At 45.9% G+C, this 125598-nt stretch overlaps 2 protein-coding genes across 2 annotated transcripts; one reads left to right on the top strand and one right to left on the bottom strand.

Moving 5' to 3' along the window:
- Positions 1 to 11758: 11758 nt before the first annotated feature.
- On the top strand, positions 11759 to 30995 carry DERL1 (derlin 1). Its single transcript, XM_066578471.1, has 8 exons — positions 11759 to 12020; positions 14445 to 14556; positions 16040 to 16104; positions 18716 to 18742; positions 20157 to 20252; positions 23029 to 23081; positions 24853 to 24963; positions 30449 to 30995. The coding sequence occupies exons 1-8, from the start codon at positions 11868 to 11870 to the stop codon at positions 30585 to 30587; spliced, it is 756 nt and encodes a 251-aa protein (XP_066434568.1). The 5' UTR covers positions 11759 to 11867; the 3' UTR covers positions 30588 to 30995.
- Positions 30996 to 41848: 10853 nt separating this feature from the next.
- On the bottom strand, positions 41849 to 90077 carry ZHX2 (zinc fingers and homeoboxes 2). The gene is made up of 4 exons (XM_066578470.1): positions 89778 to 90077; positions 59879 to 59955; positions 44963 to 47498; positions 41849 to 43028 (listed from the first exon to the last, which is right to left on the bottom strand). Exon 3 carries the CDS (start codon positions 47313 to 47315, stop codon positions 44967 to 44969), a length of 2349 nt encoding a protein of 782 aa, XP_066434567.1. The 5' UTR covers positions 47316 to 47498; positions 59879 to 59955; positions 89778 to 90077; the 3' UTR covers positions 41849 to 43028; positions 44963 to 44966.
- Positions 90078 to 125598: the final 35521 nt, after the last annotated feature.

Here is a 125598-nt window from a genome sequence, read left to right as displayed (position 1 = left end):
CGCATCCATCATGACAGCACACATGGAGGTTGCACCACCTGTGTTTCCTTGGACAGGAAGGAGGAGAGTTCTTTAAAAGGTCACCTCCCACCGACTGAACCAAGTGTTCTTCCTGTCCCAATTAGACACAGGAAAGAGTTCTCCGTGCTGTGGATTGAAGCTGCTGCGGGCCGGAGTGCGCTACTCACCGGGGCGTTGGGAAACCGTCCAGGTCGAGGCGGTTTGGTGGCGGCTCCATCCGACGAACGGCACCAGCGAGTGGCGGGGACTAAACGGCAGGTGTGACTAACTGCGCTTCAGTCCTGGCATCTAGTGGCAGCCCGCTTCTGGGGTTGTGGCGGCGCCGCGTCGGACGTGATGATGTCAGACGCCGCGTCGGCGGCATAAAGCGGCAGTTTTGAATCCCTGCAGCTCCTCCATGTTCCACAGGCTCCATTTTCACCCGGCAGGCGCCATACATAGCGCAGATGGGGAGAAGGGGATTGTGCTAGCTGTAAGTAGTCCACTCGGACAAAGATTTCAGCATGGCTAGAAAATTTTTATCTGGTATTGGTAATTGCTTCTCCCTTTTTAGGAGGAAGCATTTAAAGCCAAACAGGATTAAAAAAAGGATTAAGAGGTGTGTGTTATGTTCCAAGAAATTGGATAACGTTGAGACCGATTTTTGCTCGGAGTGTACATCTAAGATTGTGAAAGACGAGCAACGAAACCTTTTACAAGGAATCCGGGAGATGGTCCGGGAGGAGGTTCAGGTTCTGAAGGAACAGTCCTTTGACTCCCATCCGGGGCCATCCAGGAAAAGAGCCCGCACTAGAGAATATGAGGTCTCATCACCTGAACTCTGAGATAGAAGAATCGGACGATTCATCAGAGTTTTTGGCTCCGGCTCCCGATGACAAGAAAAATCATTACTTCTCAAACCAAGATTTACACAAGCTAATTACTGCGGTACGGAACACTATGGACGTTATGGAAGTGCCACCGTCTAGATCTGTACAAGATGAAATGTCCAGTGGTCTTGAAACCAGACGCAAAAAATGTTTTCCGGTTAATGAAAATCTGTTAAAAATGATTCTAGATGAGTGGCATAAGCCAAGACGGGGTTCCTCCATTCAGAAAGAATTTAGAGCGAGGCTTTCGTTTTCAACAGAGGCTGCTTCCCTTTGACGTAGGATTCCAAAGGTAGACATACAGGTGGCTAAATTGGTGAAGAAAACGTCGCTTCCATGTGAAGATAGTTCCCAACTTAAAGATCCGATGGAGCGGAAAGTGGAGGGCTTCTTCAAAGGGGGTGTGGGAATCTGCAACCACCATTGTTGAAGCCAACATAGCCGCCACATCTGTGGCAAGATCTCTGTATCTGTGGCTTGACCAGTTAAAATCCCATCTTCATTAGAAATCCTCAAGTGTCTTCTACTGATCAAAAAAGCTACGGCTCTTTTAGCTGATACATCAGCGGAATCTGTCAGGCTAGCCGCATGAAGTGCAGGTCTAGGAGAGCTCTGTGGATCAGGTCATGGGCGGGGGACCCGATGTCAAAAAGTAAATTGTGCACAATCCCCTTTCAGCGCAAGTATCTCTTTGGCCCTATCATGGCTAAAATTCTGGAGAAGGCGGCGGACAAAAAGATGGGTTTCCCGACAGAGTATCTTCCGAAGAAATCGGTACCCTTTGGAAAAAGTATATTACCCAAGAGGGAGGAACAAGGGAAAGTCGGTTAGGTGGTCTTACCCGAAAGGGGGCAGAGGTAAAAGCTCGGGTTTTCCTTCCAGACTTGATCCCAGATAGAGAGTGAACAGTGGGGGCTAGACTCCGTCGGTATTCGGGGAATTGGCATCGGATTACCGAAAATCCCTGGGTATTGAGGGTAGTCTTGTCGGGTTATAAATTAGAATTGTCATCTAAGCCCTCCAAAAAAATTTTGTGCAACATCTATGCAGTCTCCCTGACTCCAAGAGGAGAGTGTCCTTAGTTTAATTTCGAAGCTATTGTACCTGTGCAAGAACAGGGCCAGGGTTGTTATTCCCCGTTCTTTTTAGTCCCTAAATCAAACGGCTCCTTTAGAGTTATATTAAACTTAAAATCACTTAATACTTATGTGAATCATTTTATATTTAAGATGGAGACGAGACGCCACAGTCCCATTGATAGGTCCCGCTCACGTTATGTGCACGATAGACTTAAGGGACGCATATTTTCACATCCCTATACGTACAACATCATTTGCTGTCCGTGTAAAGCGTGTCATTTCTCATTTTCAGTTCGTTTGTTTACGTTCGGCGTCTTCTCGGCCCCTAGAATTTTTTAGAAAAGTGATGATAGTCAATCGGGTTCCTTCAGGAAAGAAACATCAGGATCATTCCATATGTGGATGGCCTTTTATTAATCGCGAATGATATAATCACTGTGCGGTCTCATCTAGAGCACACATTGACAATCCAGCACAAATCCTTGAGGAGATACAATCAGGATAAATCTAGTCTTAGTCCGGAGACTAAGAAAATATTCTTGGGAGACCTTCTAGACTCTGAAAGAGGTCGGTCGTTTCTACCAGAAACTAAAATTTCCCATACTATTCTGGCGATTCAAAAATTTAAAAAACAAAACAGAACAGTGTCAGCAAGGGAAGTGATGCACATCCTACGTCAGATGACTGCTTGCTTACCAGCAGTATCGTGGGCCCAATTTCATTCTAGATCCCTACAGGAGAAACTTTTGTCATCATGGAATCGATCCCAGAGTTCCCTGGACACAAAATTTGAGTTACCACAGTGGTTAAAAAAAAAAATCCCTAAACTGGTGGCTCTCACCCTCACATCTGAGGAGAGGGGTTCAGTGGTCTTTATCTCCCTGCGTCATGGTGACTACGGATGCCGGCAGTTCGGGTTGGGGAGCCCAGGTAGCAGAGAAGCGTTGCAGGGCTGCTGGTCTAAATTCACCAGCGCCTGTTCCCCTAATTTTAGAGAGCTGAGGGCGGTCTGAGACGCCCTAATTAGATCAGGAGACTTGTTACGAGGAAAACACGTAAAGGTGTTATCGGATAACATAACTACAGTATCTTTTCTCCGCCACCAGGGCGGTACCCGTTACCGCCGCTTACAACACATGGCAAAAAGAATCCTGTCATGGGCAGAATACAACACTGTATTCCATAGGGGCATTCCATATAGTATAGGGGCAGGTGTATCGCACCCGACTGCTGCGGGATTAGGAGAGAGGCACATTTCTGGGGTCCCCAGATTCATCTCACAATTAATGGGTCCACACGGTAGACCTTTATTAGAAACTGAGCAGTGTGAGCAGGTCCTGTCGTGGATGGCAGAAAGTGCATCCAGCAATCTATCGACCACCCAGTCTTCGACACTGTCCACAGCTGCAACTCTGAATCCTCTGGCTGCTGCTCCTCCTTCCTCCCAGCCTCCTCACTCCATGAAAATGACACATTCTGAGGAGCAGGCAGACTCCCAGGAACTGTTCTCGGGCCCCTGCCCAGATTGGGCAGCAATGGTTCCTCTCCCACCGGAGGAGTTTGTCGTGACCGATGCCCAACCTTTGGAAAGTTCCCGGGTTCCGGGGGATGAGGCTGGGGACTTCCAGCAACTGTCTCAAGAGCTTTCAGTGGGTGAGGATGACGATGAGACACAGTTGTCTATCAGTGAGGTAGTAGTAAGGGCAGTAAGTCCGAGGGAGGAGCGCACAGAGGATTCGGAGGAAGAGCAGCTGGACGATGAGGTGACTGACTCCACCTGGTTTGCTAAGCCTACTGAGGACAGGTCTTCAGAGGGGGAAGCAAGTGCAGCAGCAGGGCAGGTTGGAAGAGGCAGTGTGGTAGCCAGGGGTAGAGGCAGGGCCAGACCGAATAATCCACCAACTGTTTCCCAAAGCGCCCCCTCTCGCCATGCCACCCTGCAGAGGCCGAGGTGCTCAAAGGTGTGGCAGTTTTTCACTGAGAGTGCAGACGACCGACGAACTGTGGTGTGCAAGGTTTGTTGCGCCAAGATCAGCCGGGGAGCCACCACCACCAGCCTCACCACCACCAGCATGCGCAGACATATGATGGCCAAGCACCCCACAAGGTGGGACGAAGGCCGTTCACCGCCTCCGGTTTGCACCACTGCCTCTCCCCCTGTGTCCCAACCTGCCACTGAGATCCAACCCCCCTCTCAGGACACAGGCACGACCGTCTCCCGGCCTGAACCCACACCCTCACCTCCGCTGTCCTCGGCCCCATCCACCAATGTCTCTCAGCGCACCGTCCAGCCGTCGCTAGCGCAACTGTTTGAGCGCAAGTACGCCGCCACACACCCGCATGCTCAAGCGTTAAATGTGCACATAGCCAAATTGATCAGCCTGGAGATGCTGCCATATAGGCTTGTGGGAAACGGAGGCTTTCAAAAACATGATGGCGTCGGCGGCCCCGCGCTACTCAGTTCCCAGTCGCCACTACTTTTCCCGATGTGCCGTCCCAGCCCTGCACGACCACGTCTCCCGCAACATTGTACGCGCCCTCACAAACGTGGTTACTGCCAAGGTCCACTTAACAACGGACACGTGGACAAGCACAGGCGGGCAGGGCCACTATATCTCCCTGACAGCACATTGGGTGAATTTAGTGGAGGCTGGGACCGAGTCAGAGCCTGGGACCGTTCACGTCCTACCCACCCCCAGAATTGCGGGCCCCAGCTCGGTGCTGGTATCTGCGTCAGTGTATGTGTCCTCCACTAAACCACCCTCCTCCTCCTCCTATGCAACCTCTGTTTCGCAATCAAGATGTGTCAGCAGCAGCATGTCGGTGTCGCGCGGCGTGGCAGCACAGCGGTGGCCAAGCGACAGCAGGCCGTGCTGAAACTACTCAGCTTAGGAGAGAAGAGGCACATGGCCCACGAACTGCTGCAGGGTCTGACAGAGCAGACCGACCGCTGGCTTTCGCCGCTGAGCCTCCAACCGGGCATGGTCGTGTGTGACAACGGCCGTAACCTGGTGGCGGATCTGCAGCTCGGCAGCCTCACGTACGTGCCATGCCTGGCCCACGTCTTTAATTTGGTGGTTCAGCGGTTTCTGAAAAGCTACCCACGCTTGTCAGACCTGCTCGGAAAGGTGCGCCGGGTCAGCGCACATTTCCGCAAGTCCAAGACGGACGCTGCCACCCTGCGGACCCTGCAACATCGGTTTAATCTGCCAGTGCACCGACTGCTGTGCAACGTGCCCACACGGTGGAACTCTACGCTCCACATGTTGGCCAGGCTCTATGAGCAGCGTAGAGCTATAGTGGAATACCAACTCCAACATGGGCGGCGTAGTGGGAGTCAGCCTACTCAATTCTTTATAGAACAGTGTGCCGGGTTGGCAGACATCTGCCAGGTCCTTGGAAATTTTTGGAGTCTACCCAGATGGTGAGCGTCAATGCTGTAATCATTAGCGTCACCATTCCTCTGCTATGCCTCTTGAGAAGTTCCCTGCAAAGCATAAAAGCAGATGCTTTGCGCTCGGAAACGGAGGCGGGGGAAGACAGTATGTCGCTGGATAGTCAGAGCACCCTCATGTCTATATCTCAGCGCGTTGAGAAGGAGGGGGAAGAGACAGCTTGGCCCAATGCTGAGGGTACCCATGCTGCTTGCCTGTCATCCTTTCAGCGTGTATGGCCTGAGGAGGAGGAGGATCCTGAAAGTGATCTTCCTAGTGAGGACAGCCATGTGTTGCGTACAGGTATCCGGGCACACATGGCTGACTTCATGTTAGGATGCCTTTCTCGTCACCCTCGCGTTACACGCATTCTGGCCACTACGGATTACTGGGTGTACACACTGCTCAACCCACGGTATAAGGAGAGCCTTTCCACTCTCATACCCGAAGAGGAAAGGGGTTCGAGAGTGATGCTATACCACAGGACCCTGGCGGACAAACTGTTGGTAAAATTGCCATCCAACAGCGCTAGTGGCAGAAGGCGCATTTACGAGGGCCAGGTAGCAGGGGAGGCGCAAAGATCAGGCAGCATATACAGCGCAGGCAGGGGAACACTCCAAGGCCTTTGACAGCTTTATGGCTCCCCGGCAAGACTGTGTCACCGCTCCCCAGTCAAGGCTGAGTCGGCGGGAGCACTGTAAAAGGATGGTGAGGGAGTATGGAGCCGATCGCACGACCGTCCTCCGTGACGCCTCTGCCCCCTACAACTACTGGGTGTCGAAGCTGGACACGTGGCCTGAACTCGCGCTGTATGCCCTGAACTCGCGCTATATGCCCTGGAGGTACTTGCTTGTCCTGCGGCTAGCGTCTTGTCAGAGAGGGTGTTTAGTGCGGCTGGGGGAATCATCACGGATAAGCGTACCCGCCTGTCAACTGACAGTGCCGACAGGCTTACACTCATAAAGATGAACAAAGCCTGGATTTCCCCAGACTTCTCTTCTCCACCAGCGGACAGCAGCGATACCTAAACAATACGTAGGCTGCACCCGCGGATGGAAGCATTGTTCTCTATCACCATCAAAAACGTGGACCTTTTAGCTTCATCAATCTGTGTATTATATTCATCCTCCTCCTCCTGCTCCTCCTCCTGAAACCTCACGTAATCACGCCGAACGGGCAATTTTTCTTAGGCCTACAAGGCTCAGTCATATTACTTTTGTAAACAATGTTTATACGTTTCAATTCTCATTAAAGCGTTGAAACTTGCACCTGAACCAATTTTTATTTTAACTCGGCTGCCTCCAGGCCTAGTTATAAATTAAGCCACAATAACCAAAGTGATTAATGGGTTTCACCTGCCCTCTTGGTTGGGCATGGGCAATTTTTCTGAGGTACATTAGTACTGTTGGTACACCAATTTTTTTGGGCCATCGCCTACAGTGTAATCCTAGTAATTTTTATGGGCTTCGCCTGCACTCATGGTACAGCAAGGTGTGTGGGGTTGGCCTACACTTTTGCTACATAAATGTAACTGGGGCCTTGTCTATACTGCAACTACTGAAATGTGAAAGAGACTGCTATCTCCCTAAACTGCTGCAACGGGAATGTTACTGTGGCCTGTCTTGACTGCTACTACTACTGAAATGGAACTAATACTGTGCTCCCCCTATACTGCTGCTTCGGAATTGTTACTGGGGCCTGTCTTGAGTGCTACTATTACTGAAATGGAACTAAGACTGCGCTCCCCCTATACTGCTGCTTCGGAATTGTTACTGGGGCCTGTCTTGAGTGCTACTATTACTGAAATGGAAGTAAGACTGAGGTCCCCCTATACTGCTGCTTCGGAATTGTTACTGGGGCCTGTCTGGACTGCTACTACTACTGAAATGGAACTAATACTGTGCTCCCCCTATAATGCTGCTAGTGATATGTTACTGGGGCCTGTCCCTTATGCTACCGCTGAAATGTTACTAATTCTGGGCTCTGCCTATACCGCTGCTAATGCTACGTCACTGGGGTGTGGAAACTGAGGCTTCCCAAAGACATGATGGTGGTGAGGCCATTTCCCACCAACGCGGTTACTGTTAAGGTGCATATAACCACGGACACGTGGAGAGGACACGTAGTGCCTCAAAAACATCCCCCTCCTCCTCCAACAATGAAAACATTCTTGGCAAATACCTTTGCATTGGTCCGTCTGGTGGCAGTCCAAGAATTTCACCTTTAACAACACAACAAGAGAGCCCCCCACCATCCCCCCGCCACGGCCCACTTAATCCTGGCCACATTCTGAAAACCAAATAAATAAAACCGCGCTACTAGGTCCGCAGTCGCCACCACATTCCCACCAACGCGGTTACTGTTAAGGTACATATTACCAGTCTGACTGGGGCATGCACTGTGGGCCGAAGCCCACCTGTATTGTATCTGACGTTAGCTCTGCTGAGCAGGGCACTGCAATGGGATACATTTATGTACTGCCGGTGGGTTCCAGGGAGCCACCCATGCTTTGGGTCCACACGGACTTCACATTAAGGAGTTGTACCTGCCTGTGTCTATGTATTAAAAACCCCGGTCAGACTGGGGCATGCAGTGTGGCCTGAAGCCCACCTGCATTTAATCTGACGTTACCTCAGCTGTGCTGGGCAATGCAATGGGATTTATTTATGTAACGCCGGTGGCTTCCTGAGACCCACCCATGCTGTCGGTCCACACAGAGTTGTACCTGCCTGTGTCTACTTATAAAGAACCCCAGTCTGACTGGGGCATGCAGTGTGGGCCAAAGCCCAGCTGTATTTAATCTGACATTAGCTCTACTATCCGGGGCACTGCATTGGGACAAACTACAGGAGCAATACAGCGCTGATGAGACGTGCACAGCTACGCTAGCATTGGAGTCTGCTGTAGGCACACGATTGCTGAGGGTTTGTGCAGAGGCCTATGTCCTGGGGGCAGTGAAAGTCCGCTTCCAGGCTAGGATTGCTGAATCTGTGGGCCGAGGCCTATGTCGTGGGCGCGGTGCAAGTCTGCCATGTTTGGCTGCTCAGATCAATTTTTGGTTCATGTCTTGGGTTTCCTAGGACCCACCTATGCTGTTGGTGCAAACTTAGTTCCCATTGCGGTGTTTGACCTGTCTGGCACAAAGACACTGACTGACTTGGGTAGGGGGCAGAGCGCTGACGGCTTTCCCCTTGCAGTGTGGATTGAGCTATGCGCCACCTTGACAGAATGAATAGTGTGTGGCACATGGGTTCCCCATTGCTATGCCCACGTGTGCAGCTCCTGATGGAGGTGGCACAGGATTGGATTTCTCATTGCTTCTGTACAGCATTGTGGGCTATCGCCCCGCCCCTTTTAAAGAGGGTCGCTGCCTGGCCCTGCCAACCCTCTGCAGTGTGTGCCTCCGGTTTCTCCTCATGTCAGACGCACTTATAGGCATGAGGGTGGTGTGGCTATTAGGCCAGCGTGTGGCATGAGGGCAGCTGAAGGCTGCGCAGGGACACTTTGGTGTGCGCTGTGGACACTGGGTCGTGCGGGGGGCTTGCGCAGCATGTAACCCAGGAGAAGTGGCAGCGGAGTGTCATCCAGGCAGTGATTGTGCTTTGTTGGAGGTAGTGTGGTGCTTAGCTAAGGTATGCCTTGCTAATGAGGGTTTTTCAGAAGTAAAAATTGTTGGGAGGGGGGGGCACTCTTGCCGCTATTGTGGCTTAATAGTGGGACCTGTGAACTTGAGATGCAGCCCAACATGTAGCCCCTCGCCTGCCCTATCCGTTTCTGTGTCGTTCCCATCACTTTCTTGAATTTCCCAGATTTTCACAAATGAAAACCTTAGCGAGCATCGGCGATATACAAAAATGCTCGGGTCGCCCATTGACTTCAATGGGGTTCGTTACTCGAAACGAACCCTCGAGCATCGCGGGAAGTTCGACTCGAGTAACGGGCACCCGAGCATTTTGGTGCTCGCTCATCTCTAGTTGTTACCTCAAAGATTTATTACAAAGTATGGGGAAAATGTTGCACATGGTGTAAACCAGATATTCCAGAAACTCATTACCCAGACTATGTTAAGATTTTAGATTTTGTTCAGGCGGGGCTAGATAAGGGTCTTATTACGAGTACAGACGGCGGCTCTCAGTGCCCTGTTTGATGCCAGACTGGTGGAAAACAGGTGGATAAAGAGGTTTCTAAAGGGAGCAGATAGGATAAAACCATTTGTAAGGGGGGGGGGGGGGGGGGTGACACCCATGTGATATCTTAACGTGGTTCTGGAGGGCCTTTGTGATCCTCCTTTTGAACCCATTCAACAAATTTCTGTAAGAAATCTATTAAGGTCACCTTTTTGATTGCCATTACATCTGTGAGCAGAATCCGCGAGATACAGGCGCTATCTTTCATAGAACCTTATTTAAGCGTTTTAGAAGACCGTGTAATATTTAGAACCACTCCTGATTTTTTTTTTAACCAAAAGTCGTGTCCCCCCTGCATATGGGTGAAGAGATAGTGCTACCTTCCCTCTGCCAAAATTTTAGTAATAAGAAAGAACAGCGACTCCATAATTTGGATGTCCGTAGAGCGGTTAAAGCCTACTTACAAGCCTCTCACTCTTTTCGAAAATTGGAAAAAAAATTTTCTCCAATTGCAGGGTGCCAATAAGGGCCGGTCGGCCTCTAAGGATTGCTAGATGGATCAGGTTAGCGATCCAGGGAACTTACACAGCCAGAGGTCTGTCGGCTCCAGAGGGGACGGGGGCACACTCCACCAGGGCTCTCGCCGCCTCTTGGGCGGAACGCAGCAGGGCCTCGGTAGAACAAATTTGCAGGGCAGCAACTTGGGCGAATGTTCATACCTTGGCAAAACACTACAGGCTAGACCTTCACTCTAGCAGGAAACTGGCCTTCAGGCGGAAAGTTCTCCAGGCAGTAGTCCCCCCCTAGGCATCAGCTGATTTGGTATACCTCCATGTGTGCTGTCAGGATGGACCTGATGGAAAGACTAGAATTACTCCTTACCAAGAATTCCTTTTCTATGAGTCCATCATGACAGCACATACTCTCCCACCCTTGTATGACTTATCATACATGTAATATGTCTTGATGTCTGTGTTAACCCTTTCCAATCCACTGTCTGAGTTCTGAAGATATTATGATTTAAGGCTGTACAGCTCCGATGTTGGAAGACATACGTCTGGTTTCTCTTACTGTATATTGCCAGCCTGCCTGCTGTTGGAGCCTATCCAACGTGTCACCTCATGCAGTACTGGCTTTAGCCAGCAGATAGCGCTGTTGTATAACAGCAAAAAAAGAGTAAGCCCCCTAGGAAAACCAGAATACAAATTGGACTGGAAAGGGTTAATAAAGCTGTTGGGCCACGTATCCGTTGTGATGATTTGGAGATCACTGGAGTTAGTCGGTGGGAGGTGGCCTTTTAAAGAACTCTCCTTCCTGGCCCAAGGAAGACAGGTGGTGCCACCTCCATGTGTGCTGCCATGATGGACTCATGGAAAAGGAATTATCGGTAAGAAATAATTATAGTCTCTTTCGTGCGTGTGAAAAAAAATAGCATCTCGTCTTGTGGTGCGTAATACGCCGATTCTAGTCCGCGGGTGCGTAAAATATGCAGTGAAGATGCAGGTAACGTGTGCTGTGGACTCTACAGCAGGGCGGGGGGCGTGAGCAGGCCATTCTGACATCATTTGGATCGGCTTGCAGTATTTTTTGGGGGGGTCTTGAACGTAATATGCGCAGGGAGCTGGGCGGTCTGCAGTAAGTATGCAGTCATTGTTAAATACACACACAATACAAACTCTGCATATTTTGTGCACCAAATGTGTATATACCCGCGTGCGGCAGCGCTGAGATTCTGTGGCGCAGTCTTGGTTTGTGCATATTGGCCAAAATAGAACTGTGATTGTACTTTTTTTTTTTTTAAGTCTTTTAAAACGGCATAAAAAAGTGGGTCTAAATCCGCGTGCTGTCTGTATTCAGGCTGGACTCACATGGCCTTAATTAGCTGTGACGAGCACGCATGCATACCACAACTCTGTGTGCGTGTTAGAACAGAATGCACATTTATTTTTTTTTGTGCGGCTCGTGTGAGCATCACCATAGCAGACTGGCACTGCGTAATATGTGCGCACCAGCGCCCGCACACTCCTGCGAGAAAGCCCGCAGTCAGTAAAAAGTAGGAATGGGCTCAAGTTGAAGATGAGCAAAGGAAACTACAACTCCCAACATCCCCCGCGCTTTTACAGCACTCCACGTGATCTTCCGTCGCGTGCTCATCTCGTCACGTGACCCGCCCTTGTCACAGCCTCGCCTCTTCGCAAGATTACCCTACATGGGCGTGTTTAGCCGGTGACAGCTGACCGGAAACGGCGGTGACGTAGCACGACAGTCGAATTCTGAGCGGACACGTCAGTGCTGGGCGCAGGTGCCGGGCCCGGTGTTTCTGCTGCCGTTCTCACCATGTCGGACCTCGGGGACTGGTTCCGGAGCATCCCGTTCATCACCCGGTACTGGTTCGCTGGTTCCATCGTGGTCCCCCTACTGGGGAAGTTGGGCCTTATCAACCCCATGTACCTGATCCTGTGGCCGGAGTACTTCCTGCACAAGTTCCAGGTAACGTTCCAGCAGCAACTGCCGCCCACCTGTGTACTGGGGGCGGGGAGCCTATGGAAACTACAACTCCCAGCATGCCTTGAGTCACAGGGAGCAACCATTGCCCATGTTATACAGGGGGGCGCGTCTCTTCTGTGTGTCAGGCAGCTCACAGCCCTTAGCACTGCTCGTGGGATTTGTGTTTAGAGTCCCCCCTGCCCCGCTATCATCAGTACATTGTGCCACATATCGGGGAGACTTAGGAAACTGCTTAAATGCAGCCACCTCTGTTGCCCGTAGCAACCAATCACAGCATAGCTTTCATTTCTCAAGAGAAGAATGCAAGCTGAAAGCAGCGCTCTGATTGGTTGTTTCTTTTACACAGGTAAACACACTGGCCCAATGTGCTACATGCGGTGTAGGAAGGGGCGGAGCATGACACAGGAGTCTCCTTTGTACCCTTGCCATGCCCGCCCCTTAAGTCCTAACACCTTGTGTCTCTGGAGCTCCTTCACACCAGCGTATTAAGCAGTGAATAGAACGCATTGATTCCAACAGGTTCGTTCACGCGATGTTCAGGTGCATTTAGAAAAAAAACACCTGGACGTTTCCACTGTCCGCATGAGAAAACTCATGGCGTGTCCTGTTCCTGTCTGCTTCACGGGTGGCAAATAGGACATGCCAGTGTGCTGTGCCCGTGTGTTTCGGACTACACAGACCAGTGTCTGTGCGCCGTCCTGTGCGAGTTGCCCCGGAGTGCCTTGGACTCGGCATGTGCTTCCAGCTGTGTGGACATTAGATCTGCATCTACATCTGCTCGTTGGCCCTTTTACGTATACGGGCTTCTGAACTAGTCTCCTCCTGCGCCCGCAGCTCCTCCGGTCGTCTTCACCCACAGCAGAAATGCTGCGCAGTCTCTATTGCCGGAATCGCAGTGGAAATTCCGCAGCGCCGCATGGAGATTATTTCTGATTTGCTTATCGCTCGCCGTTTGACATTCCTACGTAAAACGCTGAAGATCCGTGTTTAAACGGCGCAATAAGTGAGTGAGTCGGCGCTGATTTTTATGCCGGCTGAAGCTGAACAAGCGAGCGAGAGCCGCACGATTCTTGTTCGTCATTCAGTCGTTGGCGGTTTTTAAACTTTGATTATCATTCAGTTTCGTTCGTTTAAACTGTTTTCTAAAGTGTAATCGTTCCGTGTGAACGCAGCGCAAATGTCGGCAGGTGTTTCCATATGAGCAGAAGGCGCCGCCATGACCGATTCTGTACATGTATGAAACTGCCTGCTAATTTACATATCGGGAAGCAGCCGCAGAACCAGAAACTGTGACGTCGCCGCAGCACCTGCCATACTCCCCTCCTTCCAGCTCCCCGGGGATCACAGAGCAGCAGCTGACGTGCCACTTACTGTACAATTACTGAAACGTGTCAGTCACGTGATCTCCTGGAAGTGGTAGCCAGAACAAGAAATCTACAAAAAAAAAATCATAACCCCTTGAAAAATTGCAAATTACTGTGTAGTATCAGTATTTGTATGATGCCATGCAGTTTTCATGTTGGCCACTAGATGTCAGTGTGACTGATAAGCTTTTGACTGGCTCGCTTTACAGCTTGTTGTGACGCCAATGTCTTGTGATTTCTGTTTGTTTGTTGAGTGCAAGAACTGCTGTAAAGATGGAGCTTAGATAAATGGTCCGTCCCTAAAAAGAGGCGCTTACACGGAGTTATTGTACTGTAGCAAATACTTCCAGCATCTTCTAATTATGCCGGCTGCACATAGGCGCAATTTGCTGCGTGCTGCCCGCATGCGACAGTCATGTGCTTAGTGCATGGCAAATCAATAGCCCACACCATCTTGGCGTGTAATACTCTCCAAGACGGAGATGGTAGCATGTTCTTATGCGTGCGTATTTCGTGCAGTGTGTGATCAGCAACATGGGAACCTATGCGCAAAAAACTCTGTAACCATACGGTAATGACCCCAGTGCTGATATAGGACATAGTGGCGACAGGTGTTTCATATTGCCCTTGGCTACAGAGTCTGGACTCTGGGCTGATACACTGTAGCAAACTATCAGGACAGATCACTGCTGGGAGTGGATTGGCTGTGGCTTCTGGAGGGGTGGCTTGGGTCTGCAGTCCTGCTGTGACTGCTGGGGAGGAGTGCTGCTCTGACTCTTGTGGATGCATGGAGCTGCTGCGACGACTGGGGGAATTTAGGATGGGGGCTTTTGCTGACCCCATCCAGAAAAAAGCATGACATTCACCACTTTACTACTGGGGGGCACGGACGTAACTACCACAGGGAATTCTGTTGTGACTACTGGGGGTGAGGACAAAGCCTCCTTCACCAGGCGGTGTGGAGCCCGTATCATTGGTGGCTCCCAGGGAAGCTGTATATGAACCCCGCAGTGTAATATGTTGTTCTGCTCTCTCTGAACAGATATGGAGACCGGTCACGGCCACGTTTTATTTCCCGGTTGGACCCGGCTCAGGATTTCTCTACTTGGTGAACTTGTATTTCCTGTATCAGTATTCAACGAGATTGGAAACAGGTGAGCAACCGCAACTGAACGCGAGCTTACCTCTAGGCGATTTACACGCAGACTTTTTTTTTTCCTAGCTGGATATCGGACCAAAAATTGGACGGAAATGGGAGCCATTCATTTGTATGAGTGACTTGTATGTATTTTTATTTCCTCGCACTGACGTTAGCGCATGTCGCTGTGCGCTGTTCACGGGATGTCCGAGAGCGGTCCAATCTCTGGCTGATAGCGGGGGTCTTCACAGGACGTTCTGCAATCTTGTGAGGTTTGCGTGGTGGAGCTCAGCCAATAGCAATAATGTATACAGGAGACGCAGAATACGAGCTGCTGTATTCATATGGATCTGTACTGCAAAGGTATGGAGGAATTTCCCTGTCAGCTCCTTCCTCTACCACCCATTGTTTTAACCCCTTAGGCCCAATGTTCACGGGCGGATTTGAATAGCGGGACACCCACGCCGACGATCCACAGTTCAAGCTGCCAATAGGGAAGTATGGGGCGTCCGCACTTTAATGAACAGCTGCAGATTTTATTTGCAGATTCCACACGCCGAAAAGAAATCGCAGCATGCTCCATTTTACCGTGGATTTTGCGCGGATGGGCTCCATAGATCTCTATGGAAGCGAGCGATCCGCAATTCAATTGCAGGCCGATACTTCTCTGGTTGCTTGGGGACCAAGCACGAAGGTATGGAGGAGGGAGAAGACAGGAACTTTGGGCTTGTGATTTTTTTTTTATTTTATTTTTTTTCTTCTTTTTCCGCGCAGATGATCCGCAGTGCATCTGCGTACGTCCACACGGGAAAAAAAATCGCATTGCGATTGCGGCAAGCATTTAAAAATAATTTCCATACTGACAAGCAGGTCTTCCTCTGTGGAAATCCATGTGTGCCGTGGACAGGAGGCCTAAAAGAGGTTTTCCACTAGTGATGACCTGTTTTCGGAGCGACCCTCACCAGTCAGATGTTCTCTGGGTCAGTGGGCCCATGCACGGAACTCATTTCAGCACAATTTTGGCATGCTGGGGGTTTGGTCTTATGGTGTACACATTGTGATAACACGCTAACTGTACTCCGCGGATCAGTGCGGTTACGATGGCAAATTTGTTTAAATTTTTTTTTCTTCTTCTTTTTGCCATAAAACTATTAAAAAAAATCTTTAAAAAAATCAATAAACAAAATCTGTGGTCCGTTTGTTACCCAGAACACCAATTAGGGCATTTAAATTCGACTGCCCATTTAAAGGGTTAACAGCCACGATTGGTGGCCGGGCGTCTGCTATCAAAGATGGCTTACGCTGGCAGTGTATGGAATAGCCTCTGCTCCTCATCCGCGCCATACAAACCCCCAGGATGTAGATATAGGTCCTGGGCAGTTAGAGGTTAAAGAGGCAAGTCGGGATGTATTGGGGAATTGCTAGGTACGCACTTCCCCTCTGTAGTAGTAGACCTCATGGTGTTTGCTGTTATGTGTCTCCATACTTGTGTCTTTCAGGTGCATTTAATGGACGGCCTGCAGATTTCCTCTTCATGCTCCTCTTCAACTGGACCTGTATTGTGGTATCCTTTATAGGACCAGTATGTTCTGACATCTGCTTGGGTGTCTATAGGGTTGTGCTAACAGTAACCCTATTAGAGGCGGCCCTTCCCTGAACATTGATGAGCTTTTCATTGCATGTCATCACTGGGTCCCCGCCACGACCCCAAATGCTTCATATAGAGTTGGAACTATAAGGTACTAAATCCCTAATAAAATTGTCAATAAAGCAATCTCTGTCCTGCATGGTTGGAAAGTGGCAATTATGGGTGTACATTTGGCCTTTTTTTAATTAGACACCCCGGCCCTTTCACGATTGCAGCTTCCCTTTATAGCAATTTAGACCCGTGACCCCGGAGTGCAGCATAAAATCACATGACAAGTTTTCCGTGGATCAGTTTCAGTGTGCATTTCTGCCTATTAGGATCGGCCTGTGGTCGGCCTGCCTTTATGGAACTTTGGTAGAAATGCTATATACTGCAATACTGAACTATTGCAGTATACAGTATAAGCAATATAATGATTGCAAGTTCAAGTCCCCTATGGGGACTAAAAAATAAAAAAAATATGGGGGAAAAGTCTGATTTAGCACAATAATGCATTATTTATCCTGCACAGTGAATATTGTTCAGGAGAGAAAAACACCCCGTCTCTCTATGAAAAAACTTACTGAAAAGTATTCAAAATGTTGTATGTACTTTTACAGGATGGAAAGTTAAGTATTATCCTGGTCAGAAGATGACTGCAGAAAATGTTATTAAGGCTATTTTATAAAAAGTAGTACAATGTGAAAACCTAAATTTGGCACAGTCTTAACCCTTTCCAATCCACTGTCTGACGTCTAAAGACATTCTGATTCAAGGCTGTACAGCTCCAATGTTGGAAGACATCCGGCAGGGTATTCTTACTGTATATTACTGGCTGCTCTGTTGTCGGGGGCCTCTCCAGCATGTCCCATACCGCAGTACTGGCTCTAGCCTGAAGAAGGCGCCATTGTATAATAGCAGTAAGAGAAAGCCCCCTAGGAAACCCTGAATCCATAATTGGATTGCAAAGGGTTAATGGTACTGACACATGGAATAAAGTTATACAACTCGTACCACAATAACCAGCCCTCAGACAGCTACACTGGCGGAAGATTAAGAGTTAAAATAGTTTGAAAATAAGAAGAAACTAAAAAATTGAGGAAGGGGAGCTGCGTCCTTAAAGGGGTTTTTGGTCATAAAAAAAATTCTTTACTCTCCTATTCCTCCCCGTCAGTCTCCTTACCATTGGCGTTCCTCACATTCCTTCCGGCCGGGTCCATGAAGGCCACATCCCTGTGCTGTATTGTTTACTGCCTAGGAAGGAATTCTGATCGCTGATCTATTGCAGAGACAGCGGGCATGAGTAGTCTCTGAAGTAGATCGGCACTCCCCCTGCTGGGCTGTGAGCTGTGATGTAACATACATTGGCTGGCAGGAAGAAGGCTGCCTGTGAATGTACATAACCTCACAGGAAGCAGAAGAATCAGCCAGCTGGAGGTGAAGTAACGCCCCTTCTCCCCCGGATCTTGTAAGTAGACTGACGGGGAAGGAATAGATAATTTTAGAATTTTTTTTTAAATGGCAGAACCCCTTTAACCCCTTGAGTGGCGGGTTTCCTACCACCCTGTCGTGCCCACCACGGCAGGTTTTTTAAAATGGTCTAATCATTGAATTTCAACTAATTTTGCAGTTGCGTCTCAAGAGCCATAACTTTTCATTTTTCCATTGACATGGCCATATAAGAGCTTGTTTTTTGCGGGACAAGTTGTGATTTTTTAAACAGGAGGGAGGAAAAAAAGAAATGGGGGAAAAAAGAAAAAAAGGGGCCATGTCATTAAGGGGTTAAATAATGTATTAACTTCCTTCTCTGGGTCATTACGACGCACGGATACCACATGTGTGATTGTATTTTTGATTTTTTACAAAGTAAAGGGAGACTAAGTGTTTTTAGAATTTTTTTTAAAATAATTTTTTAACCTTTTTTTTTTTTTTAAACTTTTTTTTTTTTTTCTGTTCCTTTAGGGGACTTCCACAGGGACCCATCAGGACCCCCTGATCACATTCCGGGGGTCTGATGGTGACAGCCCTTTACATGCTGCAGTGACAGCCCTTTACATGCTGCAGTCACATAGACTGCAGCATGTAAAGGGTTAACACAGCAGAGATCGGAGGTTTTCTCTGATCTCTGCTGTAAGAGCTAATACCTAGCTGTCCTCTGACAGCTAACAACCAGCTCTCCCTGCCACAGAGACCATCGGCTTGCTTCTGACAAGCCGATGGTCTCTATGGCAACCTGTAAACAAAGCAGGAGATTGCCGGCAGATCGGCAATATCTTCTGCTGGTTTTTCAAAGCCCTTGCTTTGTTCTCTGTGGGTCTGTGCAGGCAGAGCACACTGTCACAGCTTGTGGCATTGTGCTCTGCAGCTCCCATAGTGATACATAGCCCGGAAATCTTCCGGGCTTTGTCGCTATGAGCAGTGGAGCTCGTCCCGGAAAATTTCCGGGCGTGCCACTCAAGGGGTTAACGGTTTAAGGAATGATCTAATAAAAGGGGAACTAATTGATGTTACTTTCTCCAGAAGAATTTCCTTAATGTTTGCATGATAGATAACTGGTATATTAATGGACATGCAGGTAAGATTGCTGTTGTGGATCTCGTCTTTATTTGCCCTTTGACCTCGTTGGACGTTCTTGTTGCATCCAACCAATTAAGTTTAAGTAATGCTGAAAAATTCCTCCAACTTTCTGATAAATTTTGTTAGTTGCTTCAGTTCTTTTCGCCTCTGCTTGCAGTCAGTCACTAGAAGGCCATGTCTGTTCAAATAGCAAAATCCCACATGGGCTTTTCTGCATTGATTACACCACTAAAACCTGCAGCAAAAATATTGTTAGGTAAGGTTTCCTTTCATTGAAAGCAAACGGAGATCCTGAAAACTAAGACTTAATGGTAAGGAATTGTTGCATGCTTGCTGATTGCCATGAGTTAGTCTCTTCGGCTTAGCTCGGTGTTCATGATGGGGATGTGACCCTTGATAGGTTGAAGAGGCATTGCACTTTCCTTCTAGCAGTTGGAAGCATTCACGGATATATTGTGGCCCTCTTACACTTCTTGTTTTATTCCCAAGCAAGCGAGCCAGTAATGTCCTCTCCAGCTCGTTGGCGCTTGTGGGGCCTATTTAGACAGGCAAATCATCATTGGGAATCGTTCGCTTCTTATTTCGTGTTCCACATTCCTATGTGATCGGGGGGTGGGGTGATTAAACACAACGAGAAGTGAGCGAGCCAATGATGACTTTTATGCCGACTGAAACTGAACGAAAAGCGAACAATTCTAGTTTGTCCAGTTATTGGCTCACGTTTAAACTGAACGACTTTAGTTCATTTTTATTTTTTTATAATAATTGATACATCATAACGTACCTTTACTGATCAGGTGTTAATGGCATTTGGCTTGGACTCCCAGGGTTCAGCTGCAATCTGGGTGGAAGTCTGTCAGTTAGCGTTCAATTACCCTACAGTGCCACCAGAGGGGAAAAGGAGCATTACACTGTGTGTGTGTGTGTGTGTGTGTGTGTGTGTGTGTGTGTGTGTGTGTGTGTGTGTGTGTGTGTGTGTAATACAGGACAGGATAAGTCCTCCAGAGCAAGAGGGATCAGCCCTATTCTCATTTGTACAAGGAAAGACTAGAAGCAATGGGGTGAAACTAAAAGGGAGGGGAGACAGATTAGATATTAGACAGTGAGGGTGATCAATGAGTGGAACAGGTTGCCACGGGAGGTGGTGAGTTCTCCTTTAGTGGAAGTCTTCAAACAGAGCCTGGACAGACATCTGTCTGGGATCATTTAGTGATCCTGCACTGAGCAGGGGGTGGGACCCAATGACCCTGGAGGTCCCTTCCAACTCTCCGCTGACCCAGAGATGAGGACCCCCTTGTTAACTCAGAATTCACTAATTTGATGTATGAAAATGTGTTTTCTAGAACAGGAAAGTCTTTTTAATTGTGAGACCCCCCGTAAAGCGCTAACTCTGTGTTCTGTCTGTCTTTCAGCTGTTGATGATCCCGATGATCATGTCTGTGATGTACGTCTGGTCCCAGCTGAACAGGGATATGATCGTGTCGTTCTGGTTCGGAACAAGATTCAAGGTATGCGGGTTATGCGACCTCTCTGTTAAGGTGGCCATAAACATGTTCACTATTGGAGCGGATCGGGTTTGACTGGTGGAGTTCTCCTTGGTTTTACAGATATGATGGATGTAATTATGGTTCCATCTCAGTGTGTGGTGATACCATAACTCCTCGGCAGCACGCCTGCTGTGTTGGGGTTCATATTTGACCCCGATCCTTTCTGTACTCCCCCATACACAATCACTTGCTAGCTCATGTCACCTGCAACTCAGAAACCTCTCCAGAATCTAACCCTTCTCATACAGCAAAAGCTGCTTCTTGTTGCCTGACCCATTCTCATCTTGACCACTGCAACTCCTTACTAATCAGTCAGTCCATCCTGAATGCCTCCACCCTGGGCCGGTCACTGCACTGATTGCCCATCCACTAGAGAGTACAATTCATACTCCTCTCATCCATAAAGCACCGCCCTCTGTCCCCTCCCTCATCGATGCACCCCTGTTCTCTGTTCTGCGAATGACTTTACACGGAGGACCCTTTTGCACTGGAATGACCTGTCGGCACAGATGCCTTACAGGTCGTTCCAGTGATAGTCGTTACTGTGTAAAAGCACAGGAAGGATCGTTGTTAGTAAATGGAGGTGGAGCTGCCGGGGATCATTCCCGCCCGCCTCCATTCACAATAAACAGGAAGTTGTTTAAAGGGTAACAATTTCCTGTTGACACGGGCCGATCCATCATTCACTTTTCTACATGAAGAAAGCGAATGAATACTTGTTATTTGGGGCATGTATTTACGCTGAACGACTTATCAGCACGTGTCAAAGGCCCTTGGTCCTCTTGGTTAAATCTCTCACTTGTATCATAAGACTTTCCCCAAGCTGCACTAATTCTCTGGAATGAGCTACCCCACACAATTGGGTTTATTCCCAACACCTACAGTTTTAGATATGCTCTAAAACCACATCTTTTTAGAGAGGCCTTTCAAATCCCCTAATCTATTTATTCTTCATACACTCCTCTTCTGCATTCTCCCATACACCCTAATGCACTTCATAGCTGTATATTCTGGGTTACAGGCAACAGTGGACTGGGGTCCCGCAGGCACCCCACACACACACACACACACACACACACACACACACACACCAAAAGATAAGATTTTATCTTTTGCACCATCAACCCTACAATCCAACCTCAATTATCTTTTTCCAATATCCCACAATCCAACCCCATCCTCCTCCTATGGGCACTACTACACTCCGACAGTCACCACTGACAGCCAGCCCGGCCCCTGCTGTCTCGCTCCTCTGCTGCACTCATGCTGATGGGCAGTCCAGACTCCAGGGACCACAGCGCCTACAGGCTACATGCAAGGCTGGACAGGTCTGGCTCGCCTTCGACCAGCTGTGTTGCTGCCGCCTGTATGGTGTTGGGAGGCATGTCCTCTTGGGCTCCCTTACTTGGTGCCCCATGCACTGCCGCTGTCTGCCAACACTGGGACCTATTTCTCTGGTGGTGCCATGTCTGCTGCCGGGGCTTGTTAGGACAGGAGTCCGTACCCATCCAGCTCCTCGCCTCCCCCTGGTCACCATCACTTCGAAAATCTGACTTATTTAGTAGGAGAGGAGGGCTCATCCCCAAAGCGGAGCCCAAAGGACTCGAAGACGCAGGCGCTTTGTGCCTCTTGGTCAACATTGCTGTCACTATGGCAGACATGTTATATTAATGCTCTATGATGTACGGTTACGTCATGGAGGTTCAGGGTTTATGAAGGCGGATCGGGAGCCGACCCCCACTCCGAACAATGCAGATGCCCGCTGCTTCTTACACAGTTCAGGGTTCTCGAATGGCCACCCACAAATGAGATTGTGGGGTGCCGATCAGTTACCATGGCAACTGTAAGCCTTTTGAATGCCTCCAGGGCTCCCATTGCATATAGATTGCCAGTCTGATCGTGTTATAATGTAATACTGTGTTAATACTTCACACTGCAGGAGCAATTAATCCATTGCAAGTTTATGTGCCCTAGGGGCCGGCAAAAATGTTTTTTGTAGCAATCCGTTTAAAAATTGTATTAAAAAAAATAAATGTTAATAAGTTTAAAAAGCCCCGTTTCACCATGTTTATAATAAAGGGGAAAAAAGCGCCCAAAACCTATTTGGTATGGCTGCGCCCATAAAAGTCCAATCAAAGTAACGCATTATTTACCCCGCATGGAGAACGTTGTCAGAATTTGTCCTTTTTTTGGTCACCCCGTCTCTAGGAAAAAATGTAATTTAAAAAGCAATCAAAAAGTCATAGATGCTCCCAAACGGTACCAATAGAAGCGACTAAACGAGCCCTCGCAGCGCCAGCGACAATAAACATCGTGATTTTCTGCTGCCGTAACTGGTTTTTCCAAAGATATTTTGTCTTATAAGTAATACAGCAAAAAGATAGAACTTAAAGGGTTAACGGCATAACGGATACTGTAATTGTTATACTAGTTAGCGCGATTACATCAACAAACCGAGGCCCTTCTGTGCCGTTACACGCTGTATCGGCGGACCGCTGCCTGCTCCACAACGGGCACAATGACGGAGTGAGGGGGAATGTAACATTGGGTCCGGCCATACAGACAGGACAAGGCTTTATAACTCATTACAAAATAAAGGAAGTTTGTGATTGGTCATCCTACGTGTATATTTCTACCCATAAGCCTCTGCTGTACGATGATGGATCTAATACATAGTGATGTAATTGGCGGACTCTCTCCAGACTGCTGACAGTGTCTCTTCTCTATTGCACATTAGGCATGCTATCTGCCCTGGGTCATACTGGGATTCAACTACATTATAGGAGGATCGTAAGTATCACGTTGTTATCCTACATGTATACTGTGCGTCGGGATCAGTACAGGATAATGTATGTACTCTACCGGCAGAATAGTGAGCGCAGCTCTGGAGTATAATACAGGATGTAACTCAGGGTCAGTACAGGATAATGTATGTACACAGTGACTCCACCAGCAGAATAGTGAGCGCAGCTCTGGAGTATAATACAGGATGTAACTCTGGATCAGTACAGGATAAGTAATGTATGTACGCAGTGACTCCACCAGCAGAATAGTGAGTGCAGCTCTGCAGTATAATACAGGATGTAACTCAGGATCAGTACAGGAGACGCAATGTGTGTACACAGTGACTCCACCAGCAGAATAGTGAGTGCAGCTCTGGAGTATAATACAGAATGCAACTCAGGATAAGTAATGCTCTCTGTATGTTCCCAGTCACTCCACCAGCAGGATAGTGAGCACTGGAGTATAATACTGGATGTAATTTGGGTCAGTACAAATTATGTAATGTATGTACACAGTGGCGCTTATTTAGAATTGGACAGTTCAAATTTATGTTCAATCATTTTATTGACATTTTCAAATAGTAGCAAAGAGCATTACAATAATATATATCCGACTGGGGGAATTTTACATTGAAAGACAGTTCAAATTTAGACTAAACAGTCTTACGATTTGACAACTGCCCCCAAAAGCACCTATTTCACCTGGCGAAGGAGATGCCCCTAGAAGACGTCAGCACTGTTGCACCACGATCACTAGGGGCAGCCATCAGGTTTCCCTCATGGAAGCCTCTGGTAAAGTCCTACCTATGTGGTGCCACAGAAACTGCCCCTCCTGTTCCCATGTCTGTGGATTTAATACCTAAAATTGCCCACGGTCTGCCCCTGGGGGATCGCTCTCCTAGGGTTAGATTCCGAGTCCATAAGCTCATATAGTATATTTGTATGGCCACAAGCATCCACATCGCCTCTAGATGGAAATCCCTGAACATCTTTCACTGAGGTGATCAATAGAATATCTACAATTATGCTATACTAAAGGATCCGCACAGTTAGGATACATTTCCCAGGTACATGGCAACCCTGAATGGACTACCTTGAAGTCCCAGGACTGCGCCACTTTATCTCATCTACCTAAAATTCCCCAGTGGAAGCCGGCTCCAGTTCTTTACTAGGCTACACCAGGGAGCGGATGTGGATCCTTGATGACCCCCTGTCTTATACCCTCTGTTACCCCCTCCCAATGCTCCATACTAGGAGTAAGATGTAATATTAAATAATGGGCGTTAAGATGGCGATAATTAGGCCCCTGCGTGGGGACGTTGGATGTTGGGTACTTGGACCCCTTTTGAAAATATCTTAATAGAATCCATAGAATCGAAAACCAGAGGCATTGAGCTTAGAAATCCGTCTCGTGCCTTTAAGAAGAGGGATTGCGCCTACAACCACTTTTTTCCTACATTTATTTTACTGAAGAATCTGGTACATTTTAAGACCATCTAGTCTCAGTTTAGACCACTTTTTAGTTGGCGTAAGTTTACAAGATTTTGGGGCAATTTAGGCCATGGCCTTTTTTTTTACGAAGGAGCGCCCCCTTGTCAGACGCAGCAATAAAGGGTCTACAACACAGTAAATGCAATTTCTGCGGGAAACTGTAGAATTTTCAATACATAAGCCCCACTGACTCAACAGCAGAGTAGTGAGCGCAGCTCTGAAGTATAATACAGGATGTAACTTGGCATCAACACAAGACATCAGTCACTTTTCCTTCTTTGGTGCAGGATCGTCAATGAGCTGATCGGCAATTTGGTCGGACATCTTTACTTCTTCCTAATGTTCAAATATCCAGTGGACCTCGGGGGCCAGAACTTCCTCTCCACGCCTCAGTTTCTGTAAGTAACTCGGCTGCTTGATTTCATTAGGAATATTTTTGGGTTTCAGTTCTCCCTCTCGTTGTTTTTAGATATTGGTTTGCTGTCAATGAATGGAAATTGTTCTCATCCTGAAACTGAAAACCTGTAGAGGCTTCACACTTCTCATGGCTGAGCGGTTGTACTACATCAGCAGCACAAATCTGCCCTGATGGTCCGCTACAATGTGTCAGTGCAGGTAAATTGTATCAGTTTAGAGGGTGTATTCTCTAGACTGCATACAGTTGGAGCAAACCCTCAGCTGCGAGAAGTATCTGGTCTATAAGGCTTTAAGCCTTTGGTTGAGAACTTGAAGGTTTCCTAATCACTGACGGAAATCGATTTCTGAAATTGGTTTCATAAAGTGACCTGGGATAGAAAGGAACATGGAAGATCCGACGTATTTATGAAATGCGGTTTTTAAAAGGTTGCAAATGAGATAAAGTTGCATCTTCATGGCGGACATGTGTGGTGCCACAGATTTACTACCTAAGAAGTATTGGTGTGCAAAGTAAATATTTAGGTGTGGAGCCTGTTCAGTGACGGCACCCCACACCCATGGTCCAAGTTAGTAACCAAATATCCGGATAGATTATCCCGCTGAGAAGCCAGAAGATCCGCATAGGAAAGGATCCGGGGTTTGGTGGCCTCGGCAATAAGCAATGTAGCAGTGCTCACTCAGTGACAACAAGTATATGCTTGCACTACTTAACAGTACAGGAATACGGAGGAACTTCACTGGGGTGGATAACGGCTAACTCGCCCCTAAATCCTAGGCTTGAAAAGGGGGTTCAGAGCATCCCTAAACGCGTTGCCATGGACTTTCTATACGGACTTCTACGTAATATATTGCCTGGATTGCCAATAAATCTCTGGATGAAGATTTCCTTCTACTACCGAGCGTGTGTATGTGTGTGTGCGTGTTCGATCCAAATCCCCCGCCAGTGAAGGAAGTTTCTCCATATTTTCTTATATGCTTTTGTATTATAAGGCTGGGTTCCCGAGATTTGCAAGCCATGTGGATGAGATTTCTCGGAAATCTCGTCCACACGAGACGGCGAATCCGCCGCAGCGAAGTCGGCGCGGATTTGCTGGCCGCAGGATGTTCTTTTTTTTTTTCTTCTGCTGCGGCTGCGCTCTCCTCTCTGGGAGCACCGGCCGCAGTGGAAGACAGTGCGGCCAAGCCGCTTCAAAACCCGCGGCTAAGTGTCGCGGATTTTGAAGCAACGGATTCCCGGCGGAAATCCAGCGTTTTTTTGCTGCAGCCAAACCGTGAGATTTCTGCCAAGTGTGAACCCAGCCTAAGTTGTGTAAGGATATTTGTGTTGTCACTGAGTGATCACTACTAAATCTGTCAAAAGTCAATAAATTAGACCAGTTCTAACATGTCCCACAAAGTCATGTAAAACTGTTACTGTGCTCCTCACCCCTGGAGCGCGGGGATCGCGGCGGACAAGGGGAGGGGCTCTGTTGTCTATCTCTCATTCCTCTCAACCTGATTGCTGGAGCTAAGTGGAGAATGACAGGCCTAGCTTACTAAAGGCCCCGGGGCCATCTGGGCAGGTATGCCCCAACACACAGGCAGCAGCACAGAAAGTCTTTAGAGGAAACTGGAAAAAAAACTTTGTTTTATTAAACAACTAACCCCCATTTTTTCTTGATAAGTAATGAAGGGACTGCAGCCCTCGTGGTTGGCATGGGGTGCTGAGAAACAGAACCCCCACCCGTTCTTAACCCTTTTAGGACGCGGCCCTGTTTTTAGTTTTGATCTTCGTTTTTTTTTCAAAATCATAACTTTTATATATCCATCGCCGCCGCTGTCTGAGGGCTCGCTGCTTTTTTGCGGGACGAGTTGTATTTTCCAATTATGCCATTCAATTTACCATGTAAAAAATTCTAAGTGGGGTGAAATGGGAAAAAAAACCTAAATTCCACCATCTCTGGGGGATTCTTTTTGCTGCAGTGTGTATGCCGTAGAGACAAGGACATAACTTTATTCTATGGTTCAGTACGATTACTACAATACCAAATTTATAGGGTTTTTTTTGGTTTTTTTCCCCGTACTTTGAAAAAAAAATGTAAAACAATTTTTTTTTAAAAGATATTTTATTTTTTGCCATCATCTTCTGACCACCGTAACTTTTTTTTTTTTTCATCAACCTAGTGAGTGAGGCCTCGTTTTTTTTTTTTGGGGACGTTCTGTAGTTTTCCTGGTATCCTTTTTGAGCGTATATGACTTTCTGATTGCTTATTACATTTTTTTTTTCTTTGAGACTGGGTGACCAAAAAAGTGCAATACGTTTTTTGTATACATATATTTTTTTTTTCTGACTATGCGGAGTAATTGTGTTATTTTGATAGATTGGACTTCTATAGACGCAGCAAAACCAAATGTATGTTTGGGCTTTCTATTTAGTTAGGCCTCATGTCCACGGGGAAAATCAGGCCCGCTACGGATTCTCCATGGAGAATCTGCAGCGGGTCCCTCCTGCCCCGCGGACATGAGCGCTGAAAATAGGAATTTAAAAGAATTTACCCATCCGGAGCGGGCGGGGAAAGTCTTCTCTTCCTCACGGCCGGATCTTCTTTTTCGGCCGGCGGATGAACTTGTCACGGCTGCGGCACGTCGCCGACGTGCTGCGCGCATGCGCCGGGCACATCTGCCGAGCCGAAGCAAGAAAGATGCGGCCGTGAGGAAGAGAAGACCTTCCCGTTCCGCTCCGGATGGGTAAATTCTTTTAAATTCCTATTTTAGGTCTCCCGCGGATCCGGACGGCTTCCATAGGCTTCAATAGAAGCCCGCGGGAGACCCGCATGAAAATGGAGCATGGTCCAGATTTTTTCATGCTCCGTTTTTTTTAAAATCCCTTTTATTGACCATCCGCAGGTATTTATCTACCCCGCGGGTGGTCAATGCATCCCTATGGGGTGCGGATCCGCGTGCGGGAGAAGAGTTAAAATCCACTGCGGATTTTAATTCTTATTTTGCCCGTGGACATGAGCCCTTATAAATATGGAAAGCGGTGTTTTTGTCTTTTGTGTTTTCTATTATTTATTTTAAGTCTTTAGTGACCGCCCTATAGTGTTTTTACGTCTTGCCGTTGCAGGACGTGTATGTAATGAGATTGCGCGGCTGTTTCCTTCCATATATCACAGACAATGACTGTTTCTTACAGCTGACACCCGCGGGCAACAGCTCTGATCAGCTGTTCGGCTCATCGGGGCTGCTCACTCAATTCTGACAGCGGCATTTAAATCCTCTGACCGATGTTCTGGGGTCCCACATGGCCCCCCGCGATGAGATCGCATGGAGCCGTGTGGGTATCATGGTAGCCGGGGGCCTTCTGAAAGGCCCTAGGGTTGTCATGGCAGAATGCCTATTAAGCCATCCCCGTGGGGTGGCTTGATACACTGCTTGTCAGATTGCAGTATGATGTAATGCTATAGCATTACATCATACTGCAGGAGTGAACAAAGCATCAAAAGTTGTGGTCCCCTAGGGGGGCTAAAAAAAAGTAAAAAAAAAAAAAAAAAAAAGGAAAAATAAAGTTTTACTAATTATTAAAAAAAAAACTTTGCCATATATTTAATATTAAAATAATCTAAATAATAAAACAAAAATACATATTTGGTCACCCAGTCTCCAAAAAGGCATGCAATAAAAAGGCGATCAAAGTCATATGTATTCCAGAATGGTACCAACGCAAATTGTAGGACATTCCACAAAAAATGAGTCCTTCACAACTATGTTTACGTAAAAATAAAAAAGGTATGGCTGTCAGAAAATAATTTTAAAAAAAATTAAGTATCTTTGAAAAAAAATACAAGTAGTACAGCAACAAAATAACCTGCCAAGCTTTTAGTATTGTAGTAATCGCACCGACCCATAGAATAAAGTTATCATGTCATTTTCTCTGCAGTTTGTGTGCCTTAGAAACAAGACGCACTGAAGGATGGTGGAATGTCATTTTTTTCCCACTTTTCGCCATAATGTGACGTTTTTCAGTACATTATATGGTACAATAAATAGCACCATTGAAAAATACAACTCGTCGCGCAAAAAACAACAAGCCCTCATACAGCTATGTCAATGGATAAATAAAGGAGTTACGATTTTTTAAAAGGGAGGAGGAAAAAACAAAAATGGGGAAAAAAAGCAAAAAAAGCTCCGTCACTAAGTCGTTAAAGGGGGCTTGTTGTGTCCCCCATGCTGTGTGGACAGTAGAGTAGACTCGGGTTTCAATGGCTTACCAATTGGTTTAGTAGCTTTGCAAATCTTACTTTTGAAGCTTTGTGGGGCCCAAGGAAGCTCGTGTATATTCCTACATGCATGTCCGTCTGCATCCTCCCTCCAGATGCTGATGGACAGATCTCTCCACATACACAGTAAAGGCCCATTTACACTGAGTGATCGATGATCGCTCAAAAGACAGTTTGAGTGACAGCTTTGAGCAATCATTTTGCATAAACTTTTAAGTAGCTACTAAAGTACCAATTAAATGTGTAAATGAAGCCTTAGCTGAATGCAGTTAATAGCCAGAGGGCTCTTATCTGCGCTCAGATCCTTAGTTCTCCAGCAGCAAACAATGCTATCAGCACTCCCCATGGAGAACTGCTGATAAGGTTGACCAACGATTTTTAGGTTGGACTGAATTTAACGATCAGCTAGTTGTGCCTGAAAAGCACACGATGGCTACACGTTTAGACACAATGATTATCGCTAAAACGATCGCCTTTTAGCGATCATCGCTCTGTGTAAATGGGCCTTTACATGTAAGGACCTGCCAGTCAGTATCTGGAGGGAGGAGGCGGGCGGGGGAGTGTGCATATTTGAATGTACTTGAGCTTCATTGAGCTTCTCTCCAGTCCGGACCTGCAAAGCTTCAAAAGTAGGATTTGTAAAACCAAAAGCCAATGGTATAAGTGGGAGACGTCTGAGATCAGCATGCCTGTCACTGTACCCTGCCGCCTGCAGCCCGGACCGCTTAGGGGACTCGGCGGGTTCATTTTAAAGTCCCAGAATACCCTTTTAAATGCTACCGTATATTCATGATCCTGGTGACAATCGCAGAACGCTGCGGTGGAAACAACACTATAGGCCCATTTACACATAATGATCATCGATCAAAATTCGCTTGAACGGAAGTGCGCGATTGTTACGGCTACACATGAGCCATTGTGCGCTTTTCACAGTTTTAGCCTGCATAAAAATCATGGTTGGTTCGCTCACTTCTCGTTACGTTTAAAGGCCCCCCCCCCCCACCCCTCCATCCAGCTCATGTGGGAATGTGAAGCACCGAACGAGAAGGGAGCGATTCTCAACGACGATCTGCCTGTCTAAACATTCGCAAACAACGGCGAACCAATTAGCGGTGACGTTGCTCGCTCATATAAAAGGGGCGTATATGACTGTGTGCCGATGACCTACTGTGTTCTCTGTATCCATACTGATTGATCTTCTCCTCAGGTACCGTTGGTTCCCGAGCCGAAGGGGCGGAATATCGGGTTTTGGCGTCCCACCAGCAAGTGCCAGACGAGCAGCAGAAGATCAAGCAGGCGGAGGACGGCACAACTGGGGTCAAGGATTTCGGCTGGGGGAACAGTGAGGACACGCGAGTCGCCTGCGATACAGAACTTTTCTTTTTTTAACGCTTTTCTTTGTAACTTTATGAACTGCTGAACTTTAACTCATAAGAGAACTTCTGCAAGAAGGCAGGAAGCGCCGGAGACATGGCTGACATGGTGCCTCCCGCAGGCTGGACGGCAACTCTGCTGCTTCCATCCACGCTGGGAACCTCTGATCTCCTTGGGGAAATAGAAATGAGATCCACAAAATGTTAAGGGGCTTCAATCACTTACATTTCCTCCTGATATTTGCGCAGAGGGCGGACTCACCCCAGTGCAATGCTCTGCAGCGTCCAGTGTCAGCAGATGGGATGGACTGCAGATCAGTGTTTCTTCCATCATAAGGAGGGGAAAACTGAGATTTGTTTATTAAAATCTATTTAAGTGGACTATTTTTTTCGCTGTCTGTATATAATGTGCGTTTGGGCTCTGCAGATTATCGCACCTCTTTACCTTTTCAGCTACTGTAGTTCACACAGTATGTAAAATTTGTTTTTCGAACAAACTCTGCAGTCGGCTTCACATCTTGATCTTGATTTACATTGCCTTGTGCTCCAGTCACAGCCAGAGCTGCCCCTAAGAATTCTGCTGCTTTGCAACCAACAACTTTGTGTTTGTCCGTGTTGGCTGTACTCTTGATACATCACGCAGCTGAATAGTGTAGACCTTTAACCAGATAGTAAAACCTGCATGAAACTAGCAACATTTTTAGTGTAGCTCTGGATGTGACTGGAGTAGAAGCAAAAAAAAAAATAAAACAAATTTATGTGCACAGAACTACTATTTATGTAGATTTAAGCTATAGTGATGGAGCAACACAAAGCCATTAAAGGGTACTCCCAAGATCTAAAGTTATCCTCCGACCATAGGATAGGCGATAACTTTATTATCTGTGAGACCTCCACTGTTCCTGAAATGGGGGTTCCTGTTTCCCCACATACTACTTCCTGCACCTCTCGCAGTGAGTAGGACATTGATTGGAGCAATGGCTATCCATGCACAGTGCCGCTCCAATCACTTTCAATGGACTTCTGGAAATGGCAGAGTACTAACACTTGGCAATCTGTGATAGCCCATTGACATAAATGGAGCAGTTGTCACCCCACTCACAGCCATGAGACCACCACTGATTATACAGTTATCCCCTATTCTGGGGATAGAGGGTAACTTTTTAGATTTTGGGACAACCCCTTTAACTCTATAGAGTTCACTTTGTCTTCTTTTGTGATCATCAGTTATAAGCCCTCCCCCATCAGCTCGCTTCCGTTTTTTTTTTTCTTCCAGGATGCGCAGTCTGCTGATTATAACGCTCGCTCGGAGTGCAGAGAAGCATTACTGTGCTTTACTAGACAACGTGGGGCATTTCAGATAATTGTCCCTTTTGCAGGCAGTACCCACAATATGCCATTCCTGGAAGTTGATAGCAAGGTGCATCTCTTGACCTTTTGTAACAGTTGCGCCTCACAGATGAAGTCGGTACTTGTCTGACCAATAGATTGAAGGCCTGTATTATATGGATGCTCCACTAGTTTTGATTTATTTTTGACTGTGTAATGCTTCATTTATCCTCTGGTGGCGCTGTAGGTAAATTGAACACTTGCTACCAGATTCCTCCAAGGGTCACAGCTTATTCCTGCAGATCCAAGCAGTGGGACAGGCTGTGATCAGCTTATTTTGGGAGGACCCTTCTACCAGGAATGTAAAACGAAGACAAACCTCTTCCAAGATCTCATGCAGACAGATTTCCATAGGAGTTGGCTGTCGTTTTGCTGTGAAACTCTGCATGCAGTTCCATCTCAGGTAGATATACAAGTGATTAGAGTTGTGGTGTGTTTAGATGAACGGTCTTGTCGCCTGAGGCCCTAAAAGTAGTATGTAGTGGCCTCCTCTCCCGCTTCTGTAGAGCTTGTTGACCACTAGACGCCTCTACGAGACAATGAAAAAGATTTTGCAAGTTAACAGAGTTTGAGAGGAGGCGCATTATTGGACTAGATGCTGGATGGTCGCATCGACGAATTGCCCGTCCCCACCAGCCTGTTAGGAAGGTGTTGGGACCAGTTGATGTGTGAGGGCACACAAGGTGACCGGGCTAAGGATGCTGACTACCAGTAGAGAGGTTATTCTGATTTCCCGATAAGCATGAGAAGCTCCAAATGTTTCATTGTCCCCCATCCAATGACAGGAGGCGCCATTATTACCACCCTGTGTGTCAGAACCATTTCCAGGTGCTTGGCTGAAGACATTTGGTTGTACGGCCCTTGACACCCACCGTCGCCTCTCTTTGCAGTGGTATCGAACAACAAAACTCGACTGCTGTGAAGTAGAACCAGGTTGTCTGTAGTGACAAATCCAGGTTTAGTTTGGGCACTGCCGACGGCTGTGTTCGTGTTTGGAGACCTTGGAGTGAGTGTCTCAATCCTGTCCTTGCTGTAGAGTTGCACACTGCCCCCTGCTGATGTGATGGTCTAGTGGGCCATTACATGACAGTCGGTCTCCCCTAGTAGTGGTACGAGGGACAATGACAGCTCAGCGATATGTTCAGGACATCCTGCAACCACATGTGTTCCTCTCATGGCGGCTTCCAAGAGGCAGCAGGATAATGCTCGGCCGCACACACAAGAGGGTCACAGGAAGCCCCCACAACATTGTCAGAGTTCCATGGCGGCCCGGTTAATAAACTTATTGCGAATGGAACATGTATGGGACCATCTGGGGCACCAACTTCAATAGTCTGAGTTTACACAATCTATAGGCAGTTACAGCAAATATGGACCGATATGCTGCAGGATACCATACAGAATCTGTATCCCTCCATGCCTGTATCACATCTTATATCCAAGCTAGAGATGGTACAACAGGGTACTAGAGCCTCCATGCCTGCCCGTATCACATCTTGTATCCAAGCTAGAGGCGGTACAACAGGGTACTAAAGCCTCCATGCCGCCTGTATCACATCTTGTATCCAAGCTAGAGGCGGTACAACAGGGGACTAGACCCTCCATGCCGCCTGTATCACATCTTGTATCCAAGCTAGAGGCGGTACAACAGGGTACTATAGCCTCCATGCCCACCCGTATCACATCTTGTATCCAAGCTACAGGCGGTACAACAGGGTACTACAGCCTCCATGCCCACCCGTATCACATCTTGTATCCAAGCTACAGGCGGTACAACAGGGTACTAAAGCCTCCATGCCGCCTGTATCACATCTTGTATCCAAGCTAGAGGCGGTACAACAGGGGACTAGACCCTCCATGCCGCCTGTATCACATCTTGTATCCAAGCTAGAGATGGTACAACAGGGTACTAGAGCCTCCATGCCCACCCGTATCACATCTTGTATCCAAGCTAGAGGCAGTACAACAGGGTACTAGAGCCTCAATGCCCACCTGTATCACATCTTGTATCCAAGCGAGAGGCAGTACAACAAGGTACTAGAGCCTCCATGCCCACCCGTATAACATCTTGTATCCAAGCTAGAGGCAGTACAACAGGGTACTAGAGCCTCCATGCCCACCCGTATCACATCTTGTATCCAAGCTAGAGGCGGTACAACAGGGTACTAGAGCCTCCATGCCCACCCGTATCACATCTTGTATCCAAGCTAGAGGTGATACAACAGGGTACTAGAGCCTCAATGCCCACCTGTATCACATCTTGTATCCAAGCTAGAGGCAGTACAACAAGGTACTAGAGCCTCCATGCCCACCTGTATCACATCTTGTATCCAAGCTAGAGGCGGTACAACAGGGTACTAGAGCCTCAATGCCCACCTGTATCACATCTTGTATCCAAGCTAGAGGCGGTACAACAGGGTACTAGAGCCTCCCTACAAGGGGTCAGTTTTCTGCACTAAATTCTCCTTTTGTTCCCATATTGTACTTATATCGGTGTTACAATCAAGTAGAGGAAGATTCATTCCATCCAACAACTTCTAGGGGAGGGATGGTTTTATTTAATTTTTTTGACAATAAGTGTATTTCATGGACAGAACACCCCTATGGCTGTCTGAATTTGGTCTAATGGTAACAAGTGACCGCGTACAGCTAAGATAGGATATCACTGGCTGAGTGATGGGGGTGCAACCACTGAGAACCCCTAAAGTGCCTTAGAAAAAGAAACTGGGACATGGCACTTTGTGGAGCACGGACGCTCCTGCAGTTTGGAGTTCCTGACTCTTCATCGGAGAGGGTTGTTTTGGCTGGATTCCTGCATCTCCTAGAGCAATGCAACCACGGGGAAAACTCCTTAATGACTGTAATGAAAGATTGGAATTGCTAACTGTAGCAATTCTTGATGCTTTTAGAAATTCTGCTTGCTGTCAGTGAATAGCTGAAGTATTGGCTTTCTGAGGTTGTAAGTGATGGAGCTAGGTTTTGTGCTGTTAGGGCAGATGACGGAGCTGGGTGATGCATTCATATTTTTTTATATACTGGCCTGCTCCCACAGTCAAGTCGTCGCAAAAATCTGACTCTCTTCAGAGTTCTGTGTGCGCTCTCTCCCATAACCTTGTACAGGAGAGCGTGCTCACGGGTGTCTGAAAAGAGTCCGCTTTTCAGGCCACACGACATACCTGCTCCTTTCTTTTTTGGTAGGTCTTTGACAGGTCTGCAGCTTATTCTGGAAACAGCACCTCATCTGGCAATTGGCTGCATCTGTCATTGCAGTTCAGCCCCACTCATTTGAATAAGGATGACATGTAATATATAAGGTCCATGTATGAATACATCAGCTTTACTTTTGCACCCTTCATTTGGAATCACCATGTATAATAGCATTTGCCTGCAGTCACCACTAGGGGGCACTCACTGCATAGAGATTTTTTTTTTTACAGCCCACATTGAGTTGGGGTTGTTAGTAGTGTTGGGCAAGCTTCACCAATGAATGTAAAATTAGTGTATGACATCAGTGGTGGTCCTGTGGCTCGGGGGGGTTAGCACTGTAGTCCTAAATTCAAAACTGCCCAAGGACAATGTCTGCATGGAGTTTGTATGTGTTTCATAATAATTCCCTTTAGTTATATAGCCCATACATATTACACAGTGCCTTAGATCACTTGATATTTTCTGTCCTGCAGTGCTAACCACTGAGCCACCCTGCTGCCCCGGTGGGGCTCACAGCCGGAATCCGCTGCAGGCCTCCAGCATGCGGAATCCGCCCCGTACATGTGAGTCCGGCGGGACGTAGAGAGCAGGATCTATGCATTTCTATGAAGTCTGGGTAACAGACCAAGGCCTGTGTCACGCGAACGTATTTGTGTAGTCAGGGACTAGAACCCATTAATTTCGCAGAAGCGTATTTTATGTACGTTTCATTCATGCAAAAAATAGCACATATTGAACTAATTAACTTAATTAGTGGCAGCAGGTTTGTGTGTTGTTTTTTGCACACGCAAAAAGGACAGTAAAAAAATGCACATGTACCAGCAAATACACAACGCCAATTGTGCTAATACACGGTGCAACTGTGCTTACGCTCATGTCACATGATACCCTTAGCTTGTCAGGCCTGGCCAAATTCCCAGTGGGCCGAGTTGGTGTCTGTGCAGCTGCTCCAGGGAGGGAGGGGGCGCGGGAGCAATGATATTTTTTGTTCTGATTTGGACACCGCCTCCTACAGTGCCAGGGGGTAAGGACTTATGCCAGTCGGAAAAGTGAAAGTAGGCGAAGACAGACGATTCCTCCTTTCTTTCTGCATCAGAGGGAGCTATCGGCCTATGCGGACGGACGTTGACGTAACCAGGAACTATGAGTTAGGAGCAGGCCTAAGAGGAGGCAGAAGGAAAGAGCAGTGTGGAGGAGATGCAGAACAAAACTTAAAGGGGTTATCCGTAAACCTGCTGTAGCAGCAACGACAGCCATAATCACTGAGTGCTGTCATTGGCTACTGCAGCTCGTTTGTAGAGGGGCTCAGGGTGACTGCAGCCTGTAAAGTGGTGTTACAGGGAAACCAAAACAGCAGCGAGCACGAGCAGGGGAGAGGTGAGTAACTGCTGGTTTATTTTAAGGCATGGGGAACCTGGTGACAGGGATTTCCCTATGGCCTCCTGTCCATGAGCGAGATTTCATTGCGTTATCTGTGGCAATAATCCACACATGGGTAACACATGAAACGCTTTCCATAGGATAACTATGGAAAGCGCAGCCCGATGTACACGAGCGGAAATCTGCCGTGGTAAATAATAATGATAGGTTCATCGCGGAAAATGTGGTGACTTTAGCGGTTTCTCGCAGCGGAAATCCGTTGTATTTTAACACAACACCTGTGGACAGGTGGCCTAACTCAAACAACCCCGTTAAGCCAGGAGTAGAAAGAAGGAAGAGCAGAGAAGTGAGCTGAGAGAAACTAGAGACAAGAAGAGGCTACAAGCAACACCAAGGTCTGAAGTGGTAGAGGACAAGCGCAGGAGAAACAGCTACGAGGCCCCATCACACCCTAGGCAGTGAACCCCCTCATCCAAAGCTGCACTGTACCCCTTAAGGGACCTTTAACACATGGCAGGTGGTTGTCTGCAGGGACGAGTCTCATTTCCTGCTGAGCCATACAGATAGCCGGATCCACTACTGCTGTAAACGGCATGAAGCTGTATTCAATGGATGCACCTTTAGAGTCCAACAGGCTGCTGCTGGGGTCATGGTCTAAGACCATTGGTCATTCCTACCACAATCCTCGACTGGTGAGCGCTACAGGGACCTGTCAGCTGACCATATTTTCAGATGTCCTCCCCAACCACAGTGCCACCTTTCAACAGGACAACGCTCCATGTACGCATCCCGGACCATTTGTAGGGTCTTGAGCTGTCTTTCTTGACCCCTGCTTAGTTGGGAGCCATTCACGCCAAATTTGTGGGTTTTGTCTCTTCCTCTCCCCAAGGTAGTCCTAAAAGCCAGCTGATTGGCTGAAATCCTTGGCTAATGGAATCTAGTTGCTCAGGCAGATGTTCACATCTATGTCATTGATCAATGGTGAAAGGATGGGTGCAGATTTGTTATTTAAGGGGTATCTGTGGGGTAAGGTGGTGTCTGCAGCCAAATTCTCTGGGAGATGTGGCTGCGATTCCAGACTTATTCCTGTCTCACTTAACCTGGATCAGTTGGTGGCAGAGCTGCATCTGAAGGCCGGGTCCATGTGAAGTAGCTGCTTGGTTGGAGGATTGGCGTCCTTGCCATCTACACCTCCTGGGACTGATCCTCTCTGCTCCTCCTGCCATTGACAACCTATATTTTCCAGTCCGGAGAAAGGCCTCTTTCACGTTTCCACGAACCACCATGGAGCCTTGGGTCCAGCACCTGGCTTGCAGCTTCCCCCTGTGGCAGGCTTGGCTGAGTTGCCTCTGTTTTCGAAGGCCTGGCTATAAGGTGTCAGGGGTGGATCTTGCAGTGTTTCAACGAATCTGCGTCACTTCTTCATCCTAATCAGATCAGCTTTTTTTATTTTCTGATGAAGCAGCTCCTGCGGTTTTGGAACGATATGGGAGACACATTGGTGCGTTGCTAAATGCCATTTTTCTTGTGTTGTGTACAAGGTTACTTCCAACCTGGTGCTGTTGGAGGACCTTGGAGGGATGAGTTAACCTTGAGCCAGCTACCTGAGCCATGTGGGGATTGAGCTGGCGACCTTCAGGTCATGAGCGGGAGCTTAGGACTGCATATTGCTGCCTTGGCTCTCTGCACCAGACGAGGCACCAAGAGATTTGAGATACATCCAATCTACAGGAAAGTGTGTTTAGGTGTTTGCTTCAGTTATCCTATTGGTGTTTTTAACATATCAATATTTAGCATGTTCTGGGTTTTTCTAATACTATTGCTGATTCTCTTTCACACCTTTTCAGTTCACGAAGTTCCAGGAGCTTGCGCCATGGGCAGATGGGGAAGCGGAGGAGTGTCCAGATCATCTTTGGGGCATAATGTGGCCTTAGGAATGAAGCACTTTCAACAGTCAATAGCTGCTGCCACTTGGGCTGGTTATGCGGTGGCTTGGTCCAGGCGGCCTGATTTTGGTTGGTTTCCCAATGTCAGCACTTGCCTTTTGGTTGCAGTTATTTAGAGAACACCTGGCGTATGCTTGTCATAAAAGTGCATGCGGGCGTTTTATTTTTCATGAAGCTATGTAATGTTGGGTAATCACTTGCCTGATGCCCTATCTTCCATTACAGCTGTACAAGGTAACACCTATAGGGTGCATGAATGCTTGAGGCGATGCCATTTTCTGTATCAGCCCGTTGCATATTTTGGGGGGCATTTAACATCCATGACTTTTCCCTAATAGGACGAGTAAAGCGAGTCCTGCACTGTGTCATCATTCTAAATATGTTTATGTTTTCTTCCCAAGTCTAAGATGGATAGGGAAGGGAGAGGTGGTTGGAAGTGAGATCTGTCAGGTAAGTATGGTATCCAACTTTTTGGGGATGAGGCCATCGCCTAGGCATAATTTCGTAGTTCACGAGAATCTCTCACTTTTGACGCTATTTCAATTTAGAGCGGTGCTGGCCAAATTTTTCACAGGTTGGGTTTAAGGGAACATGTTTTTTCCTTGCATTCTTTTAGGATTGGGGCTGCCCCTGCTGTTTAGGTCGGGTAGCCTTAATGATGGCGTAGTTAAGCCGGGGGTCATCTCGTCAATACACTGCACATATTTAGGATATGCTGGAAAGAGCTATGACATCTGCTCTCACTTAGGGCTCACTCATAGTTGTACATGTAACACACGTAAAATACACCGCAAATATGCATGTTACATTTCCATTGCCTATATTGGTGCATATTCCACACAAACAGAATATGCTGTTTTTTCCACACCATGTAATACACGGGCGACATACACCCGTGTGAGTGAACTTTTATCTAAAGGAGTTGATATACGGTGTTTCCCCGAAAATAAGCCAGTGTCTTATATTAATTTTTGTTCAAAAAGGTTCAACTTTTTTACATGTATAGCTGCCTGGACACTATTTAAATTGACTTTTTTAATTAACTGTTAACAGGGCTTAATTTTGGAGTATGGCTTATATTTCAAGCATCCTCAAAAAGACTGAAAAATCATTTTGCATCCTCAAAAAGACTGAAAAATCATTTTGCATCCTCAAAAAGCCTGAAAAATCATTTTGCATCCTCAAAAAGCCTGAAAAATCATTTTGCATCCTCAAAAAGCCTGGAAAATCATTTTGCATCCTCAAAAAGCCTGGAAAATGAGGGTGTGTCTTATTTTCAGGGTGTGTCTTATTTTCAGGAGGACAGGGTAGCAGGCATGGGTCAAATTGAGCTTGGAGGATGTTCTCCACCTTCTGGAAAGTGTTCCAACATCTGAAAGTAGTGATCACCTAAAGAAAACTATAGCATTGTTATAAAAACCATTGCCACCAGCATGTAAGAACTGCCGTACAGAAGTCATCCAGAAAAACTGAATCTTTTTTGGCAGCTGTTGTCTTTCCCTTCCCAACCTACAACTTAGGCCGCCTGCAGACGAGCGGGTCGGATCCGGCAGCGAGAAATCTCGCCGCGCGATCCGACCCCAGAGCCTGCAGGGGCGAGCGCGTACTCACCCGCGCCTGGCGGCCCCGGCTCTTTGATGTGCCGGCTGCCGCGCAGCCGGCGCATGCGCAGACCGGAGCCGGCGGCCAGGTGAGTGCGTGCTCCGCACAAAATTAGAACATGCCGCGGTTTGTTTGCCGCGCGAGATTTCGCGCGGCCAAACCGCGGCCGTCTGCATAGGAGTGCGTATTGTAATGCACTCCTATGCAGACTTTCAGCGGCGGAAATCCCGCGGCGGGATTTCCGCTCGTCTGCAGGCGGCCTTAAAGTCATAAAATCGATCATTTTGACACAATAGTGGTATAAATATAAAGCAACCCTCAGGCTGCTTAAAAGGAAAAGAAATGTGGCGAGCGAGTTGCATCAAATTTTGATTTGCAACATTTTCTCTGACTGGTAGACTCAAGCACTTTGCAACAATACTGCTACATCCGAATATACTCCACCTGTTATCTCTAAGTCACCATCAAGCCAACACTTCATCTGCAACAATGTAACCCAGCCGGGCCGGAGCTCCTCATGATCGTCCTTTCTGCAATGAGGATTTTAAATCTGTAGCCTGTCACTTTAGGTGAGGGCCGCATGGTCAAAGATAACAGGATCTTGAATCTCAGAGGAGTCGCATTGAGAGGTGCAAGTAGCTGCGATCCGGATCATGGGTACTTATGAATCACAATGCCACTGTTATCCTTGCTTGCACAGCCAAAGTCACCATGTAGTGTTATGCTGCAGCGTAGTCACCAGGTATACGAGCTTTCCCTAATTTTCCCTGCTCCCCGACTGCAGTGGCCACATGGGTGAAGATGTGGAAGCAAGACTATATAAAACAGCAAGTCAGGCAGAAGATGGATAGAGCAAGTATCTATTGTTTTGGGGTCCTGATCCACAACGACAAATCCACCAGCAAATCTGCGCTAAAACTGGTGCGGATTTGCCAATGTGGCGTTTACGGATTTGCTGTGAAAAATCCAAGTTGATTTTCTACAACAAATCTACCCCGTTTGAACGCACCTCAATACAAGCGGATTGTAAGTCGAATATGGGGGACACAAACTGTAAATCATCAATATCTGATCTGTATTTGCCATCATTGGTTTTATTTTCTGCTGGGTGAATACGGATTCGCCCAATTGAAATTACGAATCAATGTAAATACAGAAGCAAAAACAGAAAAAAGTAGCGCATACTGAACGCTTGATAGATGTCTGAAACACAGACACTGAAACCGTGGACCAACTACATGGTAAAAAAATACGCTTGTCCGAGAACAGCTTTAGGCCTAATGTCCACAGAGTCCATCCGCAAATCAAACTGCCCACAGGGAAGCATGGGAATCCGCCCACTGCAGCTGTCACAGCCACGGCAGAGGATCGCAGAGTTCTCCCATTGCTTTCAATGGGGGCTGGAGCTACAGTCACCGTCCCTATTGAAAACAATGGGCAATCTCGCAGAAAGATAGAACAAGCTGCGATGTGTTGCCTGTATAGCGTTGCTGTACAATGCTAATGTGAATGGCCGGTTCAAAAGAATGGGTTTCATATTTGTGCATTCGGCAACGCACAAATCTTGCGCAAACTTCTCCCCAGTGTAAAGGCACCCAAAAACTTAGGGAAAAAAAATGCATACATAAAAAGACCACCCCCCTTTTTTTGCAAACCATTCTTGAATTTAGCATCTGCAGCAGCAATCAAATCAAAACAAAAAGCAACTGATTCAAGCAATAAAAATGCCTTTATTTCATTTTTTTCTTTTTTTTTTTCCTATAAAAAGTTTTCTTTTTTTTAAATCAAACTTCCTAGCATATTTGTGCAGTGCGGCAAAATGAGATTTCCATTATTAAATGTCTCCAAAACACAACTATTCTTTTCTCATCATATACAATATGAAGCTGAAAGAAAAAAAAACAAAAAACTTTTTTTTTTTTTAAATTTCAAAAAGTGCACTCACTGAGTAGCTCAACTACACCTAAAAACTGACATGGTCTTTAGTTGTGCTCGCGGCTTTCGGATAACTTTATACATATATTTTATGGGAAAAAAAAAGATACAAAAACAATGCAGTCTGAATATTTTGAAAAAAACAAAAACAAAAAAAAACACCTATTTCTCTTGCGCGCACACACATTTTTATTAGCGATCCATTCTATTTTCTTCTTTCAGTCTAGTAAAACGCTTGCGTAAACCTAAACACACCAGGAAGCCCTTAAATTTTAATATCCACCAAGACCACGTCCTTTTACGAGGCCGAACCCCGAAACGCCAAGAAACCCATTTTTGGCAAGGCAGTCCATTCTAGTGGAAAGAGTCAGCATGTCTTGTGTTCTCTCACGTCGAGTTTGATCTGGATTTTGTTTTTTTCTTTACCTCCACCTCTGACCCCATGAGAGCGCCCACTTTTTCTGAAGCCCAACTTCTACCACCACCACTTTTGCGAAGACCAGTGGTCCCATAATAAAATGGCTCTACCACTATGAAGTAACAAATATAGAATTTTCTATATACACAACAAAAAGGGGAACACAAAATTAGACAACTTAGTGGTTACTAATTCTAAGCAATGCAAAATTTAATTTATAATAAAAAAAAAAAAAAAAAAAACTCAAATTGTAGTTTTTTTGCTAAAATAAAAAAAAATAAAATAATTGGTAACCAAACGTCTCACACTCAAAATGGTTCCAGTACAGAAAAAAAAAACGGGTGGTAAATGTACAAAGTCTTTTAGAATTTCGTTCTTTGGCAAGGAAAGAACTTTTTTTTAGTTTTACAATCCACGATGAGGCTATGGACATAGTCCTGGCTGAGCAAAAACCAGCGCGATTTCGTATCAACAGTAGGAAAATATATCTTTATATTATCTTCAAAGCGAAACGAGTCTCTACCAACATCTTCACATCTAGAAAGAAGAAGGAGATTGTAAATATTCAAACACTTATCGGATTAGTACTTTAAACATGAACGACTAACGGTTACCTTTACACAGTACGACAGTCAGGCGCTAACAGTACCAGCAACTAGCGCTCTTGTGCAAAGTCATTCGAGTGAATGGAGGCGGAGTAGATCGGAGATAGTTAGGGATCACCTGCCACCATTCATGGTAGACCGACATTGCTCACAGATTGAGCGACTCCTGAGAAGTTCCTTAGCAGTCGCTCCATTTCAGTGAGCTGAAAGGGAACGGCTGCTAACAACTGGGCGATATCTTGCGCAGTGCTTTGTGTACACGGGCTGACAGACATCCGAATTACTTGTTTGAGCCTTTTCGGGGACTATCGGCCCATGCAAATGTTAACTTTACTATAGCCCAACTAGCTTGGCTATAGAGCTATTATTGCTGGGGCGACTGCCGGGCACTGTTTTTCTGTGTAAAAAGGAGCCCAAGACTCACATAGCTTTTCTGTATAGACTAGACATGTTCTGCAGAGTCATCTTAGCAGGTGGGCAAGTTTATGATTGACAACATCTGCATTGTACTGCTGGAGGCCTACATAAAAAGCAGGATAGTAACACTACACAAGCTGATAAAGACTCTGCATGCAGCTCTCCTGTCACTCCCTCCTCACTCGGAAAAGGGCTTTTCTTCATTTCCTGAAGACTATAAGGCCGGCTTCATACATACCGGAAACGCTGCGGAATTCCAGCAGCAGATTTTGTTGCAAATAGGCCCAATGCACACGGACGGAAATTCCGTGGGCATTAAAATCTGCAGCTGATCCACAACAAAAACCATAGCCAAATCCGCACAATTTGGGTGTGAATTTACTAACTGCAGTTTTCCTGCATATCCGCTGTGTGTTTTCCCGCTACGGGATATGCCCAGGTGCAGGCAGCCCAAGTCGGAAATGTCTCTGTTAATTCACTCCTTTCTTGCAACTGCCATAAAGTACTCACTCCTATATTGCAGTAAAGAAGGAGAAATGCCGCCCATTTCTTGGCTGAAGCGGATTCCAAGAGTCAACCCCTTTAAATGGAACCTGTCACCAGTTGTTAGCAACTTTAATAGCAGTGCTGTGATGATGTAGTTGCGCTGTTTCTCATACCGGTTTTGTGAGCAATGATGAAAGCATACCTGCTTAATCGTGGTTTTAAAAACTCCCACGCCATATGTCAAGGCAGCGTGCGGTCCGGTGGGTGATTTTAACAGTCCTATTGACTTTAGCGATTAAAAAAAATTGCGTAATTTTATTGTGGGTGGCAGCAATGCACTGCGAGATTTAAAAAAAAAAAATGGGGACAAAGATGCGACTTTGGCACAGCAAAATCAGGATCGCCCACGTGAAACTCGCCTTCGGCTGCTTTCACATGGCCAAGAAGATCATTTATGATTTGAATGGGGTCATATATATGAGCGATTCCCCCCCCCTCATCGTGGTGTGGGAAAAAGTTGCAGCATGTCCTATCTTTGGCCATTCCCTCGGAACGCCTCACTCATCGTTTTCAATGGGGCCGAAAGACATTGCACAGCGTGCAATGTGCATGGGAGTGAGATGCGAAGTTTCCAATTGAACACAATGGGATACACTTGCCGATCCTCCAGCGCAGCTATGCCGCTGGAATAATCAAGATGAGTTGTCCCAGTGCATAGCTGAAAATTTACATGTCCACGGGCGTTCTGGTAAAACGCTGCAGGTGACCAGACAGCGTTTGACCAGTGTTTGTGATGCCAGCAGAGACAGTGTATGGGCCGAGAATGTACCGTGTATGCCCGCAGTCATGCGCAGTGTGACTTGCGTTTCATAGCGTAGTTACATATGAATCGTCGCCCATACGCAATGAACACTCAAAATAAATCAAAAATGTAAAAAGAGACTAGAGTTATGTAAATATTACCTCGTTAGACACAAGTGTCCTCTTTCGGTGTATTTTCATATTCATAATCGCCCACGTCATCTTGGACGTCCTGTCCAGTCTGACTCCAACTATCTCCACCATCTGATATGACTTCCTCATCTCCGTGCGATTTTGCCTCGCTCTCCAAATCAAATTTATCATCATCTTGTTCGTTATTCAACTGATCCAAAGTGGCTTGTTCCTGCATCTCTGAAAAACACGCTCTTAGTTCATCAACGTCTACTTTAGCCTTGGCCATCAGAAGATCTACATCCTCCTCGTGTAACTGACCGTATTCCTGGAAATAACTGGTAAGAATGTCTTTGCCTGTATTAGTGGCCGATGCAATCTTGATGAACTTTTTGCGCTCTTCCAGAGAGCGCTCATATATTTTCCGGTACTGTTCCATCCATCTTAAAGTCCCGTTCCGAAGAACACATCGGTTATCCTTAAACCATTTTACAATTTCTGTCCTAACAAGTCCAGTTTGTGTTGCCAGTTGATCGTACTCATGTGGAGTCGGCCATTGAGTTCTTGCAAAGGTACTTTTCAACAGATGGAGCTGCTCCTGTTTAGATTTGAATGGTGCCGAGCCCGATAAGTTACCAGATTGTGTAGCTGCCCCATTCACAAATCCATCATTGCTGTCTGAACCCATAGAGTCCAAAACAGCTTGCTCCATAGAATCTCTAGTTTTTCTCCTGTCCGAAAACCAGTAATGTATCTGTCGCCTTGACAGTTTTGTCTTGGACCGTATATCGTCCAATTCAAACTGCGATGGAAAAGCGTTCTTCTGAAAGCTGTTTTCGAGATGCTCGATCTGTTCTTCTGAGAGTTCAGCAATTTTGGTGGGTGTTATGTCTCTGTAATGATACGGCCGACGAGTTCTGGATGACATTCGGTCCCTCATTAGAGATTCACTGGTGATGTTACAAATACCTCTCTGGCTCCTATACCGATAATCACTAAACCATTTTTTTATTTCGCTCTTTGTAAGCCCAGTCAAATCCATTAATCTGTAGACTTCCACATCATTTGGAAACTGACTATTTACAAAACTGGCCTTCAAAACGGCAATCTGCTCGTTGGTCTTTTTACGCTCGTGCCGAGAGGATATCACGCTTAGTCTGCGAGTAGATGGAGATGAAGCTTTTACTGCATTCGAACGTTTGGGCTGTGGAGCTTCGTGTGGGCTTCGTAAGGAACGTTTTTGGCTTGGTGTTCCAAATGAGTTGGTAGAACATGACGATACGGTCACAGTAGGGGCATGTGTCACTTGTGTAAAAACTAAACCTGTCTGACCAAGAATTTGACAAGGCACTGCTGTCTGGATAATCGGCTGAGCAATTTTAGCAGTAGTTGTTAATGGAGCCGGCAAAACGGTAAAGGTCTGTGGAACAGACTGGATAGTCCCGTTGAACATTTTCTTTCTCGCTTCTTCCACCTCTTCTGGAGACCAGCTTATACCATGCTTCAACCTCTGGGTAGCAAACCAAATTCTTATTTGCTCCTCTGGATGCTTTGATGCTGCGGTTAGCCAAGATAATTCTGCCTGTGTAGGGTAAGGAAATTTATTAAAAGAACCGATTAAGGTTGCGTTAGTGTCAAGAGCGGAATTGTATTTGTTGCTATTTAGAGGTACTGGGACTTTGGGAAGAAGGTTAATGTTGGGTGGAAGTTGTACAGATGGCATCACATGAGTTAGACCATCTCCTGAAATTCCATTAGTTTCTGAAAGACCAAAGTGGCCATCATACAGCGCCTCTTCAGCCTTTCGCAATTTTTTCATTTCTGCTCGACTTTTTCCAAGCTTACTGATGGGCATCTTACTTATGGATATGCCTGTCAGACTGTCATCGGTTTCCATGTTTTCTTGTGTGCTGGAAAGATCAGCACCACCTTCGATGGACTGCTCTAGAATGGTCTGGTTATTGCGTTTCATCAACTTTAATTTGAAGTTGCTCTCTCCCGGATGATGCTTTGAATTGTGGTCAGATAAGGAGTCGTATTTTTTGGTAGTGAAGTTACATTCAGCACAAACATAAAGGGGATTAAGAATGACATTTGGGTGTTGCATGTCCACGTGTTCTGTAAACTCATTGAGATTCTGTGTTACATAAGGACAGTATTTGCATTCGTAACCACCTTGCAACTTTTTGGATTGAGTCTCAGCAGGTGGCTTCTCTTCCACCACATTATGGTCCTGCTCTTCCTTCACAGGCGACCACTCCTTTGTGGTCTCTGAAGCTGGTGCAGTGTCACTATTCAACACGTCAACATCTTGATCTTCCTGGTCTACGAGCTCAGTTGCCCGTACCATGCACGGCGTTGTAGACTTTCTTTTACTAGCCATGTTGATGGTGGGTTATAACTATAGTACGCAAAGGTGTTCTAGAGGATCAAGTCAAAAGTTGGTTTGGGAGGGATGTAGGCGTGGTTTCGTTCCAACAGTGGAGACTTATACCCCACACACTATCCAGGGTGAACTTTGGTGGTTCTCTTGAATCTGCATAAGGTTAGGATTTGTGCAACATACCTGAAAAACAAAAAATGATTGCAGTAGTGATTATAAGATCAACAACCAGGACCTAGCTGTTAATTACTACATACATCTGGTTACATGCATTTGTTATAGGTGGTATATATTAGATTTTAAGGGTTTTCAATCATTAGGAACCAATTCTCTATACAAGCCCAAATCATCACCCTCCACCACCATGCTAGACAGCTGGTATGAGGCTTTCATGCTGATATCATGTATTTGCTTTCCACCAAACATGGCGCTGGACGTTATGACCAAACATCTCCACTTTAGTCTTGTCTGCTCAAAGGACATTTTTCCAGAAGTCTTGGAGTTTGCTCAGATAGAACCCTGCAAACGTAAGTCATGCTGCCATTTTTAGAAAGTGGCTTTCTCCTGGCAACCCTTCCAAACACGCTGTACTTGAGTCTTTTTTAGAGATGAGTGAGCGTACTTGCTAAGGCGAGTATCGCCATTTTCGAGTACATGCCTGCCTGCCCGAAAAGGTTCGGGGGCTGGCATGGGGCGGCAGGGAAGAGCAGGGGGGGAAGCTCGTTCTCTCTCACCCCTGCAACTCACCGCTCACCCCCTGAATCTTTTCGGACGAGCAGGCATGTACTCGAAAATGGCAATACTCGCTCGAGTAATTTGCCTTAACGAGTACGCACGCTCATCTCTAGTCTTTTTCTTAATTTGTACGGTCATGAACTTGAACGTAACATTCTAACTAAGGCCTTTCGAGTCAGATGTAGTTCTTTTTTTTTTTTGTTGTTGCAATTTCTCCAATTACATAGTCTGACCTTGCTTTGGGGCGATTTGTTGGAACGTCTCTCTTGGGAAGATTGTCAACTGTCTTGAATGGCTTCCTACTTGTGAATAATCTTTCTCACTGTAGAATTATGGACTCCAAATTGTTTGGAAATGGCCTTATAACACTGCCGAGATTGATGGGCAGCAACAATTGCTTCTTTAACCCCTTCATGACACGGCCTATTTTGGGCTTAAGGACGCAACAATTTTTGGCGGATTTTCTTCTCCATTTATCAAAAGTCATAACTTTGTTATTTTTCCGTCGACGCGGCCGTATGAGGGCTTGTTTTTTGCGTGGCGAACTGTAGTTTTTATCGGTGCCACTTTTGGGTACATAGACTATATTGTAAAACCTTTTTTTTTTTTTTTATGATAGCAGGGAGAGCAAACGCATCAATTCTGCCATAGATTTTTTTTTTTTTTTTTTTACAGCGTTAATCATGCAGCATAAATGAGACATTCCATTTTTTCTGCGGGTCGGTACGGTTACAACGATACCAAAATGCTTACATTTTTTTTTAGGTTTTCCCACTTTTCTGCAATAAAACCCCTTTTTTTGGAAATCTTTTTTCTATTCTAAATTGCTGCATTCAAAGTCCTATAACTTTTATTTTTCGATGTACGGAGCTCTATGAGGGCTTATTTTTTGCGAGACGAGCTGTAGTTTTTACGGATACCATTTTAGGGTACATATGGCTTTTTTGATCACTTTTATTGCGTTTTTAGTGAGGCAAAATGCTAAAAATTTGCATTTTGCCTCAGTTTTATAGCGTTTTTTTTGCGTGCACAGTCAAAAGCATGTGCAACTTATTGTACATGTCGTTACGGACGCGACAATACCAAATATGTGGGGTTTCATTTTTTTTTTACCTTTTTTTATGCTAATCTGAAAAAAAAGCATAAAAAAGGGGTTTTTTTTACATTTTTTTTTAACATAATTTGTGTCCCTCTGAGGGACTTGCAGCACTGTGCCTATGATCGCTGTCATAAGGCATGGCAGAGCAGTATATCACTTATACAGCGATCATAGGCATAGGCAATACAGGACGCCGGTGTCTGGCGTCCTGTTGCCATGGTGACAGGCCGGGCTCATGCAATAACATCGCGAGTTCCGGCCGGAGACAGAGGGAGCCGCGCTCCCTCTGTGAACTCTTTCCCTGCCGCGATCTACTTAGATCGTGGCAGCGAAGGGGTTAACAGCGGGGGGCGCATCTCCGATGTCCCCCCGCTGTCGCAGCGGGACGCCGGCTGTAACTGACAGCCGGCTCCCGCTGCGGGATAGCGCGGGATCACATATGATCGTGCGCTATCTCCAGGACGTAAGTTTACGTCCTGTTGCAGGAAGTACCAGGCTGCCAGGACGTAAACTTACGCCCTGCAGCGGGAAGGGGTTAAGATCACTGTTGAGGTTTTTCCTCGCTGGCATTGCGTTAACACACACCTGAATGCTCCAGACCAGCAAACTGTAAACTTCTGTTTTCATATAGGTGGTCACACTTGCCAATGATCAATAAATCAAGGGCATTTGAATAGCAGCACATGGCAGCTACTTAACCCTCCTAACTCCTGTGAAAACAGTAACTTACATTTTTCACACACCGCTTCTGCATTTTGGCCTAGTTTTTGATAAATGACACTGTGCAATTTTATTCATGTGGTGTTCACCTGAGGTTGTAGTCATCTCATTTTAAAGACTTTTTAGGGACCAGATGTTTATTATGTCCTGATACATAAAACTATAGGATTTAAAGAGAGTGTGCGCTCAGATATTCTCATGAATGCATATCTGTCTGCCGCCGTCATTGACCTGTACAGGGGCCATATAAAATGTGTATACAGATTACACCCCCTTTCCACCCCTAGTGGTGAAAGGAGGCTGACAAGATTCTTTAAGTGTTTGAAGGAACACCACAGCACCAACATATGTCTACATAACCAAGACATATTCTGTAAATATCATTGTATTAACTTCTCCATAGATACATCTTCCAGAAAGCACAATGCAGTTGGTACAACCAATAGCCCAGAATTTGGCACGCTGCAATCCCCCAAATACTGCAGGTAACCATGTATGCGTCACTGGCAAAGGCACACGGAAAGTCAATGAAACCACAGGGCTTTAATATAGATCAGGATTCAGATGAGCGCTGGGCGGATTGCCGCAGAGCTACCAGACATCTTCAGCTGCTGCTCAACAGACTGTGATGTCAAGTTACAGCTGCAAATCCTTAAAGGAGCGCTAAATGTAAAAGCAAGGAGCTGGTAGTATAACTCACACCTAAGTGTGCCTGGAGGCCCTGGATAGACGTCAGGTAATCTAGTGATCATAGGAATTGTAATGGAATTTGTGGCATCCTACAAAAGACCAACTACAGGTAGCAACAGATCAGACTCTGCTTACACCGATCAGGCTTTTAGATTTAGAATCTCTGTAAATGTATATAAAAAGGCATTTTCTGTATAAGCAGACATTGAAGAGAACAGGAGTCCTCTGTCTCCCTCTGCCTGTCACTGTGGGAGTTGCTTCTCCCCACGCAGTGACATCAGAATGGTCGGCACTATTTATTTCAACTGGGCTGATGGAAATACCCGAGTGTCTGCTGCTCCGCCATCTTCACAATCTTGTAGAACTCCTTAAAGGCGTTGTCTCACGACAGGTTGGTTTTACCCGTCAAATAGACGCCTCAATGCTGAAGTGTACGGCAGCGGAGGGTCGCGCATGTGCATCATCGCTCTATTGACTTTAATGTTACCGCTGGAGATAGTAAAAGATTTGAAGGGGTTGTTTCGACTAACTCAGGAATTCAGACAATCAGAATTTGTGGATTACAAAATAATGAATCAAATGGCCACGAATCATATTTTAACCTGTTCATTGCCACTACTTTCCAGTGCATTACTGTGGTCATAACACAACCCCCCGTCCAGCTGTGCTTGGCCCCGACTGTTCTACTCTACACAATGAAACCATCCTCCTCCTGTTTCCGTCCTCCCTCATCCAACTCTACTAACTTTCCTGTCCAGAATATGCTTCCCAAAATGAAAAAAAAAAAAGTGGCAAATAGGGAATGAACCAAAAAAAAAAAAAAATCCATGTTTTTCCCGGTGATCCAAGGCTCCCACGGTCCTTTCAGTGTTTGTTTCCAAGCAGCCAGCATGTGACCGCTGCGGCCAATCAGTGGCCATATGCTATACACCTGGCATCACCGCTCAGCTATGGGGTGATCACTACGGGCACACAAGTTGGGTGCTTTTTATTGTTTTTTTGTTTGTTTTTTTTTTAGAGACAGTGTGATCAAAAAAGTGCACTTCTGGCATTTTTTTTCCTGACGACGTTCATCACGCAGGGTAAATAACGCGTTTGATAGATGGGACTTTTACGGACACGGCGATACCAAATATGTGTTTTTGTTTTAGGATTTAGAATCTATTCTAAATATGGCAAAAAAAAGGGGGCGATTTAAACTTTCATTACTTTTCTTTTTTTGCAATTAGTAAAACTTTATTGATCTTGCTTTTACAGGTTCACGGTGCAGTAAAAAGGACATAGTAACTTTTTTCTGTGGGTCAGCGGGATTACAGCAATGGCAAATTGTTTAATTATGTTTTAGTATTTACTAAAAAAGAAAAAAAAAAATCAAACTTTCAAAAATTAAACTGTTGCAAAATTCTGACCCTCGTGTTTTTTTTCTTACTCTTTCTGGTTATGTTAATGCTTTTGGCATGGTGAACCATGTTTTTATTGATACCAATATGAGAGTATATACACTTTCTGATAACTTTCTATTTCTTTTGAGTAGCAATTACAGTATAATTGTTCTTTTACCAGCAAACTATTAAGCCCTGCCATAAGCAGGGTTTAATACGCTAAAGTGCATGTCAACCCAATCGCACCCCACAATTTTTGCCCTCCTCTACAGCCTGCTTAAGTCTCTGGGATTGGAATTGACTGCAGCATTTAAGCAGTTAAACAGCCATGATTGAAGCGAGCACCAACTGTGGCCATCGCTGGTGGCTGTCAGCAGCTGCAAGTGACAGGCGCCAGGTATGAAGTGAGCTCGACCCCTAAATCCGCTCTGGACTCATGACAGATATCAGTCAGAGGTCGTTAAAGTGGTTGTACAAAGATGCACAACCCCTCTAAGAACGCAGGGCTCAGGGCAAACGGCTGATTTTGCCAGGAAAGATGCGGCCAGCCTGACAGCCTCTGCAGAGGAAATGGATGGTTTCAGGATGACCGTTCGCATGAATGGCCACCCTGTAACCATAAGGTAGAAGGTCCACCAGCGTTTCGCCGTCCCGGCACAGAGGGGGGTCCTGAGCAGGTGAACCCCACCTTGACATACATATGCCCTGATAGGGAATATGAACAGCTGATACCACAACCCTTTTAAGCTCCTCACTTGGGTCATCACCCAGCTTTCCCAGTCCCCTGCATGGCATAATACTAATGAAGCATCTCCCACCCTAGTATCTGGTCATAACACGACAAACATGAGGGGGGGGGGGGGGCAGACCTAGAACTTGAAAGTAAACGTATGTCAGCGCCGAGTATATTCTGTTCAGTCGTTAACTCAATTTGTTTTTTGAAAAGCTGGGTGATAAGACTGCTGCTGATGCAATGTGTCCCCTAGCCTTCTCGACCCCGGAAGATAACACATAACTAAGATCTATTATAAGGGTGTCTGGGCAAGCCGTGTGAGTTGCTGTAATAGTGATCATCCAGCTTTCCCAGCTACAGATAAGGCCACGAAAAGACAAAGCAATGCATTTCGCATGAACTTGGTGTATCTGCTGCAGCAAGACTATAGCAGAACAAAGAACCTGCAGCAACAGTAACTGCGGCGCTGTCATCCGGGCGGAATGTGATCACCACGAGGGGGGGGATGCAATGATGGCGCTCTAATGAGGTGATCTGTGTGGAGTGAATGCTAATCAGTTACTGCAGCTAATGAACTTTCTTCGGCGCACACGGCTGCACATTCCTGTAACAGGTCAGCAATTTTCATGGCGTCCCGGCCCCACGAGTCATATCCAGAGGACAAAACTTGCACAGACAGGTAAACCGGAGACTGCGCAGTCTACAAACCAAAAGCGGATTACAACTGAACTGTTCAGAAAAGCCGAAAACAAGTCCCCTTCGTAATATAAGCCTCGTGTTTATCATGTAGATCCCCAGGATGCAGTGGGCAGTGTAAATAATAGGTTCTACTAGTTGCCATGGCTACGTCCAGAAACATGTATACAGTGGATTGCTAATGTACACTTCCTAGGAGGATATATGAGCATCAGAGCAGGGTCCCACGCTCGGATCCCCCAAGGACCCATAACGGATAGCTACTAAATAAGAGTTTTTCAACTTGGCCCCGTATTCTGAAAGGGGTTCGACATCTTGACATAACCTCTTTAAAAAGGGGCCCCAGTTTTGGGACAAAATTGTGTCCCAGAACAGGAGGGGGAAGGGGTTATATTATGAACAGCTGTTGCCCCATGGCCCTGTTGTTGTCCAAGATGGCCATAGCAACGTTCCAACAACCTAATACATATTGCACTTCTCTCCGATTGGCCACTGCAGATCATATGAGCAACTCTGGCCAATCAGAGCAGGTACAATTCACTGGTAGTCTAAAGGTGCTTTTACACGGGACTACTGTGCTTTATACAGGAATCATCATCAAGGCGGAGCGGGAATCGTTCCAGCCTACCCAACTCCATCCACAGTAAGCAGGCAGTTGCTCGTTAGTGTGTACACGGGCCGACCACCGTTCAGTTTGTGCATGCATTCACACTGCATGATAACCGTTCAGATTCTCGCTAGATCGCGGGAATCCAATTGCCAATCGGCCCGTGTAAAAGCACCTTTACACTACCAATGCACGGTGGGGTTAGGGTAGACTGAAGATTCCATGAGCCATCTTGGACGGCTGAGAACAGGACCCAGCACTGATCTTGGGCCGGTAGAGAACAATTGTAGTCGATATCCCCCTCTTCTCACCCTCACCGGCTTACGACAGATGGTCGCTTTAACCCTTTCTAATCCACTGTCTGACGTCTGAAGACATTATGATTTAAGGCTGTACAGCTCCGATGTTGGAAGACGTCCATTGGGGTTCTCTTACTGTATATTGCCAGCCTCTCTGCTGTTGGAGCCTATCCAACGTGTCACCTCATGCAGTACTGGCTTTAGCCAGCAGATAGCGCAGTTGTATAATGGCAGAAAAGAGTAAGCCCCCTAGGAAAACCAGAATACAAATTGGATTGGAAAGGGTTAAAGGTTTCCATACACGATAGGGAACCCGATCTGCCCGCCAGCCAATGTATATGGCAGGAAGGAAGGGGCACCAGACTCTCCCCTAATGGCAGATGTTGAGCGGAAGATGTTCAGGCATGTTGGATTTCAAAAATTTAAGACATCTTGCAACACGCCTTCAAAGTATTGCTGCATGCAGCCGCACACTGCGTGACTGGCGACTCAGGCATAGGACGCTGCACTGAATGACACGGCGCTACATTCTATACGCGACACTGTGTACACTCTCCATTCACGTCTATGGGAGTGCCCGTCATGCAGTGACAACCACCTGGCAACCAACTGCTTGTACTTCCACGCCCGCATTTCTCAGCCTTGTGCAGAATGTTACTCGTAAGTCTGAGTTTTCATTTTGCACAAAACCGCCAAGATATTGCAGTTCTCGATTTTCAGAATTTTTTAATCCCATGCGGGTTATTTTAAAGAAGTCATCCGGAAAGGTTACCATTGATGGCCTATCCTCCGAATAGACCAGCAATAGTTGATCGGTGGGAGTCCGCTCCTTGGAATCCCAGCCAAGTGCCAGCCCGGCCATCTGCACGATAGCACCATTGTATGGCCGGAGGACTCATGGAATCTGAGTGGGAATGGGCTACGGTCATTTTAATGTAAAGGTAATGGGGGTTATAGGGCTGCTTAATCAATGTCCATCAAGTTCCTTGCAGGGTCTGCTGTGAGAAGACTGTAAGGTGCTGGGGAGAGCTTGCAGCCCTGGCGATGACAGACGATTGGACAAAAGAAAATGGCGGGAACAAGCCAGAAGAATCTTCCTGATGGTCTGACCTAGCAACAAGGAGCTGATAGGTGGGAGCGTGTGGTGAATGTTATAAAGAGGTGTCAGCTGGGGTGGAGGGTCTCAGTTTTCTACAGCACCGCAGGACTGTCCCGCCCTCCCACCCCCTTTTTTTATTGCTTTTGTCCACCCTTGTTGCGGGCATCTTTAAATGCGGGATTGCCGCCCGCCTCCTGCAACTGGGCACCAAGGTGGTTTAAAGAGTTTGGCAATTTGATAGTAGACTTGAGACTACTTTGGTTTAAATTTATGGTTATTGGTAAACCCCGTTTAAAATAAATGCCGCGGCCATTAAAATCCATAAATGGAGTCTGTGTTTATTTTAGGTCTAGTTTAACAAGGTTTTAAATGGAGAATAAGACTCCACGCAGCGACCCGGTTTGGTACAGCAGGCAATGTCAACTGTACCTGTAGTACCAAACCAGGCCACTGTAATACAGGGCAGAGGTATCCACTTGTACAGGCCCAGGGATCAGCTGATCGTGAGGATCCTGAGGGGTGGACCCCCAATCAATCAACCATTGCTGATCTATTCTTAATAAAAGTCCTGGACAATCCCTACAATGTCTTTACTTTGTTTTCTTTAATAAGTAAATGCTGATTATTGGCAAAATACATAAAATGAGAGACTTAGTAAATGGCTGGAAAAAAATTTTTTATTTTCTTCAAAAACTTGCTCCTCTGTTATTCCTCTAGGAAATTATGAGTTAGGCCTCATGCCTGTGGTCAAGTCATATTCCGCCTGCGAAATAACGCAGCGGAATCAGACCTAGTGCCCCCCTAAAGACCCTATGCTCACCTGTGCGGATCCGCCGCAAGCGTCCCGTCTGGTGAGTCGGCGTGCATGCGCCATGTAGGGCAGTGACGCAGATTCTCGCGGTATTTTGCTGTGCTCACAGTGAAAGTATCGCGGGACGGACGGTTTCTATTGACTGCAATTGAAGCCCTCCCTGCATTTTTTCGCACAGAATAGAACATCCTGTGATTTCTCCCTTGCGAGTGGGAAATTGCCGTTGATTTCCACTGGTGGGCAGGGGAGAATCATTTAACACAGCATGTCTATGGACGGACATTGCTGCGGAATTCGCAGCGGGTGTCTGGCCGCGATTTCCACAGCAATAATCCGTCCGTGGCATTAGCCCTAAATAGAAACTTGTCAATAGGGCGAGTCACTCCACTATCCAACATGATCGACGAGGTCTAGATGGAGTCAGTGTATTGATTATTTATACATTTCCAGGAGGAATAATTGAGGAATGATAATGCAGTGTTCTAAAATGGGCTCCAGAATTGGTATTTGATGGAAAATACAACCATTTACTAAAACGCATCAGAAACAAGCGACCTTTTTTTAAACCTAAGGCTTGCGATATTAAACCACCCTCCATGAGTCGCAGTAAGATCTAATGATTACAGCAATGCGCGCAATGATCCACACGGGCGCAATTCTCGTCCGACTGCTGGCCATGTGTGCGACAGACTGTAATTGGTCCGTGTGCAGTCAATGGGGCTACACGGTCTGTGCGAAAACAAAAACCCAACATTACGTATTCTGGTCTGATTTCTTGGACGACAATAGCCCATTCAAAGTAACAGAGGCGCGAAAACGACACGTGAGTGCGCTCCATTTTTCACGGATCATTACCAGGCAACACCAGGAGAAAAAAAACATTGTGCCTCCACTTATTTTGTGCACAAGAAAACCAGACAACACAGAAGTAGAACTAGGAGAGATGCGCCGCACACGGATTCAACACGAACACATCGAGCGATTAGACTCAAATTTTGCGTAACAAAGTCATTTCTAAAAGTGCTCTCGTAAAAATGAAAGCTGAGAGCCCATTGGTTGCTCCGGGCAACAAGGACAGTCTTCATGTTAGACAGTTTTGATAAATGAGGCCCTAAATGTCTATCTATGGGCTCCTGCACACGAGCGGATGCGTATATACGCTCGCGAGAGCATGATGAGATTGAGCTGTGAATAAAGTCCCATCACGTTCTCACGAGTGTATCCGCTGCTTACTGTACTTTATTTGTGCGCCATTTTTGAACTGACTGAGCAGCCCAACTAGTCCCCAGTGTTATCAAACCATGCGGAGGGGGGGGGGGGGGGGTGCAAATATGCACAAAATAGAGCAGGTCGCATATTTTTTTCCCCTGACAGAAATGCAAAAGAAAAAAAAAATTAAATAGTTTTTGTGATGAAGTCTAAGGGCTCCTTCACACTGGCAATCGCGATATTGCCGCGAGAAAATAGCAGCAAAATCGCGTCTTTGTTCCCCCCCAATTCTTGAGCGTCTGCTATGCTTTTTTTCTGAGAATAAGCGTGCATCACTGCCGCCTGCGATTTTCTTGTGCGATAAAAGTCAATAGGAGTTTCTAATGTTAAAAACACATCACACAAACTTGCGATGTGATTTAAAAAAAAGGGAAAAACAAAATAAAACAAAACCGCAAAACGCAGAAAGATAGGACATGCTGCGATTTTGTCTTCCCTCCACATCGCATGAGTGAAAACACTGCAAATGGGAATGAAACCATTGGATTCATAATTCTGCGTTTACACTTTCTCTCGCATCGCACGATTTTATTGCAAGTGTGATGGAGCCCAAGTCATGGGGAATGTTAGCGTAGTTTCCAGAACATTCATATTTATACTGTAGTCTTAGGACACATGCCAAAATTTTGCACCCTCTGGACAATCTGGACAAATTAGCCTTAGGCTTCTTTTACACGGAGTGATAAATCATTTTCACGAGCGAACGATGACAGAGATCACTCGTACGGGTAGTTTATATAGGCAAATCAATCTTGTACATTCACTCTTTTAGTCGTTCACTGTAGCAGCAAATGTGAACAACTAAACGATCGTTATTTACCTGCAACAACGTGCTAACAATGGCTTTATGCCTGCATAAAATGGACAAACTGGAAGTTTCAAATTGGCGCGCGTCAACGATTTTTTTGAACAATGATCGTTCTGTGTAAGAGGGTCCTTTAAAAAAAAAAAAAAAAGTTGCACACCAATCTCACATTGACTACAGCAAAACATGGTCCACAAGACATCACCTCTGTCCTACATCTCTGCACGCTTGTGAAACCACAAGACGCCGACGGTCATCTGTGCAAAACGGTAGGTTGTTCTGCAAATGAATCAACAAGACAGCGAGCTGCGGTCTGGGGACGGGCGTATATAATAGCACTGGTCACAACAGGGAGAGGCCTCAGGAAACCACAGCCAGAACTTCAGTGTTTACTATAGCAAGATGGCGGGAAAGAAAAGACACCCCATCCTGCTAAAAAAAAAAAAAAAAAAAGTTCCCCTACAGATTTCTATGAGGACAGCGAACGGATAATCGTTAATTAAATGAAGAGCGCCGCAGCTTTTCTGTCGCAGCAGCAACATGTAATGAAGCAGAATTAAGCCGAGAAAGTAGGCCACGGCCTAAGCGAGTGACTTGAGGAGCATTTTATAAGTCCTGACAGGTCCGGAGAACAGTGACTGATATAATCTGCCTCCAGTCCAGTCTGGAGGAGGTTTCCATCTACTTCTGTCATATAACCATGCTGGTGTAAGGAGACCGCCAGCAGCGCCGCCACCGGTAGGCAAGGAAGATCCTTGTGCCGGAACACCAGCTGAACATTTACGAGAAACCCACAGAAATAATATATACAACTCCTGTGCAGGAAAATCACTTTAAATCTGCATCAATGAGAAGAAGTTGGCCGTTACGGTTTTATCTTCAAGGGGTATTCCAACTAGGAAAGTCAAGAGTTTGTCAGGATTAGAAAAACATGGCTGCTTTCATTCAAGCTGCGCCATATCTGCTCAGCCCTATTCATTTCAAGGAACCTAAGCTGCAGTGCCAGACACAACCTATGGATGGCTGTGGCACTGTTTCAGGAGGAAAGCAGCTAACCCTGAACAGCCAATAGAATGGCATAGTCAGAGGATACGTCATAATGGTCTGAAAGGTGGGGGTTCTATCACTTGCCTCCAAACTGCGTTAGCAATCCCATGTAACTGAAGATGCAGAGGAGACCTGGTTGTGCCGCTTTCTGCACTGTAGTCTATGGGAGCTCCAACTGCAGACCACACAGATTCAATTCCGTCTCACTTTCATTCTGGTTGATGCGGTTTTAGTCACACTCAGAAAAAAAACATCTAGAACAGCAGTGGGTGCAGGGATGACAAATCCCCCCTGCATCCTGACAGTCATGGCTTCTGAGTCACACTGCCCGGAAATTTCCATGACATCATCAAAGCCAGCCCGAGTGACATCAGACTGGTGCAATGTGCTCTCACGGAGAGCGGTGACTAGCAAGTCCATCTTCTCGCAGCCGTTTGTAATCACCTAGATGGCTGACGAAGAGTTGGGGGACAACTGATTTATGGGGAGTATTACAAAGTTACAGTAAAATTCAAAAACTTTCCCGGTGGCACAAATCTTATATAGAGGCAACGAACAGACTGGTACGTACCATGGACAGTACACCTTGGTTACGAGGGACTCCTTTTCTCAGACATGTCCAGCCACATTCTACAACCCGATCATAACCTAAAGGGAAAAATAAACAGTTAGAAACTGGGCCACAAACTTAAGAAAACATCCGCATTACCGTCGCTCAATCCCAAAAAGTGCTGCGGTTGCCCATACATTTTTGGGTGAATCCCATTAGATCCACGTCTCTCGATCTTTTGAGCGTTTCCCTCAATATCTGCTGTTGAGGGGAACCAGGTTGACGTCCATCTACCCAAACCCATTTACCCCAAACATGAAGGGCAGCAGGAGTGGCCAGCAGCCGAGTATCCTCCCCTGGGTAATTGAAACATATTACCAAGATCAACATGCATGTCAATAGGAGAACTCTTTGTTCTTTGTCTGCGTTTAGTATGTTACAATGAGAAGGAATGGCCACCAACGAATAACCTCTTTTGAAAAGATCTGCCCCTGACTCAATCGTTGTGTACTACTGCTTACATTCTGTAGAGTAGTAGTACAATTGGTAACAATTGCTTAAAAAGGATTCCCAGTATGGAGGACAGAGATACTTTATTTAACCAGGTCTTTGGGGCAGGATAAGCCTTCAGGCTGGGTTCACACCGGGCGGAATTGCCTTGGAATTTCCATGCGAAAGTTAAACTCGAGCCTAAACAGCAGTGGACGAGATGTCCATGCAATCTTAAACTTGAGCCTAAGCAGCAGTGGACGAGATTTGCAAAACTCTCATCCACATGCTGCGGACAAGCTGTTGCGGCCAAGCCGTGAAGCAACCGATATGCCGCGTGGAATTTAAAGCCGCAGCATGTCAATTGTATCGCCATTACCGCTGCGGGCTCTCTCCTCTTTATGGGGAGAGATGGCCAGTAGCGGAATACAGGTGGACAAGCTGCTTCAAAATCCGCACCAGAAGTTTTTCGAACAATTTCTAATACTTCCTTCGCCCTTGTGGAACTCTACAAGGCGAAACATATCCCCCAGACTCATGTTGGCAGCCAACTAGACCTCTACTGTACATGGGCGAGGGGCAAGAATCTCGTAACCGCTCTACGTGCATGGGTATTCGGGTTCAGCTTACATTCCTAATCTTGTTGCAAGAGTAGCTACCAGCCAATGGAAGGTGCTGAGGAAAAATTTTGATTTGCATAGTTTTTTTTTTCCCCCAGGGAGCAATGCATGGCCTATAAGACTTCCTAAGTCCCCGTAGTGCTCTCCACAATGAGAAACATCTTAAATATATTTAAAAACAAAAACACACGTTTCATTCCAACCACTTGTTATTGATTACTTCTATAAATCAGGACTGTGATCCTGCAGAGACGCATTAGGGTGGAGAGCAAGGGTGGAGTATCAGACACCTGACAGACGGGGTTACACAAGGCCCAAACAAAGTTGTTTTTATGCGCTTTTCACATGGGAGATTTTTTTTCCCCCCTTTTTAAAAATACATAAGTAATTTTGTTTTGGCGAAAAGCTAGATATTCCTAAACTTATATCACATTCATGACAATTGTTCTGAAAAGCCTCTGTAAATATACATAATATCTGAACCCACACTGGTATAATGTTTTTCTGTTTGAGGGTCGGGTATTTTTGCACACACGAGAAAAAAAAAAAAAAAAAAAGCACACAGGAAATCCCAGGTGAGCCCTCACTGTCAGTCAATGACACACCTTATTGACTTGTTAACCTGTTAAGTGTCTTATTCCTATACATCCTGTTCATCTAGATGGTTTTCCAACACGAACTAAGGCTGGGGACCCACAACCGTGTGGTGGCGCGCACAGACCCACAGTAGGTACGCCATGACATGTGCCGCCTACCACCATGCACCATCTTGTAGTATATTCGTGCATAATACGTGTCAAGACAGAACATGCCGCGATTTTATTTGCATGTGTATCTTGCGTAATTGGTGTGAGTGGCAACATGCGTTTGGGAGGTTGGTACAACGTATTGCACGTGCAAAACCTGCGCATGTAATACGTTATTGCCATTGTGAGCCCGGCCTTATACTCAACTACTGGGAGCAAACGTACGAAATACAATAATTACCCAGGGTTAATTGTACTAGATGTAAAGGGGGAGGGGGAACACAACACGCTGAAACCAATCTTAGTTCTATTTGTTGTATAGTTCAAACTTATCCTGCAGCTCTGTACAGTAATTACCACTCGTTTCAGTTCCTGACCCCAACGGAGCCTACATTCTAGCTTTGGCCCCTACCAAATGTGCGACCCGAGCGTGCTCCCTACTGAGCCCCTACCAAATGCGCGACCCGAGCGTGCTCCCTACTGGGCCCCTACCAAATGCGCGACCCGAGCATGCTCCCTACTGAGCCCCTACCAAATGCGCGACCCGAGCGTGCTCCCTACTTAGCCCCTACCAAATGCGCGACCCGAGCGTGCTCCCTACTGAGCCCCTACCAAATGCGCGACCCGAGCGTGCTCCCTACTGAGCCCCTACCAAATGCGCGACCCGAGCGAGCTCCCTACTGATCCCCTACCAAATGCGCGACCCGAGCGAGCTCCCTACTGAGCCCCTACCAAATGCGCGACCCGAGCGTGCTCCCTACTGAGCCCCTACCAAATGCGCGACCCGAGCGTGCTCCCTACTGAGCCCCTACCAAATGCGCGACCCGAGCGTGCTCCCTGAGCCCCTACCAAATGCGCGACCCGAGCGAGCTCCCTACTGAGCCCCTACCAAATGCGCGACCCGAGCGAGCTCCCTACTGAGCCCCTACCAAATGCGCGACCCGAGCGAGCTCCCTACTGAGCCCCTACCAAATGCGCGACCCGAGCGAGCTCCCTACTGAGCCCCTACCTAATGCGCGACCCGAGCGAGCTCCCTACTGAGCCCCTACCAAATGAGCGACCCGAGCGAGCTCCCTACTGAGCCCCTACCAAATGCGCGACCCGAGCGAGCTCCCTACTGAGCCCCTACCAAATGCGCGACCCGAGCGAGCTCCCTACTGAGCCCCTACCAAATGCGCGACCCGAGCGAGCTCCCTACTGAGCCCCTACCAAATGCGCGACTCGAGCGTGCTCCCTACTGAGCCCCTACCAAATGCGCGACTCGAGCGTGCTCCCTACTGAGCCCCTACCAAATGCGCGACTCGAGCGTGCTCCCTACTGAGCCCCTACCAAATGCGCGACTCGAGCGTGCTCCCTACTGAGCCCCTACCAAATGCATGACTCGAGCGTGCTCCCTACTGAGCCCCTACCAAATGCACGACTCGAGCGTGCTCCCTACTGAGCCCCCACCAAATCCGCAAAACACTGCGTAATTGCACAGGAAAATACATAGCTCATTAAGGCTAATTAGCCATTTCAAATCGGTGCGTCTGTTTGCCGTGCGCAAATGAACATGCCTAGCAAGTACAAAAAGTATAGTAAAACACGCTAACGCCCGCCCAACAACACTCAGGACATCTTACAAAAAAACTCTTCCAGCACCCAAGCCAGGTCAGGGAGTCTGTATCACCAAAAAGACACAGCTCCAATGTTCTACTCCCTGATTGCTTTCTCTACAGCAAATTCATTATTTCTCCAAGTATCTACATTTTATTTATTATGCAAATGAAAAACACAGCTTGAGGAAAAAAAAAATCAAAGATCTTTTAAGCTGGGTTCACACATCCATTTTTTTGTTCTTTCCCTGTGAAATCACACTGCAGAGGACGCAGCAAAGGGCAAAATCCGTAGAAAAACCCGGATGTAGCACATGGGGATTTCAAACCATCTCCGAAAAAGTCATTTTCCGCTACAAGGCCTCGGAGGCCTTTTTTTTTTCTTCTTCCAACTAGCTGTACTGACAGACATCAAATCTCCATTTACAAGCCGCCCTGGGCCCTTGCTGCCAAAAATCAAAAGTTTTTAATATCGCGATCCAGGTTTTCTCTTTTGAAGCCAACTCAGGAGACAGTTTTACCTCAATTAAAGCATTTATCGGATGACCAACGGCAGGCCGCGCCCGCTGCGCCACTTCAAAACTTTTCGGTTTTGATATTTAAAAACTTCAGTAAAACGCGTCCATGGCAATAAAAGGTGGCAGATGTCTTGTTGGCATCTCTGCCACCAAATTCTGTTCCGGTCGTCTGGATGGGGTCGTTTCCATAGTGTTTACGTTTCTGCAACTGTCGTGGGTCAATCGCAGGAATGTTTGCAACAAATCTGCTGTTTGATGCTGAACCCTTTTAGGACAAGTTCACAGACATCAGTTGTCCAGCGCAAAAGTAAAGCAAAATGGCCAAAAATCTTTTTTTTTTAGAAAAACTAAAAAGGGGCATGGCTTGAATGCAACATGTGCGCCACTTTTTGGCATAAACCAAGCCACTAATAGGTGGTATAAAAGTCAGACTAGACAGTCTATCTGGTGCATTTCAAGACATACACCTACAACGCAGCATCGTACACGTTACCGTCCATATGCTCTCCCGGCAGAGACCGGGTATGGAACTGCGCATGCCCGTAAGTGACGCGATCACGGACCTGCACACTGGGTTTTTTCAGAGCAGGGATGGGTATGAAAACTCTGCCCATACGCAATGCAAGCGTATGAACAGTGTGTCATAGCCGGCCCATACAAGGGCAGCGTATGATACTCCGAGCACGCTGCGATATATCTCTCCTGCATATCGATACACAGTATCCACACGCCATGGAACAAAGAAGGTCTATTGACTCCATTCACCGCGTGTTGCGTGTGTAATACAATATGCCCGTGTGAATGAGCCCTAAGTTCGCACGGTCCGACTATTAAATAGCATCAGTAAATTAATTCCACGTGTTTCAAGTGATAGCGGGCCATTTTGCGCCGCTCTTTACATGTGATTATCATCCTATGATCTGTAAAGAAACAAGCCGTCACTTGTATCCCCCCGCCAAACAGATAAGACTGTCTTTGTTGCACATAGCAACCAATCACAACACAGCTTTCATTTTACATCAGCAGTATAAGAAATGAAAGCTGCACTGTGATTGGTTGCTATGGGCAACAAAGGCAGATTTTCCTTTCGGACAGCTTTCATAAGGGTGTGGTGCCGGCCTATTTTTCTGTGGCCTACTTTTTAGATTTGGCATTTATTAAATTAACCTTTTTGTATTTTTTTGCTCTTGTATCAATGTATCATGTACAATAGTGAACAAAACGTTCTTTATGACAAACACTACTTACTGGCGCAATTTTTCAGTACTATATCTCACTGCAGATGCTATACGCTGGCTTAAGGTACCTTTGCATAAGACGACCGCCAACTATCGCTCCTGTGCGAATCCCACAATGACTCCTTCAGAGAATGGAGGCGACGAGGGCCTGAGATAGTCCCGTCCATCCGCCTCCATTCACTGCAAACAGGCAGTCGTTCATACTCCACTCAGCTAAAACCAAAAACGTTGCACATCTCAGACACACATGGAGTCTGTCGTCAAATTCCTGCTATACGTGTTACAGCGTATCATGACTGACTCATGCAATGGCATCTAATGCGTCCTCGCAGATCACGTATGGCGTCTGATGTGTCCTCACAAATCACAGGGTCTGGGGAAGAAGTTCGCTATCGTCACCACCGCCGCGGCCAATCCATGTGTTTGGTAGTCTATTGTGCTCACTTTTGACTTCGTTGTGCAAATGGAAGAGGGTTGCAATAGGTAGTGATATCACAAACAATTGCGCAAAATCTTCCACACAGTTGGCTGCAATTCTCTGCTTGCTCCGACGGTGGATTTCCGAGGATTTTGTGCGAAACCTACACGGGCGCGCTCTCGTTTCCATGCTTACTGGTGGATGGCCGGATGATTTTTGCTTACAACTTTTTTCCTTAAACCCGTAGGACCACTTACCACACATTGTGTGTCCACTGGGTGGGTCTTCGCCAAACTTTGCTCAAAGACGACGTCGCACACCAATAACAGACATAAGGCTTTTTTGGCCTTACATACTAGGTTACTGGTAGATAAGAAAATCAAGGACAGAGAACGCTCTTCTGTCTTTGTTGGCGGCCATTTTGTCTCATACTCCCTCTAGCGACAATTATGGCAGAATAAAACTTTTTGGGCCTCATTTAGCAAAACTGTCCACCAGTAAGACGTTGCTCACAACAAGGAGAGAGTCTTGTTACAGTTTAGCAAAATGCAAATTTTCGAATTTGTTTCCATTAATATCAAATTTATGTATCTGAGTGTCATTAAACGGGAGTTATAAGGGGTCACATCGGGAGGATCATCTGTAGACAAACGCTGCGGCGGGCAACGCTCTCTAAAGCTCTCGGCATCTCATGTGGTAGCGAGTTATTCATCCAGCTCAAATATCAGTAAGTGAGCAGCGAGTCCTGCATATCTCCCAATCATCAGCGCTGAGACATTCGGCCCTTGTGGACGCCCACACCAAAATAAATTTCAGCTATCCCCGCAATCAACCTCTAATTTAGAATCAGGGCCCGCTTCCCACAGAGACCATAATGCGGAGGCAGCGAACTTGGGCCAGAGAATGTGACTCACAAAAATGACTAACCGGTCTCCTGGCTCAGGCGGTGGTGAAAAAAAAAAAAAAAAAAAGTTAAGACAAAGTAATGACTACCATGATTATTGATGTCTCATTCCAATTTTAATTAAAGCTAAATATACCCAAGGAGGAAAATTAAAAACTGGTTTAATACTACTTCAAAATAAACTGCGAGTATTCTGTGACGGAATTAAAAAAAAGACAACAAAAAAAAAAAAAACACGACATCAAGAGCAAAACTCATAATGATGCACATCAGATGCAAAAATATTTTTGTATTCGGCCATCATCAAACGGACGTATTTGCGCACACAAAACACAGTGAATAGAATCCATGGATTTCAATGGGTTCGTTCAAATATGTGTATTTTGCGTGCGCATTTCAGACGTGCAAAAAAAAAATAAAAAAATGGATATGTTCTATTTTCCTGCACATTTGCGCAGCAGAAGGTGCCCATAGAGGTCAACGATGCATGCACTATACACAAGGAGAGGCGTCAAACACTAAGAGCTCTTGCACACCCACGCTTTTTCCTGTTACGCGATATCGCTGCGTTTTTTTTTAATGCGAATGTCAGTGGGACTATCGAATGTTAAAAACGCATTGTACAAAAAGTTTGTGCTCTGCGATTTTTCTGTAATGCGTTTAACATTAGCAAGTCCCACTGACATATGCGTTAAAAAAACCACAGCGATATCGTGTTAAGAATGTTGCATCGCTACAAAGTCGTGCGATTTTGTAGCCCGTGTAAAACAGACCTAACTGCGAGGGGAAATTCTATGGGCTTGTTCTATTCTTGCCCGTGAACACTGAAGTCTATGGTATGGGTACGTGTAAAAACATGCATCCATATCCACTGCGATTCTGTGAGCTGCGACAGCACTGCCATCACCTGGGCCTTATTTCACACATGCAAAAAAATTAAAGCAGCACGCGAACATCAGGATTCACACGGACGTTATTTGTGCGTGCAATATACAAAAAAATAGAACCTATTGATTTTAATGGGTTTGTTCATATACACGCATTTGGCTTGTGAAATTCGGTTGCGCCAAAGCACCAACCAAAAAAAAAAAAAATGTATACACAACGCGCAGTCCACAAATATGCATAGCACTCATGGAGTTTTTTTTCTTTAATTCCCTGCAACGCTCAGAGCAGGGATGTGTATGTAAATGCTGCCCATACACAATGTATTGCGTATGGACAGCGTATCATAGGCTCCGCATACAAGCGTACACGGCTCACGTTGCATACGAATACAGAGAAATAGAGCATGCTGCGATTTATTCCTCTTGCGTAGCGATACACTGTAACCACACGCCAGTGTGCATGGATCAATGAAAGTCCATTGACTTTGCACTGCGTGTTACGCAGCCGCGTAACACGTGGTGAAAACACGGAGGTGGACATGAGCGCTTACTCTCGTGTGAATCCGGCCTTGATCACACATACGCACTAAAAACGCTCACAGCGCTTCTTCATGGACGTAAACTGCATGCGTTCATGTGAACGAGCCCCAAGATCGCTCTCACACTCATCACGTTTAGCGCGGCGTCCCAAGTACCGTACTTACCAAGGTACAACGCTCCCACTGATTTGAAATCGGGCTTTGTAGACCCGTGCACGAACGCGGTATTTCTAATGTATTTCTTGTGCGTTTCACGTTTTGCTGCACACCTCATCACCTATCACAATGATGGTGTGCGTTAAAAAGTGCTGTAAAACGCGCTCAAAAATGCTACTCAAAATCACCGCCTCTAGCAAAAAAAATAAAAATAAAAAAAAACAGTTAAATGGGGATTCTGATTGACAAAAATATATATATATAAAAATTAGAAAAAAAGTGTGAAAGAAGTTATATTATAAGTTTATATGTGGTATAGCAGAAAAATGTAACATTACATTACACAAGAAAAAAAAAATCAAAAGAAAACAAAAAACAGCCTTGAAGAAAAAAAAAAATAATAATCAGAAGACAAGACAAGCAGAAAGTCTCAAGGAACAGAATCCAGCCCACTAAAGTCGACAAAGAGAAACTCGGAGCTTTGCACAGGAAATCACTTGACCATTGAACTGCGCTTTCATGCAGTGAATGCCAGTAAGGTCCCACATGACAAATCCGTTCGCTGCCAGAGAAGGCTGCACGGCCATATGCTGCCGTTTCATTTAAGGCCGTGGAAAAATACTGATTAAACACTTTTTTTTTTTTAAAGGGTCTCATTGAAGACGCGCTCATTAACTCTTGATCGCTGCGCACTCTCAGGCCCCATCCTAAACCAAGGTTAAACATCGGCTTTGTTTTCAAATCAGGTCAAGCTCTGGTTTGAAGGGGTTAAGCAGAATTTCAGCTGCATCTGCTCTGACCGCGACACTTGACGAAAGCAACAGCCATTTTGTTTCCCAACAGTTGCTTAGCTTACAAAAATTCTCTGAGATTGCAATCAGACTCGTAACGGCTGACTGGATTTTTCTATCGGGAAGATTTTCTTGTCTGACAAGAAAAGTTCTTTATTGAAGAAAAAAGTAAAAAAAAAAAAAAAGAATTTTTTTTCCTCCGTTTAAGAAAGACATTCAGCGGAGGAGGAGGGGAGATGGTGCTCGGTCATTAGGGTCATGGATATGCGCAATGAAATGAACGAAGAGACAAACTGGTGCCGCCACCTGCATGCAAAGCATAGTCATGTGCAGAGGACCTTTAGGGCAGCGTTAGTGGTCACAGTTGAACATTCCGCAGTTGGGTGGGGGTGCGAGTGTTGTAATATAGCTACGTACATATTTACTGCCAAGGATGGGACTCGGTAAACATGAAAGAAAGCTGTATGGACCATTAGTACAGGGCCATAATACACCCAGAATCCAAGGCCTGGTAATCCAAGCCCCGGTTGCGACAAAATTAAAAAAGGTAGCCCAGTTGACTAGCGAATTTTCAAACATTCCAGATATGAAAAGGTGTTTGCGCCATGTTTATGGGTATAATTGAGCATCCATGATCCTCTTATCCTGTCCTCCATTTTTTATGTTTCCACTATCACTTTTCCAAGATGGCTGCCGCATTCCTACCAGCTTGTGACTACATTTCACACAATCCCCTGCTCTGTACTTTCCTCCGACACGTGTCCCCTACTATTGGTCAGCAATCTGGTTCCTAGAGCTAAAGAGGAAAAAAGAAAAAGGCAGTCCTATGTTGTTCCTACTGAGCATGCCCGACCTGTAACGCTGGAATGCTTACAGGACGTTTCCAGGGCAACCTGGGAATAAACACTTCTGAAGTAGCAGGAGAAGGTGATTGTTTATAGAGCTACAGACACAAAATCCAAAGCAGAACCACATTGCAAACTTTAATAACTTTTGATCATCATTCATTTGATAGCAACCTTGTGTAACCAGAATACCCCTTTAAATGACTACGGTTTTATGGTGTTATGTGGGGCGTGCAACGTGCGCCACGTGAGGTCCAGGGTTTGTGGCCATATTATGGTACTCTGAACGTTCTCTAGGCAAACTAAGCACCACCTTCATTCCACCACTTCTCAGGCAAAAGACGTAGCCGAAATTGTAACTGAAGATACCCTCAACAGTCAAAACCAGGAGGGAGACTTAAGAGATAAAAAGGCTAATGGTCTGTTTTGACAAAACGATTCGGTCAGAAAGTCATTCCAGCGAGCACAACTGAACAATAATCGTTCAGTCTTCTACATAGGACTGCGGGTCAGGAACGCTCTCTTTTCTCCTTAGGTAGAGCACCTAGAAGGTGAGTGAATGAGGAGTCTTATAAGGCCATTCATGCTCCTCTGGGTAATATGCAGATAAGGTAGATGGAACAAAATACCTCTGCAGCACCACCTATTGGAAGGCAATGGTGAGGATGAGGGGCAAACACCCTGCAACAGCTGTCTGTGTATGGATTCTGGCTTGGCTTTCAATTTCCAGTCATTGTTACAAGGCTTGTATAAAGAGTCTAACATTGACTTGCAGGAATGCTGCCTTACAATAGGTGGCGCTGCTGAGGTATTGTTTCCTCTCGCTTATCTACATTGGAATGCGAAACACATAATGACTAGTGCACAATAATCGTGAGATTCTCGGCCCGTGTAAAAGGACCTTAAGGTTGACTTTATAAAAGGGACAACTGTCTGGTGCCCAAGTGCCCAACAGCCTTATCACTCCTGTGCTTTAAAGGAAGGAGTGATTATCGCTCAGTGCATGGAGGTGGAGCACACCAGAGATCTGAATGGAGCCGCCTGCCTCCATTCAGAGTAAACAGGCAGTCAGTCAGTCACAGATGAACGACTGCCTGTTTACAGGGACTGATGGTCCGTTTGGATTTTAGCTGAGCTACGCCCATGGACACGCAGCCTTAATTTCACATGGGCAAGTGAGATATCAGGCCATGAAACTCGGTCTGATACCGCGCTCACCATCATGCGATAGCCCCACAGATGCGAGGCGTTTTTGTGTTAATACCGCCTATCACCACTTCAGGAAAGTAGCAATCCTCCAGCGCAGGTGAGAGCCACGGCGGAGGATCACGGAGTGTTTCCTATTGTTTTCAATAGGAAACCTCACATCGTAGTCGCATGCACCTAGCATGTGGTGCAATGCTTTGCCGGTCCCATTGAAAACAATGGGCAATGCAAGGGTACGCCTAAAGACCGGACATGGTGCAATTTTTTTTCCCACACAGCACCATTAAAAAGAATGGGGTTCATATTCGTGCGTCTTGCTATGCACAAATCTTGGGCGATTTTCGCCGTGTGAAAGCAGCCTTAGGCCTCATGTCCATGAGCAGGTTTGATTTGCGGAACATCCGTAAATCAAGACGCCCACAGGAAGTATGGGCGTCCGCAAATAACTTTAGGCATGCGGATTTGTTTTGTGGAAGTTTTGGTCTGGAAAATAAAAATCGCACCCTCATTTTTGTGCGGATCGCACATTGACTGCTTCCAATGAAGCCAATAGAGACCACCCGATCTGCGACCCGCAGGAAAAGCAGGAGATTTAAGAGAAAAAAAAAAACACATTATACTGCGCATGTTCGACCGGCGAGCCATGAGGACCATGAGCACTACAACGAACCCGGAAGTGGAGAGATCCGTGCGGACGCCGCTGCCACGGGAATACAGGCAAGCACGGATCATTGGCCGTGGGCCGGGGTGGATTTCATATGAGCAATTTTCTATGCGAGTGCCAATTGTGAGAAAATTGCATAGCTGGACGTGCGAATATTCTGCACGTTTTTCATTAAGAAAATATAAAAAAATTGCATTTACATGCGGGGGCCATGCAGTTTTTAACACTCAAAAGAAAATAATGGGAATTTTTCTGCTAAATTGCAGAAAAATAGGACACGCTGTGATTTTTCTATCTCGCAGAAATATTGCACATAATATAGATTTACACGGGAAAGCCGCCCATATAAATACAGCCTGAGGCTGGCTTTACACGGAACAAGTATTGTCCAAATAGTCACTCGATAAAGCGAACATACGCAACAGTTCTGTGCAAACACGGCCACCAACCTAGTGACGAGTGAAGAGTCATTTACTATTCGCTTCGTTTCAGCTCACCTAAAAATAGTCGCTAGTTGATTCATTATCATCCGGCGTAAACGGGCAATCGTTTGTCTTTCATCGACTAGCCAATAACCCTTTCAGGTAGGTGTGCGTTCCGCAACCGCGAAAGTGAACAAGCGCTCTGTGTAGAAGCGTGCAGTCAATCATTCGCCAACATCTCGCTTTAGTTGACCATTTCGAGCGAGTATTCGGACAACAGTTGTCCTGTGTGAAGCCATCCTTAGAAAAAACACTCGTTCCGGATCCGTAATAAGGCGGCAACATTACTTTTGAGTTTTAGCACCTCCAACTGTCACTAGAGGTGTCATAGAAAGCTTTTTGTACCCTCTTAGTGCGCTGCCATATAGACTACATATGCACGGATCAGTGTGAAACTTTCATATACGTACAGCCAAGAAGAAGCTCCCACAATACACTGCAACCAATGACATAAGTAGTCAGGGAGCAATACAGATCCGGTGCTCCCCTTACCATTGCACGCTACCGGTAACCATAACAACCAAGTTATGTAAAACTACTACCACTAAGTCGGTCGTAGACCTGATCCACTACTGTATTTCTAGGGAAAGTTGACATTCGGGTCTCTGGGAAAGCTGGGTGTCTTGGTAAAGGGAGGCGTATTTGCTGGCAGACTTTCGTAGGAACACATATGACTGCATCTGTATGTTAAAATAAACCGGAGCCGATGAGTCATGAAGATCTTGTGATGTCACCGCTGGCAGGGGAGCAGCACATCCCACAAAGACGAGCAAAGCCAGGCTTGTTCTATATCGAGCGAAGAACTGTCCTCACAACACAGATGCAGCCGCGAGCAGGCCAAGAATTCCAGGGGAGAAATGTACCATATAAACCAGCGCAACCGGCGAACAGCAGCAGCTACCATCTTCCCCCAGTCCCTGCGCCTCACAACACAAATCGGATTTCATGGGGGTCTCTGCCTTGCGATTTCAGGCAGATCATAAGACATTGTTGAAGGTCTCACTCTCTAGGACCGCATGCCTTAGGCCTCATGCACTGTCCTATTTGGGACCTATAGAGTTAAAGTGTGTTGCGCTTGCAAGAAAAAAAAAAAAAAATTCTATCTGCATGCAGATCCGTATGCAGCTTCCCCCCCCCCCCCCTCTTCAATAAGTCATCCATTTTTCACGTTTGCAGGAAAAAAGAAAAAAATCCCTGAAACAGACCCAATTCTTTTTTTCTGCATCTTTTAAAAACGGACAGCACACAAACTAAACAGAAGGCATCTGAACGCTATGCGATTTTTTTCATCTCCGTTGACTTGAATGGGCGAATATCGTCTGCAAATCAAATCCGAATATTGTACGGGTTTTTTTTTTTTTTTTAGTCATGCAATCCATATTGAGGAACATCTTGCTGCATTGGTTAATATGGGGCCGTATGTACGCTGTCATTGATTTAAATGGGTTTGTTCACATAAGCGTATTTTGTGCATGCATTTCGTTCTATTTTTCATCTCTTCGCACAAAAATAGCACATATTGACCTAATTAACCTAATTGCCCACTTTAATGAATGGAAGCATGCGTAATTCTCTGCACGCAAATGTGCACGATTTGTGCGTGCAAACATGCTGCACCAGCCTACCTTTGCACCGGACAAACGTCGGGAGCACAAGTCCCAGCGACTATCACTCCTGCAGCAGATCTCTTCCAGCCGCCTACCTCCATTCACTGCAAACAGGTATTTAGTCATTCAAACAACTGAGGGCTCGTTAATACATGGGCGCAGTTGCATACACTGCGCTGAATCTCTACTGATATACATTGAAGTAGACAAGCTTATTTTTTTACGCAAATTTTGGTCAGGTGATAATATATGGCACGTCCTATTTTGATGCATAGTACATGCCAAAATAGGCATTGAAGTCAATGGACAGCAAGTGAGCGACTTCTTGCTTGGTGCCCTGTTGGTCGCTGTATGGGCCAACTACTGCCAAAAAAAAAAAAAAAAAAATCACTGTTTCCAGCGACTAGTCGGGCGGTATTTGCCCTGTATAAAAGGTACATTTACCTTGTACAAAGGGTCGCGATTAGCGGCGGATTTCCAAGCCCCATTCCACAGAAGTCTAAATGCCTCCAAATGCCCTTGTGCTTGTCTCTTGAATGGGTACCTGAAGAGGGGCATGGGCACATTTACATATAGATGGTCATCCACGCCATTTAGGAAAACAAAGCGAATGGCGGTTCCATAGATAGTTTACAAGGAAACACAATCCAATCTCTAGTCCCATCTGTACTATGGCTTCCAAAATGAGTCTGGTGGTCCGCACTGACTTAATAGGTTCGGCCGGCATGCAAACACTAACAATAACGCTACGAAGGGACGGCGGCGTGAATAAAACCTTAACCAGATACAGAGCATTCGTTGCTATAACTGCTCATAAGATGTCTGATACCTATAGATTTATACAGTGACAGCTTCTATTTTATTTCAAGGCACAGCCATGACGAGAGTCCAGAGTCTACACATCAGCGGAGAGCGACATCTCCTAAGGCCTGTGTTCACTCCAGGCCAGCCGTTCCCTAATGGCGCCGCAGAGACATGCAAGACTGAACATACCTCGAAGGAGCGCTCAACCGCTTCCAAGACAGGAAGTCCTCCCACCTAAGGGAAAGGTTGATAGGAATGCTTAATCCCAGCAGCTTCCCACACATCTATGCATCTTCTGTAAAGATACAGTATATACCAGTGCACGAACATCTGGTAATCCAATAATCTGCTAATCCAACGCGTTATAAAAATTATTAGTGTCACATTCTCCAGGGCTCCTTATATCTATTGCACCCCCCTCTCAGTGCCTTGGCGTCACAAACCGGGGCTAGGTATCCTCATAGCGGACTGGCCGAGGAAATATATATCTGTATGTCTATCTATATACATACACGAACTTCTAATAGTTCAGAGTGTTCTATGATGCTGCAACTTGGAAGTCCCGATCATGGCCGACTGTCGATAGGATTATGCCCACTCTCGTTTATAAACTATAGTCTATTGCTTCTCATGTCACTTGCAACCTATCAGAGGGTCATCACCGAGCTACAAAACGATGGACTCGTGGTAAGGCCTCATGTCCACGGAGCAGGCGTCCGCCTCTGGATTCTGCAGCAATAACCCTCCATAGCAGGCTATGCAAAAACGATTCTTCATGTACACGAGCGGAAAACAATTGCGCTGGTTTTCACTCACGGATAATAAAAAAAAAAAAAAAAAAAAAAAAATCGCAGCATGCTCTATTTTACTGCAGTTTCCGTACGGACAACTGCCATTGAACTCTGCACACATCCGCAGTACAGAAGAAAGAAGACACAAACCAGTACGCAGGGTCGCCGGCACTGACAGATTCTGTGCGGAATCAGTGGGCGCCCGTGTACATGAGGCTTAAGTCAGGAGCTAAAGGTTCTTTTACACCCCCTGGAAATCAGGCACGACTCTTTGCCACACCCCATGTCCACAGCACACGCAGATTCCCGCGAGTCCGTGCGGAAATTATTTTTAAATGCTTACTGGCGATCACAGATGCGATTTTTTTTCCCCCCCCACGTAGAAAAACAATCTATCAAGTCTGAGGTCTCTAAGCAACCAGAGGAATCTTCCTCCGCATCCGCAATTGAATTGCAGATCACTAGCTTCCCTAGAGCCAGTTTGTGTGGAATCCACGGTAAATTGGAACATCCTGAGATGTCTGTTCGGCATAAGGAATATACAAAACAAATCCACGTGTGCATGGAGGTGTAGACGCTCCATTCTTCCCTATGGGTGGCTTGAACTGCGGATCTTCGGCGCAGGTGCGATCGCATATTCCCGAAAATCAAATTCGTGTGTGGACATGAAGCCTAAGGCTGCTCATTTGCCAAATTGTGAGCCCATCAACCACTCCGTCAACTGATTGCATCTTTTCATACATACCGTAGTCGTTGGTGTGACATCACTGACTGGTGGGCATCTTCCCTAGCAAAGGGCTCAACATAAAAGGCCTAAGATTGGGCAAAAGTTTTTTTTGTTCCACCCTTATAGTGGTCGTACAAAGGTTGCAAGTCAACAGGATAGGGGATAACTTGCTGATCAGTAGGGATGGGGTGGGGGTGGGGGGGTGTCTCACTGCTGAAGCCCCTGCCGATCTCCAGAATGGGACTCCCTTGTGTCCTATTCTGCCTGTCACTGTCACGGGTCGCAACAAAAAGGGAGAACAGTCTAAGCATATATGGTCACAGCACTTGATTCATTTCAGCGAGACCGATGGAAATACCCAAGTAGGTGCCGCTGGCATCTCCGCAGTCCCACTGAAAGTGAATGGAGCGCCATTGTGTGTGCGGCGCTCCACTCAGTCCCCTCACTGTGGGGGGTGCGGTAACCCTGCGATGAGGAGAACGGAGGGACACAGGACCCCTCCGTTCTTGAGATCCTCTAAGGTCTCAGCAGCAAGACCAAGTGAACAAGTGAGTAATCAGTATTTACACTGATTATTCACTTGATTAACAAATAAACCAACAACGATTTTATGCCTGCATAAAATGACTAATGAACGATTTAGCGTTCGTTCTGTATAAACGCAGCCAACGACTATCATTCATTTTCGCTCGTCGGAATGGTTTTTCGCATGATCATTGTTCTGTGTAAAAGGGCCTTTAAATGGGTATGAGCTGCAATACTAAACACCGCATGGACAAGATGCTCCGTTCCCAGATCTAAAAAAGTATTATCCAGGTTTAGAAGAAAAACATTCTTGCTTTTTGTTCTTGGAACAGCGCCACACCTGCCTATTGGTTGTGCATGGTACTGCACCTAAGCTCCATTGAAGCAAATATGGTTGAGCGGCGATATGCACACACAACCTGTGGACAAGCGAGGCACCATTTTTAGAAGACAGCAGCCATGTTTTTCTAATCCTGCTCAACCCCTTTGACATCCGGCGACAGCGTGCCGTGACGGATTGACTATGAACGTAACCCGTTTGCCAGCAGTTTCCAGGACATTTCATCACCCTCAGGACGTGCACAGTCACGCAGCGAGCAGCATAAACGCGCATTACCGAGTCGAATCCTAAGCTGCAAGCTCCTAGACGTATGCTCATATTATATACACACACATATACATATATACACGTGCCCCTCCTGGCTGCAAAAGGGTTAATATAATTTGTATTTTTACAAGAAGTGTTCCCAGCCCACCACTTTAACCTCTAATCATCGCCCTGGTACAAATGCCTTCCAAAACCGTGGAAGGACCAATCAGCGCACGCAGCATCTCCTCTAAAACGTTACGGTGCAAATTGCTTTTCATAAAGCCACTCACAGCGAGCGACGGGGGGAAATTGTTTAACAGATTACAGGATCGAGTCTCCGGCAATACCCAGTTTACATAAGAATAAATAGAGACGTCTGATACAATCAACGTATCAACAATCATAACAACTGCTGCTTTCCATTCACACTTTCTACAGAATAGCGGCCGCAGATAATAGCTTAACTGGGTTCAGTCGTGTCAGGGACACGAAGCGCGTTCGCTACAATAACGCAGAATTTGGAGATTTCATTTATAGAATGACTCGGCTATAATGCGAAGTTATTTCTGTGCTGGAGCAAAAAAATAAAAAAATATTCATCTTTATTTTTAACCAGACTGAAGACTTGCTGAGAATAAAACTTAGAAGTTCTTATAAAATCGACCTCCCTTTTAAGCTGATCAGGATTTTACTCCCTACAGAAGTAGTCTGTGCGCTTACTATGGCATAGTCGGCCATTGAACAGCCAACGGTGAGTCATTGTTGGTCACCCACCACTTTGCTTAGTCCTCCATCCTCTTAAGATGGCCAAACTCATGATTTCTACCATCAGGGCCCCTTTTACGCGGAACGCTAATGGTTCAGATTCTCGCTGGATCTGGTCAATCTGAACAATCATTCAGTGTAAACAATACAAGTGACTGAATGAACGATAACGCCTTTGCTTACTGTTTGTCATTCAGTTTGGGCAGGCATAAAAGTAAATGACAATTGGCCCAAGTAAACAGGCAGTCCTTTATCTATGACCCAGCTGCCTGTTTACTGTGGAGGCGGGCGGCCGGAAGCGATCTCCGGCCTGATCTGCCTCCATTCACTGAGTGATCATCACTCCTGTGTGAAAGCATAGGGCATCACCGCTGGGACAAATATGGCCCATAAAGCGCCTGACAATCATCCCATTGGAAAAGGACCCTAATGTGTATGAGGACCTTCTGACTGTCCCCCAACGAGGAAGATGAAGATGGTGTAGTTAAATTTTAACTGTCCAATCCTTTTGGTCTCAAGAAAATAGATCACTGTGAGAGGTGTATGGGAATTTGGGGCAAGATAGCTGTAACATGCTATCTAATATAAAGAGGCAGTCTTAAAAGGGGTTGTCCATTCAGTGCCCACCGGGATACAGCGGGGTTGAAGCGGAAGCACTGCTCCGACCCGTGTGGTGGCTGGAGCTTGTAATTGCAGGTGCAGCTCATTGGATTCAGTAAGAGCTGTGCTTACAATTAAGAGCGCCAGCCACCACACAAGGGTCGGAGCAATGCTTCCATTCCAACCCCGCTGTATCCCGGCAGGCGCTCCTTTAAGGCCCTCTTACACGGCCCAATTGTCAGGCACGAACGTCTGCTCAATAATGGAGCAGTGTAAAAGATGAAATCTGCTGAACACTGAATTTCAGCAAGTATAAAAATGCTCAACGATAGTCTGCACATCTTTCTGTGTGAACAGGGAGATGTAGTCGGCCTACGGAGATGAACGATTGTACTAATAATCATTCATCCCCGTAGCAGCAGTTCTCTGCTCTTGTAAATGGAAAGCAAATGAGCGCCGATTGACGAGGATGTCAATCAGCGCTCGTTACATAGGGCTGAGAATTCGGCTGGTGTAACAGGACCTGATGTTGAAGTGGCTGTAGTTTGAACGCTCATATCTCCTGATTTCACGGAGGTGTCATGTTTATTTCAATGGGGAGGGAAATAGTTGTCCATCAGACACCTACAGAAGTGGTTTGTCGCCTACGAGTAAAGGTTCAGGCATATTGAAGTCCATTATGGCCAATACTTCTCTCAAACTCGATATCTGCGACCAAGAGGGAGAGTAAGGTCCCCATAGAAGTCAATGGGAAGGGTGTGGGAGGTGCCAATGCGCATGCAATACGCAATGACATGCGTGGAACACTGCGTAACTGCGCAGAAAAAAAAAAGAACACATGTGGAACACATTAATATTAATTAGCTATTTCAATTTGCGCTTTTGTTTGCCGTGTGCAAATGGCTTGTAGGCGTAAGACTTACAGCAGAATACACTGATGCGTATGCGAAGAAAGCCTGGTTTGTTCCACAAAAACATTACGCCCATCCGTGCACGTATACGCTTGTGTGAAGCTGGCCTTAGGCTGGGTTCACACGGGGCGGATTCTCGACGGAAATCTCGCAGTTTGGCCGCAGCGAAAAACCGCAAGATTTCCGCCGAGAGAAGCGCTGCTTCAAAACCCGCAGCGGGAGAAAAAAAAAAAAATGAACATGCTGCGGTCGGCAAATCCGCGCCGCAGAGGCGGCTTCTGCTGACTTTGCCGCAGCGGATTTGCCGTCCCGTGTGCACATAATTACTGGGAAATCTCGTCCACATAGCTGGCTAATCCCAGGATTAGCGGCCGCAGCGAAATCCTGGACGGAATTTCCGCGGCAAATCCGCCCCGTGTGAAGCTGGCCTTAAGGTTGCGACACATGTTTAAAGACTACTTGTACTTTCACTGCGGAGCGCTCCTCCAGCAGCCATTTTGGTCTCCTTCCAGGAGCTGAAGAAGCCCCCATATGAGGGGGCTATATGAGCGCCATATTGGACAGTTTTTTTAGCTGCCGGAAGGAGCCAAAAACAACCGATAAAGCTGGAGCGCTCCGAGGGGAAAGTGCAAGCACTCTTTAAAGGGGTAGTTTTAACATACAGCGTGTATGATGTTAACCGCTGGATATCACCAGAAAGCCAACAGTCTAGTCATTCCCAGCAATGTGATCAAGTTAACAGCCGTTGTTCATTGCAAAGTCAGGCTGTGCCAATTGACGGTCGGTTGGTGGATCACATCAAATTCTGTAGAAAGTCTCAAAAAAAATTTCCATGTCCAAGATCATCTTAACCCTTTCCAATCCAATTTGTATCCTGGTTTTCCTAGGGAGCTTACTCTTTTTCTGCCGCTATACAACAGCGCTATCTGCTGGCTAAAGCCAGTACTGCATCAGGTGACACGGTGGATAGTCTCCGACAGCAGAGAGGCTGGCAATATACAGTAAGAGAACCCCGACGGACGTCTTCCAACATCGGAGCTGTACCGCCTTAAATCATAACGTCTTTAGATGTCAGTGGATTGAAAAGGGTTAAGACTTAAACCACACGGGCAATTTTATGGTCACACTCCTGGATTTGTCCATACTCAACAGCCAGCCATAGAGTCTACGGTGGACTCTTAACACTTGTGATCTCAAGAAGTTTAGGAACATTTGAAACATCCCTGTAATGAGAAGTCCTTCATAACCTTTAGATCTCACAAAAGGCTCGATAACCGAAGCTTAGACCGTATAACATGACCGCTGACTTTGTGCAATCAAGTCAGATCATGTCCACACTGACCACCCCTCATGACCAACGTGAACCTGATCTTGTCACTTGTGCTAAGCAGCTGGGTCAGCATGTGATAAATAAGCCCTACAGTAGACAGCTGCACTCCATAATAGTATCATCAATAAATAGCTGATGCCATTGTCTATAGATTGATTTCGGCATGTGCCCCCCCCCGATGGTGACCAGATCAGTGACTTCATCGACAGCTGCCTTATGCAGGTGGCAGACACAGACATTACCTTCAGTGAACGCGGCACTGCGGGTAATCTGCTTGTCAATCTGTATGGACATGCCCAAAGGAAAAAAAAAACACCTTACTTTTGCAACATGTAAAACACAGGTTGGCGCAATGTAATTAAAACAAAACACGTTCTAGATTTAATCAGGGGAGAGCATAAAACTCTAGAACAAGCTTCTTCTTAATATCCCTTTAAATCCCCAGCCTCCCTGTTGCCCGTAATATCTATTCGCTGACATACACTGCAGCATCAACTTCCCACGGCTCCAACTCTGCAATGTGCCCAGAATCTAATAAGTCACTGCAGTGCTGGAGCCCCGTAATTTAAAGTGAGGAACGGCCTAAGGAGCACAGCAACTGAACAGGTGTTATTGGTTCCAAGCACAGTACTGGAAGGGTTAAGGAGTACCTGCACTTTCAGAAAACTTGACATTTTAAAAGTATTGATCAGTGGGGGTCCCGCCGTTGAGACCCCCGCTGATTGGTAGAATGAGGGGGCTGCAGAGCTCACCAAAGCACTGCGCCCTCTCGGCTATGTTGGCTCGGTTTCGGCTGCTCCCGGTAGCTGAAGATGACCTTGTAGATGTGTATAGGGCAGGATTATGAAGTAGTAGCTACCACCGTCTACAGTCCACAAAGGAGCTCAAGCTTGTAGGCTTCCATAACTTGATCGAGTCTGTTGACGCAACCGAAGAGAAACCACATGGAATTTGAACTGTCCGAACAACAATCCACTCCCACCCCTCCCCCCCAGCTCTAGTAAGCTATTTTATTTTATTTTTTACTACGCCTGGCGGGCCGAGGCAAAAGCAGAAGACTTTTCACATGAGGTAAGGTCTGTCTGCCATAACAGATTCTCTGTACTTTGAACCAAAACCTCGGCTTACTAACCACGAAAATAGTTGTGTGATGAGCGAATGACTAACCATTTTAACACAGCAAGTAGCTTTAAACTGGTCGATACTTACTGGACTTGACTAAATGTGGTTGTATCGCAGCTTGCCGCAACCTGACGAGCTCTAGAAATCCAGCAAGTCGGAATTATAGGTTATCGTCAAATTGCACACAAAGTGAACACAATTAAAGTTATGACTAGGTTATTCAAGCATAACACCCCCCCCCCCCCCCCCCCCAACGGAAACCTCAGCAGAGGGCCAATATTCGATAAGAACCGAGTCTAAAGGTCTCCGTTCACACATCAGACTAAAGTTGATGGAAATGGACAACTTCAACCAAGACGATTGTTCGTCTGATAAAATTTAACAATGAATGAAGAGTCGGCCAAATTTGAAATTTTTGCTTGATACTCAATTAAAAGATCTTTCTTTGGAAAAAAAAAAGAAAAAAAAATGTCCAGAAACAGCTTTCCTCCCTCACCCCCAGTCACTGACCGAACACGTATGGCCAGTTTGAACAACTGTGATAGCCAATATGGACTACAATGTGTTTAGCTGCATCTGCAGAGTGATGGCTCGCCAAATGATCACTTGCTCAACAATTGACCTACTTCTATCTAATAGGTATAGCCAATGTGAACTGGTAAGCCGGCCATAGTTGACTGAGTAATGACTGTCCTGCAGGGCTATGGAGTCGATAAACCAAATCTCCGACTCCACAGCCCTGGAGGGAACATTCACTGGACTATTGATTAATGCAAAGTTTAGGTAAGCTTCTACTTGCCTTAATACGGTCTTCCTTAGCAGCTCTGAGATGTGTAGGCATGCCCTCTGCACAGCACCTTCTTCCTCTGCTCTGTAGAGGAGGAACTTCACTACTGAGCATGTGCAGATAGTGCAGCGCAGAATAATCTCAACTAAAAGCCTTGAAGAATACTTTGTCTAATGGAGAGGAAAGGCAATAACTGACTGTCTATTGCTGCTCCCACATCCTAGTTCTCAATGTTTTTGATACAGGAGTTTAGATGAATAAAACATATAGTTACAGGCCCTTCAAATCATTCCTAAAATTCATATGAAAAGGAATTATGTAGCAAATTCTGCAGTGAAAGATATATATACACATCATTTTTTTTTTATAAACCGAAAAATGGTTATCCCTTATGAGACTGCAGGCAAACTCCATAAAAAAAAAAAAATTTTTAAAAAGACTAGAGAAGCTTGTGATGTGCCAATGTCCTGTCTCCTCTATTGATAGAATACAGCAAATGGCGGTGGGCAGACGATTTGCTCTATTCCAGATATTCCCCATTAGGCTCTGAAACTCAATGGCGATATTAAGTTGCCTGCAAATCACAGCGTCAAACGACCTTGCAACTATCACAAAACTTCAATCACTTTTTTTTCCCCCAATAGGAAGTTAAGCTGAACAACAATTGTGATTTTTTTGGGGGGCAAAATGATGATACAATTAGTGGGAGATTTGATACAGATAAAGTAGATCTCATATATAAAAGAATGAGTATTCATGTCACATTCATATAATTAGGCTACTTTCACATGGGAGAGCGTCATCTCGGGCCATAAAAGTGCGATTTCCCTGCAGATGCGAGGCGTTTGTGTCACAAATGCCTTGCATCACTCTTCAGGGAAGGAGGATCAGTAAGTGTTTCCCATTTTTTTAAATAGGAAACCTCTATCGCCTGCATCTCACACACCGTGCGTTTTTTCCTGGCCCCATTGTAAACAATGGGCGTCGTGTTCCAAAGGAACGCCCAAAGACAGGACATGCCATGAGTCTTTCCTGCGATGCACAAATCTTACGTGCTTTTCTCGGCTGTGTTAAAGCGGCCATCAGAGAGTAGGGCGTATCATTAGGGCGAGTTCAGACATGACAAACATCAGTTTTAAAACCTACAACACTTTACAGTATAATGCAGGTGGTGGAATGTTCAAGAGTTGATCCACACATGGTGGGAAATTAGAAAAAAAAATTAGCTGCAAATTCGGGACATACAGCAAATTTAAGTCACCAAAATTTGGAGGTTGGGTTGTGAAAATGTAGCAGATTTTCAACATGGACTTCAACACCTACAAGGCTGTATTCATACAGGCCATCTTGGACAGGAGAAAAAAAATTGGACCTTTATCACATGGAAATAGCATATTACTTTGAATGGGGATCGTTACGGGGGCTTTTCTTTACTTGGACGGACAAGCCGTGTGAATACAGCTGTAGAGCGAATTCCAAGGCAGAATCTGTAACAAAAAATGTCCACCTAATCTGACCTCTGGCTAAATTTTTGTATTCTAATTATATTAACCGTCCTTTTACAACATGCCATCTTCTGCAGTTCCAAAGAGCGCCAATCACCAAACAGCACGTCTAATAGCATTACTGCAGCTTGCAAGCGGCAGAGGATCACCAGTATGCATATCGCCCAGAGGAGCATGAATGGCCTTATAAGTCTCCTCACTCACCTTCTAGGTGCTCCCCCCAAAAGGAGAAAAGATACCCTTCCAGAAACTATGTCACAGGCCTCTCGCTAGCCAAGCCAGAAACCTACTGCACACTGATTAGGGACAAAAACCCTGAAACAGCTGTCTGTGTATGGATTCTGGCTTGGCTTTCAATTCCCAGTCATTGTTGCAAGACTTGTATAAAGTCTAACACTGACTTGCAGGAATGCTGCTTTCTAATAGGCGGCGCTGCAGATGTTTTGTCCCATCTCCCTTATTTGCATATTACCCAGAGGAACACGGATGGCCTTATAAGTCTCCTCACTCATTTTCTAGGTGCTCTCCCTAAGGAGAAAAGATAGCGTTCCTGACCGGGGACAAACGATTGTTAGTTACGATAGAAAGCAGTTGTCAGCAGCACACCTCCCCGTTTACATGGCAGCAGATGTGCTGCTGATGAAAAAATATTTTTATGTAAAAAAAAACAAAAAAAACACTGGCATATTCACACGGGCTAGCGACTGGGGAAACAATGTTCATGCCCGATCATCAGCTTACGTGAAAAACGTCTTTAGTTTTATCTGCTCTTAGGAAGGCTGGACGACACCTAAAGGTCCACAAGGGGTGTCACCCAGTGTTCCAGAGTCCGGAATGCTATGCCTGCCTGTACTGTGATACATCCTACTTTCCGTAACTTCCGCAGAACTGCACAAATGAGCTTTTCCAAAAGTATGACAAAAGCGTAGTGCCAATGTGTAAAAGAAAAAAGTTTTCTGATGCAACTATGGCCGAATTCACAAGGCTGACAGTTTCGCTTAAGATTCTCGGGTGCGACTCACATCAAACAGCACATATGTGTTCTAATCTCGCCCAAGAATTGGACCAAAGTAGGACGTGCAGCGATCTTACAAACCTGGACGATTGGGCTGAGTGAAGAAAAACTAAAAAACAGAACTGGCACAGAAAGCTGGCCTGTGGGAATCCAGCCTCGCACCGAGGGTATGCTCCCAAGGCCTATTGTGGCACATTCTACACCAAAACACACTTACAATACGCGGATCATTGATTTGTAACGGGAAACAGTTTCCCTGCCGTGACCGTTTTTCCCACGACACATTTAAAATACACGTCGTGTAACAACACAGAAGCGACACGTCACCTTTTCGTTTTGGTTTTTGTCATTTAAATCAATGGGACTTCAAAATTAGTCTCTTAATGCGAAAACCGCACCTAAGAACAGCGCTTCTGTGGATTTGGACAAAGATTTCAGCGCTGACACATGCCATGTGAACATACCCCGAGAGTGCCTTTACGCGGGATGACTGTCGGACACGTAAGCGCCTTATAGACTGCTGCCCAAGCATCGCTCCTATGCTTATAGTCGTTCAAGTGTATGGAGGCGGAGCAGGCCAGGATCGCTCCAACCAACCTAACGCCATTCACAGAAAACGTTCAAACATTGACTGGCTCCCATTTACAGAGACCAATAAGTCATCTGCTTTGCCGTTTTTAATTGCTCTGTGCACCGAGACAACTATCGCCCGAATTTGCTGCTTTCAGTGAGAATTTGGAGAGTAAGAACGCAGATTTATGAAACCAAAGGTTTAATTCCCATCAGCGATCTTTTTTCATTGTGATGTTGCGAGAACAAAAAAAGAAAATCGCGGCATGCTCTATCTTTCCGCGATTTTTTAAAAATCTTTCATGTTCCTCTATGGAGCCCGATTTTCAATCACATTGCATCAAACTTGCATTGGGTTTTTAACATTAGAAAGCCCTACTGATTTTTTGCGATAATAAAAAAAATTGCGCAATTTAATCGCAGGCGGCAATGTGAAGTTATTCTTAAAAAAGAAAAAAAAATTAATAAAAGCATCGCTGATGCTCAAAAATGACGGGAACAAAGACGCAATTTTCTCAGGGTACAATCGTGATCGCTAGAGATGAGCGAGCATACTCGCTTAGGGCAATTGCTCTTAGCGAGTACCTGCCCGCTCGAGAGGCAAGGTTCGGGTGCCGGCGCGGGGGAGCGGTGAGTTGCGGCAGTCAGCAGGAGAGGGAGATCTCCCCTCCGTTCCTCCCCACAGCTCCCTGCCTGCCGCCGGCACCCGAACCTTGTCTCTTGAGCGGGCAGGTACTCGCTAAGGGCAATGCTCGCTCGAGCAATTGCCCTTAGCGAGTATGCTCGCTCATCATTAGTGATCGCCCATGTGGAACTGGCAATTACCCGATATCGCACTTGCCACCATGTAGGAAAACATCCCTAATGCGAATTAATTCATTGAAAAGAATGGAGTTCATATTTGTGCGTCTCGCATTGCACAAACCTCACACGATTTTCCCACCAGTGTGGAGGCCCCCCTAAGGCCGTGTTCGTACTTAACATTTTCCTACATTTTTGAACCATATGCATTTCTCAAACACTGCATGCATGTAAAAGAAAAAAATTTTAAACTGCACGTTGGCCTTGATGGGTTTTTTTTTTAATGGTTCCGGTTTTGAAAAAGCCAAGTGTGAACACAGTCTTAATATTCTAATAAGCTCCTGGAAGATGACAACACAAGGACATTTAAAGGTACAGCACCCATTCTAAGCCAGTCAAATGCTATTATTGACAGGTTATAATTACCCATTATAGCCGGTTAACTGATCTTAACGACCTAAACGGTGACAAGTCCCAGCCCAGGATTCCCACAGCTCAGCACTGCCAAACAAAAGCCACCAGGAAACACTTGACTACAGACCCCCTCTTCTAGCAACTTTGAAGTAAAGTAATCAGGTGGAGCAGCAGTACAGCAAATCACAACTGCACTTCCTACACACAACTCCACTCACATCTCATTCATCATCATGTGGGGGGACGAATCAAAATACATTTAACCCTAGTGCTGCCAGCAGGGGTCCAACTGCTGATCAAACAGGGTAGGGAGGGGTAACAATAGAGCTGCAAGTGGGCCGGGTGCTGAGAGAGGGGGCGAGTGAGGCGCTTCCAGGAAGAAGTGAGATTAGTAAGGGGGAGGATGGACTCAAGGAACAAGTTACAAGATGCTACTGCCTCAAACTTTTCTCAAGCACCTTGTGCTGTGTGCCAAGTACAGCGACATGATTATAGTGGTGAAGGGCGCGAGATATTAGTCATGACGAGGGTCGTGAGAACATGGCAGTAAGCGCAAGTCATGCAGCGATTGTTGTGTACCAAATGTTAGACTAAAAAGTGTCAACTTTTTATTTATTTTTTAAAGATACTAATATTTTACATTTCAGAAATGAGACTGCGAGCCAAAGCTGGGGGGGGGGGGGGGGCACCGCCATGGGGATATTCCCTGTACAGCGCCGCGGAATATAGATGCACTATATAAAAGGGACTAAATAAAATAAGTCGGCAAGCGTTTCCAACTACCATTATGCGCGTCGCGACTTTAAATAAGTCAACACAATTTCCACAATACGAGCACACATTAGCCCGGCGTCACACAACCGTATCAACATTGGCGCACATCAGCGTATTTTTATGTACTTTTTTCGGCCGCAAGGCATGTTCATTTGTGTGCGGCAAACAAAGACGCACAGATGTAATTGGCTAATTGGTCTAATGAATCCCAGATGTGTTCTTTTGAGCATCTCATTGCGTATTGTATATGCCTTTGCACACCCCCATTGACTTCTATGCGGACCTTTGGTGCGCAAATAAGTAGGAGCATGCCGCTGGGGGCTTCTTTGCGTAACCAAAATATCCGTTCCAAATACGGGAATGGGAATGAACCCATTGAAATGAACGGGTTCTAGTCTCTGCATATTGCGCGTGCACGTACACCCCGTGTGACGCAGGCCTTAGTGTTGTATAACGGCAGTACCCATAACCACTGCAGTCTAGGGCAGGTTCACACAGGGTGGATTTGCTGAGAGGAAAATCAGCATTTCCACAGGTAAAAAAAATCCACGCTGCTACTGCGGATTTTTTATGCATTTTGCTGTAGATTATCTGTGTATATTACACTTTTCACTAACGTTACAAAAAAAAAATAAAAATCCCATGTACTTCCAAAAGTTAGAATGTAAAGAATTTTTAAAAAGTATCACGCTCGCATATTTACATGCGACTGAGATACAATTTTTTTGCTCCAATAAGAATGGCGGAGTTGCCCCCCAAAAAAGTGCGTAATAATAATAAAAAAAGTCACTCGTGTAAATTAACGCTTTGGAAATTATGCGTTTTATTCACGTGCAAGTTCTCAACGCACAGAACCCGTGCGTGAAAGTCGAGTGTGAATACATCCCTAGAGTGCATTCACACCGCCAAGTACATTATAGGCAAGAAAACTGCATTGTATCGCTTAACTTACGATTTTCATGTGTAGAAAAAATAAAATTACACTTGCATGAAAAAGGTATTTAAATACAAGAGCAGCGCAAATTATTTTTTCTTTTGCCTGTGGTTAGAAATAGTGGGCCATTCTTGAACAGAATCGCCCCAAAATAGGACATTGTCGCTGTAGGAGAAGATTCTCGCATGTGAATTAACCCATTTTAAATAATAGGTTGCTTTCATGTGTGATTTCTGTGCATCTCGCTATGCATAGAAGTCAGGCGTGAAAAATCGCCTGTGTGAATGCACCCATAATTGAACATCCCACGGCCAACAGTACAAAATTTGGGTCTACCCAGAACCCTTCAGTGATCTAAAGAGAAACCGAGGGTCAAGATGTTGCAAATTTAATACTGAATCATGATTGTGGACACGTAAAAGCACTCTTATTACACCATCAGTGACGCTTTTTATGCGCAAGCCCCCGTATCGCTGTTAAATAGTGGTAAGTTCACCGCTGCAGAGTGCGCCAAGTTAATGAAGTCCTATGTAAAACCACACTAGGAGTTGCGTCAACTTAGCTCTGCTACAAATATCCGCCAGTTGTGAAGACTTGTCTGAACTTTAGGACTCCATGTCCTGATCCCTCCCTGTGACTTTAGTCCCCAGCAGCCCCTGATGAGACTGCTGGCCATGGTGGTTGTGCTGAGCTCCTGCCTCCCTCCCTGCAGCTGGGGGGGTGGGGGGAGCTGCACCGCGTCACTGCAAACACATCACAGCAAACAATCCGAAATTCGGGGTCACTTTCACCCCCGATCCACCTCCCTATAGCGATCAAGCCTAAACTTTCCCAGCCCGACACTATTCCAGCACAGCAGTGATGAAAGCAGAGCTGAGCGAGTCTACGTAACGCCCTATCGAAAGCGGACGCCATATTTTCTGTTGCTTATGTCGACATAGGCAAACGTAGATCGGGTGTAGATCGGGCTTTTACGGCTTCTCCTACGTGCACCCCGCGATCTAAAGTTCTCTCCGACCCCCTGCGACGTTACAATACAGCCCCAGCCCCCCAGAAATGTTCTGACTCCCCCCGGCAGCGTTGCTTTCAACTGCTCCCTTCCACCCACCACTAAACACGCGGGAGCTGCTGGTAAAGTTGATCGCTTGGGGCTGATCAATGACCTCGTCCGATCTGCCCTCTCACGTGTCAGTGTGCTGTACGGTACGGTACCGGGTACACGGTGCTGGACTGTGCCGGGAAGTTTCTTACCTGCGGCTCCGGTGACGCGATGGAACGTTGGCGGCAGCAACAATGTATCAATGCAATAGAACGTTCGGAAACGCAACGTTCTATCCGACCCCCCCAACACAGCACAAGAGCGGAGCAAAAATCCTCGATCAGTGGGGAATCTACGCCAAAACCCACATGATCTGTAACGTCAGCAGACGTATTTGCATACGATACCACCCGCACTTCACCCTGGATCGTAGCTCAGTTCTTGCGCAAAGTTGCGCACTGGTGATTTGCATTGAGCTCCCATTGTGAGGAGGGGAAGGAAAGGAGGGAGGGGGGAAAGCTGGGCGTAACCTGCCCCATAAACAGGGTGTTTATTGTCATTGATCCGATCTTCTTACTCCTGGATTATTGCATATTAAGTACACCACGATCTGCACAAGGAGTTTAGGAAAAAGGGAGAAAAAAGTTCAAGGTGTCAAGAAGGCAAAAGTGCAGCAAACTGTTGATCTGACCACGTGTGTATCTGCAAACACATGGCACACAATGCCCATCTGCTTAGTAGAGCGAGAGAAAAAAAAACTCAGCTCGGTTCCTGATCATCAAGGGTTAAACAGACTCACATGTTAGAAAGGGGATGGGGTGGGAAAGCATGCTCGGGGGCATGCACGTTGGGTCACGTGAGCTGCTGTTTACTGAGGCTGCTGCTTGGTGATCTGGGGGTTAAAACGACTGAAATTACAAAGTGGATAATGAATGATCACAATTGTTTCTTATGGGTTAAAAAAGTAACATCTCTTTTCTTGATTGCTACTTGCTGGTCATTAAGGGGTTAAAAAACATCATGTTTAAGAGCTCCTGGCCTTTTGGGAGATACAATTCAGACTGTTAACACATTGTAACACATTGTCTGTAATGCGGATCCATGCAGATATCCCAACTGTATCTTCCTTCTGTATATTTTATTTTCTAATGGGCAAATATTGATTCGTATTTACGCAAAAGTAAATAATAGCAATAAGGAGCTAAAAGTCGGTCGCGCTGCGGTAAAAAAAAAAACGGTTGTGAAAAATACGGCCATGTGAATAGATATATAGATTAGCTCCGTATTAGAGTCCGCAAAATACGGAACTAAAATACGCTAATCTGAAGCAGGTCCGTAGGTTCTTGAGGAGCTGTGTTCACATTTTGCGCATTTTTTTTGTTGCGTCTTATGTGCATTTCAAAACCGCAGCTTAAAAAAGCGGCAGAGAAAATTGCGCAAGATTTGTGCGTTACGAGACGCACAAATATTAACCCTATTGTTTTGAATGGGGTTCATATACATGAGCGATTTTTTTCCCCTCCGTATCACGGGGCAGTAGAAGATCACGGCACGTCCTATCTTTGGGTGTGTCATCACATTGCCCATTGTTTTCAATGGGGCAGACACAGCATCCTACCACGTGCGATGCAGGGTTTCCCATTAAAACAGTGGGAGACGCTGACCCTCTGCAGCGGCTTCGAACCAGAGAATCGCTGCTTACCTGAACTGATGCGTGGTGTTTTTGATTTTGGGGAAATGACACGTTGGTGAGCGCAATATCGGGCCTAATATCGCACTCGCCTGTGTGAAATTAGCCTTAGGCCACCTGCAGACGGGCGGAAATTCCGCGGCGGGATTTCCCGTGGAATTTCCACCCTTGGAAGCTGCCATAGGATTGCGTTAGCAAACGCAATCCTAGGCAGACGGCCGTGGTTTGTCCACGCGAAATCTCTATGCTCTATTTCTCTGCTGGGCTCGCAGAGCGTCGCACAGAAATGTCACTGCCCAGCCCCGGCTCCGGTCTGCGCATGCGCCGGCTGTCCGGCAAGCCGGCACATCAAACAGCCGGAGCTGCGGGCACGGGTGAGTATGCGCTGCTCTCTGCAGGCGCTCGCGTCGGGTCCCGTGGCGAGAATCCTCGCAGCCGGATCCGATCCGCCTGTCTGCAGGCGGCCTTATGCAGTTTAAAGGCCCCCTTTACATGAGTGCGTGTGTATTTTCACGTGCTGGAGCGCTGCGTATTTGTGGAATGAATGATGCTTTTTTGCGCACATATCGATGTATTTTACTATACTTTTTGAAACCCGCAAGACATGTTCATTTGTGCGCAGCAAATAAAGATTAAACCGATTGAAATGGCTAATTAGTCTAACGAGTTCCAGATGTGTTCTTTTTCCTGCATCTCCTAACGTATCGTGCGTGCATTTCCGCATCCCCATTTACTTGTATGGGAACTTTGGGTGCACAAATGAGCAGGAACATAAAGTATGCTGTGTTTTTTTGTGCAACCGTAATGCGCAGTAAAAATATGCGCATGTGTACGAACCGTGCAATCAATAGACTATTCTCTGCATATTGCGCATGCAAATTTTGTGTACAACTATGCGCATGTGAAGGAGGCCTTAGGCTGTTTTCGCATGGCGGAGAAAATTGTGCGCGATTTGTGTGTTACAAGACGCAAAAATCTTGCTCAACTATGAACCCCATTCTTTTGAATGGGGTTCACATACATCAGCGATTTTTTTTACCTGCATTGCACCATGATCCGATGCGGAAAAGAATCGCGGCATGCCCCATCTTTGGGCGTGCCATCACATCGCTCATTGTTTTCAATGGAGTTGGCACAGCACCTCACTACATGCTAGGTGCACATGAGTGCAATGCAATGTGTGGTTTCATCTGCTGTGAAATCGCATGTTGATGAGCACGATATGGGGCCTGATTCACGGCCCGACATCACACTCACCCGTGTAAACAGTCTTAGAACATTCTGGGGGAGTCAAAGTGAACTCCCAGTTTTGTTTATTGAATCCTTTTTTTCCCCAGACCTGGAAGGGGTTAAAAAATGTCAGATTTCAGAATGTAGAGATTATGACGATTGTCTACAGGGCTCCTGGGCTTTTAAAGGTTAAAATGTAACCAGTTGGGGGACAGCTGGAGATTCTCCATGCAGAATCCGCAGCGGGTCCCTCCTTTACCGCGGACATGAGGCCTGAAAATAAGAATAAACTCACCTGTCCTTGACGCTGCGGGTCTCCCCTCCGTCGTGGACGGATCTTCTTTCTTCGGTCCGGCAGATGTGCTCGGCACGCCGGCAGAGAGTCCGCGCGAATGCGCCGGGCACATCCGCCAGGCCGAAGAAAGAAGATTCGTCCGCGACGGAGGGGAGACCCGCAGCATCAAGGACAGGTGAGTACGGGTGTTCCGCGGATCTGGACGACTTCCATAGGCTTCAAAAGAAGCCCGCGGGAGCCGTCCCCGCAGGACACCCGCACGAAAATGGAGCATGTCGCAGTTTTTTCCCCGCATGCGGATCCGCGGCTGAAGGGAAAAATGACATCTGCAGCTATTTAAGTACCTGCGGGTATCCAATGCATCCCTATGGGGCGCGGATCCGCGTGTGGGAAAAACGCTGCGGATTTTAAATTAAAATTATCCCGTGGACATGAGGCCTTAAAAAAAAATCTGTACTGCGCATGTCCGACGGCGAGCCGTGCAGACTATCGGCAGGACAGATGGAGATTTCTTACAAGAAAGCAGGTACGCGCGGACGGCGCAGCTGCCAGGGCCGCATTCCACATGCGGAATCCGGCTCTGCCGTGTGCATGCAGCCATAAGGAACCAAAACCACAAAAATACGTCATGCTGCATTTTAAAAAAACGACCGTGAAAAATACGTCCATGTAAATAGATACACTGAATTACCGTCCATAAAACATGGTCCAAATATGGGGGTAAAGTACGCTCATCTGAAATCGGCCTATAGGTCCTTGAGGAGCTGTGCTCACATTATGCACTTTTTGCGGCTTTTTTGTGCATTCCGGAACTGCGGCTAAAAACGTGCGGTTTTTAACAATGCATGCGGGTTTTTGAAAAGGCGTGCAAGTTTTTTGATGAAGTTTTAAGCTGCAGTTCAGAAAACGCACGAAAGTGCAAAGTGTGAACACAGACTGAGAACAGTCTGGGGGGCAGAAGTGAACTCCCACTTTTATTTATTGGATCCTTTCTTTTCCTATGCCCTGAAGGGGTTAAATAATTTCACATTTCAGAGATTATGTGACGATTTTCTGTTGAGTTCCTCGGCTTTCAGAGGTTAAAGTGTAAACGGCTGGCGGTTGGGCCAATTTCCCATGACCATATTGTCACATGTCCGTAACACGGATCCGTAATACGGACGTGGTGTAGATGACATTACGGCCGCGTGTCATCAGTATTTGCTCAGTATTTGCTGTCATTGGTTTAATGTTCTACTGCATAGATACAGATCCGGATTTGCTCAACAGAAAATAATAGCAATAAATGCAAATACAAGGGCAAAAACGTACAAAAGTAGCGCTTACCGTGGTTTAAAAAAACGGCCTTGAAGAATATGGCCATGTAAATAAGCACATCACATACGGTGAAAGTGGCCTATAGGAATTAAAAAGGATGTGGATGGCGATATCTGGTTCACTTATTTAAGGCCACTCCCACACTCACAGCTTTTTACTGTGACTAGCGCGGCATCCTGAGCGCCACGCTAACCGTGGTACAGCGCTCCCATTGATTTTAGTGGGGCATTTCTAACACCACGATTTTCGAGCGCTGTCTCTTCTATCTTTGTGCGTTTTTGCATTTTTTTAACGCACAATATCACCCATCACAATGATAAGGTGCGTTAAAAATCGCTGTCAAACGCTGTACCGTGCGTTCAAAAACGCTGCTCGAAATCGCGGTAAAAATGCAGAGATTCCGAGCGGTGTTTTGTGAACACGTGTGAGAGTGGCCTGTGGTCACTTTCACATGCCAAGAAAGTCGCATGAGGTTTGTGCGTTGTGAGATGAAAGGGGTCATATATATGATTAATTTTTACCCCATATTGCATCGTGGTTCGGGGAAAAATCGTGGCATGTCCTACGTTTGGGCGATCCCTCAGAACATTGTTTTCAATGGGGCCGACAAAGCATTGCGCGGCGTACGAGGTGCACACGATTATGATGCAAGGTTTCCCATTGAGAAACACTCCACGATTCTCCGCCGCGGCTTTTAGCGGCTGGATCGCTACTTCCCTGTAGTGATGCGAAGCGTTTTAAACACAAAGACGCCGCGCATCCGCGGAGGCATCGCATGTCGGCAAGCGCGATATCGGGATGAGTTTTACGGCCCGATATCTACTTGGCTGTGTGAAATTAGCCTTAAGGATTGGAAATGATGACCATCAAGCATCAGTGGGTTAAAAAAATGGTGGTGATCAACATTCTGGGTGCCTTCTGGGCTCTTAGGAGTTAAAATGCCCTTGAATTGTATGTTCAGATGTAGCGGTCAGGTAGCTTTCGTTATTTTACTGCGCCTACTACAAAACGCAGCGTTATGTTGCCGCACCCCTCAGCGTTTTGCTGCACTGAATAAACCCTTAGGCCCCCTGCAGACGGGCGGAAATTCTGCGGCGGGATTCCCCGCAGAATTTCCGCTCTTGGACGCCTGCATAGGATTGCATTACACTACGCAATCCTATGCAGAAATCACGCGCAGCAAACAAACCGCGGCATGTTCTAATTCGCAGAGCCCCGCACAGAAACGTCACTCGCCGGCTCTGCTCTGCGCATGCGCCGGCTGCCCGGCAGCCGGCACATGAAAGAGCTGGAGCTGCAGGAGCGGGTGAGTTCCGCGCTGCTCATTGCAGGCGCTCGGGTTGGGTCCGGCTGCAAGAATTCTCGCAGCCGGATCCGACTCGGCCGTCTGCAGGCGGCCTTAGGCATTTTCATCTGTTGACACCAATTCATGACTTCCTGGATCTTAAGGGGTTAAATAAAGGCACTCTTCAGAATAGGACTAAGCGGTTGAATGTCTTCTGTTTGGCTCATGTAGCATTAACATTTAGACTTCCTACACACGGGCGAGCGTGATCTCAGGCCGTGAAACTCGGCCCAATATTGCGCTCCCCAACGTGTGATTTACCTGCGAATGCGAGGCCTTTTTCTGTCGAAGACGCCTCCCATCAATTCTGGAAGTAGCGATCGGCAAGCACTTCCCATGTTATACGCTTTCCTGTCCCATTGAAAACAATGGGCGATGCCTTTCAAGGACCGAAAAAATGAAGAATATGCCGCGACGCGGGAAAAAAAATTAGTCGCATGACTTCATTCGAAAGAATGGGGCTCATATTCATGCGAGATTTGTGTATTTCACTACACCCAAATCTTGCGCAATTTTCTTGGCCGTGTGAAACTGGCCTTACACAACTGCCCAAAATTGCCTGTTAAAGTCTATTGGATGACATAAAAATGCAGTGAATACGCAGTTGTATGCTTTTATGCATGTTGCCAAGAGGGAAAAAAGGGACAGCAATTGGGCGATCTCTCGGTACTTTATTTTTGTACACGTGAAAAATGCAGTGAATTGGGGTGCAATACGAACATGAAAAAACGTATGCAGCACGCGTCAAGAACATATGCAGCACGCATGTACATCCGCAGTGCATATGCCCGTGTGACTGAGCCCACTGGTGTAACTATAGAGGATGCAGGGGATGCGGTTGCACCCGGGCCCAGGAGCCTTAGGGGGCCCATAAGGCCTCTCTTCTCCATATTGGGAGCCCAGTACTATGAATAAAGCATTATAGTTGGGGGCCCTGTTACAGGTTTTGCATTGGGGCCCAGGAGCTTCAAGTTGCGCCATGGAGCCCCAGTTAAAAGCAAAGCAGAATCACCGATACATGAAAGACCAGATGATACCCATAGACTAACATTAGCAGGGTTAACAAAAAATATTTCAATGCGATCTACCGCGCCTGCAATCGGCGATAACCGTGGTGTGCATTATCATTTGGGCAGCAGACCTGAAGCAAGGGCTCCATAGTGACACTTTGCGCACAATGACGCCATTAAAGGCCCGTTTACCCTCGCCAATTGTCTTCACAATTCGCTTCTTTGCAGACAAACATAATGATAATTGGCCATTGTAAATGTAGGGAGGCAATGAAAACGATTCTTGATCTTGATTCATGGTGGATCTGCAAAAAGGTTCACCCAGATGGAAATGGCCATCGAGTCTTTGCCAATATTTAACTACCACCACCACACCCCCAAATGTTTGCCATGTAATATTTTTGATTCGCATCCACAATCTAGCATCATTCTGCTTCATGGTCATCAGGGGGTTAAATAATAATAAAGGCCATTCAGCATCCAAATTCTAGTTGACTCTTGAGCGTTAAAATGTACACAATGTGTTTAGGAGGATCAGGTCATCTTCTATAGACTGCATTCACATTGGAGAGTTCCACGCTCAAGTTCTGGCCACTAACTATATGCATGGGACTCACACGTGAAAATTTACATGCGTGAGCACGATATAGGTCGAAGAGACTCAGAACTATATCACGCTCGTGAACACGGGAATTACCCCATAATTGCTATTTTTTTTTCTTCCATAGAAAATCATGGTCATTATCACCCAAAAAATACGCAATGCATGAAGAATAGAACCCATTGTTTTCGATGGGTTGATTCTCATTTTGTTTTTCATGCACACAAAAAAAAAAAGCAAAATGCTCTATTTTGGTGCACATTTGCCCACCAAAGGCACCATAGGAGCAAATCAGTGAACTGCGCAATTTTGCAGAGAAATTCAAAAACACCGGGGACTAATTATGCTACATAGCCTTTTAAATCATGGCGGAGGTGTGTCCCCCACCGATATGAACAGTCCTCAGCAGCGCAGAGCGTACAGTAAACAGCGCAGCTATGCGCGCGATATCGCAACTTTTTGTACTATGAGGGTCGCACTATAATGAGCATTTCTGCCCTTACGCTCCGTCTGAAGGAGCCCTTAGGCCGGCTTCACACAGACGTATTTACGTTCACAACATTTGCTCACGCAATATGCAGAATATACAACTGATTTCAATCGGTTCCTTCACATTCTTATATTTTGCGCACAATCCAGTTGCGCAAAAAAGTGAATAGAATGTGTCTTATTTTCCAGCGTATTTGCGTACCAAAGGTCCCTATAGAAGTCACTGGGGTGTGAGCAAATGTGCGTGCAATACGCAAGGAGACGCGTAAAACAAAAAAATAGAAAAATCACAGCGTTGCCAATTTTTTAGACGATTCTCTTCCAGAATCGCCCAATATTCCGAATGGGAGCCAAATAAATCACAACACATTCGTATGCAAATGCGATTTTTGTGCAAGCGTGATGCGATTTTTCTATCTGAAACAACACATAATTTTTACAAGTTTTTCATACGCACAATAACTGCATTCGCATACGTGCAACATCACATTCAGAGGTTTAAGAGTGCGATAGCGGTCTGAGTGTCTCAGAATGATATTGCGCTCGTCTGTGCAACTTCATGGTCATCGAGGGGTTAAGTAATCCTAGCTGCAGAGGGGGATGATAACTAACAAAATTCTGGTAACCTCCTGGGCTCCTGTGGGTCACATCTTACACAGTTGGTGTTTTAAGGGGTTAATTATACTTAACACTTTTCAAATTTTGCATTACGGTCATCCTAGGGTTAAATAATGTTACAAACAGAATGCTTTAAATGATCTAGATTCTAGAAAGATCTTGGATCTTTGGAGATTAAACGAAAAAAAAGGGAGGGGGTTTAAATATATTCGTATTTCATAGTCAACAAAGGGTTAAATAGTCAAGCGGCGTTCAGGATGCCGAGTATCGAAATGTTCTGTGGTTTAGAACTGCACACTTGGTGCTGAAGGGGTTAACGGGATTTGGGGCATGGAGATGGATCACATGATCTCTTCCAAGGCCAGTGGGTTGGAGACAGAGAAAGGGGGGTCATTTGCTGTAAATACGGCTGCTGCTACGGCGTGATGATGTCATCCAGCTGATCACAACTTCAGGGAGTGAATCATCACCAGCTTTGGGGGTGGGCGCTGGGCTATTTTAAAGAGGAAATGTTCCGGCATGGCATCGCCTTAGCTGGCGAAATGCAGTTGTACCTGGCACTCCCTTTGTGTAGTGAAAGAGGATGAGGCGAATGTATTAATTTAGACGCAGCAGATGTCACTGCGAATGTCGTTGTTAATTACTGCAGCTGCACCCAAGTAACACCACGTTATGAAGTAGGTGCCAGAGTGGCATCGTTCTCTTTCATCACCACCCAGGTGGATGGGGACTTTATAGACGGGCTCTGAGCTGTGCGACGGTTTAAAGAATGGCTTCATAAATAAGCCAGTGCATATCGCCGCGCCCATCCCTGCCATGGCATCGCCCAGGCACCATCAGTACACTTCATGCCACTGACTTCCTGGGTAATACAAGATAGAGAAAAAAAATCTATAATCTTCTTACTCTCGGCTGCCGCAGAGACAGCGTGTCCGCAGTACCGTCATGTCACATGGCTGCAGTGTCTTGGGACATTACATCCAAAAAATGTGACCACAGCAGTTGGCAGACTTAGCCGTACAACGTCGTGCTGAGCCAAGTCGCCACGTGAAGGGAGACCAACGCCGAAGTCTGATGTTAATTATAATCTGAGCTTGGAAGAGCTTTTTTGTAGTGCCATGAAGAATACTGTACACATTTTTATAGGGGTCAGGCCTTCATAACTTTCACACAGCCAAAGAATTAGACGATAACATTCTGTCTGCTTGCTCTCACCACTAGGGGGAGCTCATTGCACATGGCTACATGTGGCTTAAAGGGGTTGTTCCCATGAAAATAACCTATTACTTATCCACAATCAGGGCCGTTTTAACCATAGGGAGAATGGTGCACTTGCATTGAGCCCCCTGGTAGTGGCCAGTTGTGCCGTTTTCAACTGAAATTCCATCCTTACGAGGCAATAAGGGTCTGGGACGGCGCACAGCTGGATTGACGGGTGTGGCCAATGCAAATCATCCGAGAGCCGCATATGTGTCATGATATATACAAGACCAGGTCATTAAACAAGGAGTGGAGGCTCTAGAGGAGTTTATATTACTGTGGATGCTACAGAGGGGATAATTGCTGTGGGGGAACAGAGAGGCCTGTTACTGTGGGGACAGAGAGGGGCTTATATTAATGTTTGGGCTACGGAGGGACTTATATTACTGTGGGGAAACAGAGGGGCTTACAGTATATTACTGTGCAAACTACAGAGGGGCTTATATGACCGTGGGGGCCACAGAGGGGCTTATATTACTATGGAGGTACAGAGGGGGTTATATTACTATGGAGGCACAGAGGGGGTTATATTACTATGGAGGCACAGAAGGGCTTATATTACTGTGGAGACACAGAGGGGGTTATATTACTGTGGAGGCACATAGGGGGTTATATTACTGTAAGGGAACAGAGGGGCTCTATTACTGTGGAGGCACAGAGGGGTTATATTACTGTGGAGGCACAAATGGGCTTATATTACTGTGGAGGCACAGAGGGACTTATATTACTATGGGGGCACAGAGGGGGTTATATTACTGTGGAGGCACAGAGGGGCTTATATTACTATGGGGGCACAGAGGCACTTATATTACTGTGGAGGGACAGAGGGGTTATATTACTGTAAGGGAACAGATGGGTTATATTACTGTGGAGGCACAAAGGGGCTTATATTACTGTGGAGGCACAGAGGGGCTTATATTACTGTGGAGGCACAGAGGGTTATATTACTGTGGAGACACAGAGGGGGTTATATTACTGTGGAGGCACAGAGGGTTATATTACTGTGGAGACACAGAGGGGGTTATATTACTGTGGAGGCACAGAGGGGCTTATATTACTATGGGGGCACAGAGGCACTTATATTACTGTGGAGGGACAGAGGGGTTATATTACTGTAAGGGAACAGATGGGTTATATTACTGTGGAGGCACAAAGGGGCTTATATTACTGTGGAGGCACAGAGGGTTATATTACTGTGGAGACACAGAGGGGGTTATATTACTGTGGAGGCACAGAGGGTTATATTACTGTGGAGACACAGAGGGGGTTATATTACTGTGGAGGCACAGAGGGGCTTATATTACTGTGGAGGCACAGAGGGGCTTATATTACTGTGGAAGCACAGAGGGGTTATATTACTGTGGAGGCACAGAGGGGGTTATATTACTATGGGGGCACAGAGGGGCCTATGTTACTGTGAGGGAACTGAGGGATTATATTACTGTGCAGGCACAGAGGGGTTATATCACTGTGGAGGCACATAGGAGCTATATTACTGTGAGGGAACAGAGGTGTGTTTATTACTGTGAAGGCACAGAGGGGCTATATTACTCTGGAGGCACAGAGGGACTATATTACTGTAAGGGAACAGAGGGGTTCTATTACTGTGGAGGCACAGAGGGGTTCTATTACTGTGGAGGCACAGAGGGGTTATATTACTGTGGAGGCACAAATGGGCTTATATTACTGTGGAGGCACATGGGGGCTATATTACTGTGAGGGAACAGAGGAGTTATATTACTGTGGAGGCACAGAGGGGCTTATATTACTATGGGGGCACAGAGTCGCTTATATTACTGTGGAGGGACAGAGGGGCTATATTACTGTAAGGGAACAGATGGGTTATATTACTGTGGAGGCACAAAGGGGCTTATATTACTGTGGAGGCACAGAGGGGGCTATACTACTGTGAGGGAACAGAGGAGTTATATTACAGTGAAGGCACAGAGGGGCTTCTATTACTGTGGAGGCACAGAGGGACTATATTACTGTGAGGGAACAGATGGGTTATATTACTATGGAGGCACAGAGGGCTTATATTACTGTGGGGGCACAGCGGGGCTTATATTACTGTGGAGGCACATTGGGGCTATATTACTGTGAGGGAACAGAGGAGTTATATTACTGTGGAGGCACAGAGGGCTTATATTACTGCGGAGGCACAGAGAGGCTTATATTACTGTGGAGGCACAGGGGGGGTATATTACTGTGAGGGAACAGTGGAGTTATATTACTGTGGAGGCAAAGAGGGGCTTATATTACTATGGGGGCACAGAGGCGCTTATATTACTGTGGAGGGACAGAGGGGTTATATTACTGTAAGGGAACAGATGGGTTATATTACTGTGGAGGCACAAAGGGGCTTATATTACTGTGGAGGCACAGAGGGTTATATTACTGTGGAGGCACAGAGGGGCTTATATTACTGTGGAGGCACATGGGGGCTATATTACTGTGAGGGAACAGAGGAGTTATATTACTGTGGAGGCACAGAAGACTTATATTACTGTGGAGGCACAGAGAGGCTTATATTACTGTAAGGGAACAAAGGGGTTATAATATTGTGGAGGCACAGAGGGGCTTATGTTACTGTGTAGGCACAGAGGGACTATATTACTGTGAGGGAACAGTGGAGTTATATTACCGTGAAGGCACATAGGGGCTTATATTACTGTGAAGGCACAGAGGGACTATATTACTGTGAGGGAACAGAGGGGTTATATTACTGTGGAGGCACAGAGGGGTTATATTATTGTGAAGGCACAGACGGGCTTATATTACTGTGGAGGCAGAGGGGGCTATATTACTGTGAGGAAACAGAGGAGTTATATTACAGTGAAGGCACAGAGGGGCTTATATTACTGTGGAGGCACAGAGGGGCTTATATTACTGTGGAGGCACAGAGGGACTATATTACTGTGAGGGAACAGATGGGTTATATTAATATGGAGGCACAGAGGGGTTATATTACTGTGGGGGCACAGCGGGGCTTATATTACTGTGGAGGCACATTAGGGCTATATTACTGTGAGGGAACAGAGGAGTTATATTACTGTGGAGGCACAGAGGGCTTATATTACTGTGGAGGCACATTGGGGCTATATTACTGTGAGGGAACAGAGGAGTTATATTACTGCGGAGGCACAGAGAGGCTTATATTGCTGTGGAGGCACAGGGGGGCTTATATTACTGCGGAGGCACAGAGAGGCTTATATTACTGTGGAGGCACAGGGGGGGGGGGCTATATTACTGTGAGGGAACAGTGGAGTTATATTACTGTGGAGGCACAGAGGGGCTTATATTACTATGGGGGCACAGAGGCGCTTATATTACTGTGGAGGGACAGAGGGGTTATATTACTGTAAGGGAACAGATGGGTTATATTGCTGTGGAGGCACAAAGGGGCTTATATTACTATGGAGGCACAGAGGCTTATATTACTGTGGAGGCACATGGGGGCTATATTACTGTGAGGAAACAGAGGAGTTATATTACTGTGGAGGCACAGAAGGCTTATATTACTGTGGAGGCACAGAGAGGCTTAAATTACTGTAAGGGAACAAAGGGGTTATAATATTGTGGAGGCACAAAGGGGCTTATGTTACTGTGTAGGCACAGAGGGACTATATTACTGTGAGGGAACAGTGGAGTTATATTACCGTGAAGGCACAGAGGGGCTTATATTACTGTGGAGGCACAGAGGGACTATATTACTGTAAGGGAACAGAGGGGTTATATTACTGTGGAGGCAGAGGGGGCTATATTACTGTGAGGGAACAGAGGAGTTATATTATTGTGGAGGCAGAGGGGGCTATATTACTGTGAGGGAACAGAGAGGTTATATTATTGTGGAGGCACAGAGGGGTTATATTATTGTGGAGGCAGAGGGGGCTATATTACTGTGAGGGAACAGAGAGGTTATATTATTGTGGAGGCACAGAGGGGTTATATTATTGAGGAGGCAGAGGGGGCTATATTACTGTGAGGGAACAGAGGAGTTATATTACAGTGAAGGCACAGAGGGGCTTATATTACTGTGGAGGCACAGAGGGACTATATTACTGTGAGGGAACAGATGGGTTATATTACTATGGAGGCACAGAGGGGTTATATTACTGTGGGGGCACAGCAGGGCTTATATTACTGTGGAGGCACATTGGGGCTATATTACTGTGAGGGAACAGACGAGTTATATTACTGTGGAGGCACAGAAGGCTTATTTTACTGTGGAGGCACAGAGAGGCTTATATTACTGTGGAGGCACAGGGGGGGGGACTATATTACTGTGAGGAAACAGTGGAGTTATATTACTGTGGAGGCACAGAGGGGCTTATATTACTATGGGGGCACAGAGGCGCTTATATTACTGTGGAGGGACAGAGGGGTTATATTACTGTAAGGGAACAGATGGGTTATATTACTGTGGAGGCACAAAGGGGCTTATATTACTGTGGAGGCACAGAGGGGCTTATATTACTGTGGAGGCACAGAGGGACTATATTACTGTAAGGGAACAGAGGGGTTATATTACTGTGGAGGCACAGAGAGGTTATATTATTGTGGAGGCACAGACGGGCTTATATTACTGTGGAGGCAGAGGGGGCTATATTACTGTGAGGGAACAGAGGAGTTATATTACAGTGAAGGCACAGAGGGGCTTATATTACTGTGGAGGCACAGAGGGACTATATTACTGTGAGGGAACAGATGGGTTATATGACTATGGAGGCACAGAGGGGTTATATTACTGTGGGGGCACAGCGGGGCTTATATTACTGTGGAGGCACATTGGGGCTATATTACTGTGAGGGAACAGAGGAGTTATATTACTGTGGAGGCACAGAAGGCTTATATTACTGCGGAGGCACAGAGAGGCTTATATTACTGTGGAGGCACAGGGGGGGGGGCTATATTACTGTGAGGGAACAGTGGAGTTATATTACTGTGGAGGCACAGAGGGGCTTATATTACTATGGGGGCACAGAGGCGCTTATATTACTGTGGAGGGACAGAGGGGTTATATTACTGTAAGGGAACAGATGGGTTATATTGCTGTGGAGGCACAAAGGGCTTATATTACTGTGGAGGCACAGAGGGTTATATTACTGTGGAGGCACAGAGGGGCTTATATTACTGTGGAGGCACATGGGGGCTATATTACTGTGAGGGAACAGAGGAGTTATATTACTGTGGAGGCACAGAAGGCTTATATTACTGTGGAGGCACAGAGGGGTTATATTACTGTGGAGGCACAGATTGGCTTATATTACTGTGAGGGAACAAAGGGGTTATAATATTGTGGAGGCACAGAGGGGCTTATGTTACTGTTTAGGCACAGAGGGACTATATTACTGTGAGGGAACAGTGGAGTTATATTACCGGGAAGGCACAGAGGGGCTTATATTACTGTGGAGGCACAGAGGGACTATATTACTGTAAGGGAACAGAGGGGTTATATTACTGTGGAGGCACAGAGGGGTTATATTATTGTGGAGGCACAGACGGGCTTATATTACTGTGGAGGCAGAGGGGGCTATATTACTGTGAGGGAACAGAGGAGTTATATTACAGTGAAGGCACAGAGGGGCTTATATTACTGTGGAGGCACAGAGGGACTATATTACTGTGAGGGAACAGATGGGTTATATTACTATGGAGGCACAGAGGGGTTATATTACTGTGGGGGCACAGCGGGGCTTATATTACTATGGAGGCACAGAGGGGTTATATTACTGTGGGGGCACAGCGGGGCTTATATTACTGTGGAGGCACATTGGGGCTATATTACTGTGAGGGAACAGAGGAGTTATATTACTGTGGAGGCACAGAGAGGCTTATATTACTGTGGAGGCACAGGGGGGCTTATATTACTAGGGGGGCACAGAGAGGCTTATATTAATGTGGAGGCACACAGGGATTATATTACTGTAAGGGAACAGAGGGGTTATATTACTCTGGAGGCATAGAGGGGCTTATATTACTGTGGAGGCATAGAGGGACTATATTACTGTAAGGGAACAGAGGGATTATATTACTGTGGAGGCACAGAGGGACTTCTATTACTGTGAAGACACAAAGGGGCTTACTTTATATTATTGTGGACATACAGAGGATTTATATTACTATGGGGGTTAGAGAAGGTCTTATATTAATGTGAGGGCACAAATGGGTTTATATTACTATGGGGACACAGAGAGGCTTATATTAATGTGAAGGCACACAGGGATTATATTACTGTAAGGGAACAGAGGGGTTATATTACTGTGAAGGCACAAAGGGACTTACTTTATATTATTGTGGAAATGCAGAGAATTTATATTACTATGGGGGTTAGAGAAGGTCTTATATTACTGTGAGGGCACAGAGGGGTTTATATTACTATGGGGGCAGACAGGGACTATATTACTGTGAGCCAACAAATCTAAATGAGCATCAATGGTTTATTTAAAAATAAAAATAATTATTTTTATTGCTCCATAATAAAATAGCAACGTTTCGACTTTTAGAAAGTCTTTTTCAAGCCTATATTACTGTGAGGGCACAGAGGGGCTTATATTACCATGGGAGCACAGAGAGGCTTATATTACTGTGAGGGCACAGAGGGGCTTACATTACTGTGGAGACACACAGGAATTATATTACTGTAAGAGAACAGAGGGGTTATATTACTATGGGGGCACAGAGGGGCTTATATTACTGTGGAGACACACAGGAATTATATTACTGTAAGAGAACAGAGGGGTTATATTACTGTGGAGGGACAGAGGGGCTTATATTACTGTGGAGGCACAGAGGGGCTTATATTACTATGGGGGCACAGAAAGGCTTATATTACTGTGGAGGCACACAGAGATTATATTACTGTAAGGGAAAAGAGGGGTTATATTACTGTGGAGGCACAGAGGGGCTATATTACTGTGAGGGAACAGAGGAGTTATATTACTGTGGAGGCACACAGGGACTATATTACTGTAAGGGAACAGAGAGGTTATATTAGGGCATGAAGGCACTTATATTACTGTGGGTGCCATAAAGGATTTTATATTACGGTTAGGGCACAGAGGAACTAACAGTGTATTACTATGGGTTAATAGAGGGGTTGTATTACTTTAGGGCTACAGAGGGCCTTATATTACTGTGAGGGCACAGAAGGACTTACAGTATATTATTGTGGACTTACAGTGGATTTATATTACTATGGGGGTTACAGAAGGGTTTATGTTTCTGTGAGGGCATAGAGGAATTTAAGAGCATATTACTGTGGGGCTACAGAGGAGCTTATATTATAGTTGGTGTCACAGAGAGGCTTATATTACTGTGAGGGCGGAGAGGGGCTTATATTACTGTGGGGCTACAGAGGGGCTTATATTATAGTTGGTGTCACAGAGAGGCTTATATTACTGTGAGGGCGCAGAGGGGCTTATATTACTATGGGGGCATAGAGGGGCTAATATTACTGGTGGGTCTACAGAGGGGATTATATTACTGTGAGGCTACAGAGGGGCTTATATTACTGTGGGTATAGAAGTGGGCATTATTTTTTAGTGGGAACAGTGGAGGAATGGAGTGATTACTGTGTTAGGGCACTAGACCTGTGTAGCGGCACAGAGAGGACCCCACTACTGTCCCTTTTAGGTCTACATAGTAACACAATCATACCGTCAGAACTACCCACCATTTCTCATGGACTAAATGTCTTTGTGGGTTGACCATAGACTAGAATTAAAAGGCGCTGCATAACTACTGGGTGATGATCCTGACGGTACAGATGGCCATGCGTAATAGATAAAACATGCAAAATGATATAATGTGTACGGGGACCTAAGGACTTATGCCCATTTTACAGAAGCCAATTCCTCTTTAAACGAGCGAGTGATGTCACTGCAAATGCGTTTGCACTCGGGCAGCCTGTATAGACAGGCAGATCATTGTTGAGAATTGTTCACCTCTTGTCTGGTGCTTCATATTCCTATGTTACACACTGGTGTTTAAACGTAACGAGAAGTGAACGAGCCGACGATGAAACTGAACGACTGATGAGAAGTGCACATTTCCTCTTAGTCATGCAGTTGTTAGCTTGCATTGAGACGTAACGATAATCGCTCACTTTTATTCGTTTGAGTACATTTCAAGCATCAACCATAATGTGTAAACATGTAAGGACCATCATCCACAGTCAAATGTGCGGGGAAAGAAGGATCAAGAGCTAGATGTCAGAGGTGTCGGACAGCAGCTTATTCCCCTAAGGGTTCGTTCACATGGCCTACAAAATCATCCAGGAGTTAGCAGCGCAAAAAAATCTTGTCTAACTCGCAAGAAAAACGCGTGAATTGACGATTTCCCGCTATCAAGTCTCGAGCTTAATTAGCAGTGAAATTGCCCATTCCCACGACTGGGAGCTGTGTGTTGCTAAAAAAGCGCTGCTGCTCCGGGAGAAGAGAGAGAGATGAAGGAAAGTCTTGTGGGGCTTCCCTTTATCACTGGGGACTCCTTTCATCTTAGTAGGGAGAGAGGGGTTCCCCTGCAGGGGAGCTGGAGGGATATCCCCACTGCGGGATAGAGGGATTCCCCTGCAGGGGAGAAGGAGGAATTACCTTGTAGCTAGGAAACCCTCCTTCTCCCCTGCAGGGGAATCACTCTCTTTTCGCTGTAGGGATATCCCTCCAGCTTTGCTGAGATGAAGGGAGATCTGGCGATGAAGAGGGTTCCCCTGAGGCATCCCTTCATCACTCTCTCTACAGCTATGGGGAATCCATTTGCTGGCTTGCTCGCATAGTCTCCCATAGGAGTCTATCAATGCCTCTGCGATTTTATGCCACTTATTTTTTGACGCAGCAGGGAATCTCAGTTGATGAATTCTGCTGCTGATGTCCTATCTTTTTTGTTGCGATTTTTTGACGCGGTTACAAATCGTTCATCTAAAGATTTCCAGAGGAAACTATTGGTTCTATTAGTCGCAATTTTTTGACGCATGTAACTTAGTTGCAAAAAAATAGTCCATGTGAAAGAGGCCTAAGGCTCCCTTCGCATGAGCATATTTGTGCAAGCAAAATTTGCACGGCAATATGCAGAGTATTGAACCCATGGATTTCAATGTGTTCATTCACATGCACATATCTTCCTGCGCATTTTGGTTGTGCAAATAGAAAAAACCTGCAGTATGTTCTATTTTCCTGCACATTCGTGCACCCAAAGTCCACATAGAAGTTAATGGGGATGCATAAATGTGCCCAAAATACACTAGGAAAAGCGTGAAACACTGCATAGTTGTGCAGGATAAAGCCTAATTCACATGAGCGTTATATTGCGGCTAAGTTAACCTGTGATGGACATGATGATTAGTCAGTGTAAAATGTCTATTGATTTGTACTAAACTAGATGTATTACGCAGCTGTTGTGACTTTAACTCTTAGAGGCTAATGACTGCATAATTTCATGATAGTAATTGCTGGACAATGGTGAAAAGATGTGTGTTTTGTGACTTCAGCCTAATGTGGAACTCTGCTGCATAAGGAAAGAGTTAAATCACAGTGTTATATGTTATTGCTTGTGTTCATCTTGAGTGTTTTCCCAGTTCTTCCCCATCCCCCAACACAGAATCTTCTTCAACAAAGAGATATTTACTTTCAGTTTCAGGTTTGGCCACGTTGTTAAGACAAAGGCTCCTACTTGAGAGAGGTGGGGAGAGGGGGAGGCGGGGAATTCTATATAACCCAGCGAATAAGAATATATATATGTTACTGATGTAATCTGTTGCACGCCCCCATTAAAGGGCGGTTATCATGTGTTATAATAAAAGCCTGAGACTCTACACATTTGGGTAGAGACTCTCCCAGTTTTAGACCAGCATTTGTGTCTGATCTGGTCGATGATGTGTGCACACTATACAATTTGGAAGCTACAGAAATACCCCGAAGCCTGCTGGAGAAAATATGATCTAGCACAAATTGGCATCTCCTGGGTGGGCCGAGTAGAGATTTTTGATTTCTTTCATTCTGGAAAAATACAGAGATCGGCAGATAGCACGCAGAACTCAGGGGCCCGAAAATCTACAGAACACGGTAAGATTGCTTTATGTAAATCTACCGATGTGAGCTGATTTCTAACTGCTAATCTGCCTGTTTCTGATCCAGAGTGATAAATCAATGAAAGGCAGGTAATATAGTTCTTTCTACTTGGAAAAAAACACCGTTTTAACCTGCCTAAGGGGTATTCTGTATGCTGGGTATGATATGTCTGAGACGGTTAAAGATTGTGTATACAAGACCAAGAGATAAATTCTGTGAGGGTTAATGTGTCAGAAGGGCGGACTTGGCTGTTTAAGTCTGAGGGAACACGCCAGAGAGAGACACTTACTCCTAGGTAACTAGTGTGAGGTTAGGAAAATTTATGATACGCGTATGCACCTGTACGATTGAGCGTGTTATGTTCTCATATGTGGAAAGGTATATACACGGGACTTATAGCCGTGGTGTGACGGCAGAAGTCTCCGGATATTGTTGAGGTCTTGGTCATTGAAAATAATCGTCAGTCTCTGTGTATAGCTAAATGTCCTGTCCAGATTGTGTGCAGGGAGTGCTGTTGGGGATTACTAGTAGAGGGTGGGTTGTTGCAAAGGTAGGTGAGATATATACCTTGAGCCGTTGTAGGTATTCTCCAGTAATCCTGTCTGTTCGGTATTATAGAATTAATGTGCAGTGTTTATTATTGGGGGAGGGTTACTGATAAGAGAATGGACTGAAGTTAAGCCACTGAAAGCTTTTCCCAGTTAACCCGTTTGTTCCCTTTGCCTATAGTGTTAATGTGAAGAGGTGGAATTTGGTAAAGGAGTCTTATTGTGTTCAGAAATTTCAAATAGGATAGAATAAGCAGGCAGAATAGAATACGGGATCAGTGCAGGATGTTTTGGAATATGCAAAACATGTAGAAACGTTTTACAAAGAAAAGGATCAGGAAAAGTTGCAGAAAGAAATGTCAGGTTATGGACAGATAAGCAGAAAGAAAAGAAATGAGTATGGTAAGATAGACTGTAGAAAGTTTTCAGAAGATGAGCAGGAAGCCCAGCAGAAAGAAAGGTGTTTTAGCTAGTTTTTGCTAGGAGGTGGTATAATGTAGGAAAGAGATTCAAGAGGGGAAAGCGTGTAGTGGGGGATGTGTATTGCTTATGAACAATGTAATGCCTTTGTGTTGACTACAGCCCCTCCCTGTAATGGCGGCCGCACTTGCAATGTTTAAAACCCCACATAGTGTGACTCTGCAGCAAATGTAGTGAGCCCTGCCCCCACCCTGAAGTTACTTCCCCCCATGTGCTCACTTTCAGGGTGTGTGATGTTACTTCCGGCCATTCCAATCCGGGAAAGGACTAAGCCCCGCCCCTTCCTCCTCCAGCAGCCATCTTGCCTCACCTGGAAAACTTGTAGCCCCGCCCCTTTCTGCTTCTGGTGGCCATTTTGCTGCACTTGGGAGGCCTACATTCCCTAATGCCACTGTATCCAGTGCTAACCTCATAATTGTCTGAAGTAAGGTTTTGTTTGACCAGACTTTGTTACACTCCAAGATGTGGCCACTTTGGATGTATGATAAGTTCAGGGAAACAAACCTTTGTGAAGATGCAGCTTGGGACATAGTAGATGACTAAGCTGGTTTATAGTGCATGGAAGATTGGAGTTGATGCATGGGGGACAGAGGCCAGGAATTCATGACAGGGGACGCTCTCTCATGTTCCCAGGGGCTCTGTTTTCCACTGCCTGTTTCTCCAATGGATGTTCAGACAGATGATGTTACGGAAGGCTCCTACAGATGGAATAATTTCCCTATAGTCACCCAGCAAACTTTTTCACGCAATTTGATGAAGTAATTTTACTTTTTACGTGAAAAAGAGGGACTAAATTGCCCAGAGTAGGATGTTAATTCATCCATATTCTTTAGTTTTTCCTTAAAGGGGTTGTCCCGCGAAAGCAAGTGGGGTTCAGCACTTCTGTATGGCCATATTAATGCACTTTGTAATGTACATCGTGCATTAATTATGAGCCATACAGAAGTTATTCACTTACCTGTTCCGTTGCTAGCATCCCCGTCGCCATGGTGCCGTCTAATTTCAGCGTCTAATCGCCCGATTAGACGCGCTTGCGCAGTCCGGTCTTCTCCCTTCCGAATGGGGCCGCTCGTGCCGGAGAGCTGGTCCTCGTAGCTCCACCCCGTCACGTGTGCCGATTCCAGCCAATCAGGAGGTTGGAATCGGCAATGGACCGCACAGAGCCCACGGTGCACCATGGGAGAAGACCCGCGGTGCATCGTGGGTGAAGATCCCGGCGGCCATCTTGCTAAGGTAAGGAAGAAGTTGCCGCAGCGCGGGGATTCGGGTAAGTACTAAACGTTTTTTTTTTTTAACCCATGCATTGGGTTTGTCTCGCGCCGAACGGGGGGCCTATTGAATGAAAAAAAAAAAAACGTTTCGGCACGGGACAACCCCTTTAAGTCTTTTGTATATTCTAGTGTCAGTCTACACTGAAGCTATAATTATATTCCGACAGGAGAGTGAAAGTTAAATGCTGGACATTCCCTGAAATACTATTACACTGGGTGACGTAAAATTTTACTTGTGTTGCGCCCCCTTGTGTTAAAAAATGCTAACTGCGACCTGGGAAAAAAAAAATTTTAAGGAGATTTTCGCTCAGACTTCGCTGCATACAATGTCACCTTGACCTACAAAGTGCTTGTTTTTGTGCCTCTTGGTTTCCTTTTTCAACGTTGTACTAGTTTGAACCGATTACTCTTTTTCCATTGAGTATTCTGGTTCAAAAGGGGGGAGGCATAGGTGATCTGGGTCATAGATGATCTAGGTGTTGTAGATCAGCTATTGGGTTTTAAAAAAATAAATAAATAAATGAAATAAGATAAAAAGGAAATAAATGATTTTGTGCTACAAGATTCCGAGCCATGTGAAATAGCACATCAACACGATTATTTAGTACTAATACAGTAAGAAACTGCAGGTATGCAAACAGTTACCGGAACCTCAGTTGACGATGCATATGTTGAGCTTTTTGCAGATGGTACCAGGGTAAGGATTGATGACTCCACATCGGATATGCAGTGGTCACACAACAAGATGTCCTAGAAGCAGAAACTCTGCATCCGCATGTCTCAGCACAAGAAGCGGAACTAAAGGCCCATACTGAGGCAAGTAGAGTGGCGAGAGGTAAGACGGCAACCATTTACACTGACTCCTGGTATGCATCTGGCATAGCTCATGATTACGGCCCAATATGGAAGGCCAGACAGTTTTTACCTTAGCAGGACAACCAATTGAGAATGGTGCAGCGGTGCAGAGTCTCATGGAGGCCCTACTTCTACCTGACAAAGTTGAGAGTTCGCACCGATTCCTACACTGGAGAAGCGAGAGACGACACCCTCGCCAACAGCACAGCAAAGGCAGCAGCCCTCAAGCCGTGGAAGAAAGAAGAAAGATACTGACAGCATGAGTCAGTGGTAAAAACTTTGGACATTGACAAAATTTGGACTTTGATATGCTAAAGACTTTTACAGTTACAAGCCAGCAAGGAAGGAAAGGATAAATGGACTAATATGGGAGCAGCAGAAACAGGACAGTGTGTGGTGAACAGTCAACAGCACTTGCCCACCACAGTTCCTGTATCCCATGATGGCCCAGCTGAGGGACGGAAAGACCCACCTAGTAAAGCAGCAATGACGTCGACGCTTGAAAGAGGACGGGCGACTTCTGGGTTCTCTGTAGCTGCTGCATCATTTGTCCAGTTTAGCATGATCTATGCCATAGGTGAGTCAGGGCAGAAGTAAATTTGCCACATCACACTTGCCTAGACCACTCTACCCATTTCAGGGATTGCAAATTGACTACGTTCAGCTCCCACTTGTTGGGAAGTATGAATACGTGCTTGTTGTTGTTGATGTCTTTGCAGGTTGGAGGCCGACCCTGTTACCAAGGCAAACAAGTAGGTAACCGCAAAGAAGCTCAGGAACAAGGTAAACTGTGAATATGGGGTACCAGAAGTGATTCAGAGTCAGACAGAGGTATAAACTTCGCAGGTGAATGTAACATGTCATGTCTGCTCTGGGTGTATCCCAGGCCTTTTATATACTCTACCACCTTTAGAGTAGTGGAAAGGTGGAGAGACTTAGTGGCACGCTAAAAAGTAAGATACTTAAAAATGATGCCACTTTGGAAAGACTGCCATCCAATAGCCCTATTCAGTGTTAGATATGAACCCAGGGGGGATCATACATTATCTCCCTACGAGATTGTTTGGGCTAGCCCCAAGGCTAGGTCGTTACTATCCTCAGTAGTTACAATTACAATCTGATGTGTTGACTAAGTATGTGATTTCCGTTGTTAAAGCACTAACCAAAGCCTATGCACAGGTGTTCTCTTCCAGACTCAGAGGCAGACACTGGGACACATCTTGCAGCCTGGGGATTGGGTGTGCGTCAAGAAGTTCCTCAGGAAGCACCCTCTTGAGCCCCGATTTGATGGCCCCTACCAGGTGCTTCTGGCTACTGCGAGAGCTGTGAAACTAGCCGAAAGACTTACATGGATCCATGCTTCATACTGTAAGAAAGCTTCAGATCCGGGAGACCAGTCTTAGTTGTGCCAAGGACATTACTCTGGTTAGGGCTAGTGAGAGAGGAGGGTGGCAACTGGAATTCTTAGTCGGAAGAATATGAGGGTATGGTTACCTTCTAGTATAACTTGTCCAATGCACAAGTAGCCGCATATTCCTTCGACTATTGTACTGTGGTCCCGTGTCTAGGCGCAAGATCCCACCGCAGGCCAGTTTTAGCCCAGCCCAGCTGGTTATATGACTTATATACCTGGGGAATACAATATGTTTGCGCCACTGATAACATCTGGGGAGAAGACTGCCGTTATTGGGGATTAGTGGGATGGAACGCAGGAACAGACTAGTCCTATAAACCGCGAAGTGCCTTAAATAAGAAAGATAAGAGCGGGAAATCCCTAATTAGTCGTATAACCCTCCTTGAGAATAAGAAGGACAGCAGGTATTGGAAGGCTGAACTTAGTATGTTGCTTGGTTTTAATGCGGTTTTTACCTTAACCATGGGAGATCCAAGCCTGGGGGATGGAGGGACTTACAGTCTGGGGACATACCGGTACGGGAGGACAGATCCCTTAGGGAAGTTTAAAAAAAATAAGGGATATGGTAGATGCACCCGAATGGAAGCCACACTTAGTCCCGTGCCCATAATTAACCCCCTCCGCCGTAAGATAAAGACCTTGACGAACATGATGATCATAGCCGACCCTACCTTTGAGGACACCTTGACAATAGCGACTGGCTACTCTGACCAGAATCTCTGGTTGGAGTTCATGAGGTACAATACTAACAGGAGCAACAAGTCTAACTGTTGCGTGTGCGGTAGTGCCCGACTACACTCGGGGATGGTCCCCCTAAATCTCCCGGTAGATGCTGAAGAGTGGTTTATTAGTCTCTTTACGAACATTTCCGCTAATTACACTGTCCGTGAGAAGTGGAAGAAGGAATACTCTATAACTACTTAAGTGTTTTGCACCGGAGAGAGTATTACTGACTACCCTGGAAACTACACCTTGCAGGCAAATAGGCAGTGTGGAGGGAGATTTTTGGGGAACTCACTAACGGGGATTGCTCCTCCTACGGTACGATAGGAGGGGAATGGATGCAGAATCAGGTCCAGTCCTTAGGAGACGTTTACTGGCTTTGTGGAGACATGAGGTAGAGGACCCGCCTGAAAGGTAATTGGACAGGGGAGTGTGCCTTAGTAAAGCCCTTATGCTCCTCCACAACCTGTCAGACAGCATTGAGGATAATGAGGTTACCCCCAATAGTTACTTTATCTCGATCCAACTCTATCTGTGTTTTGTGGTTATCCTGTCATGTTGGTCTATCCTTGTTTTCCGCATAGGTACGGCGGTTCCTTCCAGTCTTGTCACTAGGTAGTGTAGGGTCAGTGTCAGCGGCCTGGACGTGTCCACCATCTAGGCTATCTCCAGGAGGGACATTGGTGTGGGTGAAGATTAGGGAGTCCCAGGCCGTGCGTACCTGTGCACACTACTAGTATTGTAACATTATACTAGAGTGAGAAGAGAGACTCCTGGTGGTAGTTTTGATCTACACGTGTACATTGACGTCATAGGGTAGCCAAGGGGGGTACCTGACGAGTTTTAAAACTAGAGACCAAGTTAAAACTAGATTCGAGTCCATTTTCCTGATCATTAGGGCAAATAAAATGTTGACTGGATTAATTATGTTTATTATAATTAGCAGCGGTTTATAAATTATACTAGAGACGCCTAGGGACTAGTCGACCAATAGGACCTACCTCGACTATGACTTTTCAAAATAGAATGGCCTTAGATATGATTTTAGCTAAAAAGGGGAGTGTCTGTAAGATGATAGGGGAGACTTGTTGTACCTACATCCCAGACGACATGTGACCCGCGGGTAAAGACGCAGTTGCCATTAAAGAAGCTGACCGCACTAACTAAAAAGAGCTAACCTTTGGGACCAGTACTCGCCATGGATGAGCGGGTGGTAAAGGATCCTGGCACAGATGGGCATCGCTGTAGTATGTGCACTGATTATCTTTTCCGTTCTAGTCTGCTGTTTTATCCCGTGTCAGAGAGACCTGTGAAACTGATGCTGGAAAAGCCGCTCCCACAATGAGTTTGCAGGATGCATCCCCAGAAGGAGTGGACAAGTCCTACACCCCCTTGAAGACCCTAAATCGAACCTTCAACGCGCTCCGATTATAGGCTCACACGCAGAGAACTGTGAAAATTTGATGGGAAGAGTTAGAAGATAGACATTTTAAGGGGGGATTGTGATAGACATGATGATTAGTCAGTGTAAAATGTCTATTGATTTGTACTAAACTAGATGTATTACGCAGCTGTAGTGACTTTAACTATTAGAGGCTAATGACTGCATAATTTCATGATAGTAATTGCTGGACAATGGTGAAAAGATGTGTGTTTTGTGACTTCAGCCTAATGTGGAACTCTGCTGCATATGGAAAGAGTTAAATCACAGTGTTATATGTTATTGCTTGTGTTCATCTTGAGTGTTTTCCCAGTCCTTCCCCATCCCCCCACACAGAATCTTCTTCAACAAAGAGATATTTACTTTCAGTTTCAGGTTTGGCCACGTTGTTAAGACAAAGGCTCCTACTTGAGAGAGGTGGGGAGAGGGGGAGGCGGGGAATTCTATATAACCCAGCGAATAAGAATATATATATGTTACTGATGTAATCTGTTGCACGCCCATTAAAGGGCGGTTATCATGTGTTATAATAAAAGCCTGAGACTCTACACATTTGGGTAGAGACTCTCCCAGTTTTAGACCAGCATTTGTGTCTGATCTGGTCAATGATGTGTGCACACTATACAATTTGGAAGCTACAGAAATACCCCGAAGCCTGCTGGAGAAAATATGATCTAGCACAAACCATGTAATAAAATTGCGACCATCTGAACCAATAGTTTCCTATGTATTCATTCAGACGGACGATTTTTTTGGTGCGCAAGAATATCAGAGTGAAAAATACAGCATATAAGTGCATGATTTCAGCGACCAAAATTTATTTTTGCACAATAATATAGGACTTGCCCTATCTTTGGACGGAACAACATCGGAGGCTCCATAGACTCCTATGGAAGCCGTCAGAAAAAGGGAGGGTGAGGGAGTTGAGCAGCGGCGAGCGCTGCTAAACACTGACCGGTGCCTCTAGTGAGGCATTTAAAAGTGATTACAAATAGCTCTGCCGACTGAGGGATTTGGGGACTGCGGCACAGTTTCCCTGCAGCCAGCCGTGTGAATGAACGGAAAAATCAAGAATAATAACCGTGGCTCAGTTGTGGCTATTCTTCATTCATGCGATATTTGGCAGAGATGGTCGCAATTTTTTTCCGCAGCTAAGTTAGTCATGATATAATGCTCATGTAAAGGAAGCCGAAAGAACACATCTGGAACTCATTAGACTAATTAGCCATTTCAATCGGTACATCTGCTTGCCATGCGCAAATGGACATGCCTTGTGGGTGCAAAAAGTACAGTAAACTATGCTGATGCACGCAAAAGCCACGAATACGCTTGTGCTCATGTGAAGGGGGCCTTACCCTATTAAAACAAGCATGTACATTCAGCTGACAGTCTACAGTATACTAGTTGAGGTCAGGAACTCACTGCCAACCGCATGGGATTTTCTTGTGAACCGTATACTGAGAATGGTGTGATCAAAGAAACACATTCCAGCAAGAGGGGATTCTTCGGATGGAAACAACTTGTTAGCAAAAGGGGTCGGAGGAGGCTGTCAAGAATTGCCTGACGAACAGGCACTGCACAGTCAGGTAAATTGCATCAGACTACAATGCTGGTACTCAGATGGGCTATAAGGGCAGGTGATCAGGTCCAGTGTCATTACTGCCTGAGGCCTCCAGCACACTAGTGTATTTGGGTCCATGTGCGGTTAGTGTTAATTCACGGGCAGCACATGGCCCCATTATAACCTATGGGACTATGCACACTGCCGACTTTTCACACGGATCGATAGTATGCTTGCAAAAATTAATTACTTGCCCAATTCTTGTCCATATCATGGAAGAAAATTAGGACATGCAAATACGTGTCAATGTACGGGTGCTCCGTGTATTGGATAGCACTCGGATGGGTGCCCATGTGGTCTCCGATACAGGTTCAACTCATTCACATAGCAAGTGTGCGCCCGGCCTAGAAGCAACAGAAATGCAAGACTCCAAGAGCGCAAAATTGGATCACTGAGCAGTGGAAAATTATACAGCAAAGATCAAGCGTCTCACCAGCAGGATACGCGGACTTGACTGGAATCAATTGCAGAAGACAGCAAAAAAAAAAAGGATCCAGTATCCATAAAATCATGGCTTTATTCAGTTGCTGAAGTGGTGGAGAGTCGTCAAGCTCGCCTAAAACACATGGCCAACATATTTGCTGAACCCGCAGCTGACACTCCAGACATTATGGAGTTAAATATTCTCATGACACAGTTAAATTTGCTTTCCAAGGAAACTCGCACATGCTGGGATTAGTCTACTCTGACTAAAGGCTCATTCACATGGGTGTCTTGTTACCGTGTACTATGCACGCGTATTTCCTGTGCGTAACATGTGGTGAATGAAGGCAATGAAAGTCTATGGACTTTCACTTTTCCATTCACACCTGCGTTGGAGCTGCGAGGGGACATGCGAATAAAACGCAGGAGAAATACATCGCAGCATGCTCTATTTCTCTGCATTTCATACGGGGGATTTGAAAAAATTTTTTAAAAGTCACGCTGCGCACGTCCGTGACGTCAGTGTCCCAAGCATGCACAGTGGCTATCCCAGCCTGTACACGATGTCTGCTGGCTCTTCTGCCGGCAGAGCGTAGGGGCTGCATAAGTACAGTGCTGTGAGACTCTCAGCATTGTGCTCATACGCACGATGTGACTGAGCCCTTAGTTCTCGCGATGTTTGAGCGTCAGCGATGCTTTATCCTAAGAATAATCTCACATTGCATCGCTGCCACCCGCAATTTTCTTGCGCAATAAAATCAGGAAGACATAAAGTCAATAAGAGTTTCTAATGTTAAAAACACATTGCACAAAAATCGCAAGTTTGTGCGTTGCGATGTGATAAAAAGGAGGCTCCATAGGGAAACATGGGAGCTAAAAAAAAGCAAAATGCAGAAAGATAAGACATGTCGCGATTTTTTTCACTCCACATCACATGAATGAAAACATCGCAAATAGGAATGAAACCATTGAAACTAGTTGTATTTTTCATGTATTTAGTTGCGAATTTCAGGAAGTATGCCAGATGGTTAATAAATATATACCTGTTTTGCATATTGATCCTATTGTCACATCTAATCTCTATAATGAGCATAGGGATGTAGCAAAGAAAGCAATTATATTACTGGCCAGTCTGTTCTCTGACCATATTGGTCCATCTGCCGCCTGACTCACGCATCCTGGGGCATTTCCATGTGGACATTCCCAATATGGCGGTTGTTTGGTTCTGCATATCTCAAAATATGTATTTCATGTGTCACTGCCAAATCATTCAATATTAAGCAATTTAATAATTGAAACACCTCTTAGGCCGAATGCCCACGGACTCATTATTGCTGCAGAATTCGCAGTCAGACACCCGTCGCGAATTCCACAGCAATGACCATCCATAGTCATGCTGTGTTAGACGATTCTCCCCTGCCCATTGGCGGAAATCAACTGTGATTTTCCGCTCATGGGGGAGATTCGCAGCAAGTTCTATTTTGTGGAATGGAAGCCGCCTGTCCTGCGATACTTCCGCAGTGAGCACTACAGAAGTAAAGCGAGAATACGCGTCACAGCCGAGTGCCGGTGCGGCATGCGCTGCACTTCGCATGTGCGCCAGCTCGCCGGCCGAGACACTAGCAGCGGATCCGGACAGATGAGTATAGGGTCTCTGAGGGGCACCGGGTCTGATTCCGCTGTAATATTTCGCAGTCGGAATACGACCCGGCTGTGAGCATGAGGTCTTATGTAGTGTGTCTGATCATTTGTGCCACATGTCAACTTCAGTATGTCGTCTGCACGACTTGCAATCTAAAAAAGCGTATCAGACATCATATCTCTGATACACCAAACGGGCTTCCAGGAATGTTTCTGCAGTTTCGGTGCATTGTTTCAATATACATACTGGCAATTTTTCATATATGTGCTCTGCTGGCATACAACATGTTGTCCCATTAGGGGAGGTGACCATCATCAAAAAGGATTAAATACAGAAACATACTGGATTTTTCGTTTGAAAATCAGCGCCCCGTTTGATTTAAAGGGGTTGTCTCGTGAAATCAAGTGGGGTTATACACTTCTGTATGGCCATATTAATGCACTTTGTAATATACATCGTGCATTAAATATGAGCCATACAGAAGTTATTCACTTACCTGCTCCGTTGCTAGCGTCCCCGTCGCCATGGATCCGTCTAAATTCGCTGTCTTCTGGCATTTTTAGACGCGCTTGCGCAGTCCGGTCTTCTCCCTGGTGAATGGGGCCGCTTGTGCTGGAGAGCTGGTCCTCGTAGCTCCGCCCCGTCACGTGTGCCGATTCCAGCCAATCAGGAGGCTGGAATCGGCAATGGACCGCACAGAGCCCACGGTGCACCATGGGAGAAGACCCGCGGTGCATCGTGGGTGAAGATCCCGGCGGCCATCTTGGTAAAGGAAGCAAGAAGTCGCCGCAGCGCGGGGATTCGGGTAAGTAATAAACTTTTTTTTTTTAACCCATCCCTTGGGTTTGTCTCACGCCGAACGGGGGGCCTATTGAATTAAAAAAAAACCAGTTTCGGCGTGAGACAACCCCTTTAAATAAGAGATCTGACCTAATTTTGCACTACTAAGGGTTAATTTGCCAGGTGTTCCATCTTCCTTTAGGCGGCTTTTACACGGGTGTCAAAATTGTGCGATTTTCTCACAATGCGACAGCACTACAAATCGCATGTATGTGAAGCCCATGGTTTCCAATTGGTTCCTTCACATTAGAGATGTTTTGTAGGCTGCTACATTGCGAGAAAAAAAATCATGGCATACTCTACACAGCCGCGATTTGCGGTGTTTTGTAGCCTATGTTTCCCTATGGAGCCTTCCTTTGTGTTGCAGCGCATCACACAAATTCACGTTTTTTATGCAGTAGGATGCGACGATTTTACAATAGGAAGTTCTACTGTTTGTCCCTAAAATAAGCCCTAGCTGCATTTACCTCCTCCCCCCAAAAACAATACATTACATAAAAGGCGCTGTGCGCACCGCCGCACTTCTCCTCTGGCTGTTCTGCAGCGCTTGTTTGTAGTCTTCAGCCGCTGCTTCCTGGTCGGGGGGTTCAAAAAATCCCGCCTCCAGGAAGCGCTGGCTCTGATTGGTTCTTAAGCACCGTGGCTCAGCCAAACAATGGAGCGTTTGATGAACCAATCACCGTATCGCATTGAATGGCGGTGATTGGTTCATGAAGCACTGCATTGACTAGCTGAGCCGTGGTGCTCAAGAACCAATCAGAGCCAGCGCTTCCTGGAGGCGGGATTTATGAACCCCCCGATCTTGGAAACAATAGGGCGAGATCGCAAAAAGAATGGACATACCACGATTTTGTTTAAATGCTGCATCACAAGCGTTAAAACATTGCACATTTGCATGGAGCCATTCACAGCCATTGGCTATATATTTTTGCGATTTCTCGCAGCGCTGGGAAATCATCTGATTTCATCGCCAGTGTGAAGGCACCCTAACCTGTACAAAAAACCTCACGCCTCACACCAACTACATTAACACCAGTGGCGTGAAGCTCCTGCTCTCAATCACACAAACCTATATGGCAAAATGTATGCTTCTTCATCAATCGTCTGCTGAGGTTCCACGACGACAGTTTAACAGAGTCACAAAATCTGGAATTAACAAATTCCAAATTTTGGGGTATTTCGGTTGTGAAGCGAATTTTTTAAAAATTCCAGATATAAAAGGTGTTTGCGCCATATTTATGTACAGCGGGTTATGGGTATAAATCGCACGGTCATTAGCTTCTTATCCTGGCCTCCGTTCCTGATGTTTCCTCAAATCGCTATTTTTCAAGATGGTCGCCACATCCCTACTAATATGCAGCTTGAAACTACATGCCCCATAACAATGGAAACCCCATGTTCTCTAACAGGGCCGACCACATGACTCTAAATATACTAGCCACAAACAGCGCCAATCACATACCCCCCAACAACATTCAGGGTGCTAATGATTTTAGTGACCATTCTCTTGAGGACACACTCTAGGATCTGGGAGGGGAGGAGAAGTTTAACTTCATAACCCAACTTTATGTATCCCCGTGCTGCATGAGATGTTCTTATGTTCCTCCATATATAAATTAATTATTGAACATGGGCGCACACACTGAGCGGCTGAGTGCTGCATTATGTACTTTCATTATGTATGCAATATGAGCATCTAGGGGCTGAAAAACCCTGAGACTTAGCGTCAAGTAATGGCAATGAGGGGTTTCCAGGAAGAGATGCTCACTAGGGAGGAGGAATTTTCACATGACCGCAATAAAGGTGTAGATGTCCAAAGAAATGCGTAATCCTATCTCTCCAGTAATAAGCTGCATTGAGATGTCCATGAAGACAAAATGATGTAAAGGGGAAGTTTTGTAGGATTTGTTTGCTGTTGTAACCTTCTTAGGCCTCATGTCCACTAGCAAAATTGTATTGCAGATTGCGCTGCAGATTTCCGCTGCGAAATCCGCATTCAATTTTGCCCATAGGGAATTATTGGCCATCTGTGGTCAATTAAATTGAATTTTGCACCCGCGGATGGCATTTTAATAGATTTGCGTTTTTCATGCGCGGGAGAAAAAACACGGTATGTTCCATTTTACCACGGATTCCGAGCGGATCGGCCACATTGGTATCACAATGCTAGCAATAGGTGCAGATATCCGCATGAAAAAACTACCATTTAAAGCAAATCCGCGTGGAATCTGCTGCGGATTGTATTTTTCTAGTGGACATCAGGCCTTAAATATGACTTTTGGAACTTCCGTTTCTATGTGCTGGAAAGATCAACACCAGCGCTTTACTGTGAGCATCGCTGTGAGCACTGGTCGAAAGATGGCAGTACCCATCAATTCCAATGGGACTGTCCAACCGTCTAATAAATGTAGTGGTTCCTTGAGACTTGCTCCGTAGAGTCACTGCCACACCTTTGTGGACCAGTGGGTTAGCAGTCTGCGGAACAGGTGAGGACCGGGACTCAGTCCAGAAATAAAAATAGTCGGGCAGCACAAAAAACATCTTGCAGATGGAGATGCTGCTAAAACAGGTCAACCTTACTGTTCGTAGTCACATTGTAAAGCAAAACATGGTTCTGGCGGCTCAGTTACTAAAGGGGTTGTCCGAGATCTTTTTTTACTATAAAACCCAGTTCCCCAGCCATAAAGCAACAAAGAGTCATATGCTCACCTCTCCCCACTCCCTGCATCTCCTGCGCTTCCACTTGGTTCTTCGCTCCCGTTGTTTGTTTACAAGCTACAATCTAGCCTGTTTACAGGACATCACAAGTTACTGCAGCCAATGGCAGAGCTCCGCTCCGTAAACAGGCTGGGACAGCTTTTACATGTGACATCACAGAAGAGTCTCGGAGCGATGGCGTGGATTTTTTATGATGAGTCGATGACATAAAAGATCCAATTAGTTCATTTGTCGGCTAATCCAGGACATATTTTGGCCTGATCATTGGTCCGTGTAGAAGGGCCTTAAAGGGGTTGTCCAGTTGTAAACTATTGATGGCCTATCCACAGGATAAATCATCAATAGTAGATCAGTAGGAGTCTGCCACCTAGGACCCCTTTGATGAGCTGTTTGCATTCATTTAGAGAGCTGATTTTTGCAGAAAGCAGACAGTTTTTTTCTCACTGCAGTGGCTAGGCTTGGTATTACAAACAAAGTTCTCATTGAAATGTGTGGGAACTGTACCTGCAATACCAGGCCAGCCAGTGCACGAGCTCATTAACTCAGCAAACAGTTCATTAATGGGAATACCATCTGGCGCACCCTCGCTGATCTACTATAGATGGTCCATCCTGAACACTGACAATCAATAGTTTACAACTGTACAACTGTAAAGCTAGGAGGAATAGCTAATAGAGATGAGCAAGCATAATCGGTAAGGCGATTTACGAGAGAGAGAGCATCGCCTTTTTCGAGTAACTGCTGGCTCGTCCCTGAAGGTTTGGGGGGGGGGGGCTGTTGGGGTGAGCGGGGGGTTGCGGAGGGGATCGGGAAGAAATCTCTCTCACTCCCCCCCCCCCCCCGCGCGCGGCCCCCCGAATCTTCAGGGACGAGCCAGCAGTTACTCGAAAAAGGCGATGCTCTCTCGAGTAAATTGCCTTACCAAGTATGCTTGCTCATCTTTAATAGCTAACTCTGGGAAAGAGAGAGAGAGTATTCAAAAAGATCTACAAAAGCTTGCACAGTGGGCAGCGACTAACAGAATGGTATTGAACAAGGAAAAAAGCACAGTCCTACATTTGGGCAAGAAAAATGAAGAAAGCACATACAGAATGGGAGGAATTGGGCTAAGCAGCAGCACATGTGAAAAAGACTTGGGTATATTAATAGATCACAGACTGAACATGAGTCAACAATGTGATGCAGCAGCCAAAAAAGCAAACACAATTCTGGGTTGTATTAAGAGAAGCATAGAGTCTAGATCACATGAGGTAATGATCCCCTCTACTCTTCCTTAGTCAGACCTCATCTGGAATACTGTGTCCAGTTCTGGGCACCCCACTTTAAAAAAGACAGACAAACTGGAGCTAGTTCAGAGAAGAGTTACCAAGATGGTGAGCAGTCTGCAAATCATGTCCTATGAAGAACGGTTAAAGGATCTGGGAATGTTTAGCTTGCAAAAAAGAAGACTGAGAGTAGACTTAATAGCTGTCTACAAATATCTGAAGGGCTGTCACAGTGCAGAGGGATCAGCCCTATTCTTATTTGCACAAGGAAAGACTAGAAGCAATGGGATGAAACTGAAAGGAAGGAGATACAGATTAGATATTAGAAAAAACTTTCTGACTGTGAGGGTGATAAATGAGTGGAACAGGTTACCACGGGAGGTGGTGAGTTCTTCATTGGAAATGTTCAAACAAAGGCTGGACAAATATCTGTCTGCGGTGATTTAGTGAATCCTGCACTGAGCAGGGGGGTTGGACCAGATGACCCTGGAGGTCCCTTCCAACTGTACCATTCTATAATTCTATGATTCTATCCTTTTAAAGATGGTGGCTTTCAAAATGGCCACCATGTTGGACACTGTTCTTCTCTGATTTGCCCTATTCCCCTTAGCAACATGCCACACATAGGATGGCATTTCCAACCACCATTTTTCATTTAGTCAGGTGTTTCCATACTTTTGGACCACCCTGTACTGTAACAGTAGCACCCATTGAATTCAATGGACAAACTTTTAGTACATGATTGTGCTGAGCCCACTAGTGCGGCGGCTGAGCAACGCCAAGCCGTTGTGAGGGGATGCCTTGGGGAATAAAATGGTGTTGTCATGGTGGCTTTATAGCCTATCCTCCTGCAATGGCTGCGCAGGTCCT

Source organism: Eleutherodactylus coqui, chromosome 9, assembly GCF_035609145.1.
Source record: "Eleutherodactylus coqui strain aEleCoq1 chromosome 9, aEleCoq1.hap1, whole genome shotgun sequence".
NCBI lineage: Eukaryota > Metazoa > Chordata > Amphibia > Anura > Eleutherodactylidae > Eleutherodactylus > Eleutherodactylus coqui.
The sequence above is the reverse complement of the archived record's forward strand: the minus strand, read 5'-3'. Positions and strand labels throughout refer to the sequence as shown.

Excerpts from the sequence above, each read along its gene's own strand:
- DERL1 (XM_066578471.1), top strand. The coding sequence starts at position 11,868 with ATGTCGGACCTCGGGGACTGGTTCCGGAGCATCCCGTTCATCACCCGG. Across the intron at positions 12,021-14,444 it reads ACTTCCTGCACAAGTTCCAG|ATATGGAGACCGGTCACGGC; the intron begins GTAACGTTCCAG and ends CTCTCTGAACAG. Across the intron at positions 14,557-16,039 it reads TTCAACGAGATTGGAAACAG|GTGCATTTAATGGACGGCCT; the intron begins GTGAGCAACCGC and ends TGTGTCTTTCAG.
- ZHX2 (XM_066578470.1), bottom strand. The coding sequence starts at position 47,315 with ATGGCTAGTAAAAGAAAGTCTACAACGCCGTGCATGGTACGGGCAACT.